The 144,179-nt window shown below is 42.7% G+C and overlaps 6 protein-coding genes across 6 annotated transcripts in view; 2 read left to right on the top strand and 4 right to left on the bottom strand.

Moving 5' to 3' along the window:
* NLE1 (notchless homolog 1) overlaps positions 1-7,491 on the bottom strand; it is a 7,861-nt gene extending 370 nt beyond the window's left edge. Inside the window, exons 1-12 of the mRNA XM_082493244.1 lie at positions 7,480-7,491; positions 6,987-7,130; positions 6,694-6,911; positions 6,520-6,599; positions 6,142-6,218; positions 4,655-4,752; positions 2,988-3,180; positions 2,415-2,550; positions 1,993-2,039; positions 1,641-1,843; positions 520-679; positions 359-429 (exon numbers count right to left, since the gene is read on the bottom strand). Coding sequence (XP_082349370.1) covers positions 359-429; positions 520-679; positions 1,641-1,843; positions 1,993-2,039; positions 2,415-2,550; positions 2,988-3,180; positions 4,655-4,752; positions 6,142-6,218; positions 6,520-6,599; positions 6,694-6,911; positions 6,987-7,130; positions 7,480-7,488 — 1,436 coding nt within the window. The 5' untranslated portion in view covers positions 7,489-7,491. The remainder of the gene's footprint in view (positions 1-358; positions 430-519; positions 680-1,640; positions 1,844-1,992; positions 2,040-2,414; positions 2,551-2,987; positions 3,181-4,654; positions 4,753-6,141; positions 6,219-6,519; positions 6,600-6,693; positions 6,912-6,986; positions 7,131-7,479) is intronic.
* Positions 7,492-11,068: 3,577 nt separating this feature from the next.
* On the bottom strand, positions 11,069-29,345 carry AKAP10 (A-kinase anchoring protein 10; the record flags this gene model as incomplete). The annotated part of the gene is given in 19 exon segments (XM_082493159.1): positions 11,069-11,110; positions 11,116-11,124; positions 11,128-11,208; positions 11,211-11,339; positions 11,992-12,044; positions 12,634-12,716; positions 13,570-13,679; positions 15,871-16,044; positions 16,785-16,929; positions 18,068-18,204; positions 19,071-19,194; positions 19,563-19,647; positions 20,100-20,198; positions 21,678-22,232; positions 22,557-22,739; positions 25,024-25,071; positions 29,107-29,155; positions 29,158-29,306; positions 29,309-29,345. Coding segments are annotated over 19 exon segments (2,292 nt in total).
* Positions 29,346-35,197: 5,852 nt separating this feature from the next.
* Positions 35,198-100,017, top strand: LHFPL7 (LHFPL tetraspan subfamily member 7; the record flags this gene model as incomplete). The annotated part of the gene is made up of 3 exons (XM_082493189.1): positions 35,198-35,485; positions 46,821-46,959; positions 98,604-100,017. The coding sequence occupies 3 exons, from the start codon at positions 35,198-35,200 to the stop codon at positions 98,828-98,830; spliced, it is 654 nt and encodes a 217-aa protein (XP_082349315.1). The 3' UTR covers positions 98,831-100,017.
* A 2,901-nt stretch (positions 100,018-102,918) lies between these two features.
* SPATA22 (spermatogenesis associated 22) lies at positions 102,919-107,876 on the bottom strand (the record flags this gene model as incomplete). Its single annotated transcript, XM_082492936.1, has 8 exons — positions 102,919-103,110; positions 103,470-103,567; positions 104,408-104,537; positions 104,869-105,223; positions 106,268-106,363; positions 106,507-106,561; positions 107,292-107,420; positions 107,834-107,876. The coding sequence occupies 8 exons, from the start codon at positions 107,874-107,876 to the stop codon at positions 102,919-102,921; spliced, it is 1,098 nt and encodes a 365-aa protein (XP_082349062.1).
* A 3,904-nt stretch (positions 107,877-111,780) lies between these two features.
* Positions 111,781-119,326, top strand: ASPA (aspartoacylase). The gene is made up of 6 exons (XM_082493110.1): positions 111,781-112,142; positions 114,998-115,193; positions 116,385-116,478; positions 117,240-117,347; positions 118,298-118,407; positions 118,944-119,326. Exons 1-6 carry the CDS (start codon positions 111,904-111,906, stop codon positions 119,154-119,156), a joined length of 960 nt encoding a protein of 319 aa, XP_082349236.1. The 5' UTR covers positions 111,781-111,903; the 3' UTR covers positions 119,157-119,326.
* A 3,109-nt stretch (positions 119,327-122,435) lies between these two features.
* Positions 122,436-138,781, bottom strand: TRPV3 (transient receptor potential cation channel subfamily V member 3; the record flags this gene model as incomplete). The annotated part of the gene is made up of 17 exons (XM_082492973.1): positions 122,436-122,530; positions 123,443-123,513; positions 124,121-124,233; positions 125,079-125,350; positions 125,734-125,800; positions 126,283-126,448; positions 127,410-127,483; positions 128,049-128,150; positions 128,606-128,764; positions 129,543-129,719; positions 130,465-130,745; positions 131,005-131,145; positions 131,352-131,528; positions 132,178-132,335; positions 133,374-133,460; positions 135,087-135,191; positions 138,663-138,781. 17 exons carry the CDS (start codon positions 138,779-138,781, stop codon positions 122,436-122,438), a joined length of 2,364 nt encoding a protein of 787 aa, XP_082349099.1.
* Positions 138,782-144,179: the final 5,398 nt, after the last annotated feature.

Genomic DNA, 144,179 nt, shown 5'->3' with positions numbered 1-144,179 from the left:
AGCTCACAGGAATTTGTCTGTCTGCATAACTGGGAGACAGGGGAAGGTGAGAAAGGAAGGGTCTGACCGACTGGTGCAACTGTTCCTTCCCCTCTCCAGGAGCCAAAACGTCTGAGTCAAATTTCACCACTGACTGCTCAGTTGGAGGGACTCTGCTTTCTAGTCATCTCCCAGGGGACAGCAGCAGTTCCTGCCCTGAGGGAGGTCAGGTCTCCAGGCTGGAATTTGGCCCAGCGCTGTGCTCTCTGCAAGGAGAGATCACACCCTAACTGTGTAGGTCTCTGCAAGGAGAATGTAGCTCTGAAGGACACATGGGATAGCTGCAACATTCTCTCTGGACAGACAACAGGTTACTCACATCCGCAAACACTTATCCTTCCCTCCACTCGCTACCCTCTGTCCGTCCGGGCTCCAATCTGTTGCATACACCTAGTACGAGGGAAAGACACAGTTATCACTGCTGGGAGGAGGAGTCATTGCTGCTTCTCTCCAACACCTCGGCTCGACGAGACACCTCACCTCATCTGCATGGCCAGGGAGATCGATGGCCAGTTTCTTCATCTTGGCATCCCAGACCTTCAGTGTGCTGTCACTGCTCCCGCTCACCAGCAAGCGGCTGTCAGCTGACCAGGCAATCTGATACACAGCTGAGACGTGCCCTCTCAGCGATGTCAGGTACCTGGTGTGAAGGAGGCACAAAGAAGCTGTTAGAGGAGCAGGCAGCTAGGTTTGTTCCAAACCTGCCCTTGCCCAGCCTCCATGTTTCTTCTCCACCTGTGAGCAAGCAAGCACGGTCACGGGATGCCCAGCACGCCCCAAGCCAGCACACCCAAGGCAGTCAATTGCTATACAGCATCCATAGGTGGTTCAGTCTGTCTAAAAAATCCTCCCAGATGGGCTCAGGGCCTTCTAGAGGACAGAGAGCTCTTCATCTCAACTCCTCTGCCAAGAAACCCTTATCCAGCAGGCAACACTATAGCCACACCATACAGACGTGTCCTCCTTCTCTCTGGCTGAGCAGCCTAGATTTAGAAGGACTGTTAAAACTACTGACATGAACCCAAGCTCATCAGTACAAAGGCAAAACAAGGGAAGGACCGCTGCCTCAGCAAACTCACCAACACTCTAGCAGAAGGTTAAAAGCTGGACTACAGGAGCATTCAAACACCAACAGCACCATTTGTAACTACAAGAATTTGCATCGTCCAGAACAAGCTGTTCTCTGGCACAGGAACCGTTTAAACTGGGTCAGTCTACAACGTGCAACGCACATGTCTTCAGGAGGGCAGCTGAGTGGAACATCCCATCCCACCATGGCTGTGCCTGCCCCGGAGAACCGACCCTGCAGCAGGCAGCATGTGCCGTGCGGGTGCCAGGCAGTGCTGTGGCTGGGTGACAACAGGGTTGCACACACCCAGCCAAGCACAGACCCCATAACACAAGTAGAGCCGGACAAGGGACATCCCAAGGGCAGAGACAGACAGAGGCAGCAGAATTACTTTGCATGAGTTCAGGCTACAGAGATGCTGAACACACCGGGGAGTTGCTGACAATGACATTGGGCCCATCTCTGCGTAACCTGTGCATTACACGCAGACACCATACAAGCACCAACTCTGTGACAGAACAAACCAACTCACTTTCCGGTCCTACCATCCCAGAGCTTTATGGACTTGTCAAAGGAAGCGCTAGCTATTAGCCGGGTGTCTGGCGAGAAGAGCACTTGGTTAATCAATGCTTGGTGGCCCGTCATTCTCTCTAGCGGCTTCTTATCTTCTGCTGGTCTCCAAAGAAACAGCGTGAAATCATCTGAGCCAGAGACGAGCCTTTCTGGTTCCTGACCCTGAGAAAGGGATGAAAGAGCCCAAGTCTTGTACAAGCCGGGTGTGGAGAGCTCAGAAGCACACCAGTGTTGGGGTCGAGAGCCAACTTTCCACATTTACTGCTTCCACCAGTAATAGCATTAGAAGTGACAGTATGGACAAAACTTACCCTGACTTGGTCATACCTCTGCTGTGCCTTGTCCTTCAGTTCTGCCACTGAAAGAGGGAAAGGGAGACGGGAAGAATGAGAGATTTACAATCCTTACGTGAAAGGAAACTTTATAACCCTGCGATACCAATTCCAATCCTGGCTCCATGGAACAAGCAGATGCATTTGTGACTGCTCAGCCACCTTCTCTTTGCCAAGCACAGCATTTGGAGCAAAAGTCCTTGAAAATAGAGTAGCCTTCCCATCCCTCAGACTGCTCAACAAGGAAGATCATGGCTGCCAGCATGACTCACACCAGCACAGGACCTGCTTCCAGTTCTCAGGATTCCTTTGGCTCATGGCAGCATTAAGAAGAGACACCACATCTCCTCACTATCCTCCCCACTGCCTCCTCCAGCCTACAACACGGGTGCTGCACTTACAGGAGCCGCTCACGTCCTGTGGGTTGATGGTGGCTTCAGCAGGTTCGAAGGCACCAGTGCGGAGAACATAGTCGGTGCTAAGGGCCATGGTGTTCACCCAGTGAGCGTGGCCCTGCAAGGTGCGGCAGAGGACCCCCTGGAAACAAAACCACCCGCTTAGAGAGCGATGGGCAGGACAGAGCCAGACCCACTGCGCTGCAGGGACCAACCCTAACTTTCCAAGCCCTCTTGCCCAAGAGGCAAGCAGGGCTGCAGCCAGGCTTAACAGGGAAGAAACAACCACTGTTGAGCTTCAGGGACCAGTTTCTCACAGGACCTTGCGAGGAACTCCCCCCAGAACAGGTCACTCAACAGCTGTTTCCAGCTTTTAGCCCCACTGTACATTTTAGGGATGAAAACATTGCACAACATCTATCCCTTCCAAACGATGTCAAGCAACAGGCTGACAGGTCAAGAGGATACAGCACCTCCATTTTCCAGGGCACAAGCTGTGCCAGGAAGAGCAGACAAAGCCACAACACAGCGTGTCCAGCCCCCTCCACCAGCAGCCCCAGAGCTGCCCGTGTGACTTACATCCTGGGTCCTCCACACTTTGATGGTCCTGTCCTGCGAGGAGGAGTAGAGCAAGCCGTCGCCCCCCCACTTCACACATGTCACTGACTGCGTGTGGCTTGTGAGGATTTTGTCACACCTGCCCATCAGCGTGTCCCAGATGCGGATGCTGCCATCCTTGGAGGCACTTGCCAGGTAGCGGCACTCTGGGTTTCTGGGAAAAAAAAAGATCAAATACGTTTGCACAGAGTTCCTCCACCAAGCTCTTCTCCCACCAGCACCGGAGGATTCAAGGACCCAGAAGTCAATAAAAGACAACTTCCTCTTTAGGCTTAAGATCAGAGAGGCCGGGCAGGGGCTGAGCGCTAACCTATAGAGAACAAGATCCCACAGGGCCAGGGAGAAGCAGATAGATGCTTCCCTCCAAAACCGACTACAGGGCTGCACACTAACAGCATCAATCCAGGGTAAACCTGGCACCTGAGACCTTGGCAACGACCTTGTTTTCACAGGAGGCAGCTTCAACCCACTGGCTAACGAGGGGACCACAAACTGGTACCTTCCCTGGGCGCTGGCTGGAGACAGCCCTGGGCAGGGGGATCGGTCTGCCTTATGCAGGCAGCACACACCAGCAGCAATGGGAACGCGTCAAATGCTCCCCTGCCTATGCCGTGCTTTGACTCCGGCAGGAAACATGCTGGCTTGTGGACAGAGTGCCACTGTGCTGTCAGGGCTGAAAGCAGCAACCCCTGTCCACATGGCTCGAGGGGGGAAAATTTCACACATCTGGAAGCGGTTGGCCATAACTCAGCAAGGACAGGGGAGCCACAGCCCTCTGTCCTTTGCACAACATCTTTATCACTTAACACTGTTTTAACACCAAAGAAAGTGGTCCCTGGCACCAGCAGCGGTGAGGAAGAGCACAGCCTCCCCTGTTGTGCAGAAACTGAGCTGGGAGCGCAGCTGGCTGGAGGCAGAGAAGTGGAGCCCTGGCAGGGTCATCTCCCTCCTCGCCATTCCCTCATCCTCCTTTATAATCAGTTTTTGCTAATCCAGTTAGTTGTTTGCAAATAGCTGGAGTTTCCTACTGGAAAATTCAATTTGCAGGGCTCTGCTCTGAAGGACCCTTTTTTCTTTTTATTTATTTATTTCTATAACGTCTTGAATTATTGGCTACAACTGTCCTCCTCCACCCATCTCTCCCTGACAGATCTTTAGCTGATCGAAGAGATAAGGGGGTTGGCACCATTAATCAGTCCTCACGATAAATAAAACAGGACGACAGAGGCAGCCGGGATGCAGGAGAGCAGAAAGGGAGTGCTCTGCAGAGCCTGAGCTCAGGCACCGCATGGGGAGGCTTTCCTGCTCCCAGCTCAGCATACTGGGGAGAAGAATATCAAATGTTTGTCCAGCATCATGAAAACATTGCTTTCCATGGGCAGGTATGTCTTATATACAGGGAAAAAGAGGCACTGCCTGGCAGTGACTTCCCCAGCACCCTCTCAGGGACTGTGAGCAGTGCCTGGGCTAGATGCATTTCTCCCAGTCCACCTTGAGGGCCGTTCTCCTGCACGCACGCCCTCTGCACACCGTAACAGGAGAAAGGCAAACAGGAGCAGTGCCCTTCAGGTCAGGCTGCTCTTTTCCATACGAGTAAAGGGGAAGGGCTGGGATGGCCCTTCACTTACATGTGGAGCGGCTCCCAGCACAGACATGTGATCCATTTGGAGTGGCCAGAGAGCACCCGGCCGATCTGGTTGCCAGTGGCTGGGTCCCAAAGAAATATCTGTCCAAGAGAGAAAGCAAGAGGGTCGCGTCAGGCCACATGCATCATGTGAATCCCAGGGACTCTCGGGCTCCGGTTAGAAAGGATAGGTGTCCTTGGGGTCGCGTTTACATTGGCAGAAGCAGAGAGCAGAATGGGAGGGGGGCAGGAGGGCTGGATGCCTTTCCAGATCCCTGCAGCAATCAGCTGACATCTCAAAGCATGAGACCTGATCGCCCTCCTCTCTGCCTAAAACGCTGCTGCTACAAAAATATCTGCCTCAACTCAAAACCAATCCAGGTCCCCGAAACGCCAGCCTCAGCCTTTGACGTCCTGTGCCAGAGAGTTAGTGAATGTTTGCAGAGCGCGATGAAAGCCAGAGCGCGCTAAATGCTACTTATTATCCGTTTCTGTGGGTGGGACACATGCTGGTTTTCTCTTGTTTTTTCACTCTCTACATAAATGTTCATCTAAAGAGCCAAGGCATTAGTCATCTGCTACTTAAAAACCTGGGAGAAACAGGGAAACAGAGGACAAGCAGCTCCCTGGGTTAGATTAAAGCCAGAACGGCACCAAACCAGGGCAGAGCCACCCTGGCCTGGCCTGTGTCCCTGGGGCTGGTACCAAAGCAGCTCGACAGAGTGGCCACTCAGAAACTAAGCACGGGGCAGCAGCGCTCGGCAGTTCTGTGGCCGCTCTCGTTACTCCCAAACTGCTTGAAGGTCAGATCAAGCAACTGCCCCTCTGCGGCTCAGCAACTTACTGACTCACTTTCAACTGCCCACGAGTGCTGCCGCTTCCCCAGGCGTTTCTGTGCACACCTTAAGCACGTGCATTGTGCCCCACAGCTGGGGCAGGGCCTCCTTCGCATTCCTGCACGAGGGAATATGGCTGCGTCTGAGCAGGAGCACTGCGAAACAGGCTGCTGCTGCACGTCAGGGTCATGCAAACAGCAGCCCTGGCTTGGCCGGGCGATACCCTTTCTTGCTCCAGACACCTCCCTTGTGATGGAGCCGTCTGCCAAGGATCACATTCAAAACCCGGACTCTTTCCTGTGTGGAGGGAAAAGCGTCTGCCACAAGACAGCACAGCTCAGCAGCGAGAGGTCTACAAAGGTGACAAAGCCGGAGCTCTGCCTGGCACAGAGTTCACAGATGCCACTTGCGACTTCTGCGATGCATCCACATGCAGAGCTCCTCTGGGGAACGGCAATCCTGCTCAGAACAACTGGATACACCCCTCACACCTCAGAAAAAACAAGTCTTTGCCTCTAACGCCCAAAGCCCCTTTATCAGGTTTCATTTTGTTCAAAACAGGGCTGCAGAGGGGGTCCACGCTCCCACAAACATCCTTGGTGCGGCTGTTGGGGCACTTGGCCCCATGCAGAGGGACCCGGGAGCCAACACGTACCTGGCTGTTCTTGCAGCCCGAAGCCAGCTTCTTGCCATCGGGTGACCAGGCGATGCTGAGCACCCAGTGCCGGTGACCTGGCAGAGAGAGCACGAATGAGCATGAGCGGAGAGCTATGACTGTCTGTCTCCGGTGTCCCAGCACACAGCCACTCCGAGGCAGGACTGGAAGTAGGGGACACCCTCTGTGTTCCTCCAGGCCAGACCCTCTTCCTCCACTTCATTAGTGAAAGAGAGCTACTCCCTCCCAGAGCCACAGTCCCAGCTGATATGGCTCAGGCAGCGACTAGGCTCTGCTCTGTTTGTCCCCCATAGCAGGCAGGGGGTTCCTGGGGGAGGGGGGTCGGGACCTGCCCTCCCAGGACACCCCTAAACCCACCTTTGGCTGTGAACTGTGGCGTCTCTGTGCTGAGGTCCCAGAAGCGGACGGTGGTGTCCCCAGAGCCGCTTGCCAGGTACCTGGGCGAGGAAGAAGAGCCCGGCTCAGCACGGAGGGGACGACAGCAGCCGCTGCCTCACCCTGAGCCCCCCACCCACAGCCAGACCCTCGTACTTTCCCGTAGGGCTGAAGGCCACGGAGATGACGGCCTCAGTGTGCCCCTCCAGGGAGCTGGTGCAGCGGGTCACCGCCCGCACCCTGAACACCGCCTGCGGCTGGTAGATGATGTCCAGGACCTTCTCCGTCTCCACGCTCTGCCCCGCCAGGGTCTTCTCCAGCGACGCCACAATCTCGGCATCGTGGACAAAGAAGGCCAGAGGCACCGGCTCATCCTGGAGGAGAAAGAGCAGGAGAGGTAGCGAGGGGTGGGCTCAGGAGGTGCTGGGGGAGCCCGGGGGGGTTCTCACCTTCTGCAGGAGCGCGTTGCAGACCAGCTGCAGCTTGTCCGGGGTGATGGTGACCGGCACGTCGAAGGGGGAGCCCAAGGACTCCCCCGCTTCGTCCCGGAACTGGATTAGGAGCCGCTGCACGTCCTCGTCCGGCGACATGGTCTGCGGGACAGCGGGCTCAGGGGCGGGGACCCCACCGGGGACGTTGGGGACAGCCCCACAGCTCCCCCCCCCCCGCCCCGGGCAACGATACCCCCCTGGGGGGAAGGAGCTGCTGCAGAGGAACGCGGCGTGGACCCCGTGGGAGGGAGAAACACCCCACCGGGTCCCCACGCGGGATGAGGGCAGGAGCCCCACAGGGGAACGCCGGGGCGGGGGCAGGAGGCCCCGGAACGTCCCAGCACCCCCACCCCACCAGCGTCTACGTGCGGCGCCGGCCCCGCTCCCCTCCATCCACCCTCGACGGTCCCGGTGCCCCCGCTCTGCCCCCCGCAGCCCCATCCCCACTCACCGCGGCCATGTGCCCGCGCGGCCCACGTGCGCCGGAAGCGGCCCCTCGGTGGCGGCGGGCGCTGTGCGCCGCGCTGCTGCCCCCTGGCGGCCGGCGGTGAGAGCAGCGATGCGCCCTCGGAGCTCCGGGTTCGCGGCCGCTCCGGGGCACTTCCCGTGGTTACCTCAGTGATGATTTTTATCATATTTCTAAAATAAAAAGCAGTAAAACCAGGGAAAATTACGCCAAATATCCCATTCCAATAAAAAAACTAAGCCAGCGCTGCAGCCTGCCCAATTGCAGGGTGCATGAACCCTTTGGGCTAAAGGGGAGAAGCGTGGGGGCTGCAATCAAACATGGTTTATTCACCATACAAACACTGGCTTTTTGAGCTGGCCGGGGGGGAAGGAGATCTGCCACAGAAACCCTTAACACAGTGAGAAATTCAACGTCACCCACCCCGTCCAGCACCAACCAGTCAGAACCACAGTGAGCATCAGACATCCACAACCCCCGAGATCAATGCTCCATCAAATCTAAGCACCACTTACGGAGAGAAGAGGAAAAACTGGCAGGTGAGTCCAAATCAACAACCAAGCCTTGCTTTAGCCCTTGGCCACCATTCAAACGCAGCAGCTTTTGAGAAGTTGTTCTCCTCGGAGTGGGAAAGGCCCCAGGAACGAGGTGGAGCACGGACAGGGATTTATTTCTCCCTTGGCTTTTTTGATGGATGTTTTTTCTTACCAGTTTCCAGGAGCTGCAGCACAATGGGTCTTTGCGACTGAGCCCACTCGAGATGAGCTGAGCCTCTCGCACATCCACCCCAGGCAGCGCAGCAGCTGAAGGAAACACAGCCCCGAGCAATACCTGTGCCCAAACCTGCAGCCTGTAATCCCTGAACACGCTCAGCTGGTTACTTGGGATCCTGCCAAGGTAGAAAAATGAGTAAGCACTGCATGCAGAACAGGTGAGGGTTTCGCTTTCGCACACAGAAGAGGAACCAAGCGTGTGTGCGCAGCTCAGCACTGTGCTGCAGGACCAAGCCCTGCCCCTTCTGCCCGTTGCCCTAGCTCAAACACCTCCTTATCCAGTATTCACACAGAAATTATTCTTATTTCACCACATTGCACTTAACAACATCCAGTAAAAGATTTAGTGTGCGAGTCTACCAAGGACAAACTGTTCAGGGGTTTGGTTCTTGTATAAACCCCCAAGACTCACACTGAAAAAAGACATGTAAAGTCAAATCCCATCAAAACAGAAAATTGACACAAATTTTAATATTTATATATTTTAAATCAAAACACAATTAAATATAGTATGTTTTAAGTACATGAATACTTGGGCATGAGAGAAATAAGAGGTGGTACATAGTACCAAAAACCTACACACAGCCTTTTTTGCTTTGTTATAGACAATACAGTGTGTCTCTATACAATTGAATATTGCAACAGAATAACACTTGCTAGTCAATCAAGATATTCTGAACACTGGAGATGATTTGAGTTCTTTGCAAAGTGATTTTTTTTGCACAAGTTTGAAGAAAAAAGCAATCATAAAAGTACAAAACCCAAAATAGAAGTGTTGTATACTAAAAATGCAGTGATAATATAACGGTGAGACACTGAGTACTTTTGATACCCTGCAAAATCAATTCACTGGAAAAAAAAGATAGAGGTGCTGTGTAACACGGTGGGTTTTTAATTTAAACTAAAGGTTTTGCAAGTGTTGACAATGTCAGGGAGAAGGCCAGAGGTCATTAAAAATTCTTTTTCTTTGTAAACCAAACATCTGGAATTAGATACTATGTTGGTTGGAGGACAACAAGCTATGGAGAATGGCAGCAATTACTTTTTTCCTTGCTCATGGGATGGAGAGGAAAGAAAATGGAGCGGTCTACAAGGTACAGTCTCCTCAAAACGTGGGCTGCATTCGGAGCCGGACTCAGAGCAGAGGGTGGCACGAGTGCGAGATTGGCTTTCAAGTCTGCTCGAAGCAGGCGTTGTGAGTGCAGGTGTACGAGCACGACAAAGAAGAGTTACACTGTCCAGGCTTCGCTCCTGATCATTCTATGCTGCCTTCAAAGGTAATGTAGTTATGAAGTAACATACATTTATCTTACAGTTGAATACTCATCTATTTCAAGTAAGGAAAAATAAAACTTAGAACTTTTTAGGTCATTCACTGCCAATGAATTCACCATTTCAGGTTCACTTCTTCAACGGCCAATGTCGGGGACACACCCCATGGCCTTTCCAATTATGTGTTTAAAAATTACAAGTAGTAGAACTAGAAACTACAGCAAAACCTTCCCCTCTTTGTTGTGGCTTGTGTCCCATTCCAGATATTTTGCTTAAAAGTCTTTTTGAGACAGGGTCAAGTATTTGTGAAGTTGATCACGGTTTCTCAGTAACACATTTGTAAACTGCATCTTCATCTCTTTAAAAACCATCATTATTGTGAATGCCACATACAACAGGAAAAAGTGTTTCTTCACGCTCTACAGTGGAGGTACAGGATTGCTTCTTTTTCATTCTTTATAAATGAGGGAGATTTCGGCTGTTGGATTAACAGTGCTTTGTTTTTATTGGCTGTGTTAAAGAATCCACCAAAAGGGAAAGTTCACTCATTCTTGAAGCAGAAAACCAGATTTCCTGTTCTGGTGTTTCTAAAATCATAGCTGGAAAAGGAAAAAACAAGGTTAGAGTTCATTTTACCCTAAAACATACAAGGCAAATGCTAAACACAAAGGCATTTTCTGTTTAAAAATGCTGAGGCCAGGTATGCTTATGAGTTGGGGAGAGGGAAAAGAAAAAAAAAAAAAAAAAAAACAAAACAAAACACCAAACCACAACACACTCAACCTTCCGATTACTGTAACCAGACTTGCTTAATTGAATCCAGAGCCTCTGCAGCCACTTGGTATTTCTACATACTGTGCTGAGTGACCTTTTCATCTAGCCAGACTGGAATTATATCCTTTGCAGCCAAGCAATTAAGTGAAATCATTATACAAGTAATTTAAATATAACTGCTCTAGAAGAAAAAGGAAACAGTTGTATAGTGAAACTATTGATGCATCCGTTTGGGCCCAATCACTGGGCACACGTTGACCTTCAATAATTTAAAAGTTAAGTGCAAGTTAAAAAAAAGTCAGATGCCTAGAAGCCAGAAGTATCAGAAATTAACTTCGTAAACTGCTGTCTTCATTATTTCACAAAATCTCTTGCATCAGAACTGTTTTTTAAACAGGGAACACGTGGACTTGTACAACAACGAAGTCACTGAAAACCAACATGCAACACTAAACCACTGGTCTATTGACACAGCTACTGTGTCTTTTTTTAAACAGCGTAGGCACAGCACTCTGCAAATCAGTGCACCCAACAAGACAACTTCCCAGCTGTTGAGCTTTTTTGACACTTTAGGCAAATATACCAGTGTTCGTTAACATGAAACAGCAAGTGTGAACTCAAATAAGGAATTACAGTATTGATTCTGCAATGCAAATCACCCTTTTAACTAATAGGGCAGCTTGTAAAGACTTGAAATGAACAAAGACAATTTTAATGCTTGCACAGGAGAACAGCTACAGGTGTCTGTTAAATTCTTACATAATACGTTGGCTGAAACACTTCCAACCTTTGTTTCTTCATATCTGCTAGGCTAGTTTGAACATTTACCAGGGTGGGTTTCAGATGCTCTAGGAAGGCAAGCAAGACCTCTGCTCCTCCCACAGTCTGGCTTAAGTCAGATAAAGACACGCTGCCTTTCCATCCCCTTACCTTCGTAACCTTCTCCGAAGGCTGTTCACATTGCGCCTGATGCATAACGTCATTGACTATCATCTTTGCTATCCTCCAAGCCATCTCTTCTTGAGCCTGCGTAGAAAAAAACATCCCAAAATACAGATAGCTTCAAGTTCTTAAAAATAAAAATACAGTCCTCTCAGCATAATTCATACGCTCAACCTTGGAGATGCGGTTAACGTTCCCAACTCAGTGACCTGTAGTAAACATATCCTCCCTTGATGGAAATGCATCTGGTTTCCAAGTACAGCGTTAATCTCAATTACCGTGAATATTTATGGCTTGATGCAATTTCCAAGAGAGTTAGTGAAGTTTTTAGACTTATCTGCTGGGGATTTGTCCAAGCCCCTCCCAGCGGCAAAAATGCAGCCTGTAATCCATGCGCAGTGGTCAGTTCACAATAAAAAAAAAAAAAAAAAAAAAGACCAAGAGCACCTCCACTCCTAGTTGTAGACATATCTTATAATACCATAATAAGAAAAACCTTGAATGCAAACACCCAGTTCACCATTATATTAGATAAACCAGCAAACACTAGCAAAAATCAAACCAGTTTCACACATGCATGCAATTAAATTATATTTAGCACCCAGTCTGACAGTTCTTGTTGGTGCATCAGACAGATACTCGGAGAAACAGCCAGGATTAGGAACATCATCAATACTTCATTTCCCTAATCTACACTGTAAAGTCAGTCACGAGGACAATATAAAAGAGGACACACCTCATCTGTGTTTCCTTGAACCCATTTCTTCATTGCTTGTGAAAACATGGACCCTAGTTGAGATAAAAAACAGCAAGCAAGGTATATTAGCAAACTCTTGTGGTGCACCTTGACAAAAGCTAATTCCTTCCATCCTTCTGAAGGGTTTGCACTGCCAGCGTCAGAGAACACAGAAGAGTGGCATGAAAGACAAGGGATTTCATGGAGCCATGGTTCATTAGACACTAAGCCTGAAACATTCCTCTTTACCAGAGCTGAAAAGCAGCATTAACAGCAGATCCCAAACTGGGCAGGAAGCACGTGGGGAGAGCTGAAGTTCTTTTTCATCTCAAGACCAAATCTTTGAAGGTTTGATCATCAGCTCAGCTGCTAGCAGCTTCCATCCCTGCCAGGTTCCATCGACAGCTCCAACTCCCACAGGCTGCTCATATTCCCAGGAGTCCAGCTGGACCAGAAAAGCAGAATTTGGCTGGGAACTGGGCCAGAGATTGGTTTTGCCTCAGTACAGGACAATCCCCTATGTATCTCTATTTGGCTTAAAACAGATCTGGAAAGAGTCAAGAATCTTGCTTATCTTGACTGCAGTAAAGAAAAGAGCAGTTCTGCAGATGTTTACAGAAATAGAGAAAGAGGAAAACCAACCTTTTGATTTTTTGACATCAGGCTCTGGTTCAGATTCTCTGATAAACTGTCCCAGGTCACTGACTCGTCCAAACGTCATCTTCCTGAAGACAGGAGTAAAAGAACCACACAGGTTACCAGGAGAACTTTGGCATTATGGAAAGCTACCAGTCAGGAAAACAAAAATGCCACTGCAATAAAGACTCTAGTGTCTCAATAAAGACTGGCATTTTACCAATTACCACCTTTTCCACCTAAAATTGATAGACTGGGAAAAATCTCCAGCTCTTCTCACATATCTGAATTCAAAGTGTATCTTAAAAATTCTTCTAGAATCTAGAAGTAGGCAAATGCTTCAGTGACTCAACAGGCAGTGCTAGCAAGTGCTCTACACTATCATAAAAACACATCACGAGGGAGAAAACAGTTTACAGTACCTAAAAGGACAGAAGACTGGTATGCAATAGAAAAGCAAGGTAGCTATAGAAACAAAGAATTTCTGTATGAGATCCACAGAGCAGAAGAGCTTTATAAGAAAGAGCAACTTAAGAAACAGAAGAATAGCTGTGCAATCTGCTGAAGAAATGAAGTATAAGCCCTTCTCTACCACAGCGGTAAGGAGAAATCAGAATCACAATATCAAAGGCGCCTCAGCTTATTCTTTTATGTTCCAGCCCCAAATAGTGTATTCTTGAGTCAGAGGAATAATAACTAGGAAAAAGAGAAAAACCAATTGGAAATATTTTTGCTGGCTGCATTCTGGTCAGAAAAACATCCACTTTGACATTGGTGTTAAATCACACTATCGAAATAAATTGATTTTCAAATATTAAGACATGTACTAAGATTGCAACATCTTGCATTTACGCATACTCTCAATGCAGGAGGACACAGCAAAAATGAAACAGAGGTGAAACACATAACTACAAAGAATGAGATACAGTGAATGAACCTTACCCTGCATACGTTCGTTGATACAAAGATTCTGGATCCAGACTTGCAGCATCTACAATTATTGCTTCATCAAAATTTTTCAGGATTTTAACATTAGCCTTTTTGACATTGGACTACAAATAAAAATTCTAAGTATTAGTGCCCAATGCAGACAACTAATAGCTTCTTAACAAAACTGCTACTTTAGTGCTTTTACACTTAGATAAACCTCCATAAAGTCTCTAAGCAAGCATAGAAGAACTAGACAGCATCTACACAGCCATGAATTCCTAACTCGCTATGACATTGTTTTTAAACAGAGGATGATAAAGTTATATGAACAGAACCAAAGACACAATGTACAGGTCAGCATATGTATGTGCAAGGACGACTGTCTAAGTATTATCAACCGAACAGATCTGTGCGCGCGTGCAATATATTTGTTTGTGAGTACGTAACACTGAACTACCGCAAAAGCTGCAGCAGCTTCACTCATCCCTCTCAAGTACTTGGTAAGCAATTCCCAAACATACTATGCTTCCCCCATACACAGAGAACAAACATTTATCTTTTGGTCTAGGAGTATTTATATAAGATTATGAAAAAAAAAATAAAATGAAGCAAACATTAGAGCAACAGTAGGGAGAGCATAGCACAGCAATCTATTAGCACCTTAACACAGAAGAGAAACACTTATGGCAGCTGCCCTGCAAACTCCTTTCCTGCTGCCCTGCGTAAGCGCTGTTCTTTATGCAAAAATATGCAGAGACCCAGAGATTCTTTTATTTAGATAAGCAGGTGTGCACACCGCAAAACGCAGCAATTCATTCCTAACTTGTCCAAGCCAGCCAATTACCAGCAGCTTCTCCTGCTCAGATTATCAGGCAGCAGGATATTTCAAGATGGTCGGAACACAGATTTTATTCCCCATTTCGCAACTAGGTGAGAATATTCCCTCATTGCAAATTGGGAGGTTTAAAATATTACAAAGAGCAGAGTTCCAAGTTGCTTGAAACACAGTACATCAATAACGTCGTTCTAGATACTGCATTTAAAACCCATGGTAGCACTGCAGCACTCAATAAAAGCAATTCAGCAAAAGCAGCTGTAGCTTAGCTTTTCTGCTCTCAGCCGGGCTTGCAGTTTGCAAGCTGACCTGGTTACAGATAAGCTAGAATCTGCTTATCCTCTCTTCCTTCACATCTGAACAAAACAAAGCTGCAACTTTTGGAACAGAAAACTCTTGGTCAAAAAAACACATCTCTGACGTTATGGGGACAGTTTCAGAGCGTAACGAGCTCCGCTGTGTCTCTGAAGTTAGGCCCACACGGGAACACGGCTCTCAGAAAGTGGCACCATGAAAGGCAATGAAAAAGAAAGATGCTGGCCCACAACCAGGGCACTGTGCACAGTTAATACACAGCGAACATTTCTCAATGGCTTTGGAAGGGTAACAGAGCCGAAGAAGCCCAGTCACATTCTTGTTTCCGCTCAGTACAGCGAAGCAGACGCCACATAGCTCTAACCCCGCTTAATGAACAATTAGAATGCCTGACCCAGCAATGGGCTTTTTTTTATGCCCAGCTTTACATCAAACTATATACATGCAAGGAAAATGCAGGTATCGCCCCCCAGCTCAGAGCATCTCAGCGGTACTATAGTAAAGTGTCAGAGCTCTCTTTTGGGAAGGTCAGGAGCCTGGCTATTTTCTGTCAGACCAGCACGACTAGCTAGCTGGAGGACAACAGTAGGAAAAAGTCTGCTGAGACAAACTAGCGAACACCACCTGCTCAGATATTAACTGTCATTGCTCTACACGTGAGTAGATAGATGCCTTAAACCCTAGAACCCAGTGAACTCTTCAGAACAGAAGATCTGGCACTTTAATAGAACTGAGCACACAAAACTTTAGTGAATATACTATAGAATTTAAATATGTTTCATTTTTTCCTAGTTATAACTATAGTATGATAGAAGAAGTTATTTCTAGTAAAAAAGCATTCTTAAATGTTATGGCACTACAAAACAGTCTGCAGTGAATATTAACAGCTTAATAAAAACATAACTTTGATGCAAAGAACTAAAAGCAGTACATGACTCTGGGTACAACAAATACGACAGATACCCTTCCATGCCAATAGTGTTCCTTTGAACTTAGTAGCAGGTAGACGAAACGTGTCCTGATACAACACAAGCTTTAATGTTAAAGCGGAATGGGAAGCTTCAAATTACAAGATGTGTCCTTACAGTGTAGGAACTTTGACACTGATATAGAAAAGTGAATGCAGCATTTCCTATAACAGAATCAAATGACAAAACTCATACCTGGGAGGCAGAGCCATCTGGGCCCCCTATAGAATCACTATCAGGAGAGCTACCAGGGCCATGGATACTCAGTGCAATATTTCCTCCTGGAAATTCATCTCCTCGGACTGAATGGATGAGATCATTCAAGTATTTGTAGTAAAGGTTGCTCGACAAGAAACCAGGTAAAAAAACCTGAGAGACAGAAGGAGGAGTCCTCTTTAATCAAGGCTGGTCCACACAATTACTATAGATTATTTGCAGAACAGAAATGACACGCATCTCAGTCCTTGTGTAGATGGTACACAAGGAAAAGTATCCGTACATCGAATTATTCCAGATTAGTGACTGCATTGCATTAAATTTGAATCCTACTGCAAAATGAACAAAAATATCTGCATATTGACCAAAATCTCCAGTAACTGGAACTGAAGTTCAGATTTTTCTTCCTCTAGAAAAGCCTAACAACCAACAGGCTTACAGTTGTTTTGCTGTGCTGTTTAAAAATCACCTGCAGCTCCAGATTCAAATTATTAATCTCTAGTATTCGGGTATCCCAGGGTTACACTATTAGCTACACCACTGGTATTAGACCTGCAAACAACTGCTATAGCAGGAAGGAAAGTTTTGTGAAAAATATATAATAAGCTGTTGATAGCAATTCACATGGGAGGAAAATGTTACTTCCATTGAAGTGCAATAATCACCCAAGACAAACATTTCACAGAGAATTAACAGAAGCCAGTGGGTGGTATCTTTTCAAATCAGGCTGGGGAAAACAGTCTAGCAAATTTTACGAAAGCTGTTGTATTATCCAGGTAACCAGGCAGCCAGTACAACAGAAAAGCTCAGAGATGCAGATGGGGACACTTGACATGCTGCAGAATCTCCACATCATCTTTACTGTCAAAATCGTTCTGAAGAAGGTATCTCACCGTCTCCATGGTAGTCCACGCCTGCCGTAAGGGAGTAGTGAAACAGTTAGGGAGAGGACCACCTTCCCTGCAGATGTTGGATTCAATCTCTAACCTCACTGAGTCATCAAACCCAAGAGGATGCGTGGCTTGAAGGGAGAAGTACCTGCAGCACCAGACAGGGGAAGAAGACAACACAAAAGGATTTGTAAAACTTTGCAGGTGGTTAGTACCCACCCTTTCCACCTGCAAAAGACCACTAATCATGCTGCAGCCACTAGATGGTGCTGGCTTCAAAACCGTACCTAAACTGAGCCTCACTAACTACAGGGGAAGAAAATCCCCAATTCACAGAAACATTTTTGATAAAGCCTTGCTCTGAAGATACAGATAAAAGAAACAGAGCACCATCTGGCTACTGATGAGCGGAATCTTAGACACACGGCTTTGTAACAGGGAAGCAGGAATGAAGCAGGAAAAACCCAGAACTCTGAATCAGCATTTGCTCTGCTAATCACATCGTTGAAAACCCGAGTTTATGGGGGGGGGGGGGGGGGGGTGTTGGTGTGTGTGTGTGTGACTGATCACAGTCAGAGTGAATCGTTTGTTTCTTCTCCAGTTATTATTTCCTACTAGGCTATAACGCAACGAGCTTGTGGCAACGAATCTCACACTTAAGCTTAAGAACAAACTACTTCTGGAAGCAGTTTTGATGTCTGTCTTCCAGTTGCATTATCGCTAAGACGAAGCACAAAATAAAGGAAGAAAGTTACATTACTGAGAGTGAGAGAAAAGTTTGATATTAAAAGGGATCTGGCCACCTCCTTAAAAAAGGAAAGTATTTTGAAATACTAAGAACAAGCACTATTTGGCTTTTACTACGTGTGATAACGGCTCCTACAGTCTACTTTAAATGGACAACAGTATCTGAACCTTAAGGCTTTTCTACAGTGATGCATCTGCTATTAGTTTTAAATCCTTTACGTTTTCAAATGGCAACCAATTGGTTTTGATATCTCATGACCAAACATTAACTCAAACAATCAAGTCCTGAAAATTCTGAATTGTGTTTAAGATCAAAGTTCTTATAAGTCCTTATAAGGATTTTCTCCTCATGTATAAAGAAAAATTTTAGAAGTTCATGTATGCATACACATCAAAGGCCACCTTAAAATGCATTTCAGCATAACAGTGTGAGACTGCACAGTTACGGTTTGAAAATGAAAAGTTCCTTTTGTACAGTGTAACACAAAACTACAAGCACATTAGAGCTTCAGAAACAAATAATTGTTGAACTCCCTCACTTGTCATATAAAATCATGGCATCATTCTGTGCTTCTTGCCCATCATACTGGCCTTTTTTGGCAGCAAGTTGAGACTGGAAGTTATCTGCTGCCAACCAGAACTGCAATACGTTAACTGCATCTTCCTTCTCCATGTACTGTAAGAGAAATTTAAAAAGAGGAGAAATTAAAGAAGTTCTAGCAAGAAACTTTTAATAAGCATAGACAAACCCGCTCCTTCCCATTTAAAACAAAAAACACAGCCCATATATTAATGATGCAAAGTTGTCACCAGGGCATATAAGTATTCTGAATTTTCAGATACAGTTTTGCATACAGATTTAGTTTGTTTACAAAAGAAAAAAAAAAAAGAACTTGTGACATTTCTGTACTGATTTTCACATTTAGTTTCCAACAACCATTTACTAAAGACAGAGGAAACCTTATTTTCATGCTATGCTTAACTGACATTGTCAGTTAGCATATTGTCTCAGCCTCCCAGCTTGCCGTTTCAAACTACATTGGCTTGTCAGACCATCAAGACGAGTATTTTACTACTAACAGATGATTCCCTAAACGTATAGGACCCTGCAACTGTAAAATCATACATTTCACCTACCACGTTCCAATCTGGTATCCTCTCTAAGTAAAGCTAGTGAATTATTTGTTGTTTGTAAGAATGCTTAAGGCTTTCAAAGTCACTACATCATCTGGCAAGATTAAGACAACTGTCAAAGCTTCTACAAAGCAGAGAGACCCTCAGAAGCACTCACTAACTGGAGAAGACACACACGAATACTCATTCTACAATACGGTGTACAGGTTTGAACATTTGAAATAGTTCTATATGTGGGCAGGAAACAGTCTCACACATTTTTTTCCCAGAGAAAGATACACCTCATCTTTATTATACTTGAGGTGTCTTTATTAGAGTCATCATAGAATGAATAGTTTTTTTCCATTTGATAGAAAGGAATAAAAAAAAAAAAACAACCAACCAACAAACCCAAAACCTAACACTCACCTCAGAGAAATAGAATAGGGCTGATTCACAGAAAAGTATGTCAGCCAGATAAACAGTCCCACTAGTCAGCACCTCAATCTGATATTTACAGAAATGATGACTTCGCAAAAATTCACTAAAGTGCCTGCACACAGACAGAATAACAATTAGTTATTAAGGGTCAACAACATTCAAGGCACCTTAAGAATCAATTAGTTCTTGCCCCAGAAGGCTTATACTTTTAGTTGGATAAAAGCAAAACAAGCAAGAAATGGTGCAGGTTTACAAATGACGCAAGACAGACAGAAAGAATGCAATAACAGCATGCACGTTCAACTTCAGCAAGTGATCACAAGAATGGATTTGGAGGAACACATCTGAGCAGTTTCAAGTATAGAAGACTGCACCAAAAAAAAGTGATTATACAGTTATGCCACCATAAACATTTTTAACAGAACAGCCTTTTACAAAAGGACAATAGACACAAGCAGCCAAACCATCCAATCCACTTACTCTTGTTCCATTGCATTAAACACTATTGACTGTGCTGTAACAAAACAGTTAGGGTCCACTTGTCCATCTTCCCCACAAATCTTTGCTGCAAAGAAAGACCAGGTTAATTTTAACGTGTGTTTGGCTGATCGAGCTGAAAGACATGAGTGATGTCTAGTTAATGAAAAATTGCAGTTCAAATCCACTAGAATCAGCTGGTTCTGAGTGCTCAAAGAGAGCTTTTAAAGTACTGCAGATAGATGAATGATAATATTACAGCTAAAATATTTGATTAAGACTTAAATATGGATTCCCTCTATAACCCCCAGGAATTCTTTCACTCATTTAAGCAAAGTCTCTGAAAGTTCTTCTGGGAACACTGCACAGCACTACTGAAAGGTCAGATCCACTGATACTTGTAATGTGATCTACTATCTTTTTACAACTGACTTTAAAATTCATAGAAAAAAAAAGAAATATGAGCGTGTGTGTTATTAAAAGTAAATTTTTACGGGGAAGGAGGAAGCTCTGAAATGAGTAGGCAGTATACATTCTTACCAACTATGTCATTTCTCATTGCTTCTGTAATAGGTATTGGTTTAGCAGCATCTGGAGAAATATATTTGGTAAAAGTACTAACTGCATCCCGTTCTATACCTACAAGAAAGAAATACAGAATCAAACTTTGAATTCCTTGGCAGAGGTCTAAAACAAGGAGTAAATAATAAACACCTGCTCTTCAGAAAACCAAGTGTCTGATTATCAGCGACAAGTTTCCTTCGCGTGAAGCTTTCGGTCCCCTACTTGATACTTTGCTACTGACAAGCTACTGTGACTGTGTTATCTGTAGCCAGGTCACAATACGCCCAGCATGGACTGACTAGTGAGATGGAATAAAGCAACAGAGCTCTGAATTTCCTACCAGCAGACAAGATAGCACCCTCTTCCTCAGCTGCACACCTCAGTCCCAGAAGTAACGCCATTCCGGCAAGAACTGCAAGTTCCCAATTTCTAGGTCTCATCATAGAGAATATAAGACACTTGGATTATAAAGGAATTAAAAGAAAAAAAAAAACAAAACTTTAAACGGGATGCCTCAGAACAAGGTGTATGCTTCACATGCCAACTTTCAAGAGTTGGGACACTGCTCTGGAAGAGAAAAAAAAAAAAAATATATATTCCAGACTTATCAGATTTCTCAAAAAGGACCTAGTCCTTTCAAATTCTTTTTAGACATCAGAAAGCTGAGGTGCTTTTCATGACTTAAGTATCATTGTGTTTGTTTAAGCTACTTTGCAGCTGAGGTTATGTATTGCAGAGGTACTTGATAACTACATGAGAAAGACAAACAGCAAGAGAAAGGGATGCAACACAAGGAAACAGTTGGGCAAACAAAAGGAACCAACATGAAGAAAGCAGCATTTCCTTTTTGTCTGTAGACTTGCACAAATGAGGGAGGACTGAGTAGATGCAAAGTAGAGCAACAGGTTACTGTGCATGTAGCTTACTATCAAAAGTATTTTAATTTCATCCTTACTTCCAGTAGCCTCTGAAGAGGTGGATTCCAAATGAGAACAAATCAATTACAAGGGGAGGAACTCTATCAAATAAATCCAAGAACAAAAACAATATGTTCCACACAAAAATCTCTACAAGTCTCTTGTAACCATTACTTATGTCATTTTACATGATACAGAATATTTACCTGCCATGGAAAGTTAATTATCAATTCTCAGCCCCGTCATCCAAATTTTCTGCAATTCTTTTAAGTTGGGGGTGGGATGGGTGAGGGAAGAACGGGACATTGCAATGATCATCTTCATTTCTTAAGATTACACATGTAAGAACAGAAGTAACCTAAGCTTATTAGAGTACATAATGATTTTGAAGTCTCTTCAGCAGCATATTTATTTTTAAACAACCAGACAGTCAAACAATACATAGCTGAAACTGACCATTAGCTTATACAGCAAGTTAACATTACTGATACACAAAATTATTTTCCACCTCACAGCGTCATATCATACTTCCTAAGAACACGTGAGACCCGAGGCACCCCACCGTACAAAGCAAGCAGCAGCCAGCATGCTCCCCATCTCCCCACCTTTTTAAAGAAAGGGAACACACGGCACTTACTTTTCATTAGTTTTCCTGACAAGTCTTTTAGTGCAGAGGAGGGGCTGTTTCTATTTGATACTGTAAGCTTGGAAGATTCTTGCTGATCAGCTGGAACAGAATGGGTCCCTGTCTCAGATTTTCTTAGACAAAGAACACCGGTATTGTCACCCTCCTGACCCGAGAGCATGTGGTTCTGGCTGTTGCTAGTTCTGTCGTTCTTGTCCAAAGCCACTGGCTTGGTCCTGAGCAGATGGACTGTGCTAGAATCCTCCAGTCTCTCCTCGAGCAATCCAGATGGAGAAGACGACGCAATTTCCTGCTGTTTCGAGGGTGACACTGGCTCTGCCAACGAACTCTGCTTAACTGTGTTCAGGCTATGTGCTCTAATACGGGACCACGTCGTGGAGTGGAAGCTTTCAGCTTCTAACCAAAACTTAACCAAGTGTTCCATTCTGCGTAGTTCCATAAACTGGATAAAATAAGGGAGGGCTACATTGTCCTGCAGAACTTGTTCAAGGGTCTTTGAAAGGCTTGATTTGGTCTCTTGAGCCTGATAATTCAGACACGATCTGCCTAAAGAAAAATATCAAGGCAATGACTCCATATTGTACTTACAGACATCAGTATTCGATACAAAAATGCCCTGCAATGCAACTGGTGAAGAGACAATTCCAACATAATGGTGGTACACGAAGCAAAGAAACCTCTTTTAACAAACAAATGTATTATCCCCATTCAAAACTCTTCTAGGGACTCACAGATGTTATTGTATACAGCAGTAAAATTTTTTAATTACCTAAACTACTCGCCTGAAAACCAAAGGAAGGTGAGCATACCAGTAATATACAGAGAATAAAAAGAAATGTTGACATTATTATAGAGCTGCTGAAGCCTTACCTAAGTCTCCAAAATGAGCAGCTTCCATGTGACTTGGCTGCTTCTTGAGGGCAGCTGTCCGACTGCTTGAAAAAGAGTCCATGTTGGCAGAGATGGCATTAATTGCCACATGGCTTGGTCCTGCAGCCTCCAGCAAGGCATGATTTCTAGTGCTTCTTTGAGGGGAATGTACTGGTACTGGAGCTGGAATCAAGACAGGAATGATTAAAAGACAAAGATCCCAAGACCTCTTCTAAGCGGTATCCAATGCTAAGCACCCCCAAGATACGCCAGAGAGTTTGCAAGAGTCAATCTTATTAAGACCACTGAGTGTCATCTTCGATCAAGGGTCTGATGAGAGTAAAGATCACAGAAATAAACAAGTTTTATGATAGCAAGAATAAAATCACTTCCAATAGATCAGTGGTACCCACCCACCTATATTTTCCTTGTTCGGTAGCTAATCAAAAGACGCCAAGTCTAAGTTTACACGTGAAATATTATTCCTCAGTCTTCCTGCTTCCTTGATAACTGCCATCGTAACAGCTTAATGCTTTGTCAACAATTTAGTTTAGTTGCAATGTTCTTGCCAATCCACTTCCATACCTTTTTGAAGGCTAAAATGTGTCACAAAATCCTGAACTACAAAGCTATCTGTGAGTTTTAACAAGAATACTTTTCAAAAATTTTTTTTTTGCCTCTATTTGGTTTTTACAAGAAAAAAGCAATAAGGAAATATCTGTCATAAAACCCCAGGTTATAAACCTTAACCTCCGCTAGCTGTTTTAGAACATGGCTGGCTATTTGAGCCCAAAGAGAACAAAGAAGAACTTCCTCACACAGAAGTCTGCCATGAAAAAGCATCAACTAATTGTTAATTGATGACAAGGCTGAAAAAACAAAATACGCTCATAGCAGTTTCCAAAGCTCTCAGGAAATTGCATTTGACTAGGATGTCATGCAAGGACATCTTACACCTCTGACTCTTAAAGCGAGTCAGATGACAGACTATCTCAGCACAGTACTTCCTAATCTGTTTCACCAAGGTGTCGAGCAACTTGGGTTTGATGACTTTCATGCTGCATAACTTTATTTTTATTCACAATTTTATGACACACGATGACAGAGGTTGACAATTTCACACTTGTGTGTCATGGTAACAGATACCTTAGGAGCAACAGTACAGGAGAGCTAAAATGTTTAAGCTATTGCAAAGTGTCTCCAGTTGCAGTGTTTGGTACCAGGACACTGCTTGCTGCCTCTCACAAAGCCTTTGGTATTCAATACCAGCAATAATGGAGAGAACACATTTTGCCCGGGCCGAAGGATGGCAGCCAGCTGCGTGGCTGATGACAGTAAGTGACAAAAACTTGCTGGAGGCTACTCGTGTAGATCCAGAGCCACACTCCTCATAACGTTTTAGGCTTTTGTGAATTAGATTCAAATTCAATTTTAGATTATGAACATTTGAGGCAAAATTGTTCTACTTAATCTAAGGATCAAACACCTGTTCCAAAACCTCTAGGTAGCACTGCCTTTCTAACCTAACATCATACAGATCGTGGAGTAGCTGCTCACCAAACTGGAAACCGCTCTCTGTTTCCAGCGGCTCACAATGTGCAAGACAATTAATTTTTAAATTTATTTTTATTTACAGGGTTACCATACTCCAGCCTTTTACTGCTAAACTCTTTCAGCTACTCATTGGAAACTGTAGTTACACTGAAATCATGGGGTGTACTATTAAATGGATGCAACTCACTGTTTCTGTATTTTATTTGAAAGACCACCAAGGTGAAAAAAGCCTTTAATTTTCTCTTGATATCCAGGTAACATATTAACAAGTACAGAAACAGGATTTTGTCTGAGGATATAAAGGTAACAGATCAGATTCACACAAATTACCTCATCTCCTTTTAGCACTGCACTAAAACCTGACAGGATAAATAACCTTGTTTTCCCACAGTTTATAAACTTCCTTCCCATCAATATTTTTCCTCTCCTAACAGATTTAGCAGCAAGATTTCTGTATCACGTGGAGCAGCATTAGAAGAGCTATTCAGTCTGACCAAGATTCAGATCTTCAGTCTCACAAGGCGTATCAGTGCAAGTTAAATTAGACACAGTTAAGCTGCATTTTCAAAACTGCAAAGTACACTACATGTGAGCAAGAAACTTCAGAAGCAATTTGTTGTAGATAAGAATAACCACTATTTGCAAGGTGACTGAATTGCACGATCACTTTGAATTAAAGCTCATGTCTGACATAATTTAATAACCTTCTGTACTTACAGATTCAGCAAGATGACTAGGAAAGATTAGTTACTATAAATACTCAGAAACAGAATTAAGTTTCAGGTTTGTTTTGATTTTAATGCATAGGTCACATCTGCGCTCATTTGTAAGGAAATTATCCCACTGGTTAAAATAAAAATGGCAGATGATATTAGATATCTGAATTTATAGACAAAATAAATATTGATCTTACTTTTAATTGCTTTCACATCTGTGGTCTTTTCTTGTTCTTTGCCTTTCACTGTAAAATACAAAGGAAAAAGTTAATGCTATTTTCTATTTTGGGTGACTAATGGCATTTACCAGAGAACAGACAAAATTCTCATCTTCAGCAAGCATCCGAGGCAGATGTAAACTATCATTTTGTTAAAGCTGATCTCTCTTATTTCAATCTGCACATCTAGTAACTGACAGAGGCTTTCAAAGCCTTTGTGTTGGTTTATTTTCAAAAGCAAACCCTTATCATCTGTGAATTAAGTTTAATGAAATACAGTACATTAACACTGAGAAAGACGCTTGCTGTCTGTATGATTAAAGCAAGGCTACATTCAAGGTTACTTTAATAAATAGCATTAATTGGAAAGAATGGGACAGATGTGTTTGAAGTGTAGGGCACTGGCAGATGCTCTCTGTGAACTAGAAACCACACAGCAAAAACCAGTACCTCCCAGTGCAACACACACAGCCAGAGAGATCTACATGGAACCAGGTCCACAAAGCCAGAGCCGGCCCATGACTCCTCAGTCATGATGGACACCACAGAAATATTCTGGAAACACACTGCAAATAGTTAATTCTCCCTCAAATAATGTTGCTCAACTATCACCAAGCCTATGGCAAACAAGTGATGGGAAGATAATAGTTTAAAAAAAAAAAACAAAACAAACAAAAAACAGTTGTGATGAAAAAGCCATTTTTTTTAATTATTGTTTTTTAAAGGAAGCTCCTCAAGGAAGTGAATGAGGAGATCTGTTAAAAAACAAAAATAAAGAAGCTGAAAGAGTACCTAAACAGGATGGCATGAGAAACAAATTAAGTGGTGATATTGAAGAACATGATCTACTAGCAAAACCTTCTCAGGCTGCTCCAGGCTGGGATTATTAGTACAAATAGGTCATCTTTGAACACCGATTGTGGAGTCCTTCCAAACCTAACCACAAATCATAACCCAGCACAATCAAACATTTACATCACAAAACATGAGCAGATTTTAAACACCCCTTCCTATCTGACCCAAGTATTCTAAATATTTTAAAGGGTAATGTCAATCTCTGCTTACGTAATTGTCCTGCACGGTGGCGGCGGCTGCAGCACTGCCGTGCCACCAGCCGTCACTGGGAGAAGCAAAAACGTTGCAGGTCTGCGAATCGGCAACTCAGCATTTAAGATTTAAGCTAGCAGCTAGCACAGTCTCTCTCTGATAGAGAGGTTTAAGCCTCTGTTCAAAGAGCTGGATTCTTTTAAAACTGAACTCTTGCAGCTGCGGACAGTGAGAATAACCAGCTTTTACATAACTGAGGGCATGCTGATGTGCAGGAGAAAAATCACTGAAAAAATCTGCATGTCTGAAGTAACATTGAGGTACAATGGGAACAAAGTAACCTCTATGCAGTATTATGAACCTTTATCTTTCCAAAATTATTTCAATAGTTGATTAGTCAAACCGATTCCTAACTATTGGCAAGGATTCCCGAGTTTCAACAGAAGAGTCCTCCAGAAGCCTATTTGCAGTTTAAATACATCTGTTCCTTCTTACCAGCTACCCAGTTCCTCTCTGTCTAATTACCGACTTATTACTGGTAACGCCAACTCCTGGTTGATGTTCCTAACCTCTTTATACACAGGCTTCTTTTGTCCCCATCAACTTCGAGCAGAACAAAATGAAGTAGTTAACAGCAGAGGACAAGAGAAAATTCCTATATGCGAAAAGAGCAAATTTTACAGAGTAAAGTTTCACTAAAGACATTTACTTTCACGTTCCTCAAAAAAACGGATGTCACTTGGCGTCTGTGTGAAGCCAGAGAACTGCAGTACGTGATGACCAAGAGTTTGTGAGAATTTCCAGTAGCAAACCCCATTCACAAAGGAGTAACGCATCAAACCAACGCAAGCCGTCCACGTGAGACTTGAGAATTTTAATTCACATCTTCAAAGAATGAACAAACCTAAACTGTTCACACACGTACATGCACAAAAAACAATATATAATTTCAGAGGTCAGCCAACTAGTAGGACTGTGCATGTTATTTCCACGATAACCCTACTGAATGAGCGTGTACTCTGGCTGTTTTCATTGATAACAATTTCACAAGCTGCCTCCAAGCGTCCAGCTGCTGGTTCAACTCTTAGAGTTTAATTTTTCAACCTATTATCCACCCTCAGTTTTCTAGACCTTTACTTTGAGGCCTACGCTAAAAAAAACCCGTTTCACTACTGGCTTTGATTTTTCTACATTAGTAGTTTTATGACTCTTGCTATGATTTAATTTCTAAAAACTGTTTTAATTTTTATCCAATGCGATATCCTTTTAAACAACAATAGCTCAACCCAAGAACACTGATGCTTTTATACAGTTTTGGCCTGCACGCATCTAGTCTTCAGAGTTTTATCATAAGCCTTAGTTTGTTGCTTTTCTCCCATCTGCAGTTTAAAATCTTCTCTAAATGCCACTATCTAAAAATGGAGATTATACAAAACAATATTACTTTATGTACAACCCAGATGAAAGCTTACTTCTCTCCTCTCCTTAACAGCGCCTCTCTTGGGCACTTAGTTCTGACTGCACTTCTCTGACCAAAGATCATTTAATCAAAGTAACACAAACAGATACTCATTAGACATTTCATTACTTTCTCCCTTAGAAATTTTTTACCAAAGCTTACATTGTTCCTATGATTACACATCAGGACAGAACATGAGTTCCACAATCCTCTTCATCATCAAAGCAGCAGAAGCTATTTTTGAGCAGTTTATAAGCAGTATGAAAGTTTCATTCTGCAGCTCAACATGAGTATGTAAACACCACAAAAAGAATTATGGAACTTGCAAAACCTTCAGTGGACTTCAAGAATCTTCAGAACTACTAATATAAACAGAAGTTTAAGCACTTTTCTTCCAGGATTACTGCATTAACCTCCGCAAAGAATGAAATTTTCGATGCTGCTAATTAGGCTGAGCAGGCTTACAAGGTATGTCAGTCAAGAGCAAAAACATCATCTCAGATAACACATTTTTTCCTCCTAACTCAGTCTTGCCTCCCAAGATGTACATTTTGGGCTTTAGTAACTGAGAAATGCTTTAGGTGAGGGTTGTATCAGCCACTGCTGGAAGAGCAATGGTCACATTGCTTGAACTACAGCATTACGAGATAACAGAACTATTTTCCCAAGAGGCCCTTCCTAAAAGGTGCCACCTTCAACAAAAACCACTCAAACCACATATTGTGCAGATTGAAAGTGCACTACACCACATTTCAGCACAAGCTGTAGTACAAGTGCCTTCAAAATGTTTCACTCTCAAAGAACATCTGAGCTAAATCCATTTGTGTTATAGGAATATTATAAATATTTCAGGAGCCCTAAATTTCAAATCTTAGCTTGTGCTCCAGAACATCAACAAAATTACAAAATAAATTGTCAATGACTCCTTTGGCTTTTATGAAGAAGTCAGTGTGATGAGATCCCTTTCTCAGTCAGGGGTTTTAGCTACTGCTCTAACACGCTTAGCTGATTATATTTTTACGAAACCATTGCATTGTGAAAAAAAAAAAAATCTGTAACCAGGTAAAGAGGCTGAAAAATTGCAGGAGGTGTGAGGCCTTTTACACCAGTCCCCCTGACTGCAGGAGTCCCCCGTTTCAGAGCCGCTAAGCCCCGCTCCCCCCGCGCAGAACTCGGGCGAAAGCCGCCGCAGCCGGAGCCGCTCCCCGAGCCGCCCCGGGAAGGACGGGGCTGCCCGGGGTCACTGCCACAGCCCCGACGGGCCGGCAGACCGCAGCCGACACCCCCAGGCCCCGCAGTGGCCGTCCCCGCACAGCCCCGGCCCCCCCCCCGCCCTCTTCTCCGACCCCTGAGGGAAGAAAAGGGCCCCGCCGCCGCGGCCGGGAGATGCCGGGACTGACCGTCGTTTGCGGGGAGCTCGCTCCTCAAGGGCCGAGCTTCCTCTCGGGGCCCGCTCGCCGTCCCCGGAGGGGCAGGGCCGGGGCCTAGCAGCCGTGCGGGGGACGAAGGCGGCGGCCGCCCCTCAGTCCCGGGCCTCCCGCCCGCCGCCCCCCTACCTTTCCGCCTGAAGAAGGACATGGTGCCGGGGAGGGGGCGAGGCGGCCGCTGGGGAGGGGGGAAGAAGGGGAGGGAGGGGGCGAGGGTAGTGAGCCGGGCTCCCTATGAATGAGACTCCTTCCTCCGCCCGCCGCCTCCTCTCCCTCCGCCTCTTCCTCCCGCGGAGGCGCCAGCGGCCGCCATATTGTCAACAACCGCCCCGCTCCCTCTTCCGGGCAGCCGGCGGCGCGCCGAGCATGACGGGATACGGCCACGGCCCCCGCTTCACTCAACATGGCCGCCCTGGCAGGCCAGCCAATCCGCGAGTCAAGGCGGCCATCTTGGATGAGGGCAAGAAGCTCACGGGGGTCCACGGCGGAGGGGGGAGGGGGGTGGGGTTGGGGTTGGCGGGGTTATGGCCATCTTTGATCAGGGCTAGCACACCGGGCGGAGTGAGGCGCGGTCGGCCATCTTGGATGAGGGTAGGAGGGCCTAGAGGAGGCGTTTTGGGGACGCTCCGCGGCAATTTGGGCACGTCCCATGGGCGAAGGGTGACAGCCTGCCCTGAGGACAGGCGACAGCGAGCGAGGAACAGGAGGGAGCGGCATTGCAGGGCCGGTGAGAGCCGAGGTGCTGTGTGAAGCATCCTGGAGAACTCAGAGATGTGGGCCCAAAATGTCCCCATTGGCCACAGACCTCACTGCTGTCTGAGCACTGGCATGGGGTGTGTGGGCTTTGTAGTTCCAATGGAGGCAGCCGCAAGCCGCGAGTCCCTCTCTGAGCAAGGCCCCAGTCCCTGCAGGCAAAAGCCCCCCTTGTGCTTGGGGTACGTGGTGGCACTGGTGGGTGTGTTCGTGTGGTGGCAGAGATGTGGCACTGCTTCCCGCAGCGCTGTCACTCCATCGCAAACTACCCGGTTACTGGTGCGGTGTAACCAGAAAACCCTGCCGGGCAGCATGGCGCCGGTCGGGATGTGGGGACGCTGCATGGGTGCTGGAGCATCTCACACGTCAGTTCTGTCTGTGCCCCGAATCCTGCCACAAAAATCCTCTTAATTATCCTCCCGAGGCAAATCTTCTCTTTTCTCAGCTACAAAGGATGCTTTACAAACACTTAATAAAGGCTATTATTATAAATTCTGGTTTATGTATGAGGAAACTGAGGCACGGCGCCAGGAAGCAGCTGTCCCAAAATCACACAGCTACACCTGAGCCGTGCAGCAAACCATACAACCTCACGCCTTGGAAATTGCCGCGAATGCTGGAGAGCCAGCTGAGAGCAACAAACTCCAGCGACGATGAGCATGGAAGAAACACAAATCATGTCTGCTCTCTTGTGGGCTTTGGCGCTCCATACTGGACAGGAATTGGCTTTCTAAACATGCAACTCAGCCCAATTCCACTTCAAGGTCTTTTAAGCCACAACATTTCTGGGCTTGACCCCCAGGACCTTGTCCCATGGGGCCCAGTCTGCAAAACACCATGAGAGTCCCAAAACAAGCCCTGCAGGTGGTGCAGGGACCGCAGGAGGTAGCTGCAGTTCTTCCTCTTACGTCCCCATATAATGATGGATTGATGCAGTGTCATCCCTCTGCAATGTAACTGTTCCTGCTGGCGGTGCTTGAGCCACGAGAAAATTATGTAATTAATAATCATTACATAGATTTCTGCAACATCTTTCATCCAAGTGTTCCAAAGCTCTTTGCAAACACTCAGTAATTAAGACTCATAAATTGTAAATTGCATAAAAGGTATATGGGGATCTTTTCAGGGCTGGGATGAAGCCGTCTCTTGGGCAGGATGTTGCAGCTGATCAACACCCTATAGCAACTGCATTTTCTCTTTTGATATTATTTTTGTTAGCTGATGCTCTTGAATACATTTTTGTACACATGCCCAGCGGCTGGTTTGAGGATAATGAACTATTATATATGTTTTTTGCATGATTAATGGAATTATTTAATTGGCACATAACCTAAGAGGCTGGTAACAGACTGAAATATTCAAAAGGTGAGCGAATTTGAAAGAAGGGTGTGACTCAGGGAACACTGAATTAACATCTTCTGTCAAAAAACCTTGTGCTCAGTCCTCTACAAACATGCATAACTGGGAGTATAAAGACAGCCCTCATACCACTGATTCTCCAGTAGACTGCACACACATTTCTCTTTATTTCCATGTAGCTGTGTGCGGTTGAAGGGTCTGTTTTGCAGATCAGGCTTTAGATTTCAATTTCTGTGTCCTGGTCTGCCAGGTTGGCTGAGCCAGTTTGTGGTGAAATTCCCAAGGGAGCCTGTGTTCTGGACCGTCTTTCTGACCTTACACACTGATCTTTTTTCTTCTGCCAAGCCCATAGATCCTGACCGATGCTGCTCCTCTGGCTGAGCGGTGGTAGAAGCAGGCATGTTTTCTAACGGGTTTGTTCAGCTATGCGTATCTGCTTCAAGTAGAGTGGATGCTTTCACGCTGGGACAGGCAGTCTCCCGAGGCTGCGCTACCAGCTGCACAGTGACAACAGCTACTGTCCATAAGGCGATGCTGACAGAAACCTGTCCAGCTGGCAGTGTGATTCTGGGGTGGGTAAATTGTAGGCATCCCCCGTCACAGTCAATGAGGAAGACCTTCTCCATTGCAATTAATTTTCAAACAGCAGCTCCTTTTCCAGAAACCTCATCCAACCTGTCAAAGTCTTTGGGATAATTCAATTATCTTTGCATCACATTCTAGGTAATTGATGAAACCTCAAGCTACAAGTATGTTTGGCATGAATTGCATTTCCTGGACTGAAATGTTCTCCCCTTTTGGGGAATGTGCAGAAGAGCTGAAGCTCCGATCCACAGTTAGTCACTCAGCCTTGGGCCCTGGAGATCTGAACTGGAAGCACGAGTAACGTCAGGTTCTGGAGTTTTTAACAGAACGTGACAGATTAATTATCTAAGCAATCAGTTGAAATATGACTTCAGGACATAGATTGGCCAACATCAGAGAAGCCGGGGGACACCTCCTTAAATTAAAACATTCAAAGAAAAAAAGAAGCCTCACTGCCTGGTGATTTTTCCCTCTGCACAGCTAGAAAAATAAACAAACTTTAATATTTTAAAAGATCTAAATGGGATGCTCTTGTTTGGACAGAATTAATAAAGCAGAACAAGATTGTTGATAGTTTGGCATCTTTGACTCAGATAATTAATCACAGGGAACTGCTCTGCTCAATTACAGCATTCAGGAAAACATAAATGTAACAAAACATGTTACAGGCCATTGCCATTTCTCACATCCTTGGGACAGTCTATTCATTTATTTACATGTATTTACACAATGTTGGGATTCTATCTTATACATAGACTTTTCGCTACTTTGGGAATACAAAGAATAAAAACTATGTGACTAGGGGCTTTAACAGCCTAGATCTTACTCTGGAACCAATAATAATGTCCAAAATATATAAGGAGTCATAGATGCTTTTGTACAGAAACACACTACAAGCTTAAAAATCATATATTCTACACATTGCCATTAGCATTGTTAAAAAATTATAGAATACTATTTGAAATAAATAATTAGATGTCTTAGACGAACTTGCAAAATAAGCAATACAAGTTCTAATCACCAAGAATCCAAGAATTAATGGTGGGGGAGAGTGGGAAAGATGCAGCGCACACACATAACGGTGCACAACAGGATGCTGGGCAAGCTGTAAAATTGAGAAGACAAAACTGATACAGTTACAGTAGGGGTGCTCCAAAACTGCAATTGCAGCAGCTTCAATTACATACTTGTATTTTTCTCTCTCTCTCTTTTTTTTTTTTTTAATAGGAAAACAAGTGGCTGCATGCGCACGTAAAATTCATTGCAGATTTGGATGTGGCTGACCTCAGTCCATTAGCCTTAATGGGAACAGGAGGGTTGGTACTGGCTCCTCAACTGTGCTGAGGATTTCAAAGAAGGGAATTCTCCCACGTCCCAGCCTGGCAAAAAAACCCCAAAAACAAAAAAACCCCAAAATATTATTTTATTAAAACATTACAATCCCTCCATGTCGCCTTCCCCTGAGCCACATGTCCAAGGAGGAAGGTTTGTTCCTCTGTGCCCAGTGGTTGGGGGAGGGGGACCTGTCTGACTCTTAGTGGGTAAAAACCTGAACCCTGAAGTGTAATACAGAACAAAATGGGGGAAAAAAAAGAAAAAGCCTCACGCCCAGCAGAAAGAGCTGCATCGGGGACCTGCTGCTGACAATCTCTGGGCATCTGAGCTCCAGGGACAGAGTGTTGAGCAGGAGCATAGACATGGGACACAGAAAAGCTCTCACAGCAGTTTCTGCAGCTTTTCCCCTGCCCTGACCTGGCTGCAAGCTATTCCTCGCAGCCTTTTTTGCAGAGCTTTTGGACCACTCTGGAATTATTCTGGTTTACTGACAAAAAATGGGATTGTCCCTTCCTTCTCTATCCAGGTGGTATCGCCAGAATTGTGTGAGACTCACCTCAGATGACCTTTCTCCAATTCACAGTGTTTTTCCCAAATTCTTGGCCTTTTATGGTGTCATAAATAAAACCAAGTTAAAAAAAAATCCAGTTTAAAACCACTGTTTTTCCCTTTATGCTCCCCCCCCCTTTTTTTTTTTCTAAATGTCTCAAAGAGTATAAGAAGAGATGCAGCACGTGACACTCAGTATTTCTGCAACCCAGGGATAGTGGGGAAAAACAAGTCAGTGTGATTTTGTCCCTTCAAAACTTGCCTGCAAGTTACAGGACACCAAGCCCAACATTTTTAAATGCAAGAAAAAAGACCACCGCCACCCCGAAGCTCAAACGCTTCCCCCAGACATAACTGCGGCATTTCATCGCGGACGTTTTGTCCGTGAATTCAGCTGTAAAGGGTAAATTATTTGCCCATCGCTTTCTTCCCCGGGCAGCCCCGGGGAGCTCAGCCCCCCCTGCCCGGCAGTCCGGGCGCCCACCAGGAGGGGGTGCCAAACCCCCGGGTTCTGAGCTGCCGGAGCGCAGCGCTGTTAGCGGGGGGAGCCCCGCTCCGGCGGCCTCTGAGCCCGACGGGCTGCGATCGAAACACCCACCGGCGCACCCCAGATCTGAAGGGAAAGCTCTTTTTTTTTGGACCAAAAGCTGCCCATCACCTTGAACTCTGTTTCAGCGGTGTCGGCAGTAAGTGCCTGAAACCCGCCTGAGGGCATTCGGGCGGGATAAATGAATTTTTTGCTATGTTTAATAAAGGACTTGCCTCTTTTGGCTTGCGGCTGGTGGACGCGGGTACGCGGGCTGGGGGGGACAGCCGAGCTGCTGGAGATGGACGAAACCCCGTGAGATCTGCCAGGCAGGAACATAAGATATCAATGAATGCTGCAAAGCGACCGGGAGGTTTAACAGGAATAAAACCTGGCTGACGCATGAAGTTTCAGAACGACTGTTATAAAAATTCATCTGCCCTGGGAGGCGCAGCTTTTATACCTGAAGTATAAGCCCAAATTCCCGGGCAGCCGTTCTGCCGCGCTCTCCACCCTGCCTTTAACGCTCTTTGGAGAAATTAAAGGATTAAAGGGCAAAATTAATATTGCTCGAGCGAGCAGACCCCCAGTAGGAAATGTTCCGGAGAGGGGCCCTGGACCCCGGCGCGCGTCCCGGGGCTTTTCGTACCTTTGAAAATCCCCCCCCGCCCGGTGACACCCGGGCTGCGAGACATTCCCCGCAAACCCACAGCCCCCACGCGTGTCCCTGCCCGGGAAAGCTGCACCCGCGGAGCCGCCACATCTCCGGCTGCGCCCACCTGTGTGTTTGTGTGTGTGTGTGTGTTAAAAATATTGATATTTAATTGCTCCGCAGCCTGCAGCCGGTTAGGGAAAACGGCGTAAAAGCCCCCAAAACGCGCGCGCAGGTGAGCCCCCCGCCCGCCGCGGGTGTCGCAACCGCGCCCGGCCTCAGCCGCGCCCCGCGGTGGGGCGGAGGGGTGGTGTGGCGGGGGGGGGGGGGGGGGGGGAGGCGGCGCGCAGGCAGCGCGCAGGCAGCGCGCAGGGGGCGCGGGCAGCGCTGCCGGCCCCGCGCCCGGCCCCGCCGGCCGCCCCGCGCCGCGGCGGCTGCGCGGCCGCGCTGCGGCGGCGCCGATGCTGTCGGTGCCGGTGCCGGTGGCGGGCGCGGGGGCGGCGCGGGGCGCGGGCTCCCTGCCCCGCCGGCGCACCATGTGCAGCGGCGTCGGTTGCTTCTGGGCGCTGCTCTCCGCCGGCCTCTTGGCCGCCTGCGCCGCCGCTTTCCTCTCCCCGGCCTGGCTGCTGCCTCCCGGCCGAGCCGCCGCCGGTTTCGGCTTGCTCTGGCGCTGCTCCGGGCCGCCCCGCGGCTGCCACGGCTCCGCCGGCCCCGGCGGCTTCGGAGACATCCCCTCCGGCTCCTGGCAGGTGAGCGCCTCCCCACCGCGGTCCCCCCCCCCCAGCCTCCCCTGGGTTCCCCGGCATCCCCTCGACATGCCCCCAGCTCCCCGGCATCCCCCCGTCACCTGCCCGGCATCACTCCTGCCCATCCCCCGGCTCCCCGGTGTCCCCCATCACCTCCCCGGCATCCCTCCCTGTCTGTCTTGCACTCCCTGGCATCCCCCCGACGTGCCTCGGGCTCCCTGGCACCCCCCCCATCATCCCTCCCACATCGCCCCAGACCTGTCCCAGGCAGCAAGCGATCAGCATCTCTGTTCTCCTCACCTCCTTCAGATCCTCCTGTCATCACCCCAGCATCCCCTCTTCTGACCCAGGCTCCCCGGCATCCCTTCATCCTGTCTGCAGACCTGCCCCAGCATCCCTCTCGTGCCCTGAGCATCCTGGGCATCCCCTGCATCCCCCCATGCTGCTCTCAAGCACCTCTTTCATTCCCTGCATCCCCCCGTGTCCTGCCCCTGAGCATCCCCTCAGTGTGTCCCGTTGTCCCTGTGGGGCCACATCCCTCTTTGGGATGCTTGGCCACGCTTGGGGTGCTGCATGGAAACCTCCCGGGTGCCTTCATGCCAGTGTGGCGGTCAGCACAACCTGAGCGTGGCTGCAGTGCACATCCCGGCCATGGCCCTGGCAGTGCCGCAAGTCTGACCTGACCACCCTGTCACCTCAAATCCCTCCGACCTGCCTGGGCGAGCTCCTGCATGGGCATCTGAGGAGTCAAGGGAGAAACGGGAGAGGTTTGGGGATCCCTGGCAGGGCATTGAGCATCCATCGCTTGCCGGCTGAGTTTGCTAAGCAGGAGAGGAGCAGGGAGGTGGCTGAAACTGCTGTCCCTGGGACCCGCGGATCCAGAAAGGGAGCCTGGACGTGGGGACTGTGGCTGTTCCCCTGGGTTCAGCCTGGGGTGATGCCCTTGCCAGGTTTTGGGAGGAAGGAGGCCAGGGCCTCCCCGCTTGCCCTGTGGGGCCTGGGTTTGTTGCAGTGTCCTGGGGTGACAAAGAGCTGTCCGTCCCTGCTGGGTGTGCGCGGGGATCACACAAAGCCTGGCCCCGGCATCCTGCCGCCTGCTTGTCCCTGCCCTTTCTTCTTCTTCTCCTTTTCTTTCCTTTTATTCTGAACTTCTTACCCTGAGGTTGCGAGTGTGATTTCACGACCACTGCTCAAAACACATGTGCTTTGACTTGCTCCAGGTCAGTGTGTTGCAGAAATCCCCAATATGAGGGCTAAATTCCTGAGAGGTTGTGGTTGAGCCCAGCACAATGGGTGTCAGTAGTTGAATTTCTCAGCCTGCCGTGAAGCTGCGCTGTTATCTCTCTGAGGATGCCAGGTCTGCGTACGATTGCTTAAATCCCATCACGGTCCTTAAAATGTCATTAAAGAAAAACATTGGGAATTGCAAAGAAAAGAACTGTCTGCGTAAAGTCCTTCGTATTTACATAAAAACGTGCAAAAATGCTGTCGTTTCCATAAGTTGGCCTTTGTTCAGATGTTTTTGCAAACGTAATGCAGATAACACTTTCAAGTAATAACAAACTTTAAAGATAAGAATGAAGCTCAGCAGTGACTCATTTGAACAAGCTTCAGCTACACACAACCTCAGCCATCTAATAGCCTCTGAAAGCATTTTAGATCCAGAGTATAACATAACGCAAAGCCTCTGAGCTCCCGAGCTTGGGCTGTGGTAGGAATGAGTAATATCACGGTACCGACTGGAGTTTACAGGGGATTTTGGTGACACATCCTTGTCTCCTTTATTAATACCACCCAAATAATTCATGAACAACAAACAGTGCAGTCTCTTGCAGGGGGAAGTGCTCCTTTACCAGCTTTCTGCCACGATGAGGATGAGAATACCTGTTGTGATGGTTATTTGATGGGGTGGAATATAATAAAATATCCCTGGCAGCTTTGCTAAGGCAGGCGGCAGCTTTGGCTTTCTTGCATGAGCAGCCCTCTGAAGCCGCGTGCTTCGGTGCTCAGGACGGGGCGAGCTGAGCACTGTGAGCCCCATCCGCAAGTTCAAGCAGGAGATTCTCCGTTTTTGGAGAGACGAGGAAGTTGTGGCTCTTTTTTCTTCTCTTTCAGAACTTGTGACATTCATTTCCAACCTTTCAAGCCATCTTGCAGGCAGCTCCTTCTTTAAATGAAAGCCAAGAGCCTAACGTGGATGGGAATGTAGGAGCTTTTGATAACAGCCACCAGCTTTGTGCTGAAGTGGCAGAGGCTGGCGAGAAGGGCGTGAAGCTGTGGCTGTGGGGGCAAAGGAAGCAAAAGCCAACATCTGGGGGGCTGCTGAGAGCACATCTGGAGAGGATACTGACAGCATACCCTGGGAGGATGCTAAGAGCACATCTGGGAAGGATACTGATGGCATACCCAGGGAAGATGCTGAGAGCACATCTGGGGAGGATGCTGACGGCATACCCAGGGAGGATGCTGAGAGCACACCTGGGGAGGATGCCCACCCGCAGTGCACAGGGGGTGGGAGCAGCCCGCAGCTGGGATGTCCATCCCCAGGGAATGTTGTTCTTTTTGTTTCCCATACCGCGTTTCAAATGTTTCCTCGTTCAAGTGTGCAGATTTGATGAAGGGGTGGGGGAGCGTTCAGCCCTGCAAATGATCGTTAATGCCAGTTGTGTGTTTGCACTTGGGGGATTATGTTAATCATGGTACAAATGATGCTTTGAATCATGTCTAGAGGTTAATTAACATGCCTTTCTTCTCTTAAGAGGGCCTTCATGTCTGCTTAGAGTTGCTGGCTTTTTTGTGCTTGCTTTCATAATTACTTTGCAGATCTCTAATATCATGGGTACCTTTAATTTAACCCTGTCAGTGCTCAGGCTGCTGGGGCTTTGCACCGTGCTCAGCATCACGATGGTGATTTGATGGGGTGGAGTGTAATAAAATATCCCTGACTCCTGGAGATGTTGTGGCCAGGCTGTCTCATGCAGGCTGAGACCTCGCAGGAGCTGATGGAAACTGGAGAGGGTCTGGCTGGAGCCAGGTGAGGAGAGAGGATGGTGATGGCGATATTGCCCAGGGGCCACAGCCAATTTATAAGCAGGGCTGTTCCACGGTCAATTAATGGAAAGGAGGATCCATTGTGGGAGGACCTGGAGCTGTCAGGGCCGGAGAAGGACATCCCAAGGGGGTGCGGGCACCATGGGGAGAGGGGATTGGTTTTCGGAGGCCAACTGGTAGAGCTGGGAAAAACAGGTGAGCTTTTCAGCTCTTAGCTGCTTCATTGCATCTCTCTACTTTTCTTTTTTTAGTGCCAGATCCCTGTGTGCATATGTGTGCGTGCAAAATAGTGCTTTATCCTGAGCTCATTTATTTTCTCTTTCAGTGGGAGCATTTGGCTCATGGGTTCCTGTCTCAATGCTGCACTTCAGATGCTAGTGCTGCTTCATTTCAAATTTCTATTTTTATTTTTCCAGATAGTCTCCAATTATTTTCAAGCTTTGCCAAGCATGTGATCTAAAATAACAAAGAAGCTGATCAGCCCATGCTATTCAGGTTAAAACCACATGGACCATTTGCCTATGAAGCCAGTGATGCCCCGTTGGAGCAGAGCACAAAATAACCCACTCAGGACAGGGGGGGAAGGCTTTCACAGCCCCAGGATTTCCCTGGGTGGGTCTTTCCTGGGTTTTTACCCATAGCAGTGCTTGAGAAGATTCAGCCTAGTGAAAATGCAGAGGAAACCTGCTTACCCTTTTATTAGAAAACGCTGAAAGTTTTCATAAACCTTCGTTGACAGTTTCTCACCATGTCAGTTCAGCAACGGGGTTCCTAATGTACTCTGAGGTTTGCCCATTGGGGTCAGATTTGCAGAGCTACGAGCAGCCCCGTTCCTAGTGAAAAAGCATGTGGGGCGCTCATGCAGGGGGGAAGATATTTGGAAAATCCGTCGCTCCTCTTTTAGCACAGGCTCTGGCACAAGGGAGAGTTCAGTGTTTTGGGAGCTCCCAGCTTGTGACGTGACCCAAGCAGGGAGCCACAGGCAAGACTGGCTCTTGGGCAAAGTCTGATGTACCTCGGGGGGCCGTGTATCAGGCCAGTGTGTTAATTTGGGATTATCAGGAAATCAGCTTTTAGCTCCTCATCCTAAGAACTTCCCAGGAGAGCAGATCCTTCCTGGCTTACTCTGTCTACCAGTCAGTTTGATTTTTAATTGCACTTACCCGACCTTGGCAAGAGGTGTAAGTGCTCAGCAATTCTTGAAATCACCATCTTCCCCTTTATGCATATTACTTTGCAGTAGACTTTATCGCCTTTCATTAGCCACCCAGAGTTTTTTGACCTACATTAACAGAACAGAAAATACCTGGTGTTGGGGAAACCTACAATTCCTGGGCTCTGGCTCCATGCTTCGAGGCCCGAGTAGCAAACCATAACCAGGACTCACTGACCAGAGAACTGTTCACCACTGAGCTGGGCTGAAATGGGTGCTGAGACAGGACCACCTTATGGGGGGGTGTGGGAGGTCAAGTTGATTGAAAATACAGACAGGCTGCTCTTGGGCTCATTTCTATCATCAACTCTGCTCTCAATGGGAGACAGAAGCTGCTTTGCTTAAACAAAGGCGTGGAGAGGTGGGTATTATCCGTGGCGTCGCTGCTTGGGCTGCGGGGCCGGGGGGTGGGCAGCAGCCGGGACTTAGCTGAGACATGGCCTCTCGTGACAGTGATGACCGGTTCATGCTGGGTCGCCTGCCCAGAAACCTGCTCGACAAACACTGAGTCCTGAGCCCTGCACCTCGGGAAGGGCATTGCCTGGGCACATCAGAGACATTTGGGGCTGAACATTGCATTTGGCCTCCATAGGGCCCAGAGTAGAGTCTGGCTCAGGGTGCTGGGGACACGGCAGGGACATTTTGATGGTGGAACATTCCCTCCATCCTCTTGAAGCTGCAAGTCCCACTCCCTTCAGGCTCCTCTCCACTGGCTTTGTAAGGAAAAGCCAGATGGGAGAGCTTTGTGACCTGTGGGGTGTTACCCGGCCCAGGACGATGAGCCCAGCTTTGCCACCAGTGCCAGGAAGGGCTTATCCCAAAGCGGGATAACAACAGAGTGCGGATAAGAAGGTCTGATCTGGTACCCAGCGACAGCACACTGCTTGCTGCCTAATTAAAATTTCATTAAGTTGGTTCGCATCCCTTGATGGAGGTCAGAGGCACACCATTGATGTGCTAATGTCTTACTTTTCCCCTTTTTTTTTTTCTCTTTCACCATTATCCATCATCCTCTTAGATAAAGCAGTGCCATTAGGAACTGCTTTCCACCATCCCCAGATGCAATGGCACTGGAAGAAAGACAGCCATAATTCATCAGACATATTATCTGTCTCTTATTTTCTCCCTAATTAAAAAAAGGCATTTTATTTTCTTGAATCGGTTTGGGCGTTAACCCCTCTGGTGTTTGTGTTGAATACTCTGATTAGCTTGAAAGTGGGAAAGGTACCCAGAAGGCCAGGACTGGCTGAGCTGTGTCGGTGGGGGGAAATGCTGAATTTTGTGCATGAGCAGCTAAATCTGGGCTGGGGAGGAGTACCCCGCTGTGTGTGCTGTGGCACAGGCAGGTCCCCAGCAACCAGATCCCTCATTTGAAGGAGAAGAAATGGGGACTGGAGCCTTGTTGCCTCTTCTGTGTCCCTGTGTCCCAGTACAAACCACCCTGGCTCAGACGACTCTTGGACATCAGCCACCTCCCCGGCAGCATCATGCCTGGGGCTCTGCGTTACTGCCGGGCTGGTTTGGGGAGGTTGGACCCGCTCCCACCGTTCCCATTGGATAACACCAGGCACTTCCCAGCGCTGCTGGGCAGGGGATAGCATCTGCATGGGAGCAGGACGGAGAGGGAAGATCAAATAGGAAGGAGAAAGCTCTCAGATGGCACTGAAAAGAAGGTAATTGCCGGGGAGGAGAAGACGAGGATGTGTGGGATCCTCTTCCTGGCCGTCGCTTTAATGCCGACCAGATGGCGGATGTTTGTTTCTGTGACTTGTGTGGGGGAAATACGAACAAGCTGCGAGGCTCGATCCACCCACCCCTGAGCACGCAGCGTCTCCTGCAGGGACAGGCGCCTCTCTCTTGCACCCAGGTGGATATTCCTGGTTTTTACCAAGATCTTCTCTTGCGCCTCTGCCCAAGGACAAGGCACTGCTGTTTTGGGTGCAGGGCAGCCTCGCCCAGCATGGTGTGGATGAAAGCGGGGGTTTTAGGGTCTGATGCAAAACTCACGGGAAGGTTTGGGAGGAGCGGAGGACCTGGTGGCCACGTGGTGCCGGTGGCAGCGACTCATGGGACACAGAAGCATGCAGAGACCCCATCAGGCGCTGGGATGGAGAGGAGGCAGCTTTGCTGCTCCAGCAACACTGCTGACCCACAGATAGATATCAGTCTGAGTATTTGCACTGATCCTTTCCAGCCCTTTTTATTTGCCCTCCAACAGGCGGTGGTGACTGCTCCTCCTCTACTAGGAGCCTGGCCAGGGGCATCTCAAGCCATGCAGCTGCCAACATCTGCATCCGCTTCTCAGCATCAGCCCCTGGTGTGGCCTCCCAGTCCTTGCCAGCACTGCTGCAAATCCCAAACCCCAGGTCCCCACTCAGCACCTCCATCCAGCACTGATTTATTTTTTCAGGAACGTTAAAAACTGGTGTCTGTCTGGTTTCTGCCTCTCCAGGCACAGCGCCATCCGGTTTAACCCCAAAACATCTTCCCTAAATGAATATTTAATTGCACAGAGCTCTGATGGGAAGGGACTGCATGTAAAAAAAGAAAATGATTTGATTAATTTTGCCCCCTCTTCTCTTGCAGTTGCTTTTACAGCCAGTTTTTCCCCAGTTTGTTTGGGGTTTCTCAGACCTTGTCTGCCTCAACAGACAGCCATAGAAAGCCAGATGCACTGTGACCTTCACTCTTTCTTTTTCTCACTCAGCCCATGGCTTTATTTCCTAATTATTTAGGGTATTTATTTTCTGGCCCTATTTGCAAAGATGCTTAAGCATTTGAGCAAGGCTGAAATACCGAAGCAGTCTGTAACCTTGCCTTCAGCCTGCTGCTCCGGGTACTGCGGGGCCCATCCAGGATGGCAGCTCTCAGGGGTGGTCAAGTTGTAATTAATAAATTGCATTAATAAACTAAAGTGTGGCGTGGTGTGATCCAGCACACAGGACATGATGGCAGGAGCTTTGTCAAGTTGGTTTATCTCTGCAAAGCCAAACACCGGGTACCATTTCCCAGCGCCAACTAATTGGACCACACAATTTTTTTCTCCCTTTGGCCTTTTCTCTTTAAACTGTTAAGATCATGGATGCTAGTTTCAGAAGACGGGTTAACTTTTTCTTTAAATTTTCATTAGGGTTATTAAGTGGTTCTTCCCAGGATGGTCATTGTGTGACATTTTAATTTTGATCTTTTTTTGGTGAATGAAACAGCATCTTCAGCAGATTTATTGCTTAGTGAATGGCATAGCCATGGTGCGTGTCAGACCTGTAAAATATTAAAATAATGGGTAGGGGATTGTTGTTAATCAGAATTTATTATGCTACATAAAGGCATATTTACAGTCCCACCAGGGGACTATTAATTTGTTTGGGGATAAACAATTAATCTCCCTGGGAGTGGGAGCAGAAAATCTGACATGGTTTTATGTCTTTTCCCAGCATGGCAGAGGCCAGGTAGCTCACAGCCCTGGGCTCCCGGGGAGGGTCTCCCCTGGCATGGATGCATCTGTGATGCCTGGGGAGAGGCAGCCCACCGGGCAGCGAGGTCCCGCTTCTCCCTGGCCGCTTTCATGGTGGGAGCTGTGCTCTCTGCTGTGATGAATGGGCTTTTTCCTGCCCCTGCCTGAGCTGGGCTTTCACAGACGGCCTCAATGCATCCCGTTTGTTTTCCCCCGTCTATTTTTGGGTTTTGGCCTTTGCATCCTGTTTCCTGCATCCTCTCCTTTCCGCTCAAGATGTAACAGGCACAAACAGGGAGGAGAGAGGGAGGTGCTGCGCAGCTGGAAGGAGAGGGGTTTTAGCTGCTACTGTTTGGTACCTTTGCTCCATGGACTTCTTCAAACTTCAGGCTCATTATTTCCCTTTAGAAGTGGCTTTTGGATCTGCAGGTGCCATTCCGGTACAGGGCAAGGAGCACTTGGGATAATTTCCAGCCAAGGCCCTGGAAAGGTTACAACAAAAGCAAAATTTTTGGTTTACAAGAGCATATCCAGTGTTTTGGCAGGTAATGCCAATGCCTTAGGGAAAGAAGTTCACCCCTTGTATTCAAGCAGCTCTGGCCATGGTGTAACAGCATAACGTAGGAGCCAGACTAAGACCGCCAGTTTGCAGCAGGATCTCTTGCAATCTGCCCTGAAGCACCCTGTGCCTTTCCCTGTTGTCACCTCTTTTGGGGCAGCTGTGCCACTGCCATCCCTTGTGCCTCATGGCAAAACCGCTCGGCTACATTACCCCTTCTGTCCCCAGAGCTGCCTGGCAGCCATTCAGTGGCTCAGCATCCTTCACCCATGTGGCAAAAAACAAACCTCACCATTTACCTACGCCTCTTGCCCACAAGAATTTTAACACATTTATTCAAAATGAGACCTTAGTTCCCTTTGCCAAGGCCTGGTTGGATCTGGTCTTTTTTTGGCCACCCCTGTGCACATCAAGGCACAGTGAAACCCTGCAGTCTTGCTGTCGCCTGTATGAAACCTGATGGCAGGACCTGAATCAGACCCAGCTCTTCTTTCAGCATAATGCTCACCTGCACCTATCCTGTTTGTGCCTTTTTTCTTGGCGCTATGTCCTGAAAAACATCTTTACACCTTTCTGCGGGGATTAGCAGCCTGAGTGGCTCATAGGTTGTTTCCAGCAAGAGCTGTGAGTTTTTAGGGGATTTTGCTACCATAATTAAGAACCTACATCATTAAAAATAATATGCTTCACACAAGAGAGGAACAAGCCTGCTTCACAAGACCCCTTTCTGCTGAAAAATTCATCGCTCTAAATAATTAATGGTCCTCGCAAAGGAGGATGGTTTTGCATGTTGCTGGGTGGAAGGTGAAATTCAGACGCCGGGCAGAGTAATCCTTCTTTTCTTTTTTTTAATGCATCTGTATTTCCTTGCCACGCTGCTGCCCTGGGAGCAGTGGGGAGCAGGGCTACGACTGCTCTCCGCGCAGGGCTCTGCACTGGGAGGGCATCTGCACGATGGTGTCCCCGACTCCACCCCAAATATCATGGATCCCTTTTGGGGTATGGATGGGACAAGGGGCTGGTCCTCGTCAGGGGTGTCCCAACCGCATCTCTTTTGCCCTGAAACAGCACTTGTCTCTTTGGGTCTCAGTGGCTTGGAAGGCACCGGAGAGGAGCAGATACCCCTGCTGCCATGGTCCCTGCCAAAACAGCCTCTGCATTTCTCTTGGTAGCTGTTTGCACGGCCGTGCCTTTTACATTACATGTCAGGAATTAATTTATTGCCGGGACAGCATTTGCATTGCTTGTGCAGTGTATAAACAGGCTATAAATAAGATGCTGATTTCTAACCACTGCACACCACTGGGGAAAATGCTCACACCAGGGTGTCGGGGCGCTGCCCGTGCTCCCCTGGCCCGTCCCTTGCCAGCACTCCTGTCCCTTTTTGGAATGGTGGCAGCTCCCCAGCAGGACCCTGCAGGCAGCGGCTCTGCCACCATAGCACCGGCCAGTCCAGCTGCCAAAAACCAGCTCAGCAGTAAATAAAGCAGATAGATGTGGGGCAGTGCCAGACCCGTGGGGCAGCACTGCTCATGCTGGAGGTTTTTAGCTGCTTGGACCCACCATAGCTATCACAGGGTAAATCCAATTCCTCTGCCCCCATTCAGCCTGCCTGTGGTTCCTGCAGCATAACTTGCATTTAGCAGATTATTTACTTCGGATTTGTAACCTCTTTGGTGAGGGGGAGCAAATGAAAACACATATTGGGTTTGTTCCTATAGTAACCACGGTTGTCCAAAAGCTCAAATATAGGGGGAAAAGTAAAATAGGAAAATTGTGCATTTCTAACCAGAACACCTCAGCATGGTGAGCAAGCTGAGCAAGAGTAGGTGGAGGTGGGACCTGAGCTCCTTATGGCAGCTCCTGCACAGGTTATTAGGAAAATCAGGCTGAGACCTGTCTTACAGCTGTACTACTTTAGGGAGCCAAGACACTGACGTTACTGCAGGGTGACTCACCAAAGCCAGGAGCGTTCCACAGAGTTTGCCGTGAAATGCTGTGAAATGACAGGACTTGACGTGGCTGCTGCAATGCTGGGACTGAGGTGCCCTCGTGCTGTTTGAAGGCTGCCAGGATCTGGGTGCTGGAGGAAGAGGCACCCATCATGGATCCCCTCAACCATCCCTGGCCATACCATGCCCCTGGCTGGGCTGCCACGTGTCCCTGCTGGTACGGGGAACACCTCGCTGCCAGTGCCATCCCGTTGGCAGAGGTAGAAATGCCACCTGCAATGGGAACAGAGACAACAACAGTGCAGCAATCGGGTGCCCGTACCCATGAATGAGTTTTTTTACCATAAATTAGCACTTTTCCCAGTTTTAGATGCTGATGTAGTTTGCATCTTATGGCCAGAATATTAAATAGCAAAACTGCTTCCACCTCGCCCAGGTGATGACGGGAGGACAGGTTGGTCCCCTTTCACTGCCCCTCTGCACTGTGCCAGTCCCCAGGGAAAACGCTGCCCACTGGGTCCTCTCACATCCACCAGCATGCCAAAGCATCATCCCACAGTGTGAGCTGGGTTTGAGTAACAGCCCCAAACGACCCCGTTTTGTTGCAAAAGAGGCTAAATCAAAGACATGGCTGCTGCAGGGAAAGGCCAGTGGGGCTGCAGGAGGTGAGCTGGGCTAGAGGGTGGCTGCAGTGAAACCTTTGCAGCAGGGGGTTCCCCGCTGTGGAGTGTGATTGGCAAAATACATTCTAATTGCCAGGCTTGCAGGGATGGGCACTGTCACGAGATACAATTCAGCTCTCAGTGGAGGTACTGATATGCGTCACAAGCATCTAATGGCACTTGTATTAGTGATGTAGCCCTTCATGCATGTAATACCTTCACTATTATCGCCATAGCCCAAATTCTAATAACCCCTGGGACCAGGTGATGGGTGAACCGTGGGCTCAAGACTTAACAGTGAATTTAAGCAGCAGAAGGTAGAAGGGAAGGGGTGGGAGAAGCTGCTGATGGGGTCCCACTTCTCACTTCAAGGGGGAATTCGTGGGGAGGTGTCACGGGGACAGTGGTAGGGGACCACTTTGCTTACAGCCCTGTGTGTCCTTTCAGACGAGCGCCGTGCTGTGTGCGGGTGGCTGTGTCCTGCTGGCCCTCAGCTCGCTGCTGGCCATCGTTGCTGTCCTGCTGCCCGGCGGACCCTGCGAGAGGCGAGTCTGCACCCTGGCTGGCTACATGCAGACAGCGGCAGGCAAGTGATGGGGACTTTGCTCATTGGGGTGGAGAGATGGGGTTTCCCTATGGTGCTGCCTGGCCATTCACAGCATCCTGGCAGCAAGAGGAGCTTGCAAACCCTGACCAATGCTGGGAGAAAAGCAAGTGGCCCTTGGCTTTAGCAATTGCCTCCTGCATCCATCCTTATAAAATGTACTGAAAATCCCCTCTACCCAAATATACAGGTCTGTGGCAGACAGCACAGTCTGCAGGTCCCACTTGTTGCCCTCTGCTCAGGTTCTGAACATAAGGAAAAACTTCTTTACTTTGAGGGGACAGAGCACTGGAATAGGCTGCCCAGAGGGGTTGTGGAATCTCCTTCTCTGGAGATATTCAAGGCCCGCCTGGATGCATTCCTGTCCAACCTGCTCTAGGTGAACCCGCTTTGGCCAGGGGTGTTGGACTAGATGATCTCTGAAGGTCCCTTCCAACCCCTGCTATTCTGCAATTCAGTGATTCTTGTGCAGGGCAGGGGGTTGCAGTGAGCGGTGGAGACCAGGCTGCCTGCTGGCAGGGTGCTGCCGCACCTCCTGGGGTCTAGTAGATGCCTTTTGTGAAGTTTGCAGTCCCATTTGGGCCATCTTTGCTGTTAAGTCTCTGGAGGGATTTCCCTCTCTGAGCTTTACGCCCGAGACAGGCTGTTGCCCAACCTGTCCTGCATCTCCCCCTGGCCCCCCCCAGGCAGTCCACCTGATGCTAGATTTGCTTATATTTCCATTGTAATTGCTTAGTGCTAACACAGAGGGGAAAAGGCAGGCAAGCTGGGAAAGGTCCATCCTCATGCTGCTGTCCCTGTGCAGGGACAAACTCCACCCGAGATCTGTCTCCACGGCAGGGAGCCGTGTGTCTGGGAAGTTGTGTTGGACCAAACAACCCCAACTGGACACGAGCCACAACAGGAGATTAAACTGCCTGTTTGTGTCTGTGCCCAAGAATAAACTCCTTTCCTTGGAGAAATCCTCAGGGCCAGCCAGGCTTCGTTATCTATCAAGCAGCATTCAAGCAGCTTTTGGGGGAAATCCTGTTACATGCTCTCCTTGCTAGGGCTCATCCCGTGGGAGCCGATTTGGGAACAGATGGAGGGGCCTTGCACACGGCTGCTCCAGCTCAGCTGTGCTGTGGGTCCATAAAGGCGGCCACTCGTGCCTGTGCCCCATCACTAGTGACCAATGCATCCCTAGAAGGCCACAATTTGGGAATTCCTGTCACCCCTCTATGTTGGCTGGTGGCTGCAAACAACGGGTCCCCTGGGTACAGGACAGAGGAGCCCCATGCCAGCCTGTCTCAGCCCCAGCCCAGGGATGGCATGGGTCACTGGGAGGTGGCTCAGGGTGGCCTCCCATGCAGGAGAGAAATGGGATAGAAAGGTGTAACCTGGCATTATCTTTGTTCAAGGGGGTGGCACACACCGCCTGCATCTGGCTCTGCAACAAGAGACAATCGGGTGCAAAGCAAGGGATTAGGAAGAGTCCCTGGAAAGGGAGCGGGCTGTGGCAGATAAATACAAATGAGGCGCTCTGAGGGTTTTTGGTAATATTGAACAGGCTGTAAATAAACTGTAGGCTCTAAGCATTATTGACAAATGAAAATTTACTGGGTACGTTTGAGCAAGCTAATGGGCTGCTTTAAACCCTAGTGATGCCTTGCTAAGCATTTTGTATTGCGCTTTTTAATTTTGGTTTGCTGTGGATTAATTCCTATTCAAAGCCAGGCAGCCCTGAGTCAACAGAATTAAATGGTTTAATGTATTTGGATTCAGAAATGCTGCCCCCCCCCATGTAATTTTTCTCCCTGTTCCTCCCCACCAGGAGGAAGCTCTTCATTAAAAGTCAGCTGCAGCCCAGCAAGCAGCTGGTTGACAGCAAAACTCCTCCCCAAAAATCACATTATTTCAGAGAGAAAAGTGGGAGGTTTAGGGTAGATGAATTTATATAGAAGGGAAGGAAAGCTGAACAAGTTGGTGAGGTTTGGTAGAGCAGCTTTCCAGTGAGGGAGCAGCTCTGCCAAGGGAACCCCTATAAAACCACCACAAGATGCTGACAGAGCAGCAGGAGGAGACTATGATTCTCCCAAACCCCAGGTTTCCCTGAAGCACAGAAGGTCCCACAGCCACCTTCCCTCTACCTGTCCTGATATTTTTCCCCTGAAATCCAAGTTTTGCTCCCATTTTCCCATCCCACAAAAAACACCCCAAGGCATTTTGCAGAGCATCAAAGGCATGAGTGAATAAGCTTAATACTATAAACCACTGAATCAGGCAATCTAATTTCTGAATAAAGCACCAGGTGCGTGCACCATGCCATAAAGTGCATGAGCAGAGGCACCAGCAGAGCCAGAATCAGTCCCCACAGGCTCTGCACCGTATCAGACAGATGCCCCGAGCCACACTCGCATAAATCCAGGTGCAGAGGCCAAGCTGAACCATACAAGAACCAATCCAGAGAGCAGCCCCACAGCAAGGGGCAGTTAGGCTCAAGCTGTCTTTAACACTTTCCTGCTATTTTCTAGAGATATAAGTTGTGTCTTTTCCACAGGAAAGATAGGGACCTCATGCAGATAGAGCGGAGCATTAATTGCAGATGCAGACATGCTCTCAGGGTTCAGAGCTGGGCTAATTGCCACCATACGTTGAACATATGAATCCTGATGCCTGGCATCCACCCCTTAGAAAAAAAAAAACCTCAAACACATCCACACAAACAGCAAGAGGATGATCCCTAATGAAAGACTAAATGAGCAACAGAGCAACAGGGAGAGGAAGAAGGATAAAACACAGAACATTTCCTCAGCTCTCATACCCTACAAGCCAAGTCAAAGCTGCCCCTGAGACATTAGAGATGGGGCTCACTCCCTAAGCCTGGTGCCAGCTCACTAACACTAAATTTCTGCTGTAATTCCTCCTCCCAAACCTGCACAGCAGCACCTCCAGAGAGGCTGGAGTAGCTGAGCTGGCCCCATTTATGTGTGGATCAGTGGGGCAGGCCCCAGCCCCAAGCTGCAGCCCGTCACTGCTGATGGAGGGGGGCCCAGGGGCTAACACAAGGGACAGGGAGTGCAAATGGGTGCACAGCTGAAATCCTGCCACAGTCGTCTTTCAGCAAATGTCTCTGTCCTGGCATTTCAAAAATAGGAGTTAATTCCGGGGAGAAATGTCTCCTGCCATGCAGGGCTGTAAGGGGAGGGCAGGGGATGTTCTCCGGGGCTGGCTGTGCCTGTACAACTTCTCTGATGGCTTCCTGCTGTGCCAGGGAGCCTGAGGTTTACAGCTGGACATTACTGTTTATCTCTGCAAAGCTCTTAGACCAGTTTTTAAGCGATTGCCAGTGGCAAAGCTGCTGGAAGGAGCATGGGGCCATTACAGAATCTCAGGCACTGGCTTTGCTCACGGGCAGCCATCGGTGATGCCCCGGGGAGCCCTGAGGCCCCACTCTGAGCTGTCAAACACAGCCCACAGAGTGCCCAGCAACGTCACTGCATTAGAGGAGTGTCCTGAAGGCCAAGGGGTGCCAAGAGCCAAAGCAGCCTCTGCTGGGTTTCCAGCATGGACCGTGTCTGCTCCCTGGCCCAGGAGCATCGGTGCTCCCACGGGAATGGCCTTTCCAGGGGAGTGAGGCTCACAACTGGTAGACACTGAGATTTGAGCCGAGGCTGAGTAAATCCCATCAAACAGCAAATCCAGGCAGCTTTCTCCTTTGGGGTCTTGTGGGACTAAGGGAAGGATTATGGGTCTGCTGTTGGATTAAGCTGCTGGCGACTGGGCTCTGGCACCAAAGAGAATTGCATCTGCTGCTTAGGAAGAGCAACAAGTCTTCGTAGGTGGGAAGCAGGGACTTGCAGCCTCCCTCCACAGCTCCTTTGGCTACCCTAAAATCCTCAATAAAAACCAGGATTGTGTTGCTTTATGGAAGTTTTTCACCATGTGCTTTTCAGGCACAGGGCTCTTGCTTTGCTGGTGAGTGGTGGCCGACCCATCGGTGGTTCGTAACTGGCTGCACCCCCAGCTGCCCCACGGTTGCTGATCCTTTCCCTGGTCCCCAAGACATGCCTGTGAAGTGGCCTGACAGGAGGAGGCTGCAGAGTTTTGCACCTCGGCACAGGCACAGGCAAGCGTGAGCAATGCCTTTGGGGAGAGTTTTGCTTTCACCCCACGCTGCTCTCTGTCTGATCCTACCACCATCAACTTGCTGCTCAAGACAAACACAGTGCTGAGGGCAAATGATCCTGACCTGCCTGTGCCTTTCTAAGGCTCTTTTGGTTTCAAAGAGCAATTTCCCAGCATCACTACGACAGAATCAGAACAATTGTAAGACTCCAGCAAGACAGGCAGAAACTCCTTACTTCACTGCACTTTAATTCCAAGTTTCATGGAGGTCCCAAGAGCTTCTTCCTGCAACATTTGATTGCATTCTGCAGCCAAGTTCCCTCTTGCTGGCAGAAGCATGGTGACATTACAGAGATGGCCTCAGCTTTTGGTTAGTTAAGCAGCAAAATAAAATGCAGATCTTTGTCTTTTTGAAGTAGCCTGTAATTACTTAAGACACTGATCATCAGGTAAGAACACACAAAAAGGAAGAATTGTTCATTTTCAGATCAGTGTGGATCTTTTAAATGCATTGCGTCCCAAGAACTAAAAATCAACCCAGATTAAAATGGACCGTGCCATTCCCAAGGGAGTGCTGCGGGACTAGTGGGAGGCTGTCCCAGTGCCTGTGTCACAGTGTTATTTAAGAAGGCAGCGTATGGTCACTGCCCCCGTTGTGCCTCCCGTCCCACCCTGTGTCTCAGCCCACCTTTGGGATCGATGGTGCCTTGTTTTTTCCAGCTTGTGCAGGCTCTGAATGGCAAACAGCACCGTCATCCATGTCCATATTGATTCCTCAGACTAATATCGATCAGCCTGGTGACATATAGGTAATGTGTAATTAGTAACACAGATAAAAATAGCACCAAGAGGGTGTACACCCAAGCTGCCTGGGTACCTTTGCTATCATCTCCATGGTGGTAGTAAATAGAGGGGTCGTGGCTGCCTAATAATTACTGACCTGCTATTAAAAATACTGTGTAAGTCTCCCCTTCCCTGCTGCCATCACTACTGTGTGAGGCGGTTTTGGAGTGCTGCCTGATGGGGTCTCTGATGACCAGGCACCCATGGAGCTGTTGCCATGACTCAGGACAGAGCCGCTCCTCTTGCATCTCTTTGTTTTGCTCTGTAGCCTGAGTGCTGCGTTGTTAGGGCCAAAAGATGCTGTGAGCTGAGCAAGCGTCACATCCATCAGTGCGCATGGCCAGTCTGCACCCACAGCAGTCGCCTGCAAGGTCTTGGATCCCTCCTGTCCCGCCCCTCGCCAAGAAATCACAATTGAAATAATCGCCTGGCGAAGGCACTCTGCCAAATATCACCTTCCAATGCACTAAAGGACTTGTGGCACCAGCAGCTGTTGGGGATGCTGGAGAGCAATGTCTGAGGACATTACAGGGGTCACTGGACAGTGGGGACATGCCCACTGTTCCCGGGTTGCAGGCAGTGTCACATCATGGCCCCTGCAGCACCTCTTTGAGGAGACGTAAATGGAGAAGACATCTGCCCAAGGCAGTTTGGGGTTGGGTGGCCAACGCTGTGACTGACACTAAAAATGTTCAGGGCTGGCCAAGGAGATGAGGGTCTGAGCCGGTCCCAGACTGTGCAGCCTTTCCCACCCCCTCCCACACAGCCGGTTTCCTGATGGGCGTTTTCATGGTCACAGTGGCCAGGAGCCCTGTCCTGTTGACGCCAAGGGTTGTTTGTCAGAAGGCAGCCTTGCGATTTAGAAGAGGAACTTGGCAGCGGAGGCAGTGGGGGGAGCAGCGCCCTGTTGTCCAGGCATTCATTTAATTTAAAATCACCCAAAGCTTCTTCCATCCCTGTTTTAAAAACAGCATCTTGGCTTTTATCGCAGAGCCCATGTGGTCTCGCTTCTTGTGGGGCTTGAAAAATGTGCTCAGACCTGATGCAGTGACATTGCTGGTTGTGTTTGATCACCAGAGCAGCATTTAAAAAATGTTGCCACAAAGCTGTTTCCAGCTATTCACAAAATGTGCCCCAAAACTGCAAGATTTGGCTAAGCAAGAGGAGAAGCACCAACAATAAAGCAAGGGCCAGCCTTGATGAAAGTTAAAAACAGCAGCATAAAACCTGAACCTGGAGGTGGGTCCAGCTCCTGAGTCGCAAGGGCAGCTCTTCTGTTTTCCCCTTGTCTTTCTCTGAAAGAGCAACGCTCCCATCACAGCTGGGAGTAACTGCATGATCCTCATCACTGCTCAGGTCCTCATGGCCATCTTCACCCTCTCCCCTCCACATTTCACATCTCGTCCTTGCAATAAAGTGACCAACAACGTCGGAAACCCTGGTTCCTTCCCCAGTGCAAGGCTTTTCGCCCCTGCTTTCTTTAATTACATTAGCAAAGTCGAAAAACTGCCTTTGGCACATTATTATTCAGTCAGTGAACTCTCACTAATTCCTGACACAACTAATAAATATCCGATGGTAGGAGACCACTGCCAGGGTGCTGGAGAGGGGGCTCTGTCAGATCCCAGCCCGAGAGATGCTTCGCTCCAGTGCCAGTATTGGTCACGCCTGACTTACATGTGCTCTCATTTTTTTCACTCGCACTGATGCAAATCCTCTTTTGCTGCATTTTTTGCTAATTTGATCCAGAATTCAGCTCAGTAAAAGCCATCATCATCCTGGGCCTTGGGCCGGTGTGTCCTGGAGCAGGGAGTGCTCTGAACCCTGTGGAGATGCTGGGTACCAGTGCCAAAGCCCAGATGATGTTATTCCATCAGTCTCTGCATGTTTCAGGATTTGATGAACTCCCATGTTAAAACCAACAATTGACTTTTTTTCTGTCTATCTTCCAACTGGGAGGTGTCACCTGGGAGGATGAACTTGCCAGATACGCAGATTGACAGGCATGAAAGTAGAACCACAAACATCGACTCAACTTCAGCCTTTCACTGGAGGAAATTTGTACTTTTGCTGAAACAGTAATTTCTCCATGCTCACTTCAGTGCATACATTCGAGTGACAGATCATCTTGGTTTGAGAGCCATTTTGTGATTTTACTTTCAAAACTTAAAATCTTCAGACCATTAAACTTAGCAGTAAAAGGAAGAGGGGCTGGCAGCTTTCCTAACGACCAGGCTCCCTGCCACAGGTTAAGCGTTGATTAGCCTTCCCCAGGGTTTAAGCTCATTTCATACAAGGTGCAGAGCTGCTGAAGGAGAAGGGGCCAGATCCTGGTTGCACTGTACAGAAGCTGAGCCCTGCTTTGTCCTCAGCGAGAGAAGCTAAGGATTCATCTCCATCTGACATTTGGACAGCTTTATTTCTTCTGCTTAGTTCTCAAACTATGGTTTGATTTTCTCCAGGTACGGTTTTGCCATTTGGCACAAAACTGCTGACTTGGTGCCTCTGCCCTCCCTTCAGGCTGGGGACATGGCAGTAGCAGCGTGCCTGGGCTAATGCTGGGAGCAGCGTATTTCTCAGTAGCCTCATTTAGAGAATAAACCAGCCATGTCCTTTCATTGGTTTCTTGGAGAGGGGCAATACATTTCCAGTGGCATCAGTGACAGAAGCAATATCCTTTCATTGCTGTCATTGGAAAAGAGCAGTTTTATACTGCAAGAAAGAGCTATTTCACTTGTACAAAACGTATTTTCTATTCCCTTAAACCTGGGGAAATCCTTGTCATATTAATATGTGGCTGAATTGCTTCTCTTTCAACAGTTCTCCTAGGGATTTGAGTGTAGACCAGTTATTGCACTTGGATGCAGTAACAGTCCATAAAAAGTGTATTTTGTAAATAATAACAGTGCTTTGTAATAAACAGGAACAACAAATAACAAGTGCCACTGGGGCTCCAAAGCTGCTGTCCCTGAGGAAATACCAGCCAGCACCGAGGACACCAGCACCATGCCAGAGCCATATGTTTCAGATGGGAAAACCCATACTTCACTTTTAGAGGGAATTTGCTTCCCTTTGAGTGTGACTCTCTGTTCAGTTTACAGGCAGTTGTTCCTTCTTCTACAGTGCAGGACGTTTACTCTCGTTATAACATTTTCAAGGTACCAGTGTGGAGCTCAGGTGTGTTATCAGGCTTTTCAAGCCATACTTTGCCAAGCAGGCTCCCTCACATAAGTTTTTGGGGAAGGATGGCTTTGATTATGGTGCACCTTTCATGGAGCTTAGCTGTGCTTGCTGGTTGTTGCAGGACAGAACTACTGCATGAGAGGGTCCTTCTCTTGCAAGTTCAGGTTGCTGGTAGCACAGCCAGGACATCATAAACTGGATCCTCCAAAGCTTTAGAGCATCTATCATTTAATAGCTGTCATTAGTGGCTGCCCAGCCTGCTTGTTGCATGACCACAGGGCTGGGAAGAAGCTTGCCTCCTTATCTCCTTGCTATGTGATTATGTGCTTCAGCTAATATTTCCCTTCATAAACAGTTTGGCTTTTCCCTTTTTTCCCCCTGGCTTGGCTCACGTTTGTATCTGCTGTTGCTGGGAAGATGGAGACAGACCCTTGCAAACCCCCTCCAGGGCCACCTGAGTCATAGAATCACAGAATCATAGAATGGTTTGGGTTGGAAGGGACCTTAAAGACCATCTAGTCCAACCCCCTGTCCCCCTGGGCAGGGACACCTCCCACCAGCCCAGGTTGCTCCAAGCCGCTCCAGCCCGGCCTTGAACACCTCCAGGGATGGGGCATCCGCAACTTCTCTGGACAACCTGGGCCAGTGCCTCTCCACCCTCACAGTAAAGAATTTCTTCCTAATATCTAATCTAAATGTACCCTCTTTCAGTTTAAAACTGTTACCCCTTGTCCGATCGCTACAGTCCCTGAAAAAGAGTCCCTCCCCAGCTCTCCTGTAGCTCCTTTAGGTCCTGGAAGGGGCTATAAGGTCTCTCCAGAGCCTTCTCTTCTCCAGGCTGAACAGACCCAACGCACTCAGCCTGTCCTCATAGGAGAGGATATTCATAGCAATATCATCCCTTGCTGTGGGGAATGGAGCTCCTAGCTGAATTTCATACATCCTGAAGCAATTGTGTAGAGGTCACATCATCTTTATTGACTCATCCTTCTGGACTGAGTGTATAGTGTAACACAGAGAAAAAAAACCCTCCCCATCCTCTCTGATGCTAACAGGGAGCTTGGGACTGTCACAGGCAGTTTGCATTTCAGGCTGCTCAAGAGAAGGATGTGTGCACTTCAGGGAGCTTTGGTCAACCTCAGTGTCCAGCCCTCTCTGTTTGTCAATGTTGCAAGTTTTTTACCTGTTACAATGTGCTAAACCAATATTAGCAGCATGGAAGACAGTCTCTGGCCTTGGTCTCAGGCATAAATGTTTGCTGGGCTGGTTGAATCCTGGCTGTAATTTAACAGGCATCTGAATGTGGGGACGAGGACCTGTCAGGACACGGAGCAGGGCAGTACATAGCAATGACAGCAGCATGTACATCTGTTTGCCAGCAGCAACATGCTGCCCCGAAACCTGAAGGTTGATATCTGTTTAGGGTGAAGCAGTGAGCACCCAAATGCCTGAAAATCTGTTTTCCTGAGATTAGATGAAGCTCACGCTATCTGTAGATCCACCTGGGAAGTCATTACGGGGCCTTGCTGTTGCCGTACAGGGGAGATGTGTTGGCCTAGCCTTGGCGAGCAAGGTGATAAATCTGGGCTGCAGCTGCTCACTGTCCTTTGTGTCGCAAATTGCCCAGGCAGTTAAAAACGGCTGTGTGTGTGCATCAGCCAGTCCTGCTTTAAGAGAAGGTGTGCACAGAGATAGGATTTCCCTGAGAAGGGAGCTATGAAGGTCTGACAGAACGGGTCCTTCCAACACCTTGGGGCAGGGTCCCGGCTGCCTGGGTCAGACCCTTTGGTGGGATATGGGGCATTTCAGTCCTGCTTTGCTTGCTCTCAATGAGCATTTGGCTTCAGTATCCTGAATAACTGGCAGGCGGTGCTGGGCAAGCTGGGGAGGCAGCCCTGAGAACGGACGTGCGAGCGGTGGCCCCAAGCCAGGTCCCACTTCCTTTTTGCATAGTCTGATAATGCAGGTAGTCTGGTGGAGGTCTCCGTCCTTGTGTGGGCACGTAGCACAGCTCCCAAGTGAGCGCTGCATCGGAAATGTTTTGCTCTGCCTTCCCGTCTGAATCTATGCTGAGTCGTATTTCTTTGCTGGTAAGGAACAGATCTGCTAGAAGAAGAAATTTACCCCGCGCTGAGTGTAAACACAGATGGAAACATGGTGAAGCCCTTTTCAAAGTTAAGTGAATAAATCTGTCTAAAAGACTGAACATCTGGGGCAGTGAAAGAGCAGGTGGAGAACTAACCCGGGAAAGGACAGTGGTGCTAAGGGGTGGCTATCTCGAGAGAGGGCACAAACTGTAGGGCAGTAGAAGTGTCTAAAGTGGGGAAATTACCCCAAAGACTAAGAGAAGGCCTCAGAAAGGTTACCTTTTTGGATCTTTTTTAAAGACTCCTTTATTTTTTTGAGTCCTGTGAGTTGCATCCCAGGCACTTCAGATGGAGCAAGTTGGTAGGCTTTTCCCCTGAACTAATCTCATCTGACCTTTCTAAGGCAGCACATGAGGGATGCAGCCCCATGTCTCTTCCAGATGCTGGGATAAGCAGGATTTTGCTCCCTGGTTAGGCAGCAATCACTGTGCTGCAGAAGGTGCTCTGTGCATTGCCCTGGAAGGGCAGACCTGGCATGTTCACACCACTGGGAATCAGCTTCATGCTGATGGTTTGGTCAGCTCTTCTGGTCCAAGCCAGAGCATTTTCAATGCTCCACAATAAAAGCACTCCTGGACAAAGGCCCTGGTCCTGCAGGGCTTTATTCACTTGCCTAACCAAAAACCTAAAAACATTAATAAGCTTTGAATGGCTAAGGAAATGTTAAATCGTGTTCCCCTCCCAGCTGTAACCTTGGCAGAAGCACGGCTCTGGCTGCTAAAGCCCATAAAATGAACAGCCCCTGTTGCTCCTGATAGGGGTATAAAAATATAATTACTTGAAGAGTGACTTACGATTCAGTGAAACAAGGATCTTCTCCTTTTTGATTGAATTACGCAGCAGTATTCCTAGAAGACTGGAAGCAGATGGAGAGCTCTGGCCAGGCGTTTAACAGCCTGAGTTACTACATGGAGGGGATGGAGCTGAGCAAGGCTGCAACATGCCGCTCCTCCCTTTCTGCTTGCCTTGGGTCAATATCATGGTGTATTCCCTAGGAAAGGAGAGGCTGGAGGATGGGGCAGGATGGTTTGCAGCAATGGATGGAGATGTGGAGCATGTCCAGTAGCAGAGGGCTTGTTTTGCAGCAGCAGCATACAGCTCAGGTGGAAGCAAAGAAAGGCAAAAATTTTGTTTCTGCAAACGCAATGCTGCTTTGGTCCCAGGTAGGCACATTGTGAGAGCAATCCCAGTGGGTATTGTGTCAGCACCCCATGGACCTGGGAGGTGGCAACTGCCTTCCTGTCATGCAGGAGAGCTCCCCATCCCTGTGAGCCCAGGAGGAGGACGGAAGAAGCAGACAGTCCCTTGTGCTGGGGTGGAATGAATGCCGCTGTATAATTTCTGCCTCGCTGCTCCTACTGCCCCCATATATCTTGAGCACATCAATAAAATCAAACAGACTATTAGCAGCATGTCCTGTTATCAGCCGTGGATGCATGTGCTGTGCATTAGGCAGCCATGCAGCCTGCATTTTATGAAGTGAGCTGCTCATAATGCTGCTGGGGTTGCAGCGATTATCACATCCCCTCACAGCTGGGCGATACTACGACTTTTATGAGCTACCCTAAATCAAAGCCCCTTTCTTTTTAAAGGTAAATTAACAATTCTCTCCCTTTCTTTTTCTTTTTTTTTTTTTTAGTGGCATAACAGCCAGCTGATTACTAGGTGAGACACAAATCTTGTTGCTGAGTTGTGCCTACTGCATTGTCTTTCTGATTATTTTTATTGAATAAGCAAATGTTCTTTTAGGGCTCTGAAGTCCTTATGAGGGAGACTCATTTTCTGATACCATGATTTCTTTGTTGCGGCTGGGTGATGCATGAAAAGGAATTGCAAATAGCTGTTTACAGCAAGCAAAGTCACGGAACAGCCCACTTTAATTTCTGCTATCTGTCGGAGGCTGTTGTCGGTGATGGTCAAAATTAATTAAGCAGGAAGGAAGAGAGCAGGGAGGCAGTATGCATCCAGTTCTGACATTGAAATATTAATGGTGAGCTAATCAAGAAAGAGTATCTATGAATATCTAATCAGCTTACAGTTTGCATTTTTACTGATGCGGTGAACTTCTGGGCACCAGCCCTTTACAGGAGGTGTGGGGAGCGGAGGTGGGCTGCCTGCTGCTTGATTGCTCTATCTAGGAATAAACAAAGAGCTCGTGCCTGTGTCAGAAGCTGAGGCACATTTGCCTTTTGCACCACACAGCCCTGTTGCCACGGATGATGCTGTGTCCTTCCCACTGTCACCTACAGCAGCTAGGTCAAAGGGTCCAGCCCATGGCATCCCCGATGCTGTGTTCCTTCCTCCCCAAGGCTAGAGGGGAGGCACTTGGAGGGCTCAGCTCCTCCAGGACAGAGCTGCAGCATCTGTCCACATCCAGATCTTGGGCAGAAGCTCAAAACAGCATAGCCACGAAGGCAGGACCTCGCCTGCTTGCTCCATGCCTAGTTCAGGACACCTCACAGGAGGCAGCAGGCTGTGTTCCTCTCTCTCCTGCCAGTGCGGGACTGGAGTTTCCAAGTGGAGTTTACAAGCTGTTTAGGGGGAAACAGAAGGTTATGGTTGTGCCACAGGGCCAAGGTGCACGGCAAAACCCCCATGCCCAGAGCCTGCTCCAGGCACAGTGGCTGCAGTGGGGGCTCAGTCACTTTTGCTGACCCACCACGCAAGCAGGGGAAAATAGGAGGAAACTATCCCATGCAAATCTGGGCTGATTCTCATCAAAGTCACAAAAGTAAGTGTCACCTTTGGGTGCCAGGAGGAGTCAAGCGGCATTTCTGTCGTCAGCGTAATGAAGGTTGTGGCTTTGGAGATTTGTATTGCTGTGTTTCTGTAAACAGGTCCCTCCTCTAACCTCTGGGAAATTGGATTTTGTGGGGCTGAGCAGTTTGTGGGCAGCAGATAGCAGCAGGACTGATAAGCAGAAATCTGTTTACACACTCACTCATATCTAATGGTACAATTGGGCAGGGGACTGCCTGGATTAATTTTTTTTTTTTTAACACTATCAAATGTAATCCTTGTGGCTGAACGTCTTGTTGCTGCTTAACAGGTAGATATCTGAACCAGGCAGGTTTAATGGGTAACAAATGTGAAAATAACTTCATGTGAGGCAAAATGATAAAGGTAATAAGTAAATCTTAAATGAAAATAAGGAAGAACTGAGTGGCGATCAGTAAGGAATAGCGTACCTACACTCTTCTGTGCAAGGTGGTATTTCACATATTGCCAAGTTAGTAGGAACTGGACAGAAAGAGGAGAGTCCTGGCATGTCACTCTGACAGCAACAGGGACTTTTCTGGGACAGGAAAATAGAAAGCAGATGGTATCAGTTAAGAACAGCAGGAAGGTACCATGGATGCCCAGGAAGGTGGTGGCGCCCAGTGGCTGCATCTGTCCCCTGCAGTCTGCGGGAGTGAGAAACCCTCTTGCTGCAGGTGCGTGGGCACCACGATGCCCAGCTCCAGTTCCTGGGGGCTGGCGGTGGAGTGAGCAGAGGGATTTCTCTGGGAGGAGGACTCTGTAATGTGCTTCCCTCTGTTGCTCCAATATACCCCAAATCTGTCAGCCTTTAGGACTTGCTGGGAAGGTCATCTGTTAGCAAGGCTAATTATTTCAAGCAAAGCAGCAGGCTAATGCACTAACCTGCTCCCGGGAACTGAGCTCTGCCCTGTGCCTTGGCTGCATAGCTGCATGCAAGCTGCAGGGAATTATGGATGCACAGGGGTGTATGTTAAGCCCACAGATATAAGCAGATCCTACTGGCATGAGCATAGAGAAGGAAACACACTTTTTTCATAGCTGATTCATTCAGTTGTCATGAAAGTGCTGTTGAAGCCAAAAGGTAGTATCTCTTCTTTCAACCGTTTAATTTTCTTTAATCTGCTCTTGACATTTATTGAAAGAAGTGTTTTAACGCACATCAAAGCCAAAGATTTCAAAAAATCGCATAAAAAAAAATTAAGGTCAGTCCAAGGGAGGATATGGTAGCAAACATGAGATGAAAGACTCTAGTTTCTTCAAGGAAAGTCTGTGCAAAACGAGAGGTCACGCTGATCTGTGGTCAAAGGGCGCTTCATTTGCACCTCTGACAGTAGCTGCAAGTGGTGGGTTTTGTATGTTGGAACATCTTCAGCAATTTAGCAGGGCTGTCCTTAATATGAACAGGTTTAAAAGTAAAAGATGCCTTGATAACATGGCTTTTCAGAAGCTTCTTCACTTGGGCAAAGTTTCCCATGGCTTTACCCACCATTGGCTCAGCTTGCTTTGCCTGGGGCAGCACTCACAGGGCTGCCGGCAGAGCTGAGCCATCCTTTGCATTCACTCTCCATAAGTGAGTGTTGCTGCTTCTCACATGATTAAATAAGCCAAAGCACTTGGCAAACTGAACGAGCTGCTCAAAGTGAATCCAGTGGAGGGTCCAATCCTGCAAGATGCCTCCGGATGTGTTGAGCATCCCGAATGCCAAAACTGAAGAAGGAGAAATGTAAAAAGATCCTCAGAAAATTTCTGCATGTAGTTAATTTTACATGGGTAGAGGTAACAAGCTGACACGGGTTAATTTATAGCTCAGTTGTATGCTGGTTGCAAAGTACACATTTCCAGCCAGCAATCATTAGTAAATCACTTTCCCACCAGTTCTCTTGGCATATAAAAGAAATTTCTCCCTTCCTGACATTTAAAAAAAATCCTAGTAAGTTATACACTCCATGACTTTATAGCATTTTTAATATTTAAAAGAAGGCTAGAATCTATAACCTCAACCTTTAACAAATGTACAGTAACGCGATAACAAATTTGCCTCGAACAGCTGCTATCTTGGTACCAACTGGCATGAAAAGAAGGGAAGTAATTGGCTTGTTTTCAGATAATTACCATAATTGTAGTGACACCATTTGGATCACATCTAACTGCTTTCCTGCTGCAAGTTGGATAATTTAATAATTGGCAGAATTTAGACTGACAGTAAAGGTAAAGTCAGTGTATGGTGGGTAAATTAGCCAGGCACCTCCCCGCACTGCTGGTACAGGCTCTGCTGCTCTTGCTGTGAAGTTTAGCAAAATCTTTAGATTTTGCTGCTTTTCTTAAGCCCTTCGACTGGTTCGCATTTTTGCTCTTTTCCTGATGCTTGACCTGATGAGACCACATTTTGCACCTTTTGAACCTTTTGATGTGAGATAAATCACTTCAGTTCAGTCCTACCCAAATTACTACTTTCTTTGTGCAGTGAGTATTTTTAGCTGTCCTAGTTCTGCTGGGGGCTTGTCAGAGCTCTGCACTGAAAGTGGATTAAACTGCAGTCAGGTGCTTACAGGCAGCAGCCAAATGCCTTTCCCGGAGGTTGAACCCAGATCCTCCGGAGCACGGTTTGTTCCCCTGGCCAAGCCCTGCCAAGCTGCAAGGGTGGTGGGGAGCAGAGCATGTTGGATGATGCACTGGAAGGAACTTGTCCCCTTTGTGTCTTCTTGTGCTTGCTGTTTGTGGCCAGCATGAAGGGGACTCAAGATCTCCTGTGCCTCCAGTCCTGACAGCTGCCCGGCCAGAGTCCCAGGAGCAGGGAGGCTGCAAGGTAAGGCTAGGAGGTGGCTGAAGCTACCGGGGAAAGACAAGAAGGTTTTATCAGATCAGCTGGGCGTTTTTGCCAGGGAGTTGTGAAATGGAGCAGAGCGCTGAGCTGGTGCCTCACAGCGTTGGTACGAGTACCGAGAGCTTGCCTGCAGTGCACATCCATGGCCTTGCTGTACCTCCATTTCTGCTTTGCAGTGCCGCGGTGAAGACACCTGACAGCAACACTGACAGTGCCCAAGCAGAGGGGTCCACTGGAGCTTTTCCAGTCCCCAAATAACAGAGATTCCTAGGACACATTTGCTTATTTTGCATCATACCCCTGCTGCACTCTGTCGCTCTTCTGCTTTCCCCAGGCTGAACCCGGACACCTCTGTCCGATGACAGAGAGGTCCAGGAGGCTATGCCAGACCTGCAGGGTGAGCAGAGTTAATGCCCACTGGGGCAAAGCAGGGTGCTTCCCACCTGTACCAGTTACAGCAAAGCTGTGTTCTCCCATGATTCTGGCTGAACCAGGCTCTCCATCCCACATGTATTTTTGACGGGTCCCAATAGGTAAGGCAACTACCCTTGCACGAGCTGTAGGTCTGCAGTGCAGCCTGTGCCTGGGGTTCTGGGGGATGCCCAGCTCATCCCACGCTGCGGAGGACTTTTTGGCACAAAGCAGGCAAAGCGCTCCTCTCTGTAATAAACCTGTCTGCCAAGATGAGGTTGACGGCTCCATCCCAGCCTCCAGTAGCTGGGCATACACGCAACACTGGTGCAGGTGGGAAGGGAAGGCAGATGACTAAAAAGCAAATCCCATCTCTGTTTCTCCAAGCTCTGGTCTCTGGTGTAGCAGTGGGAAGGAGTGGGAGTGCGTGTTGGACCAGGGTTGCATGCTGGGGCTACATGCCTGGTAGCGGCTGGCTGATCCCCACACGTCCCATCTCCCTGCCCCTCGCACAGAAACTGCAGGGTAACTGTTCCCTTGCAGCATTCCCTCCCCCTCTGTGATTTATTGCTGCCAGGAGGCTGTGCATGTGGAGGTGGCATAAATCTTACCAAAAGAGAGAGAAGGAGGAAATTTGCATTCATTCCCTCATTGGCATATTGAATACAGCTTCCCAGTTCACTGCTGAAACCCTGAGCAGGTCCCAGGCAGAAGGCTGAGGCACTTCCCTCAGTATAAAACAGGGCCAGCGTTGTGGCTTCCATCCCTGCCAGAGGAGGCTCCCACAGCCAGCAAGGAGCAGCTCCCCCACTCAGCCCAATTATCCCTTGATTAATTTCAATCCACCCCTATTTATATTCCGTGGTATCAACCTACATATTTCTGTAGTGCTTGCAGGCTTCAAGGATTCACTGTGCTCCCCTCTACGGATCTCCCAGCAACCACAAACCCTTTTAGTAGCTTTTTCTCATTCAGACCTTGTGATCCTCCTAGTCATTTCTGCTGTGTCTCACCCACCTCCCTCCAAGTCGCTTCCATCCTCCTCCTCCTCCTGTGTAATGCCTCCAAAGCACTCCCTGGGCTGACAGTATGCTGGAGTTAAAATACTGCAAGCTGCTACTGGAAAGGAGACCACAGAAAGCAATTAGGGAGATTATAATCAGACCATGGTCATGCTGCTGCAGTGGGTCTGGATGTCCTGTCACGAGCAGCCAGCCTGGACTAAGAGGCTTTCAAATGAGCAAAGAGAAAAGCCTGGGAATTTTTGTCTCTGAGATTACATTTTAACTGGAAGGCCATCAGTGTTTTCATATGTTGACAGTAAATTGGATACAAAGCAAACCAAGAAATGCAAGAGAACAAGGAGAAAGAAAGGTGGATACAACACATTAATCAGAGGCAAAAGTTGAAGGCAGTCTGCAAACCTCTGCTTCTGCATGGGCTGACAGCTGTAAATAGCACATTGAAGCAATGGAGGAAGTAAAGAATTAATTACAGTTCTGAGACCCAATCCCACCTCCAGCCACAGGCAGCATTTATTAAGATCTCACCGAGGCGGGAAAGATTGAACAAGAGACTCAGGGGACTACGAAGGGGAAAAGAATTAATCAGTTTGTCTCAGGAGACTGGAGAAGTCAGATTAAATAAAAACTAGAAGTGAAATGAAGGGGCAAACAAGGTGGTAGGAAACCTGGACCTATTTGAAGGAGAAACTCTGGAGTGGCGGCTGGGAGGAGTCCCAGGGGCTCCAGTCCCCCACTACAGAAGCTGGGGAGCTTTAGGAAGAAAGGCTAAGTTTGCTTTGAATTCTTTCATAGGTTTAGAAATATCACATTTAGGCCTCTTGCTTCCTTTGCCTGGCTGAAGGAGGCCACACAAGGTGCCCTCAGCTCTTGCACCTCTGATCCTTGCTCCAGTGCATCACTGAAGTGCCGAGGTCCCCTGTGCCCCAGTGTCACTGGGACCTGAGAGCCGTTCCCCAGCCTGCCCAAAATTCCCTGGTAGCCAAGGGGGGGGGCAGGAAAGGAAGCTAAAACCAGCTGAATGAATAGATGTCCAAACCCTACACGTCCCCCAGCCAACACCCTAAAAGGAAAATCTTTTTCCTTGCCCATTGTCAGCCCAGTGTTTTCCATCACAATAACATTCAATTATTTCTCTTCTAAAGTGTACAACATTTTCTTCCCTCTTTTGTGTTGTTGCTTTTCTGCCTGTCCCTCTGGGAAAGGTCACTGGGCTTCCACATTCCTGCTGCATAATGAGCTGTGACAAACACTGTCGATGGTGACCAGTGCTGGGGTCAAAGAGTTTTAGTGGGCGTTGAACACCAACATCACGGGGAGGGAGCATGTCCCCAGCTTGTGAATGGGTGTCCCATTGCCAAGCTCCTTCCCCTTCATGCAGCTCATTGGCAGAAACTTCAGGGAAGCCAGATTAGAGACTTGTCTCATTCTTCCCCTTTGAAAATCCCAAGCCTGATATACAGCCAGAAAAAAAAACTTCTCATGCAAAGTAAACAGTGAATGGGGGAAAACATTTTCTCCTCCTTAGTGTTAGAATCATAGAATCATTTAGGTTGGCAAAGACCTTTAAGATCGTCGAGTCCAACTGTTAAAAGTTCACCCTCAGTAGAAGTTTTCATCTTCAGGAAACAGGAAAGCATCCCTATTTTTCTGGCATATCCAGAAATAGGCTCTTTTGAGAAAGTCCTTAAGGAAACACAAAATTCATATCCCAGAGGACTGTTTCTTCAAACACCAATAGCATTGATTCAGAAGAGAGACACCAAAGACCTCCTTGTTGCTGGCTGCAACAGAAACACATCCAGTAAAACTGCTATTTAGAAAGTTCCTGACTTTATCATATCTGTCTTTTGCAGAAGGACGGCTCTGTGACTGTTTTTTTAGCAAGCTTCCAGGTTGCTAGAAATTACTTGTTATAGTGAAGCACAGAAAACAGCAAAGGAGGTTGCAAGGAAAAGAGGCTATATTAACAGCTGTATTGGGTAATAATCCTTAGGATATCAGAAAGCTTCATAGCAGGAAAAGGTTTTTTCCTATGTTATGCCAAAGAACGGTCAAAAAAACCGGTACATTCTGCTGATTCTATAGTGGTATTTCCTAGCAAAACCACTAAATACTATTTGGTATGTTAGCTGGAGTTTAATACACACAAATGATGGTAGGGAGGGATGCGCATTGCAAATTTATATCCTGGACCTTCAAAACCAGAAATACCTATAAAGATATATCTCGTTCTTCTGCCAGTGAAATACTGCTTTTCAGCATTCTTGGGTGTATTTATTTGTCCAGTCCAGTTTGAAATATATCAGTATACCAAAGGACAAAGTGTTTTTCACAAACTGAGGCTAACATGGCATGAACACCATCCTAAACACCACATAAAATGTGGAGCACTAAAGACTCTCTCAGGGATAACCCAATAAACTGTTGCATTATCATTTTCATCATGAGAATCGCTGCAAATAATAAATCATATTGCGATTCTCATGTTTTGGGTATTTCAAGCAAGTATGCTAAGGAAAAGCAGCTGTCAATTAAGAAAATGAGACTGCCTTCTCTGTAGGATCTGGAACAACTTTAACAAATTGTTGAAGGTCACCAGCTCATCTCGTGGACGCAAAATAATGAAAGCATCCAAAAGATGGTTTCACAAGATGTGAATCACTATATTATAGCTAAAGGTTTTTGAAACCTGGCTCTTGAAAGCTCTATGTGCACGTAATGCATCTCTGCCATCCTAACCCCCTGATGCCCAGCAGCAGTACAGCAGGGATTAACCTGGTCACTCTGACCCTGCACACTAGCTGAGTGGTGTTAGCCCATTCCCCTCAAGGCAGAACTGACCTCAGATTTAAGGTGAACAAACCACCAAGCCACAGCTGTAGACAAGACTTCAAGAAAAAAAGAAAAACAAAAAAAGCATGTTTCCCGACATATGTATTATTTTTCAAACAGAAACCAGCCAAAGAACGGAATGTGAAACTGGCATAGAAATATATTCATCTTCAGAAAACTAACAAAAAGGATGTTTGCTTGGGGTTATGGATAACACAGGAAATTATTTCTACTTTCTTTACTACAAGATTGGAGTTAGAACCTGAAAGCTGGAGGTGGAAGAGTGACCCTGAACCACCTCTGCCTCCTAGGGTCCTGCAAGGACCGAATTTCAGTCTTTGGGATGTACAGACCAGATTGCACACATCTGCTTTCCTAGGAGTTTGTGCTGCCCAGGGATACTTCACACATACACTGAGACGGCCATTAACGAACCAAGAAAAGAGAAAGTCTCCCTGTCACTTTCCAGTCAGGCTTTTCAAACATGGTGGTGAAATACTCGATGCATCTCACTTTAATGCCCCTAGGGTTTATTGATGGATCTCAAAATTAGATCAGCAGACCCCGGCAGGCTCAGCAGCCTAGCTGGGCTTGTTACTTTAATGAAACGCTAATTGCTGCTTCTGCAGTCTAAAAAAGTGCCTTGGTCCTGCAGCAGCTTCAGTTAAGCAGTGTTAATTGTCAAAGCTAATTATGTTGCTGTTGCTCCTAGATACCAGTTCAGGTTAGGTCTATAAACAATAAAAACAGCAGCCAAACTGCTGTAGCTTGGCTGGTGTGACCTGTGCAAGGCTGCAGCTCTGCTGAAGACATCACCCTGCTCTTGATGCTTTCTGCGCACAGCAAGGCATGGGGCAGGTGCTCTGCAGGGGACAGGGGCTACACCCTGAGCTGGTGCCACCCGCTCTGCACAGGACAGGACCAGGGAGGTGACAATTTCTAGACAAGAGACCTGGCAGCAAATCTTCTTGCTAAAATTTTTAGGATTTCAGTTTTGAGAGAAAATACTGAAAAAAAGCTTGCCTTTGCTCAGTTCCATAGGTGCAGATTCTATTCGTCTTTTTAAACAGCTATCCTGAAAAGGCCTTCGGTGTCGCAATTAGTGGAAAGCAATAAGCAAACAGAAGATTTGGGGTTCCCCTTCCCCAAGCAAAAAAACCTTCCGAACACCTTTGTGGTTGTACATCCAACATCTGTTTCATGGATGAAATTCCCAGCTGAAAAGGTGCAGTACACCAATTAAACCACCAGAACTTTCTAAGATCTTTCTGAAAAACAAGCTTACTGTTAGGATAAAATATTTGCTGTTACAACAGCCTCAACAGCCTCGTATAATTGCTCCAAAGGGGTTACGCTTTGCCGGGCCCCTTGGAAACCACTGCTTTGGGACTGGAGGCAGACGCAGCCCGGCATTGGCAGCTCTGCTGCCATTGCAAAAACCAGCCTGAATCTTCACCAGGACTCCGGCAGCCAAACAGAAGCAGCTTGGGACAGCCACGGGGAAGGAGAGTTCTCTTGAGCTTGGCCGTGCTGCCTTACTGCTCTCCTCCTTGGTGCCGGAGAGGAACAAAACAAAGAGGGCAATGCTGTAGGTTATTATTCTGGAGAGGACTTTACAGAATCCTGCTTAGGGAACATGCGGTAAAATAGATTTTTATCTCAGATCCAATTAACAGCTGAGTTACGGGACTCAAGTGAAATAAAGGGCAGTGAATCTCCAAGACTCTATTTACATGATTTATTAGAACACGGCTGTCTGCAGGAGCGGGCGGCAGCCGTTATGTTTAATTTATGAGGACACAAGGGGGAAAGGGCTCAGCAACCAAGCTGTTGGGGGGTTCCTACCCCAGCAGTGCAAAAAGTCTCCTACAACAAAGGCACGAATAGCTCCCCTCCCACCAGTATTGCTGGCTGTTGATGGGACTAAATGGTGTGTCAGCCACAGCTTGCCAACTGGGCTTGGCAGAACTGCCGGTGGAAAATCACCATTCATTTCCTCTGACTGGTTTCAGGGTTTATGCAGAGGGAAGAGCCAAAGCTTAGAGATCCAGAGGTAAAAAATAGATAAGTTCCCAGCCTTGCAGCTGAACTACCAGCAAGGGGCAATGCATTTAGTAGGAGTTCTTGCAGAAAGCATGAAGATGAAACACGAGTCCTCTCATCTCTGTTTCTGAAACTTCCCATTTTAAGCATCTTCCAGGCCAGGAAAGGATATTTGAGCTGACAGCCTTGGAAGAGCTCCACCATTTGATGTTTGTGTGTTTGTAGAGGAAGCACAGAAGGATTTTCAGTGACAGATGAAATCTGCAGTCCTTCTAACACACCAGTTAAAGTGATTTTGCCTCTTGAAAGCCAAACTATAGGGTTTCTATCAAAGAGATGTTTGATATCAGGAAACTAAGTATTGTGAGAAAAATAAAGTGTCCATGGTTTTCTCATATTGCAATCAGTATTCGTATAAAATAGCTGCTTTCCCTGCCTTGCATAGCAATGCACAGTAGTCAGACCAGCTGCTGTTTAATTTATTTATTTATTTATTTATTTATTCAGAAGCGGCTGATATACAGTGGTAGGAAAATACAACCACAAATAATGTGATCGTCTATAACTGGCTGTTCTCAAGAAAAGTGTTTTTAAACACTTCAGTGGTGTTCTGAATATCTGTTAAGAAGAGAGGCTCTGATGCCCTGTTGTATCACTATCACAAAATTGGGTGCTCCAGAGGGAAGAAGCCTAATTAGGTTTATTATTTATTACTACAGCAGCCTTAGATTTGGCAAATCCCCTCCCAGCAAGACTGTGTTCAGTTCCAGCATATGTTGTTTGGATCCATAATTTGAACTTAAAAGCTAGAAGTACTTTTTTCTAATGGATAGATGTGAGCTTTCTTCCAAATCTCTACAGGAGGTGGAAGGCTCTCCCGGGGGGGGTTGCCTTTTTCAGTTAAGTGTTTCTCTAATGGGTTCAGTGAGAAGCAGTACTGACACATAGCAGAAGGATCAGAAATCAGCCTTACAGTTCCAATTTAAAGCTTCTGTTCCCAACCACCTTCTCAGCTTCTCTGTTCACCTTATTCACTCAATCTGTTCTCTCATAAGAAAACCAGGGACCTCTCTTGCTTGATTCCAAAAGCTGACTTAAATGCTCATAAATACAGTTAAAATATAATTTGCAGAGTAAGAGCCATCCATTAGAAATCAGGTTGCTACATTTAATTTTCTTCTGTCAGATAGAGAGCCAGGAATGCTGACAGACTGCTTCTAAGGTGAACTTCGAATGGGACCAAGTTTTAACAAAGTAATTTGTGCATGTTGCTACCTAAGATCTCCAAGGTTTGGTATTCCCGAGTGACTGCTAACACAGCTCTCAGAAGCATGTGAAACACGACGCAGTAAAAGACGACTGAGCCGTATGGGGAGTTCTAGGCAATTGCTCTCACTGTCAAAGAAGTTGTGATCTCTCGTGTTCCAATTTAGGGAGCATAAGAGAAATAGCAGAAAACATGGTTTTAAATGAAGGGCAAGAAAAATGTTAGATAAATGCATCATTAGTTAAGTCTCTGCAACAGAAAGCTGCTGTGATGTTTTTCCAACAATATTTCATCCAGTTCCTAGGTTTAAGACAAGAAACCCTACAGTTCATAATGTGCATGCTCATTTTCATATGGGATCTGTCTTCCTCAGTAGCGCTTTGGCATAGAACTTACAACTCTGCTGTGCTGAAGTAGCACATGCTTATTTTTGTCTTTTGAGAAGACAACAGCACACAGTGCTACCCCCAGAATAGAGCAGAGATGAGTATGGTCTCCTCCTGCAGGAGTGGCAACGCTTGAGTTTCACTAGAAATTAGAAGAGAAAATTCAGCCTCTCAGGCACATAGGGTTGTACTAAGAATTAAAACCAGGTCTCCTGAGCCACAGACAATGCTAACCCAGCCCCCCCTCCTTATTAGAAAGGGTCACTTTTCTCATTTCCTTCATCCAGATTCGCAATGGCAAGGGAGAAAATGCTTGCAAATTTAGCTAAAAGCTTTCAACCATAAAGCACCAGTGCAATGGCTGTTGCACACAGGTGCCAAAAAAAAGCATTATTTGAAATACAGATGATTTTCAGGGTACAGGACAGAAAGTGATTTAATTCCTTCCCCTGCTCCCTTCCCCTTGCGAGCCCTTCCAGTAGAGTTCGCATAGGTTTTGTTGGAGCCACATGGGATGCTAGTTTCCAAGCATGACCCTCTGGGGTACAGGGCAGAAGCACTGTTGCTACAGAGTGAGGGCTCGGAAAGGAGCTCCCTTTCCATCCTACCGGACCCAGGCTGCCAGCAGGGAAGCATTAGGGGCAAAATGGTTCCTCTGGCTCCTTTTCAAGAACTTGAATTGGACACAGAGCCCATTTTATCATATTACATTAGGAGGAAGTCAGCAGTCAACCCAGACCAAGTTCTAGAAAAGTTAGTGCAACATTTCAGGGTTTCAGTTTTATCAATTTATTCAAAGTTTGGCAGCCAAGTAGTGACTGTGAACAAACAGCCATTAGCACTGTTATTATTATTGTTTACTGCCCTCAAGCATCCAGTACCACATGGTGCACAGCAGAAGGGAAGGAATAGGAGGCACTTGCTCCAGAAACCTACAGCTTAGATTTAGTCATCTTCCCCTTTCCCCCATCAAAATCTCTGTGAGCTCTTAGTTTGAGGACAGTGTTGTTACTGACAGTAATTAAAACCATAACAAGAGCCACAGCCAATGTCTCTGCTAGGCACTGGAGTGCCATGCACAAGGCAGCTGAGAACCTGGCTCAACCACTCCTGGCAATTTAAGCTACCACGTGTTTGTGTCACAGCAGGTCTGGCTAGCACGTACATGGGGCAGTTACCATGGCTCAGATGACAAGTTGTACCATGAGCTGGGATGGTCTGATGACTTGCGATCATCGCACCATAACCATACTTAAATGGTCATATATGACTTTGATAACTAGCATTTCCTTGGCTCAGCTTCTCTCCTCTTCCCTGCTAAGCTCCAGGCACTAACAGCTTGCTCAGGGGTGCTCCACACCCCACAGTAAACCACCGTGCAAAGCCTGTGGCTCTTATTCTCCATCAAGCTTCCCCCCCACCCCTGCCAACAAACTCATCTTTAAAAACTGTGTCAGCTGCAAGGATGCAGATGGTCGCATTTGCATCAAACAACTTTTAAATTATCATTCAAATTAAATTAAATTGAAAATGCAATGAGCTGTTCCTGTAGATCTAGACGCACAAAGACAAGTTAATGAAGGTCACATTTGTAACCAGTGAAGAACATTTAAACTGTATCATGCCTAGCATGGTATGCCATTAGAATAACATGCCTTCTAAATAAGGATAAATTACTGTTGAAGGCCTTGTGCAGGATTACTCCCCGCTCCCAGGAAAGGCTGTTCTTTGGGTCCTCAAGCAGGGAGGAGTTGTGCTCGGTCCAGCAGAGCACCAGCAAAACTTGTTGGCCATGCAGCATGAGGCCTTGGGCATCAGTTTGGGTCCTGCCTGCTCTCCTTGCCCAAATGCAAAGCCAGGCAAACCTGGAAAGCCCTGCGTCACTCAGCTGAGAGGCATGTCTTCAGACAAGAGAGTTGTAGTTTTGCAAACGTGCTGTCTGCATGCCTCTGGTTGTAATTGCCTCATTTACACACACAAAACTGTGGGCCTTTTGCCTCACACTGTGTTTGCAGTCATCTTTGAAAAACTACCCTGTAATGGCTTTTGTGACATCCGTCATCTTCATGGCTCTGTGTTGTCACAAAAATGTCATACAAATTAACCATACCTATTTCCATCTGCTGAGATGAAAAATGTACCCAGTTTGGCTTGCAAGTGGCAGAGGACAGGCTGCCTCCTCGTGTGGCTTCCCATGGACTAGCTCTGACACCAGGCTGGGCTCCGGAAAACACTGGGTGAGTGCAGGAACTGGGCATTTGGCCAAGCGACCTGAGTCCAGGCAACCACGAAGCGACAGCCTGAGCAAACCAACACAATGCAGGAATTTGTCATTACTGTTCTTTCTCTCTCCTTTGCATGATGCTGCACCTTATCTACAACTGCTGCAGGCCACATCAAATGCTTCATCCTGAGAAATGAACTATTATTTAGTATAAGGAAATAAATAGCAGAAATACATACCAAATGCTCCTTGGCAACAAAGCTCTTGTTTTCACACATTCTCTGTTCCACACTCAGGTGTGAAGTCAGACGCTGAGAGATCAGAGAAACCTGTGAAATGGGGAGTAATAATTGGTGAGATTTTTGGCATCTGGAGACAGTTTTTGCAAGAAAAGGCTTAAGATCTGCTGGTTTGCTTCAGTAGTAGCCTGCTCTCTCACAGAAAAGAGCTAACACCTGCCATCAAAAGGGGACTAATGCACTTGCTTTAATTAGCCACTGAGGTTTTAGTTGCTTGAAAGTGACTGAGAACATCCAAAATCTTAGAAAGCAATTGTTATAAAATCCACCCATCTGCCTTTCTGACATATTCTAACAAAAGCAGTCAAGTCACAGCTGAATCCAGTTGATAATTCCTTGCAACAAGAATCACCAGGTTCAGTTACTGAGCTGAGGACACTGGATAAGGGGGTTAACCCCACCTGCAAAACGTGCTGCTGGGAGGTAGTGATGTACCTTTGCTTACTCTGAGAAGAGAATTGCTCATTTTTTTTTCCTAAATGCTCATAGCGGTTGTAAATCTGAGGAAAGCCCTTTTGATCTCAGTGGATGATGGTCTAATTTGTATCAGCACAATTGAGAACAAAATCTGGACCTGAGTGTTCTACTCGAAGCAAGCTTTTGTGTGATGGCATCTGAGAAATTGCAACAACTGGAATTAAACTATTTTACATAATCCATTCATAAGATACAGCTCATAAATAATAGTAGGAAAACAAAATGTCAAGCCAAACTGATTAAAAAACAAGCTTGAAAGCTTCCTTACAAATGAGAGGCACAATAGTAGCTCAGCAGTGAATGGTGATTTACTCTCTGGTTTGTAAACCAATTTATTTATCAATAGTTGAAGTTAAAAGATTATGCAAAAATAACAAAGTCAAGGATATATGACTAGGAGGAATGTATTACCATGGCTGCCTATCTGGGTTCAACAAAGGAATTTTAGGCTTTGTCTTCCTTTTGATAGCTGCAGAACAACTCCCCATCTAATCCACAGCCTCCCTCTGGGCATGGCAGCAGACTTCTAGCCCCTGTTTCTGTGGCTCTGGGGAAGTGAGTTAAATGGCCCTGATCAAGGATGTCTCGGACTTCATGGGGTTTACTGGTGCCTTTTGCCACTGTTGACTGCTGTGGTAGGTGACAAGCCTGTGGCACAGACATGGCTTGGTTACTATCCCCTGCAAACTCAATGACTTTTCAGAAGAGACGAAGACATCAAGTCTTCCCGTTGAGTTTTCTTTTACAGCATCAAAGCGTTGTGAATAGGAGCCTTTGCACTGTCGGTTCACGTTCTCCTAGAAATCTCTATGGGAAGGAAATTTTTCCTCTTTAGATGTTCCATTAGAAACTGCTGGTGCAGAATCCATCAAATCCATTAAAAGTCCATTAAGTCTGTAAGGCTGCTATTTGTTTTCCTATGTTGTCTGAAGAATTTGGAAGGCCACAAGCTGTATGTTGCCTGTGGCAGATTATCCTGGCTGGCTGGGTCTTCTGGCTGCAATATCCTATAAGCAATATGGGCACGTGGTTTTGAAAGATGAGAGCATACAAGACACTTTTAATATGCCTGGATGGCGAGGCCAGTGCCTCTGAATTATGTTACACAAAAAGGATGGCAGTGGAAGACAGACAACAAATGAAGGCCAAGAAGTTTGGCCCAAAATACGCCATGCCATTTTGCATCAAAACAATTCTGAGTCTGAGACATTTGCTCTTTAGTCAGTTCTGAACTGTTCATTCTCCCCTAATAACTATATCAATAACTGACACAAATTGTAACTATATATATATAAAAATAAGTTGAAGATCTGTGGTACTGATATGACAACTACCTTGTATATTGGCCTGAATGAAAAATCATATAGGATTAATGTCCCAGAGCATTTTACCAACTTGTATTAACACAACAATTTTAACATATATGCAAAGGATACTTTCAGATAGCACCATGAAATAGCTATTTCTAAGATAAAACAAGGCAAAACGACTCTGTGCAATCTAGAATGACCAAGGGCTTTAGGCCGAGCAGACTGGCTAGGACACAGTATTAATCTTTGTAAACTAGTGTCAAGCTAAGTGGAGGGTCCAAGCCAAGGTTGTCCCAACAAGCAACATGCAGAAATGATATTTTGATAAAACCTCATGACGCCCCATTCTGGATTGGTGATGTTGTACAAAGATGCAGCATCTCAGACCCTTGCAGGTAGCAGGCAGATACACCTGGTACAGCGCAGAGGTCAGACAGCAAGCGTGTGAGACGCTTGTCTGGTTTGTTACAGCCTCCTGGGAAATTTGTTTGGGTTTGGTTAACTTGACTTTTAAATGCAGGCATCCTACAGAAGGAAACTTCCCTGAATGACAAGTCTGATGTAGTTAAACAAAACCATTTTTGAAATGCAGAAATCCAAACGTGATTAAAATGCAGGTTGTCCAATGTATATTTCATCAAGGCTAACCATGAGCAATCCTTTTAAAATATTTCCTTTGATGGCTGGCTGTTTATTTGGATTCAGTGAATGCAGGTTTGGTGAAAGAGGGTGTCAAACAGGTCAAGAGGCGAGACGGACACTGTGCCCTGGAAATTCAAGCCTTTATTATCTGGTCTCCATGGGATTTCCTTTCCTACATGGAAAAATGTGTGGTAATGCCATAGCAACAACAAAGGAACAAACATAGCAGGACATGTCACTGCTGTTTAAGGCTTAGTAGGCTGGATTTTGTAAATGACCGCATTTCCAGAGCAGTTATTTTGCTTAGAGTAGTATTAACAATGAGAAGCTGAACTAAAGGCACAAGAAATAAGGATGAGCAGCTTTCCATCTTCTCTTTGAGGATTTGTCTGTAAGGCAAATGGAGCCTTATAAATATTAAGGACAAGTTGAAAAATCCCCATTTTAATTTTAAACTAATTCCTCTCCCTCATCTCATACCAAACTTACAAAAGAAGCACCTTTCAGTCCCACAATAAACCCCTCGCCCTGTGTGGGTAAGCACAGCCATCTACAACTGCATGCATGCTCTGCCAGCCAGTTCCCACAGGCAAAATTACTGCCTGCTTGTTAGGGAAAGGGACTTTGCTTAAGGAGTCAGGGGCTAAATGGCTCTTAAGGCACCTGGGATGTCTATGGAGATTCACAAAACTGGAAGAATCTCCCTTGAGTGCTGCACTTTAAGGTTGGGCAGCTCCCCAAGGGAAGGTCCTGCTCTTGGATGGCACAGACCAGCTACCGTGCAGTATGTATGCTAGCAGGACATATAGGAAGGCATAGGCTACTTTTTTTTATATATATGAATTTGATCTAGTATTTCACAGGAACACATAACTCAACAACAGTGCCTTAGCCTTTTGCAAATGGTAAATCAGCATGATTTATCAAAATCAGGTTATAATCATGACACTGATCTGTCAGTCAGCAGCCCCAGAGGAAAGATTTTGCAGCCCTCCTATAACCTTTAAGATCCTTGACACGAAACGCAAGGCTTCCTGAGCTTCTTCATGACCTTATTTGTAATCTTCCTTTCACAAGCCATTATTCTTCACACAGCAAGCCCAGATTGCAGAGCCCATCAGCACCTCTCACGGAAGAGGTCTTGGCTTAAAACTCACAGTGTGGCTATCGTATTTCAAACCAGCTCTTTATCAGAAGAGACCAAAGTCATGCCAAAAAAAGATGTAAGAGGTGTGTGCGTGTAAGAAGGAAAAAAATCTCTCCAGTTTTCAGGAAAAACAGCTACCTATTACTACATTTCATAGAGTCACCCAGTTTTTGCTTGAGTACATCTAAAAGACTAGATTCAGTGCTTTCATTTGCAAACCTGTTCTACATACCCATCACGGGCTCTGCAAAACAATACCTCTGACCTTAACCTCTGCCCACTCCTCCCGGTCTGCCCAGAAACCTCAATCAGTCATCGGGTGTAATGTTGTGATAACGGCTTTGTAGTTTTAACTGTTTCACTCAGATCGCCTCTCAAGGGAGGGCAGCGGCGCATCAGAAAATCCCTGCCCTTGTGCAGAGGGAACAAGTGTTCCGTGTCTTCCCTAGACCAAATCTGTCAATCGTCATCTTTGAAGCCTGAATCTCAGTTTATTCAGGCTCTCATCACAGGAGAATGCCAGCATTTAATTTATAACTTACCTAGTATTATACTGCCTCTGGTTTCCCTGTGCGTTTCTTTGAAAAGAGTAGCCAAAGTTGAGCAGAATCCAGAGCCCATCAAAAAAGCTAATGGCAAGAGGTCCTAGCATGCCTCGGTAATTAATGTGAGCATATAACCAACAAACTCACAGATAGGGTTTCATTCAAAGGGTTCCTTCATAAAGAATAATAACTGCACTAATTATATGAATTCTCTAATAGTTAAATACATGTTGAAATAATTTCACTAGGCATAAAAAGAAGTATCGTGAGATTAACACTTAACAGATTGAACACATCTGGGTTTAGAAAAAGGATTGGTTAGACAGCCAGATTTGCAGGGCTTTGCAGGGTTATTCCCCCCTTTGGATTAATCTGCTTGACAACAGAATAAGTATTTTTCTGACCTGCCAGCAGAGACAATATTAATAGTTTCTAATTCTTTAGTCAGCAGAACAATAAGGCGAATGCATGCTTGGGATTGGGTAGAGGGGAGTCTTTATGATTGTCTAGCATCCCTTAAATTCTCCTTCTGTCACTTGCAACAAAACAGGCACTTTTTGGTATGGAAAACACATGGCACACAGAGAAAAAGGAAAAATAAGCCTGCCACCTTTAAATGCAGAACTGCACTCAGATTTATAGGGTTGTGGCTAAGGAACAGAATAACAGCTGATACCTTTTCATGGGTGATTGGGAAAAAGTAAATGTATTTCATATACTATGTACTATAATACAATGGTTAGTGATCTCAAAGAGATAATAGATGGACTTTTTTTTTTTCATTAAAATGCCATTAACCAATGGAATGGGTGGGAGGAGCCATTGACTTGATAGTGGTAAATGACCTGATCACAGGTGAATAATAATAATTGTGCATCGGCAATGATCAGTGCCAACTTGACAGATAGCTCAGATTTGACCTGTAATATTTGGCATCAAACCTCATTTCTATGCATCCAGCTTCATGCCTTCTGTCTTTATTACCCAGTGCATTTTCTTTTCTGAGAGCAGTCTGATTGCTACTAATCTTCTAGCCTGTAACCTAATGCTCTCTCTTTAAATGAAATCCCCATATTGTTGATAAAGAGTCATTGTGTTCGCTTATCTCCCTCCTCTCCAGAAGTGATAGCAGGAAATCTGACTTCTCAATTAACCTGTGCTGAATTAGAATCTTTATGATCAAATTGGTCGATGTGATTTTTTTTTTAATCTGGACTGCTTGAAACTCAGAATTAGGATTTGTGAATCTCACCTCTTTCTGTGTCAGATTGCTGTGGTGTACACAAATGAGAAGCCATTTTCTTGTCATTTTTACAAATTGCTTCTCTTTTGAAATTTTCAAAGGAGGAATGAACATGGCACTGTGTTGCAGGGAAAGCAACAGAAATGAGATCATTTACACCATGGAAAAATAATGGATGTTGCACAGATGTAGCAAAACAGGCGAGTATGGCATAGATCTGTCTGTAAGACAGAAGCCAGACCCTCCACAAATTAATTAAAATTATTGTTTTAAATGTATTTTTCTGGGATCCAATGATATACATTGGCATGTGAGAATGAAGACATGCAAAACCCAGTATACTCGTGTCTTCTCTATGTTTTCCAAAACCTTCTTTTCATATTCAAGTAATCTATGGCTCACAAATGCCACCTCCCATATAGGAATCTCATCAAAGGCTGAGGGAAAAAGTAAATGAATAAATAGTCAAGAGAGGCAAGGGTTTCCAATCGAGCCAGGCCAAGAGGTGCGAGGGCTGCTGGGCTGAGAGCACGTCCAGCCCACCAGCTCTGACATGGCACAAATGGCATTGGCTTTCCTTTGCATTGCTCCACAGGAGCTCTCTGGTATCTATGGGACATCCTTCTTCTCCCATGACTGCTTTGTAAAACCTGGTGTTAGACCCTGTTTTCCCTGCATGTCTTTGAGGTAAAGTAGGGCTTAACCTGGAGGCAGAAGGCTTGTTCTAATTCCTCAGAATTTTACATAGATAAACCAAGAAGTTTAATTATAGAATGTTTAGAGACTGTATTTAAGATCATCAAAATGTCTCCTACATTAAAAAGCATATAAATTTCATTAAAATATGGATACCTAAGAAAAAAAAGATTTAGAGGCTAAATGGAAGCCCTGTCATTACTGCTTCATTTCCTTGCTGCTGTTTGAGTTTTGATGGGAAGGGCACTGGCAGCAGATCCTACTCTGATTAATACATTTCCGTTTAAGAGTTCACCTGTAATTATCCACTGCAGGAACATGAGGACCTGGCTAGGTTTAAATCAGCATGCCCCGGATATCTCCTTTATTCACCAAATAGGTACTTCAAATATTTTTCTTGTTCAAATAGAGATGCATAGCTGTAGTACATGGAGGGCTCATCTAGGCTATGAAGAGAAAGCCTACACTAACACACACAGAGGTTGGTACAAATCAAATTTTCCATCTCTCCACTACAGACTAAAGCACAAACTAAAACTAATGCCATAAAATAAAAAATGGACAGTACAAAAGTTTAGTCTGTATTTTACAAAAAAGTGATGATGTCATTGAGATGTCATGGAAAGGATGGCAGGAGTTTGATGTGCCAGCAGAAGTCAGAGATAATTCTGGGTAAGTCGTGGGATAGCAGCAGGTATAAAACTGAGAGCAGAGAGTAAACACATGAAACTCAGTGAGAAGGAAAACTTCAGAGTGAGATGACATAGATGAAAGATTAAATTACAGACAGGGTTATGTAAAGCTCTGAAGAAGACTAGATATCAATATAGGTTTTTGACATTCTCTTTGAAAACCGAAACACTGCCTGGAAAAAATAACTCTTGCTTTCTGAATATTATGGGTGAATAATAGCATTGTTCTCCAGTGTTGTTTTTTAGGTAGTTTTGCTGATAGGAGCCAATTCTTACTAATCTTTCCACTTCTCACATTGATCTCTCCATCAGGAATTTGTGCCAGGGTACACACTTGCACTGACTTCCAAGTGAAAGATATGCTGTAAAACTCCTGCTCAGAAGTGCATACTTTTCATAAAAATACCTCTTTGCTGAAGATTTCAGCAAATTTCAACAAATGCTTTCTCTTCCATCCAATATTTATGTTTTCCTTGTTAGATTCTGTTTAAATGCACATTATTTCAGGACCATCTTGTAATGTTTGCACAGTATTTCAAAGCACCTCCCAGCAAAAAAGACATTAAGGTAATCTATGATACTATAAATAAGAGGCTTTTTTAAGAAAGTCCTTGAGTCGTTTTGCTGTAATGACAGCAGGCCTCATTAAACAGCTGCATATACGGCACAGATTGGGGATGTTTGCAGTGCTAGTGCGCCTGCATTTTATAACAGCCCCAAACGTGACCCCTGGGAACACAGCGGTAACAGAGACGTGGGACTTAAATTGGATTGCAGAAGGAGCAGGAGCGTCAAAGTTGGCCTCCCCCTGTGATGGGGGAGCAGTCTGGGCTCCCTTCACCTCTGCTTAATGCTTCCTTACTCAGGTCCTGCCGACTCGCTGTGCTCAGCAGGGTGACATTGTCCTGTGCATGACAGCCACACACACAGCACATCTTTTCCTAAGAAAAATCCCATAGCTGTTCTGTCCAGTCTCCCAAGTGCTGCACGTGTGTCAGCACCTCTTGTACGGGCACACTTAACTCTGGGCAAGGTGGCTGAACCGCCTGGGTTTCAGTTGTGCTGTTTTTGTGAAATATATCGTGATTCCTGCAGAGAGCGAGCCACAGTCCCTGCCTGCAAAGATGCACTCCGTGTCTGCCTTCACTGTGTCTGTGTCACAAACTGTCTGGTTCACCTGGTTATCAGAACTAGGAAGATCACACTTGCTCTGGAGGGCGCTTTCATCCTCCTGCTCTTGATGCTCATGGCATGTCCCGTCTCCTTCCCGGCTTCGTCCTCACTGGTTGAGCTGTGCGGGCTGGGCTGTCACCTCTCTGGCTTGTCCCATGCTTACCAGCATGTCTGAGCTAGTCTTGTGCCAATCAACTCAGTGTGTCTTGATCGATGCTACTCTAAATATTATGTCCTATGACTTTGTAGATATAGATACAGAACTGAGAGAAAGGATCTGATCTTTCCTGAAATTGCTGGAATTATATATACGTTTCTCCTCGACAGTCTCTTTCAGTCGTTAGAAACCCAGGGCTGTGTTAGGCTTTCTGTACCAGCCTTATACATCTGTAATAGTGCTCAGCGCAGTAACACCCCCACAATATTTTATAAACCATTTTGAAGAACACAAATACTTGGAAAATCAAGTCACCATTGCTACAGAAACTCCTTTATAAAACCAGCTGTCTTTCTTGTGCACCAAGTCTGACCTGCTCTCAGCATGCAAGCTGTCCTGGCCCTGGCCACAAAGCCGCTTGTATTCTGGCTCACTGAAATAGGCAGAATCCCCTGGAAAAAGGGCTTGTGCCAATGACGATAAGGGAAATGGTGCAAGGAGCAGTCAACAGAGGTCAGAATTTAATCCCCTAAATCCTACTGATTTTAGTCCAGAGAGAGGAAGCTAATTTTTCTGACTGAGTAGTAGGTTGAGGCTTTAATGAGGATGAGGATGCAAAGCAGACCGGGAGCTGTGGCAGACCCTCAGGCCATGGCACACAAGCCTGTGGCATAGGTGCAGCTCCCTACTGCACCACGCACATCTCGTGGCTATGGGAGAGCCTCAGAGGTTTATGGGCTCCTGCTCTGAAGTTGCCCAAAAAGCAGCAAGAGCAATGCAGGTGCTGGTGGTGAATTCATTGATAATTGTTCATGTATTTCAGGTACTCCATCCCTCAGCAAAATAATTCTGTTAGGAAAAAGTTGTAGAAATGTAAGAAAAGGAAACAGTTTTGAAATGCAGGTTGTTGTATACATGATTGAGAAATCAAGCTTGAGAGGATCTTATAAAAGGCGGAGAGAACCAACTTGAGCACTTGTTCAATTAACCTGCTGAAAGTTCAACTCTTTATTGTACAGAGGCAAAACATTCAAGTCAGGATATCCAGGCACAAAGGGGTTTAACTAGGACTTTGTAATTTGCCACTGGACAATCTGGACTATGAATTTTTCTGCAAGTCATTTCACAAGGTCTGAGGGGTTATATCCTCTACGGGTCACTGAACACAGGTGAGCATTTTATAAAATATTGCTCCTTCAGCCCTTCACTAAGTGTGTCCAGAATACCAGGCTTCCAGACTCCTGAATTAAAGCTGTAAATTTGAACTGTCAAAGCCAAAAGATGTTGGACCAGGCAGCAGGTACCTTTATGACATTTTCTTATTACAAGCACTGAGATGCAATTGCTCATAGAGGGCATTAAATCAAATCGTGGACAGACGCTGCAACAGAAACACCCCAGCTTCCCACCTTACCGCAGGCACTGGCAAAAGACTTGCCATTAACCTGAGTGGCTGGGGAGCTGGAAAGTGAAGACACTTTTCTTTTGGATGGGTTTTGCCATCCCAAATTTAACTGTGCACCTGTGACTCTGACCAGTCGCAATTATCTTAATGAACTTCAGCCTATGGAGCACCTATTCCATCCCACTTGCACAAAAGCATCTGCTGCACTGCCCAGTTGGGCACATAGTGCTCCAGTGAGCGACACTGTGTCCTCCCAAAATGCTAGCAGCCACAGAGGAGCAACCACCTTGGGTGGCTGCTGTCCATGTCCAGAAACACAGCAGAAAGAATGATTTGACAAAATTAATGATGCCAGCAGACTAGTACTGTGCCAAATTGCTTATGTGGTTATTGGTTTGTATCTTACATAACCCACGGTAGTTCTGCAGATAGCTGAACAGTAGTGTTGACAGAAGATTAACTGTTTGCCTTAAGTTAAAGTTTTGGTATAGACACATCTCTTGTGACAGTAGAGGTAGACACTGTGCTGTCAGCATCATTCAGCCAGGCCATGGGTTCCCCATCAGAGGAGTTTACTTGGGCTTTGCTGTTAATTGCTCCACTCATTGCTTCTTTGTAGTCAATCAAATTTAATTCTGTCTGTGGATCCAGTAATTACATGTTCTTGTTTTTATGCAGGACTAATAGACCACCTAAGGCTTTGTGTAAATTAGTTAATGTTTTCTCCTGCAAAGCTGGCATTTTTCCTGTTTTGTGGTGGCAGGTGCAAAATGTTCCTTTGCAAAAGCATATGGCAAATCGCTGAAGTACAGCAAATGCTTATGGGTTTTTGAAGGACAGGGTTAAAGGAGCATGTTCTTTATGATATAGCTGAGCACAGTGTTAATTTTATAGTTCTTTGGTAGCCTGAAATGCCTTAAAGTTGCTGCTGAGAAAGCAGATGGAAAAAAAAAATTATAAGGAACATGGAGGCACAATAATAATTTCACAATGTGCTTAAGCCAAGTGGGAGGGGCCATATAGGGTAAACGGGCTATAAAGGAGCACGGGTCAGTCTCTGTCTTGCACCAAAATGCAAACTTGTGGAGCAAGGTTTTTAGGTCAGCTGCATAAAAATGAAGGATTCTGTAGGGAAAGATAAACTGGTGCTGTTGAATATTAATCTGCTAGTCATACTGCAAGAGAATTGTGGTGCTTTGTAGATATATGGGGGCAAAACCTGGCCTAATGAGGTCAGTGGCAACATTTCTGTTGACTCAATACAGACAGGTTTTCATTCTAATTCTTTAACTGTTTTTATTTCCTGTAAATAATGCCTGCTAGACTTGAAGAATATTTTTAAGTGAGGGTTTATTCCTGCATGAATAACTATAATGCATTAATAAATCGGTAGCCAAACCAAATAACTACTGTTTTCTGATTATGTTTCAGCCTTCCCATTTATTTCTGTTTTTCCTCTTTCTCAAGCTATGTTGAAAACAATTCAAAAATCCACATTTTCTGGCAATTTTGGGATGCCCATAAGAGAGGTAACACGTATTCCTTTCTCTACCAAACGATCCCTGCCCTGTGTTCAGCAGTGGTGGCGTCAAAAGCTCAGCATTAGTTCAGCTTTGGTTCCCTTCACTTTCTGCTGATCCCATGAAATTGAAAAAGCAAATGGAAAAAAATTGAAAGATCCCATCACATTTTTCTCCAATTTAAAGTACTAACTATCATGTTATGCAAAAGTCTGAGGTAAGCCTCAAAATTGGATCGCCTACATGGCAATTTCCTTGAAGAGTTGTTGGATCACATTTTTGTATGGGTTTTGTCTACATGAAAGTATTTTATTGCATCTATTTATCCCACTGACCTGGAATTCATTTATCTGACAAAGATATTTCCATGACAGAGCTTCCAAACATACAGAGAAAAGTATGACACATCTGCTTGTAGTTTGTCCTTTCTGTGGCTAATTTGAAAATGAACACTAGGAAATACGTGTACAGTGCAGAGGTTGCACATCATTACTAGCAAACCCCAGGATGCAAACTTCTAGGTGGCAAAAACTATGCCAAACCGCAAAATTAATATGACTATGATGGAGTGTAGGAAGGGCAGCAATCAGTGGGCATGCAGTGTTTCTTGGGTACTAAAAATCCAGACAGGGATTTAGATCATCTGATGAAAAATCCTTTAAATCTTCTAACTTGTTCCCAAGTCCCTCACACAGTAATCAGATACTGCAGCTGAGGCCTTATGTCCTCCCCCGAACAGCCTATCGAAGCAAGCAGCAGGGATGTCTTCGTTTGGAGGCAGATTCTTATGCATTTATAGTCTCTAAAATGAATGTGGGGCCTTTGTCCTCAGGCAAAACCCTAAAGAAATCAGGATGGAGAACAAGTGCTTGTTATGTCCTGGTGCTGTGCTGAAACGTGTTCTTTTCTTAGAGGGAAAATTAGTTAAATGAATGGAAACTTTTGGCCCCTGATGGCTGCTGTATGCAGTTAGGGTTCATCATTTGCCCTGCCTAGATGCACATCACTTCTGCCAGAACAAATGAGTATTTCCCTGATTAATCAGTAGCCCTCAGGGAATTGCTCTTTCTGCACATATATTATGATCATTAAGAAGCCTTACTATCCTGTGCTGGTTTGCTTGTTGCAGGATATGGAAAATGCAAAGTAAATTGTGCAAAATATACTATGTTTATTAGAGACATCTCTCTGTATCTTTTTTAGTAATGGTGTAATTCGGCATCCTGAGATGACAAATGATGTATTTAAGCTCATTTTTCTGTGCTGCCCTATAAATGTTATTAATTCAAACATTTATATGCAGGAAGATGGAAATGCTGTGGGGTTATTGTTGTCATCTCTGAAGGGAACTGACCAGCCCTAACGCAGCGCCTGCCTGGGGTCTTTCTCGCTGCTGTGTTGTGGGGCTGGCAGTCCTGCTGCCAGTGCCTGTGGCAAAGGGGGGGTCCCAGCTCTCTGCAGGGTGGTGGGGAGCTGGGCAGGCACAGCTGTGCAGGGATGCCTGAGGCTGGGCTCTGCTCACCCGCTGGAGTCAGAGGAACACAGCTGCGTGGCTGGCGTTCCTCCCAACAGCATCCTTACACCCCTACTGACACACGCTGATCCACTGGGTCGCCGTAACCTGCCAAACCAGCAGATTCACTGGAGGGTTTGCTCTCCTGGCTCAGCCAACCCTACCCACTCCTGATATCTCACACAGGACAGATGTGCTGGGCAGCATTCTTGGCAGGACCAGCATCGCTTGGACCCAGCAGTGGCACAGGAGCAGGACAGAGGGTAGAGTCCTTCACTATATTTGAAAGTTCAGCTTTCACTTTGCAAGCAAATTACTGGTTAAATCACATTTGACAGACTCCAGAGTAATTGCTGTGTGAGCAGCGCTTGAGTTTAGGAGGCAGGCGTGACTGCGTGTTCACCTGACAATTAGGTGGCTCATCCCATCCAAGCAAGCATCTCACCATTGTATGGTATTGGACACCTAATTAAACAGCAAATTAAAATGAATAGGTCCCCCTTCCACTAGCATAGCCACCTAATTCTGGTACTGCATAAGGCTTGCCCTATTGCAAGATAAATTATTTGCTTTCAGGCAACAGGGCATATCTCCTTCCTGCAAAGCACTTGGCCACTTCTGAAGAGGGGCCATCGTGCCATAGAGGGTATGGACCATGTCTCTTGTCTCTTCTTTCTTTAATTTCCCCCATCTTCAGGCTCTGGTTTCCATGGTAAGAACACTCAGGCCTGCAGGGTGGATCAGGACAACCAATGCGGCAGCTGTCCTGGGCTGAGACAGATGGAGAGAGAGGGGCACGGGGCTGGCTGGGGGCAGAGCCTTTTGCTTTGCTCTCTCTCAAACACAGGAGCATCACCAGATCCTGCTGCCAACAGTTATCGCTCATGGAGACAGAGCTGAGAGGTGGCTGCAGGGGAAAGCAGCCATTAAATGCTGCTTGCGTCCCTTCTGCAGCGACTGGGCTGAGTGGCCCTGCCGCCCCGAGCTCTGCATGCTGCTTGGAGCCAAAATGGAAGGGAATGGGAAACTGCAGCTCCATTATTTCAAAGCAGATCACACAGAAGTTAGTTCACTGCTAGCAGGAAGAGCCCTGGTCCTTCTGAGCTGACCTGAGACCTATGCTTATCTGTGACCATCTTTTGGTTTAGGAAACCAAACAGAACCAAACCCACTGACCGGGAGAAACTTCCACAAATTTCAGCTTGTGGAAGGCTTTCCACTAATGCTTTTCTCACATGAAAAAGAATTTGGCTGTCTGATATTGTCCCCTGCTGGGCCTATATTGATTTCTTTTCTAAAGATGAAAATATATGATGAAATGCTCTTGAAAAATTAGAAAAACAAATCAGCCTGGAGCTTAATATATGTAATGGTTAAAATGCTAGCTAAAGACTATGTGAAAGGGAAGAGAAATACGCATTTTTTATTACAAGATCTGAGTTTAGAAACTGGCTTCACTTCCCTGACCCCTGGACTGGAAGGCACTGCTTTTCTGGCACTCTCACATGTTAACAAGGTCATCTGCACTCCCAGGAGAAACTCAGAATTCATAACTGGAGTTTCAGTAGATAAAAAAGAGAAGAAAGAGAGACTGATTTGCAGCTCCTTTACATAAAACATATTCAGAGAAATTTCCAATGCACATGTCCCTCCCTGTGGTTGGGGGTTTGTTTATTAAGAAAGATCAATGTTTATTTTATTTAAGCATTTCAGCTCCCCTTAAAAAAGAAAATGAGAAAATAAATAAAGTTCAGTGTCAAAAGATCCTTACCAGCGCTATTCTCTGTATTAATAAAACAAAGGGAATAATACCGATGTCCTTGAGAGTAACTGTTTCTTACAGAGATAAGATGGTGATTAATGGGAAATTTGTTCTTGCCAGAGGTGGCTATCAAGTATAAGTAAATAAATGGTATGGTTTCATTCTTGCAGTCTACCTACCATAAATATTATTACTCTGGTAATAGGAAGCTGTAATACTGCTGGCCATTGGAAGGTTAAGATTCTGAAAACACCCTTGCCCCTAAGGTTATTCTGTTGATGATGTCATTTACTGTGATGCCACAGGAAAAACAAATGGCATGACAACCAATTCAATTTAGTTTTAAAATAATTTCCAGAATATAATGTTATTTTCTGATGGTGTCACTGCACATGTCAAAATTAGCCAAAGATCTTAACCTCAAGAAATGAAACAGCCTTTATGAAGCTGGATTTTAAACCTGATAAAGTGCTGGAACAAATAAATATGGGTGATGGCCCTTCTGATGCATTTTAAGAGATCTCCCTATAGGCAGTGGTACATGTCCTGCAGCAGCTTGACGCCTTCCTAAGCACTCGGTGGGATGCAGAACACTGCTAGGAGGCACCAACCTCCTGCAGTTCTCCTTAGCGCTTGCCTGAAGTTACTTGCACAAGAGACAGAGGATTTCCAATGCTACCTTAACTGCAGATAGAAAAATACCCTCACCTACAAAGACATTCAATTGTCCCCATAGTTTATTTATGGATTTTGTATTTCATGGTCTAAATATATTAACTAAGTTATTCTGTCAAGAAATATGAATGATGATAATTAGTTAGCTGCACCACTTGAATAATTGTATCAAAGTATAATAAAGTTATTGAAGGGATTTATTAACCTGATGAAGTAACTCATTAAATCCTTCAAATGCATTAATGAAGGAGGAAGCGTGGGTCCTTTTGGTATAATTAGAGATGGGAAGTTGTGCAGCTGGGCCAACCTGATAAAAATGATCAGATATCCCAAATCACTTTTATTTAGCTAGTAATTTGGGGCATTTCTATCACTACTCTGGATTTCTACATTATTTTTCTAACCTAAGTAGCTCTGCCTCAGAACTCAATTACTTATTTTACTATGGCTTGAAGTTACATTTGTATGCTTATGAGTTGGGAGCTGAAGCACACATAAGTCAATGATGAGTTTCTTGCCCCATGCAGTGGAGAAGGGACACGAGCCAAACCCTGCCTTTTGAAGAGCACTAGAATGGCCAACTGGTGCAGTTGAGAGGGACCATTGCAAGCAATAACTCGCTCAGGCACCCATCAACAGTGTCGGCAGTGGGAGGTGAGGAGCAGACCCAGTCTGTCCCGCTGGCAGGCTGAGGTGTGCCCAATGATATGATGCCAGGGGAGCTTTGGCTCTTTTCTTCCAGCAGCATTGGACTAAATCAGCCTCTTATGAGAGATGTGGCTGGTGGTTCTTTAAAGTAGACCTGTCCACTGCTAATTGAGTGTGTGGCTTGATCAGCATGACCAGCCTGGTGCTGCTTTGACTATGGGCTTTAAGAGGACACATTCCTGACCATTGCTGTATAAGACTTGACTAAGGAACACAGGGATCAAACATGGCTGAAATAAAAATGTCAGCTGTGCTGCACCAATTCATTTGCACAGACAGCAATCAGTACAAGCAACCTCTGCTCGGGAAAACTATCAAGCTGGATGGTAGAAAGAGGGTGCACGGAGCGAGGGAGGACAGGTCAGACTTGTCCAAGGATCAGCCCTGGGATCCCCTGCCGCATCTCCAGGCAGCTTCCAGTGAATTAACAGTTGCTATCCCATTTCCTATCTGCAGAGCATCTGGTTTAAGCCAGAGCAGATTCCTTTTATAACTTTTTTTTAAAGGTTAGGAAAACCACTGCATAAGTACAAGCTGCACATTTCCAGTTTGCAGCATTAAAAGGCTTCCAAATACCCAGGCAGTATTTACTGTTGGAGGTGTGCTATAACCCACTTCAGTAGGACGTAGTCTACCATATGGCTACAGCTGTGTGGCACCTGGGCCGTAAAAAGAGGGGAGCTCGGGAACAGACAATTATTTCCAACATTACTTGTGGTGTTGCTGATTTATGGTGGGCTGGAATCAGCAGCGTGAAATGAGGGTTGTTACAGAACTGTTTTTTATGGTCAGGTGGCAGTATGTGTGCTTCTGCTGAGTGATGACATTCACAGGACTAGGACATCTGAGAAATAGAAAACTCCGGTTTCAACTCCCTGTCAAGGAGTTTTTATTAGGAGATATGAAAACATGCAATTTGTGTCTTCCTGGTAGCTCCTGTGCCCTGGGAAAACTGAAATGGGTCTTTGTAGCTTAAGTCAATTAGGAGAAGGATGTAGGATGCCTTTTTTGTTTTAGGCACATATTTTTCATGGTTGCATTCCAGATAAAATGCTGTTCTGTCAGGGATTCTAATCACCTTTCAGCCATTTATGTAAAATACATGTCTCTGAAAGAGGTAATGAATGCGATATCCCTGAGGCTTGAAGACTGCTGGGATGTGAAGTGCAACTGTAACGAAGCGAGACATGGGCATTATTCTCAGGCCTCCTGCCACCACTGACTCGGCTGCCCCATCATGCGTCTCTGTGATGTGGGAGACAAGGTACAGAATGTGCAAAGTCAAAATAAATTCACTGTACAGCACTTTACAATAAGGTCACCTCTGATGTAAGGCTAGTATTTAATGGCCACCAGCTTCATTATAAATCTGTTTTCATAAGCGTCTGCTCTGCTTAAATTGTGAGTCTTGGGAGAGGTGAAAGGATTGATTTAAAACAGACCTGTGAGGTAAGCAGGTGGGGAAGAGAAGGGAGCAAATGTGTCATGTCGAATCATGACATTTCAGGTGATCTACACATCACTGCCTGTCTTTGGGACCTCAGCCCCTGCTCTAAATAGCTCTTTAAGAACTTGGAATTGACAGCCAGAGCAGGACCCAAGACCTGCTGTAGGCTGGGCAGCATCTCCCCTTCCCAGGCGAGCTGGCTCCAAAGGAGAGGCAATATGCTGCAAGGAAACGTGTCTGCTCCTTCAGTGCATCCAGCTGCTTATGGACCTAGACTGATACTGGTCCTTGCTAGGGAATGCATCAGCTGGTGAGTTGAATCTGCACTTGTTCTTAGCCAAAAGATCACAAGAAGAAGTATTAATTTAAATTTTTAGTCATCAATTTCATTCTCTGCTTGTGCTGGAGAACATACTGGTTTTGGCATGGATAGGTTAATTAAGAAGAGAAGCAAAGTGTTTGCCACCTTTATTTCTATTTCTAGAAAAGGAGTTGAGCAGTTAACCAACGTGCATTGCTTAGAAAATGTGTACCATATTATGTTTACCTAAAATAGAACAACTGAAATATGCACTTTTTATAAGCACTTCTTAACTGTTGAATAAAATGTAACACAGAAATAAGGAAGTACAGGCACAATACATTCTGAACGTGCTGCTCTCCTCTAAAGAACCTAACGCTTAAATATGTCACTATTATATTATTAGTCTGCTTCTGTGTTTGCTGTTCTGAAATAGATGAAGTGAGCATGACTTAAATAATTTTCTAATTAAATAGAAAATCTATATAATTATTGAAGCAATACAAAAAAAAGAGAATCACAATGGCTTCCAAATTAGAGTGCATCTGACAGTCCCCATTTCTTAGCTCTCCGAATCTTGTAAAATTTTGTGTAACAGTCTGCTATTTTGAGAAACATTAGCTCTTGTCTCTCCCTTTTACAGTCTGCTAAATAGGCTGTATGTCTTCTAACCTTGCAGATGACAAAATGCACTCCTTCACCATAGTCCACACAGTGCTAGATCATTTCAGCCTTTTGAGTAAATGACACGCAACTCTATAACTGCATGATTAGGCCCATAGATTACCAGATTACATCTATAAATCTTCACCATAGCTACCACTCACTTGGCAGAAATAGTGAAGTTTCATCATTTGTTCTTATGTAGGAAACATGCTGTGAAATGCAACCTCAAAGGTCACTGGGATGGCATTTCCTTTTGTCGTCCTTAATAAACTTGCAGCTAATGCAGCAATTACCAAGCCCAATTACCTCTATGTTGGCTTCAGATAATTTCTTTTCCAAAGTCCGGACAGTTAGATTCCACTTCCTTCAGTTAAAAAGTGAGGTAGATTCGGCTATTCGTACTATTGTTAGACATTTCTGAAACAGGCGATTTGTGCAATAAGGGCCCGTCTGAATGAGGAAGTGGTGCCAACAGAACTTGAATGGGCTATTTCAGTGGCACTAAACAGATGTGTGCAAAAACGGTGCACGGGCACTCTTATTTCAGTGCTAGTTTTATTTAAAATAACCTGTTCCTATTCTACCTCAGCTAAATCCAAATAAACTGAAACGGAAAACATTGTCCACCTTTTTATATACCTATATTTCCCAGTAGTTTTGCATCTATATACATATATAAAAATACAAGTTACTATATGTGAAGCAGTTCCTTAGCTTGTGAGCTGTAGTCACATACTCAGCATTTATTTAAAAATAAAGTTTGGAGACACTGTATAAACTGATACATTTCCTTTGTTAGCTAACAAAGGGGTTTGACAAGCTACATAGTTTTCGTTAGAATCACATTTATATGATAGCTGCTAAGCGCTAACTTGTGAGTTGCACCATTTAGAAAAGCTAGAAAAGGAACTGGTATAATCTACTTACTTGGCAACAGTCCAGCACTGATACATGCTCTTCAAATCACATCATCTTTGACTGAAACAAAGCCAATGGGATAATTCTTTACAAAGGAGAAGAGCTAAACTGTAGTATGTTAGAAGTGGCGGTATCATTATTACGAGTTTCAGCTCTTTGTTCAGTTACAAAGGAAGATAGCTACGTTTTGATACCAAGTATATGGGTGTTACTATCCCTTTTCCCTGCTCTCCATTTTGCTTTCCTTGGAGGGAATAATTGCTAGGGCTGCTTTCAAGAGTTTGAACTATAGGTACCTGACATGCACCTGCCAGGAGCTCAGCAGAATGGCATTTAACAGTGGTCCCTGTTTGCCTTGCCCCTCCAAAGTTTTGCTTCCCTAACAGTAGGATTTTTTCTGGTTTGTTTTATCTCTGACAGGTCACTTTCCTGTTTATTTTATTTATACTTACTGGCATTTAAAATGATGCCTGCTGATTTTTGATGTATTTCAGCTCTCACCAAAATTACTCTAGGCAATTCCTCCTTTTCTGAAGTAGCCAGAAGGAAACCACTGATTTGTGATAGCCCAAAATTCCATCTCATTTCTGTTTGTACACTCATACACAGCTATTACCATGGAAAACAACAACTGTGACCTTGGATCTTATTTAGCATTGTCTTTAGGTTTCTAGTTGTTGGAAGAGACATACAGGTATCTCCTTTTTGCACCACCTATGCCCAAAATATCCTAAATGTAGTGACCCTTCCGGCATGCTACAAAAACATTTGCTTGGGAAGAGTGCTGGAAAGTGTTGAGTGCAGGCTAGCCAGTGCAGTAGGGCAAGAGATGATGTCTTTGAGGATGCCTGGCTGTGTTACTGATATTGAAAGTTTTTCTCCTTGCCACCCAGATGTTAGCTGTATTTCTGTCTTTGTTTAGGGTGTCTGAGGCTTTGGATCAGCATCTGCTTTCTCATTTAAAATGATGTAAGTAAAATCACATAAACATAAAGAAAAGCTTAAGAGGCACTAATAAAATTATTAGATTAATGAAATGTATAAACCTGAGAAGAAATGTGTAATTCAAAGGCAACTGCTTGTGCATAAGAAGAACTGTCAGCTTTAAGAAGGGAGGTAATGGATTATACGTGAGAGGAAACTTCTTGATGAGATGAGTGAAAACTGCTTTGGTAGATTAAGCTCTGTCAATAAAAATGTTCCAAGAAGCGATAAGACTGTGATAATCTGTAATAGGGCTGGAATAATACTCTTGCTGGCCTACAATTCAGCCCTAATTCTAATGATTGTCTGATATGTCCCACAATCTTGCAATTAATCCATCATTGTCACAAGTATCAGGAATATAATATACTTCTAGAATAGGCAAATTAAACTTCTAAGACAAACTAATCTTACAGCAGGTAATTTCAGGAAGATAATTCATGCACACAGCATATTTTACTACTGGTGATCAGTACTGCTGCTACACATAATCTAAACGTAGTAACAAATACAATAAAATAAAATAGCTTTTTCTGATCTCTATAATATTTGCCATCCGCCTCAGGATTTCCATCCATTTCAACATTAGTATGGAAGGATACACATAAGCTTAGCCAAGTTTTCACATTCCTGCTTCACAATACAGAAAACTATTCAATTACTGTGTTTCATGCGCTGAAAACTCCATCAGTCTTGCCAAAAGAAGTGGAAATGGAAATAGCCTTTTTTTTGTCCATGGTATTTAAGACAGTTGTACATTGGTGCCCTCTACACACACTCTAGAGAACTGCATTACTTTGGTTTGCCTGGTTTAAAATAAACTTGAAAATGGGATGTGATAGATATAAATAATTAAACAGTACTTCAGGAGCACTGAATGAACTGTTGCAATGATGAAGAGTTGTAGTTTATTAGATTTTAAAATAGCAGAAAATGCTATTTTCCCTGAGTAGAAGTGTCATTGATTCAGTATTATCACCAACAATTTACAACTTTTTCTACAAAATGCCCTGTTTTCCCTAAAGAGACATGTCCTTTCTAATAATATCTTATACCTGTTAATTAAGGTTTTCTTATTTAGAAATTGACAAAATCAGGAATCTACTTTTTTTTAAAAAATAGGTAAACCATGTTTTTTAACCTTTGGGCCTGCCCAAGGAGCAAGAGCACAGTGCAGAGGTACTGCCTTGGCTAGCAAACACTTCAGAGGAGAAACTGCTGTTTACCCTCTGGCTGTAGGACACCAGTGAGGTGAAGAGGATGGCAAGAGGACGAGGGTGCGACTGTAACTGTTTGGGAGGGCAGAAGATTAGAAAGTAGAAATAAAAAGTGACTTACAGTTGAAGCAATGCACGCAGACTTGACTTTAGACTGCCTTGCAGTCAGCAGCGGCTGTGACTAACTGGTGAGAACTCTGGGGACGAGGAGCTAGCACCAACAAACACCCTGTGTCAGATATTAAAACAAAAAATGCTTGTTTTTAACAAGACTGATGGGAGATGAATCAAATGATCAGTCAAGCCATGTTAAAAAAAGAACTCCAGCTATCAATTTTACCAGCAAGTCCCCTCTACACTCCATATGCTTCATGCTGCAGAACAGACCCAAATGTGTTGTCTAGGCTTCTCATCATCTTGTATGACAGCGGGATTACACTACACATAATGGTAAAATGCACTCACTACTGTATTCTGACACCTTTTAAAGTGATGTTTGTTGTTGGAAAGCCGTGCAGAGGCATAAGTATTATACGAAGACCCTAAATGGAGCCCCACTGTTTCTTTGTGCGCTCTCCAGCTAACGGCACTGCTGACAGACAGCACTATTAAGCAGTCATTAGCACCGTGTCTGAAAGCTTGGCTTCTGCTGATAATAACAGGCTATTCAATATTTTGAGCCTTTGTAAGAAAGAGGGCGCCTAAATGAGAATAATGAGGTCATTCTATGACATGCCTGAGGATATGAAACCATGGGTAACTTTTTAGCCCGTTTGATATTTGAACACATTACATTCAACTGTGACAGATTATTTCTATCCTTCAAAAAAACAAAAGCTTCTTCCATTAAATCACACCATACAATATCAGCACCAAGTGGTAATCAAAACACTGGTGTCACTGTAAAGCACAACCTTCAAAATAATTCTGTGTAACCCAATCGAAAAGAAAACATATATACGGACAGATATGTGAAGTAGAGATAGTGTCAGAAAACCAGCAAATTTTAACAGTTAGCAAAGTTTAAAAGTATTTTATGATAAAACAATTGCTTCCAATTCTGCATGTTTTCTTTTGCCGAATGAGATGTGTGGACTATTTTGGTTTTGAAAAGATGAACAAACTGAAATTTTAATTTTAGACCCGATTCTTGCTTAGAGCAGTTGCTGTTTCTCTTAAAACTGTCTCGCATTCCTTTGCGAACGGGCCCAACGTTTTACAGAAGGTTTTGCACCACAGGGCTATTTCAAGATTCTTCATGCAGTTGAGCAATCTGGGTTTTGTGGGGGGCCATGCTCTGTATCCACTTCACACCACGGTCTCTTAGGCAGCACGTTGTTCCAGTTCCTAGCTCTATTAGCCACCAGTGAATGCTACAACCTACATAGGTCTATGGATTAACAGGGTTTAGTCTGTTGCTCAGCTTTGCAGTTTAACACTCTCAGACTTCACAGTAAGTAGAAGTCTCCCTTCTTTCTGATTGTTCTCTGAGGTTGCTTTTTGTGTTGCTGCCTACAGTGGTGGGGCTCGGGGAATACTTCTGAGTGTGCAAGTGTCACACAACGTCCAGGCCATCCTACTGAACAAAGGATGCACGCTAGCCCTTAGTTCTTTTTCTTATTTGGGGAAAGCTCAGTAACCTTTGCTAGACGAGTTGTTTGTGCGTGTGTCTACTTTAGCTTAATTTTAATGGTATTTTTCATTTTGCATTGTTTTTAATGGTGTCATACGTATGTAATTAAGGGAGATCTGCATAATACAATTTACTTCTTTGTATTTAGCTTCAGCTTCTGTATGTTTGTTTGATGTTCGTGCCTAAATGCACAAGCACAGCTGTTAAGAACTCGGTGCTGAGCTTTGTGAGCTCCCTCCTGCCCTGGGCACCCACAGCAGGGGCAGCTGGTTGACTATCAGGGAGTGTGAGACATGCACAAAACATTGCGCTAGGGAGGACCTTTCCCTTAACTGGGTCCTTCACACACCTTGAGCCTAGAAAGAGAGGAATGACACAGCCTCCTTTCCTTGGGAACCACTGGAAACTTATTGCTTATAAAGGCTTAAAGGAAAACAGAGTGGTTGCTGGGAGCAAAGCAGGGAAAAGCACCTTGCTCTCAGGGAGCTCCGCTTACTGGCAGGCAGTTTCTCTTTGTACCCATACATGAGTTACCCTAGAGGGAAAGAGACTTGGAAGTTGGCTTCTGTTCCAGTTTCTCTCCTTTTAATTTCCATTTTCTTGGACTTACTCTTTTTTACAAGGGATTAACTCAGTGGTTCCATTTAGACTAGAAGGAAAGGTTTTATTCAATTTATTCAGAGACTTCACAGGCTGAGTGTGTTAAACTTTTTGACTTCATCTAGCCCTCAAACTTATTAAATATTTTTTTTAATTAAAAAAGATTAATGAGTGATTGCCCTTTTTTAGTGGATACTTTCAAGATTAAGCCTCTCCAATATTATAATTGGAGTAATGTGCACATGCCCTACCTGAAAGGCAATTACAAATACAGAGAATAGCATGGAGTGTTTGTTTTATAATCGTAATGTTTCATTAGATGTTTGCTGGTTATGAATTATCTATCAGCTCAAACATAACAGTTAATTCTGATTACCGCTATTCTTGAATCACTAACAATCCACCCTGAATTTGAACAAAACACTATCCTGGACGAATGGGAAGGTCGGAAAAGGGACTGCTTCATGGTGTCTTTTTGGTACATAAAATAAAGCCTTTTAAAATAGACTACAGATTTTAAATACACGGGTTATTGATTAGCAGAAAAGCTAAAAAAGAAAAAATGGTTTCTCAGTCTTCTCTCAAACAAGGGGTATCCATACTGTCTGGGGTGGCATAACCCTTCACATCAGCCTCACTCAGACCCTCTTGACTTCCAAGGTGGGCAAAAACAGGCTCTGAGAACTGTACCAGGAGTATTTTAATGCGTCTTCATCATAGTCATGATTTATACCTTGGGCAGTCTTATTTTCAAATCTGGAAAAGTAGCTCTGCTGTTCATTAAATTAATTGCATAAGCCATGATATTTAAATATAATGTGTATTCATTAAAGACGGTAAAATCTGTGAAGTTCCATTAAAAGCTAACACATAATACAGACAGTGTAATTGCAGGAGGCAAGTCTGGCTTTCCAACATCAAGAGGTGGCTTAAGCTTTGTTTGTATTTTAGACATATTTCTTCATTATGCACTGGATTAATCTGCTAGCGTATCTGGCTGGAAAGAATAAAAGATGACTCACTGAGAGAGATTTCCTGCTACTTTAACTCTGTGCCTTTACGTACTGAACCTTTAGATTTCTACAACATGCCCTGTTATATTTATTGTGCGTTTTTAGAGCCCAAGCTGTCAAAATTAGGTAATACGGGAACTTTAGGTCTTAATAATTTAGGTCTCTAATTTTTCTAATCCTCAAGTTTACAGAGAAAATTCCAGTAAGTATACGGAAAGACTCTGATCCTAAAAGCCAAATAAACACATGACAGATTGTATTGGTCTTCATCTCACAATCTTTGGGCCAAGTGCAGGATTTTTTAAACAATTTGAGTTCGTAATACTAAGAATAATGAGAAAGTGCTTATGCCATCAGAACCTAATCAGCAGAATCTGAAAAACTACGTTTAAACTCTTTCATTGAAAGTTTTTATTTGGCAGAACAAAGCAATTGTTTGTCTCAAGTACAAAAAGCTAGTGAGAAGAAAATCAAGCTGGCTTGGAATCTGCAAACTTGGGAATTCTTCTCCTCTGGATTCCACTGTATCTGAATCATCTTACTTTTTAAATGACTACATAATTTGGATTGCAACGTTTCTGAAGTTATATAATGGCCAAGAGTTACCATGAAAAAAATCCCAATGCCAACTTGCTACCATGTTATGACACTGCTGTCCGTAAGAGGTAATTATGAAAAGGAAGATAATCTGACAATCGTTAAGTTTTAAGAGATGACTTTTTACATTGATTAATAATATAACATATATTTGCCTTTCTAAAAGAAGGATTTTTTTTTTTTCCCAAAGAATTAAGCATTCAATAGTAATTGTGGTTTTTTTCTCCTCTCTAGTGTTCATAATGGCTTCTGGGCTTTTGGTTTACCCTTTTGGTTTCAACTCTGCTACTGTGAAGAGATTCTGTGAGAATTCAGACATCTACTATGCAGGAGACTGCCAGATTGGCTGGGGGTATATGCTGGCAATTGTTGGGGTCATGTTGTCTGTCTTTTTACCATTCTTTGCAAAATATGCACCAAAAGAGCACATATCTCCAACTCCAATACCTACTATTTTATAGTATTTTATTACTGTTTAATAACAGAACATTCCTGTCTACAGGCAATGGGCAGAAATTATAGCACTTCCATTTAGCTGTATTGCTAAAGAGAAAAAAAGGAGATGGGGAAGAGAAGGTCAGATTCACAAAGACCAAAAGTGCATTGATAGTCTTCCGTACGTATGAGCAGTGAACACTCTGGAATTAAAATAAGATTAATCATCAGCCTTTATACTGCTCTAAACATATAGTGAGTGGCATAATGCCTTAGACAAAAAAAAATCAGTTTATCCTCAAAACATCTGTCTACCTCCCAGTTTCTTTTGTGTCTCAAAATCGTAAGTCTTTTAAAAGCTTTGATTCACTTTTTATATATTGTTAAATGTCTAAACTTTTATGAACCCAGTAATTTTAAAGTCCATAATGATATTTTGTTACGATTGTTTTGATTAGTGAAAAAAGCACCTACTAGTAGCCACGGCCTAAAATTAAGTTTGATATCTAAAATGAATTATATACAAGAAAAAAGTTTCTTTTTAATCTATATGTATTAGTAATACCTGCATATTGGGCACACTTTTTAATACTGATCTAATCTTCAAGATTTACTGTCATCTTCATGAAGACTTGCATAAAATTTAGATTAATTCTTTTCAGAGAGAGAGAGAGAGAGAGAGAGAGAGAGAGAGATCTAGCTACTTCCGAAGGCTTCATGATGATTTAAAAAAAAAAAAATAAAAATCAGTTTTCAGTATTTCTTAAATTATAATTTTAGGTGGACTTTTACAAAATTATTTGAACTAGTAGAACTATAGATTTTGTTGTTTGTTTTTTTAGGCCAAAAAGAAAAATCTGTTTTAAAAAAAATGTATATGCCCAATGGCCCTTACATGTAGCGATAATACAAGCCAGAATGAACTAGATTCTAATATTTCCATTACCATTAAAAGCCCATTATTGTAAAAAAAAAAAAAAAGTGAAATGCTACTGATCACAACTAATAAGTATGTGATGCCATGTCAGAACTAGCAAATGGCCATATTTCATGAGTTTGTATGTTAAATTTGTGAAGTCTGATTTCCACAATAGCACTGAATTCATTAGTATCAAGCATTGAAATATGTGCACTTGATTGCCTTAAGAAAAAGAAACATTGGGTTCTAATCTCACCCCACCATTATGTTTTTCATTTAAAATAAAAATTGAATTCTAATTCTATTCTCATCTTTTATTTTCTATTATTTATTTTAAAAAGAAATAATCACATAGATTATATTTAATTCAGAGCTGTACTTCTTAGTTTTGTATCTTGGCACAAACCAAGTGATCAAATTTATTATTCTTCACTTAGCTGAGTCCAACTGATTCCTGAATTTTATTTTTTTTTAAACGGAAAGTGTACATGAAGGGACAGACAGAGACATGTTGAGGATGTATAAGAAAATGCAAACAGATAGAACAATCACTGTGTTATTTTAATAAATGTCAAAGACTTCTGCAGTCTTGTTTACATTCCTCACCCTTCTAAACTTCAATGGAACGTTGCATTGTTTTCAAAAACAATTGTCTGTTGTTACATTTTCATGCACTCTAAAAGCAAATTCTGCACATAAACTTAGCAAGTTCCTTTACTAATCTTTGAAAATTTAGATTTCAATGTAGAATTGAGTACACAGAGAGTGCGCTACACGTCTTTGCTTGCAGTTGAATTACTTATTCAATCTTCCAAATATTTAACAAAATAGGTTGAAGGAATGCCTCTAAAGTAAGAAGAATAAATTTCAGTCACTTATGTATAGTAATGTACTTTTCAATAATGTCTTACACTTTTTTAATGAATGACTGAAATTGATAATTTTCATATGAGAGTCAGAAAAGTGAGGAATAACAAACAACATGTAAAACGAAAATCATCACCGCAAGGTAGAGAGACAGAGATGCAGGCTTTTCTTTCCTAACCAACCTGTGCCTTTACACTAGAACCATTATACAAGACAGGATCAATATGGTTAAAAAAGAAACAAACAAAACCCAACAACTGAAAAACGTTGAGTAATGTGTATAAACTGTATTATGTAGGGTTTTTTCTGTTTTGTGTAATGTTTATGGACTGTTCACTTAATGTTTCACTAGAAAAAGTGATTTGTTAGTGTAAAGTAGAAAACATTTTTTGCAAAGATCTAAACACTTACTGACAGTAAAATTATTTTAGATTTTTATTAACAGCCATAACATACCTGCTAGACACAAATGACCTATTCCTGTCATTACTTATTAACGTAACTTTCACATGTGCAGAACTGGAACCATCAATCATTCAACTAAAATCAGTAGGACTACAACATTTGTGTGATGTTGATGACACACAGATGCTTGCAGGCCTGGTCCCATAGTTTAAGCTTCCTTTGTAGTTTTAAATTACTGTTAAGTGGAGTCTCATAATTTACAACACTGCTGTACCAAATCCTTTACTTCTTAAAATACAACTTCTTCTGTTGTAAAAATCATCAAGCTCAACATCCTGTAATATTCTGCACCTTTTATGAGTTAAGCTAATGCTTCCATTTGGAACTTTCTTTAATATTTTATAATATATAAAGGAAATAAAATATATGTATTTGACATCTACAACTGGATAGACTAAACTCTCCTTGAAACATCCACTCTCAGAACCATCTTAGCCCAGAAGGTAGAGATGGTAATGCAAGTAATTCTTACAACAGTTAGTAAAGCATATACTTCAGATCCTCAACTGGAACATTAAGGGGGCGGATGTTCTAACAATACATGTGCTAACACTGACAGATCACTTTTTTTAAATAAAGACTGTCTGCGCGTTAAACTGTGTAAAAGCGTTTTCCTGTTATAAGTCAAACAATTTACTGGACCAGGTTCAAGTTTTATTCTAAATATATAATTTTTTAAGTGTAACTAAAAGCTGTATTTTCCATTAATGTGTTTCTGCGTTGACTAGCTGGCTCCTTTTTAGAATATTAACTGTTTTCTGTATTTGACTTGTTGGATACAATACTTCAATTATTTTAAATGTGAAATTTCCAATTGCCAACACTGTATAATAAAATTAAAAAAAAATAATCACACTGTTCACTGTTTTCTTGACAACTCTTTTGTTTTACAATTCCCAACAGATCTGGTACAAAGCTATTGAAGTAGGGGAAATAGCTAAGGGGAAAAGGAAATAGAAACAACAGGAATAATCTATGAAAGTTAATGTTTGAAGGCAAAGACACATAAACGTGCACATGGTCCATCCTTCATGAAAGATGTTTCTATCGCAAAGGCAAGGAAGTTCTGTGTTCAAATAATTACTTCTCTCCAACTTCCTCTGCGTCCTTGAGCAATCTTCCTACAGCTTCAGGGTCTGTTGCTATTTTATACAGGTGTTATACTGATTATTTATTTTTTAAAAAAACATGAATCAGATAACATATCAACAGGAACCATATGAATACCTGGTATATACAGCTGCATCTTGTGAAATCTTTCTATAGTATCTATTATGTTTATTTCTAGAAAAGTTTTTACACGTGTTCCTGTAATCCAGCAAAGGAAAGGGACCCTGTTAGTTGGAACTGCAGTGGAATAAAGACTACCTCCTTACTTTTTTCCAAGGAGCAGTTTTAACACAACATGCAGAGCCAAAAACAACTTTGTTGACATTTGTTTGCTATTAAACTTTGACCAAATACTCCTCAAAAGAAGTATACAGTCAATGTTTTGAAATAGGTATTGAAGGAATTTCTACAAATTGAAGATAATGAAAATCAATAGCAATCTGAATTAGTATTGATGATCTTATTCTAAAGCACTTGCATTTCTGCAAAACTTCAAAGTTTTAATTCAGAATTTCTCCAGTAAAATCTAATCTACTATGTAACAAAGCCCTGTTATATATAACAAGAAAAGATAAGCTATGAAAAGTAATAATGGAAATAAAACATTGTTACTAACATTTGTTGGGTGACACAGCATAGTGATATTTTCAATTATTTAATCAGATTTTCAGTATTCATTTTGGTAAATGCTTTAGGATGTCCAGTCTTTATGCGTAATGATAAGTGAAAAAATCAGTTTCAGACAACATCGTTTTAAGTTTCATTAATTTTTTTCACATAAGCTGTCATCTCAATATCTGCAATTTTAACAAAATCTTGGAAAGTGTTTTGTTCTTGAATAGTTGCTGGTCTTACAGAGACGCACTTGAAAATGTTCCTTTTTGCATCATAGTTTCCCATGCACCTGTGCACTCGACCTCTAATTAGTCTTGGAAGCTCACGGTCCTTCATCAAAAGCATAATAAAGAAATATAAAAATTATATCACCTAACATAAAAGCTGTCAAAATGTCTGGTTTCTGAAGACATCAAATGCAAAAGGAATTTACAACAGCTTTTTTGCTATTACTAACTCCTTAGAAGCTGAACTGAAAGTCCCACGTTTTTTGCTGAAACAGAAGTCCGGGGATGCCTAAACTGTGATGGATTATTGCTCTAGACCAGTTTGGGAACAATATGGTATAAGCATCCAGCTTTCCTTTTACACAGTAATTTTCTGTTTTATCAGAACAACGTATTATTAGCTTTATAAAAGGGATTATAGTTAGTGGTGTTTGTGTTATGTACAGACATAGGAATACTTACAATTTCATAAAATACACAAGGCAGAGTCTCCTTTCCATCTCTCAAAAGAAAATTCTTTGCCCCATATGGTCCAGGTGTGACTGCAGAATCAAGTGTGCCTATACCATTTAGCAAAAATAAATCAGAGCAGTTCTAAGTATGATATACAAGCACACCATGACAATGTTTACTACACAAAAGAACTAAGATATATCAAGTCTGCATCAGCTTTCTGTGAGAACTTGTGCTGACAGCATTGGAAGTTCCAGTACAAATTATGAGCTTTACATTGTCTTTGAATAGCAAAATGGTATCTCTCTCTAAACTGAGTAACCAAATGTGGTTTTCATAACCAACACTGTAAACAGGTTATTCCCTTGTTAAGCAGAGCACAACACAATTCTCGTTAATTTTTATTGATCTTCATATGCAAATCGACTTTAAATATTTGCAACCTTGTCAAAATAATAGTTTTTTGGGATGCCATTACACTGTGCTTTTATTCACCTTGCTTTAAAGTTTAGTCATTTCAGCTTTTTGACACATACAATTCTCAGACGTCAATTAATACGTAAAGTGAAACACTGTCATCTATGTCTACAAGTACTCCAGACTTGAATTTATTCCTAGATTAATTGTATTAAAAATGACTGTAAAACTGTACCTCTCTGTTCCTATTAAATACAAAAATTTATTGTAACACATTCTAAAAACAAGGAAAGAAAATAAATAGGGTAAAAGGATCTTAAATGTTGGAGGATGACTGTATTATTAATTTTGTACCTGTTTTAGTCACCTTTGATAGATGAATGGATCTCCCACCAGGAAAATTAGCTATTGCTCATGCCACTATTTTGTGGTTTCAATTATTTCAGCTATTGTTCCTACACTTAATAACATTTTCTCTTGGCTGTTGTCCTACCATTATTATCACTTATAGCACAATTGACCATGCTTACCTAAAACTTCAAATAATAGTGGAGTTTTATTAGCATATTGACTCCAGTGCCTCATACTTTCAATGACTGCAGATAAAATTCGCAAAGAATTCTTTTTTTCTTTAATTTTTAATTGAGATGATGAAACTTCCTTTCAGAGGAAGATGAAAATTCAAATTAGAGATACACATTCACACAATTTTAAAAGGCACATAAACTTTTATATATATGTTAAATAACCAATATTTACATTAAAATTAGAGTATTTGTTCTGACCATACAAACAACTCCCTGCCAATTTATATGATCAGGCTGAGGACTGTAGGTTATTATGTATGAAAATCTCTATTCTAAATTTTCAGAAACTTAAGGGTTTACTAAGGTAACTAGGACTGATGAAAGCCTCATCTTTCCTCGATTTTTTTTTTTTCTTTACTGTTTTCTTCATTGTATCTTCCTATTACATCTCTCCATAAGTTTACCTGACTTTTGTCTTCTGGAACACAAACAGATTGTTTTTCATTCATTTTATTTTGCTGAATATTGTGGTTAAATTTATATGCCAGACTATGATCCTGCAGACTTCTTGAAAAAGTGTTAGGTTTCACTGGCTGTTGTCCTTTGGATGTATATGCTTGGCTGGTTTCTGTTGTTTTGACGTGCTGAGATAAATTACGGTTATCAGGATTTTTTTGCTGCTGAACAGTTTTCAAACTATTTGAAAGGCTCTCAAACTTTTGAATAATTCCACTATCAGATCTTGAATCTGTTCTGTTACCTAAAGGAGCATACTCATTTCTGTTCCAAACCTTAGTACTGGGAGCCTTCTCTTCTGCCCTGCAGTACAATGTAAGACATAATTCAGTATCACAGTATCTATTCTGAATACTCAGATATGTAATAAAAGCAATCTATGAATTGTTATTTCCACTTTAAAAACATCTGTTAAATATTCAGACTCAGAGCACTTGAGTATACGCTTAAATTTATCCATATACAGGGCAGTGATCACACCTGTGCTTAAATCCAGATGAATTCAAGAGGCCATATAAGCTTGCCCAATTATTGTCCTGCCCTGTATAAGGGATCTTTTCTGACCCCAGATTCATATTTTTTCCATAACTCTAAAATAAAATAAACAAAGCTTTTTCTGAGTGATATTTTCAACTTCCACCATCATCACTGAAAAAGTAATTTTACAAGTTCTAGTGCTGACCTTATTATTTCTAACACACTTCATTTTATAAAGGCGTCTCAGAAATTCCTTCCACCTCCACTCCATTTTGCCTTTGAAGGCACTTGTTCGAAACATTCACTCTCTTTTTGCCATTGGAAAGGAACAGGAGGAAAGGAGGAGAGAAAAAGGACAATACAGCATTGCTAGAAGTTTTCCTGCCAACTCTATGCATCTGAATCTGTAAGATTTTCCTTGGTTTATAAAAGCACAGAGTTCACAATTGTATTCAGTTTTGATTAAAAGTTTTGATATACAACTGCCCTTATTTCACTTATAGAAGCTTATTTGAGTTTATGGATAAACTTGGTTTGAAAGTGGGCAAAACTTCAAGTAAAGGGGAATCTCAAAAAATTACATCTAAGACCAGCAAAATTCAATCAAGTTTTATGGCAGGAGCAAATTTTAGGCCTGATAATAAGGCTAGATATTAGTTCTAATTAGTAGGCCTCATTAGGTACACTGGAAAGATACTGCATTTCAGTAAGGTTTGGCTCATACGCACAACAAAATTATTGAGGACTACAGGGATGATCTGAGAATTAAAAGGGTCTCTCTGAACGCTACAAAAATATGGAGTAAAGATATATTTTCAGGTAAAAATAATTTTAGTTAAGGAAGGATAATAAAAATTAGACTTTACCAACCTGCAGGCATACAAGTTTCTTCCAGCATTTGCTACATAAGACTTCGATGCATTTGGTGGTTTCATAAGGGAAGGAGCCACCTGATGTTCTGTTCGGCTTTCAAAGATAAGTTTATAGTATCAGTGACATACTAGCAGCTTTATTGTAAGAGAGAAACATGGATCATAGTTTGTGAAACAATTAGTACCCATAGTAAAAAAAAATAATCAATGAGTAACAAATAATCAGCTTTTACATACCCATTGTTTGCTGCTTTCTGTAGTTCAGACACTTCTGGGTCTGCAGTTCCCCAGCCTAATTCTCAAAAGACAAAGGATTGAATATGGATAGAAACTGAAGAGGCCTACTAAGAGCTCCTACTCTATCATCTGCTTAATGTTCCACAAATAGTCTCACACAGGAAGGAGAAGGAAAAAAAAAAAAAAAAAAGGGAAAGTGATCCTTTGATATCTGTAACTATAAGGCAACTTGTAACAAGTAGGTTGCGCCTCTAGACAACAGTTAAGTTACAGACATTAGACTTACTAGCACAGAGGCTTTTACTTTATTATAAGCAAACTTTTTTACTTTATTATAAGTAAAACATAACGAAAGTATTAAAGGCAGAATTCAGCATCATTCTTTCCAAGTAGCATTTGAAGAACAGAAGCACTCTTCTGAATTACAAGAAAGACATCTTATAAGTGTTTCTTCTTGTAACACAGGACTTGAATGTTGATTGAAATCAACTGAAAACAAAAGGTCAGAGTTTCAAGAGACTCTATTTAAATGCCAGTGCTACTTCATTCTCTAATACACAAAGAGTCAAACTCCCTCTAGGCACAAAGTATAAAAAGCTCAATTGTATAGAGGAGAATGAAATTTCCTGGAGGACATTTTTTACATAATGAACTATTCAGAAATAAACATAAAGGATGCATATAGTTCTTGATAAAGACAATGTTTAATTTAATAAAATACAATTATAAAGTTAAGACTTATTTGGATTTACAGCCATTAAAAAAATAAAATAAACCTTATTTACCAAATGATGTGGGAGAAAAGTCATAATTACGAGTCCCAGAACTGGTACCTGTCTCATTTTCAAGTGGATTTGAAGTGAGGGGCTGCCTGTTTCTTTTTTTCTGATTGAACAGAGGTACAGGCAGACAACCTAAAATTAAATTTCAAATAATAATAGTATACCAATAGCAAAAGAATACACATTCTACACTTAAAATATGTAAATAAATTTACTTAACAAGTATTTTACAGCACTCATAGGAATTACATTTCATAAACACATAACAGACCAGCCATTGCCTCACAGAATTTATATGCCCAGCCCTCCGACCTGCACATAATCCCGTGAATGAAACATTCCCCATAGTTATGAGTCCCTGACTCCATTCAAAATCTTGCCCTGTGCTGCAATAAAACAGATAACCCATGCAATTCCACTCAGCAAATGGGGTCTGGGACTGAATAGTCTATATTCCGTATGAATACTGCATGTGCGTGTATAGATAGATATATGTATAAGCATAATGACATATAAACTGTATAGCACAAAGGAATGGATGGTACCTGCTGTGCTGCGAATCGAAGTGTCAGCCCAGCTCCTTTTCATTTCTTTGCTGTATCTATTAAGGCAACACTGTATCAATTACTGCAAATTTGCTGTATGGACCTTAGATAAGCAAAGTAAACTAATTCACGTTGTGAACACATCCAAGTCTTATGTAATTTTATGGCCGTTTCTCTTAACTTTCTCGGTACCTAGTGACACGCATCACTTCAGACACAAGCCGAACACATGCGAGCAGCTGTACGGAATTTAGAAGATCCAGAGGTACAAACGTAACAAGCAATTGCTCTTCACAGATTAAGGGACCAAACAATTAGATCCTTGAAATAGCAGTTATATTATCTACTTTTTTAAAGTGGTTCAAAAGTATTTATTTTACTTCTGAATTTAAAAGGGCGTATATATTCAAACACAATAAATATTTTTTTTTAATCCTGAAAATAGAATACTAATAGAAAATGCATACTTATACATTGCTGCAAAGTTTGATGGCAAGGTACATGGCTTTGAGTAAAAAACTAATTTAACTATTCTGTAAAAAACAGCATCACACTTCAAAAAATAAACTTTATGTACTTTATGGTACAGACCTAAAAACTTTAGCTAATTTCACCATATATAAAATACTTCACAAGTCAAAAAACATTATTATCAGCCAAATATTTTGAAAAGTATATATTAGCATATCAGGTACAGGTAGTTTGCCATATTTGTTTTCTGATTAATCTACTTGTAGTGAATGTCTGTGCATTACTGTATACATTGAGGACACTACACAGACTGTTGCATAGCATTACTTGCTGTTCTTTCAGAGGTAGCTACTGGTGCATATTACCTTCAGTGACATATGAATAATACTATTTACCTGTTTGTATAAATAATACATTTATTTTGATCTGGCAGTTAACCATTAAAGATGTTGATAAGAATGAAGCACAAGTATCTACCACAGCTAGAATAACAGATAAATTCAATGTCTATTTCTGCGAGATATGTCAATTACACGTGTGACAAAACTACAGCAGCTTCTAGTTCAGTGCTGTTGCACAATTTAAACTGTACTGCTAGCACTATGAAGCCTAATGGCCATCAGTGACTTGTAAAATAAAGCTCCATAAACTTGACATTTCGGTTTATTAAGCCAGTTTTGGTGTTGCATGGGATTTAAGACTGTATTGTTTTGCTTTCTGTCCTGCCTTGAAGATAAACAGCCAAAACCCAGAGGTAAAGCTGTAGAAAAAAAGTAAGCTATGGATGGAGAACAGGAGATACCTGGGTAAGCCTCAGCAGTACTTCACACAGCAGCAGCACCAGACACAGGCTAAGCGAGCCTGAAGCGCTCGCCGGGGCCTGAAAGAAAGGGCCGAGCTGAAGCCCGCCAAAAATAACGGTCCGACAGAGTCCGCCCTCACGCCTGAGGGAGCGGGAAAAGGGCGGGAAGGGGCCGACCGCGCGCTCCTCTCTGGGGTGGGCGCACGAGACTGGCGCAGGCGCAGTCGCAGTCGGCTGCGGGAGGCGCTGAGGGAGTGGGCGGTGCGGAGAGCGGCCCCGGCCTGGCGGGGAGAGGGCGGCGAGGCGGGCACCGTTAAGTCGGGCCTCTGGGGGGTTTAATTAATTACCTCCGTACCTGGCCCACGTGGTGTGATGTTCAGCACTTAGAGAACACTGGGCAGGAGCTGAATTGCTACAAATGTGTGAACACAAACACGGATATAAATAAAAGTGTCTGCGTTCTTCACGCTGTTTTTTTGCTTCAACCACTGTTCTGGGTTTTACACACTGATGTTTTCAGCTGTGTAACTCCTGACTGGTTCCTGTATAAAATCTTGGTGCTCAGCAGGATTGGAGCCTGTCTGTTGTTTGTTTTTTTTTAATCCTTCAGCCTTGGAAAGTTTTGGTGAGCCACGTTAAACTTCTTATATATATAGCCCTTCGTGGCTTTGACAGCTAGACTTCATTTACGTTTTATTATTGCATATGTTTTTCAGCTCGTGGCAGACATTTGAAGCACTTCCAGATATTTGTATGTCCTACGTAACAACAATCTGAACTCTTAATGAACTAAATACGATCCCACCCAATTTTTCAAAGTGTAAGTATTGGCAAAGCACAGGAATAAGGGATTGCTCTGGAAGTTTAATTCAGAGGAGCAAAAGCTTTTCAAGTGTCTGCATTTATGCCACAAATTCGCGGGTGCTCGTAACGTCCTGGGAGACCGGGAGTTAAAAGCTGTTTGGAAGTTAAGTTGCTCTAAGGGTATAAAAGAAGCCTCCGGGGTTTAGTTCCTAAATTCATGTTTGGAAATGCACTGTATCTGTCCTAAGAAAGCTCCTCTTAGGAGACGAACTTCTTGCATGTTAAATGAGGTAAGTGCACAACCGATGTCTGTATTTCATTCAGTGTTTTGCAAGGAATGAAAACCATTACAGTGCCACCAGCAATAAAAGATAAACTATATGTACTAGCATTGCATGTCTGCATTTTGCCGTTTGCTCTTCAAACGGCTGTGGTGGTGAAATTCAGCAAAACCAAGATTCAGAGCGTTTTTTCAGGCAGCGTGTAAATCGCTGCTCTGGCAGCACCGCTGAGACGGGTCAAAGGACAGTACTGACTGTCCAATGCTGTAAAATACAACTTTACTGCTTTGTTTAATAAATTACTTAGTATGATTAAATACCTGACAGCTTCCAAGTACAGCAGTAATACAGTTGAGTGTTTAAGTAAACAGTCTCTTTGTACCAACTCGCTGTAATGTTCAGCAAACCTGTATGCACAAGCTGAAACAGAGAGAGCAGCTTTTGTAGGAAATGTACTCCTGGCAGAACTTCTCTCCATAAGTCCTGTGTTTAGCTTTCTTTTCATAGACTTATAGTCTATCAGCCTGGGTTATAAAGCCTCTCCCAGGCACTAGCCAAATATTCTCTCAGTCACTGGAGTATATTCTTAATAAAAGGAATTGTTCAATAAACATTCTTTATTCCCTTGCAATGTAACTTTTTTTTTTATATTTATACTGTGTGTCAGATACTAATTGCAATTACTTCTGTCATTTACAGCAATTATTACAGTTTCTGTTATTAAGACCTTTTGTTTTATATGTTTTGATCCTCATGGAAGCTATGGCTGCTCTTTGGCTTAAGTTTCAGAAGTCTATATGTATGCTTTTGGCAATGGAAGGAATCAAGTTGTTGGCTAAGGGTTTTTGGGGGGGAGAACACAACTATTGTCCCATCATGGTCTGTATCTGTTTCCTTATTAATAAGAGATTGCAGAAGTTAGAAGGGTCGTCACTGACAAAGTTGTTCACTGTGTTAGAGGTCTGTGTGAGCAGATCCCGAGGCAGAACTAGAGGCAGGAACACTAGGTAAGTCAGTTGTGGATAAATTGCAATTTAATTTCAGCTAGTGTTCCTTCTAATCACTGTTCCTCAGATACTGTAAAACAAAAAAGGTCATACAAGCAACAACGTGCTTGGGTTTTTTTAGATGAAAGTACTTGATGTTTCAGCATTATGTGTTGATCTAGAGCCAAGATATGATTCATATTTTACTGGTTTTGCTTGCTTTAAGTCATTCTGCACTTGTATACTGTAATGTTTATGTAATGTAAAACATACATGAGCATACTTGTTACATCTAGATTGCAATGTAAAAATGTCATTTTTAAGTGCATTATTAAAGTTCATATTAAAAAAGGCTTTTTATACTGTCATTAGTACAAGATTTACCTATGTATCATATATTAATAGAGATTGCCTGGAGAAGTTAACTTTTGAACTGTGTAACAGTACCATTAACAGACTTGGAGCTATTACTAAATAAGGTAAATGAAGGGGAGGGCTCCTCCAGAGGGAGGAGTGTCAGATTAGCAACTCCCCGACTCGCAAAGGGAGTCTAAAACTGGTAGGGAAATGTTAATTCACTTTCATTCACATCTGACCTGAACAGGCTTAAAGAATTTCCTATTAAAAAGAGTAAAAATATTGGTTGGGGGTTTTTTTGAGACAAAAGTTTTACTTTATCATTATTTTCTGTTTTGCTTTCAGCAATTCTTAGAGCTGCTGAAAAGCATGACTTCCTCTTCTGTTGTTGATAAACCTCCGGTAAGACGGGTTGCTATCTTCGGGGGAACTCATGGCAATGAGTTATCAGGGGTATTTTTGGTCAAGCACTGGCAAGAGAATGGAGCAGAGATTCAAAGAACAGGAATGGAAGTGAAACCATTTCTGACCAACCCGAGAGCTGTGAAGAAGTGTACTAGATACATTGACTGTGATCTGAACCGTGTTTTTGACTCTGATAATCTTGGGTAAGAATAGTTGCGCTTTCTGTTGTTTTACTTTTCTGGTTTTCTTAAATTGTAAGGAGCTTCCTTTCCAGATTAGAATGCTAACACAAGTTCCACTACTATTTTAACTGTGCAGTCATGTAACTGAAATTATTGACCTTTAACCCAAAAAGAACAAATTCCGTGAGCGTTAACAGATTCATTTTAAAACTACTGCTAGTAGAATGAGTCTCAAACCAACACATAATCTTAAACACAGCATTTTAAATTAGTATTACATTAGCTGTATTTGTGTAAACTGAAGTATTGCTGTTCTGAGTTGCACAGTCATTATTTCTCATGTCTTCTTGTGCAATTCAACTTTGGAGCTGTTCTGAATGCAATTATACTTACAGAAAGATAGCAGATAAAAGCAATTCAAAGCTACACATCTGAGTATGTGAAAGAATGGCATACAAATCAGGAAGTGTATTTAATTTCAGTTATATACAGTAAAAGATGAAAACTTGAAATTAGCGAAGTTAGAAATAATGTATTCTGTGGCAAAATGATAGCCAAAAAGTCTCAGTAATTCAACTGACTCATTATTTTAGGAGAAATACAATCTATAATTACTGTAAAGTAGTAATTGATTTTTAAATTTGTAATGGTATTTTATGTTTCTCTGCTTTGAGACATCTATTCCAGAGGTGTACTTTGCTGTATAAACTTTCTTATGCTTGGTATAGTTGCATGCTGAACAAGTAATTATGTTTCAGAAAGGCCTTAACAGTAAAGGTGAATATTGGTGAAAGAAATATGTACCACATGTATTTCGTAAGCACGGTTATTCTTACCCTGTGCATCTTTTCATCTGGCTTTTCCTCTTAGAATTTTGTTGTTTATTATATATAAGATAAACAGACTTTTTAACACGTAAGTGTTGAGGCCATTCTTTTAATTGCTTACTTAGGACAATCGTCTGAAAAAAAAAAAAAGTGGGTTTGTTTGTTTTCAGCTGCTTTGAACATAGAACACTTGACAAAATAGCAGATTAAGACTCCTGCATGTTGTCTTCATTTTTTAACTAATATTCCACAGTAAATCCTATTAAGTTGCCTAGTCCCATTACAACACTACTGAATGTTTGCAATACCTTCACCTGATCCTGTTAAGTGTAGACCCTACAAGATTACAAATGATTTTCAAAAATAACAAAAAGGAGAGAGAAATCTTGATACTGCTGAAAGCAATGGTGGAAGTCCCATTGGCTTCAATAAGAAGTATTTAAGTCTTATGTGAAGAAACTTTGAATTTCAAAGACAGAATTAAAGAATACAGAGGTAGATTATGTGATATACAGAAACATAAAAAGAGAAAAAGGAGCTTGAGGGGCTCACATAAAAATTCTAATCCATCTCACATCCCACCAGTAGATAATTGCATGTAGACATTCCTAATAGATTATGTCTTGCCATTTCTCATACTCTGGCAGTGGTGATCCTGTAATTTTCCTCATCAGCCTCTTCTGATCCTTAGATATCCATGCAGTTAGTCAACTGTTTTGTTAGTATTTAACAGACCTTTCTTTATGCAACTCAATACCAGTATTTCTTAGAAAGTTAAAATATCACCAAACTTGAGCTGTATTGAGAAAACCCCCTGAATTTAGCACAAAAGATATTAGGTGTTTCTATATTGTTCTTCGATAGTATCCCAAGCCTGTCACCAAAACCAGATTTGCTGTCTGTGGAACAAGTCTGAACCTAGCGCAGTTTTGTACACTTTTAATACGTATATCTCCTATGAGGAGAGGCTGAAAGAGTTGGGGCTGTTCAGCCTGGAGAAGAGAAGGCTCCGAGGAGATCTTATTGCGGCCTTCCAGTACCTAAAGGGGGCTACAGGAGAGCTGGGGAAGGACTTTTTACAAGGGCATGTAGCGATAGGACAAGGGGGAATGGCTTTAAACTGGAAGAGGGCAGGTTCAGATTAAACATTAGGAAGAAGTTTTTCACTGTGAGGGTGGTGAGGCACTGGAACAGGTTGCCCAGAGAGGTTGCTGAGGCCCCATCCCTGGAGGTGTTCAAGGCCAGGCTGGATGTGGCCTTGGGCAACCTGGTCTAGTGGGAGGTGTCCCTGCCTATGGCAGGGGGGTTGGAACTCGATGATCTTCAAGGTCCTTTCCAACCTAAACCATTCTATGATTCTAAGATAGATATCTTTGTTTCGTACATCAGTTTCCTATAGAGTCCTTATAGAGACAGGAAGCAGATCTAAGACCTTTCCTTAGGCTAAGACCATTTTTTCAAAGTGTAGTGCAACCATAGCCAGCTGAAATTACAAGTATTAAAACTCTGGATGAATAGAGTTGAGGTAGCAAAATCTTTTATGATCTTTGAGGGTCAGGAGGGCTGACAACAAGAGACTGTAAAAGTCTGATCAGAATATGAGAAGACAAGAAATAAGGCAAGTTACAAAAGACCTTGTGACTGATGTCCAAGGTAAAAGGGCATGGACCGATATCAGAATACCTGAGGAGGTGGATCCAGTCTTGGAAGTGGCTTAAATTGTTGATAAATTTTGAGTTACTTTTCTGCATAGGGGGAAATTTTGGGATGTAAAGAAATAAGAGAGAAGTAAATAGTCTCCATCTAAAATCAGACCAAAAAATTCTCACTACCCTTCTGCACAAGATACATAATAGTGAGACCTCTTTAACAATCATACTTGCTTTTTTCAAGCACAAATTCATCAAGTTTTAACAGTTTGGTAATTAAATAGGTGATTTCAACTCCAGTCAATTGTGGAATTAAAGTAAAAAGAAAAGGGTATAGGTATTTTGTTGACTGTAAAGCCATGGAATGAGTTTACTAATTTCTTTGTACTGATATTAACAGCAGGACAGTGGTGGAAGATATTCCATATGAAGTGAGAAGGGCTCAGGAAATCAATCATATATTTGGTCCAAAAGGTAGTGATGATGCGTATGACCTTATTTTTGACCTTCACAACACCACTTCTAACATGGGTGGTACCCTTATCCTTGAAAACTCCAGGGATGACTTTACAATTCAAATGTTTCATTATATCAAGGTAAAACCAATTTAAATGAACTATTAAAATAGATTATTAATTGTAATGTTGTATTACTATATATTATTTTGTAGTTTCTTTAAATATACTAATTTTTATTCTGCAAAACTTTTAAAAATATTTAATCACTCACAGGATGGGGATTTTTAATCAGAGTTAATTAATAATTTGATTATAATATCAGGTAATTCAGATTTGAACTCATAATCTTCATGTATTAAAATGAGCGTTAGTAAGACCGATGGGCAAAGGGGAATGCTTAGAATAACATCTATGAAAATGAATGTCATTTAATTTGCTTTCACATTGATCTGTCAGGAACTTGGATAAAATTGGGTTACACATGCTAAATAGTTAAACATCAATTTTAGGAAATAAAGACACGAAAAAAGTAATGGAACTAGGTGATGACAAATGTTCCCTTCATCAGTATTTATAGGAATAGTGATATGTCTTTAGAAGCTGTTGGATTCTGCTGTTCCCAAAGCTGATAAGCATTGGGAGAGTGAGGTTTCCAAAAGCACTGGCTTAAGCGTAATCTGGTTGAAGTACTCGTGACCTAGACAGTGACCGATGCAATCAAGGTTAGGGCAACGGTGCAGAATTTTAATTTTTTTTTTCCTTAGAAACAAGGTATATTTTAACATTTGATTTTTTCTTATTACATGTATCCCATTTAAAAGTTTATAAAATACTTGAAGATATAGAAAGCTTATGACTAAAATTATATGAAGAGCAATGGTAGGCAGTCATCGAGAAAGAAGCCTGAAATAGGTTTCTGTGTCAAAAGAAGGTTAAAGAAAGGCTTAATTCACAATCTATGTCCCCATAAGAGAATCTAAGTCTAACACACAAAATACTTGAAATCTGCTTTACGGTATTTTGATTCTAAGTTTTGGAACACTGATGAGTAGATTTTTCTTCCTGTTAGCAATTTAAGACTAGAACTGTGTTCTGTTATTTGAGGAGACAGCAAAGTTCAGCAGAGCATGCCTGGCTTGAGTTAATGGAAAGGAGGCCAACAAATACAGCTTTGTATGTTTTCTAAAGATGTCCTACTTCTTTGAGGGCCATGAAATAAAGGCAACATATTGAAGACATTGTGTAAATTGCTTCTGCATCAGTAATCTTTTGTGGCACAACATTTTAAAGTATTTGCATAACAAAGAAATTTTTAAACAATCTCCACAGAACGCTTTGGCTCCAGAACGCTGTCCTGTTTTGCTGATTGAACATCCTAGCTTGAAATATGCAACAACTCGATCTGTAGCAAAACATCCTGTTGGTAAATATGAAAAAATGAAGACTATTTTAACCTACCATAAACTATTTTAAAATATGCCTGTTTCCAGATCTGTTCATTTCATTACGTTATACAGAGTGCTCTGATCACCAGCAGCTATTTGACAGTATATTTACTGAATCAAATGTATGTGATTATCTTTTCTTCTGAAGTGTTCTGAAATTCTGGAAATTCTTAAACTCGGCTAACCCACTGCTTGCAGAAAATATTTACAATATATGAGGATAAGGAAGAAGTAACAACTTCAGAAAAGAAATCTTTACTTCCTCTAAATAAGCCTTGGCTGAAACACTGCTTGTTAGCCAAGAAGAGGAAAAGACAAGATGTGATAAGGGAAGGGGGAAATGATGTTCTGCATGGAAGTGGTTAACTTTTTTCACTTATGGAATCAAAAAACCATAACCATAGAAAAAAATCATTAGTTTGCTTTTCATATTAAACAATGAGTTCTCTAAATTGCAGCATGAAAAGATAGGATGAGGAAAAAAATAAGAGAAACTAATATATATAGTGACCCTTTCTCTTACCCTAGTAGCACACTCAAAAATGTACATATGGTTCTTTAAACTGATCCTGATGAGCGTGCTAAATTTTCTGCTTGCCATACAAAATCACATAACTCTGTACTTTAAAATTCCTCTTGAACATAAAACACAGACCCAATCAGACATCTATTTTTGCTCTGTAATCTAAAGATGTGATATATTATGGCTGTATTAATAATCTCCCTCATCTGCAAACAGGTGTGGAGGTGGGTCCCCAGCCACAAGGTGTTGTTAGAGCTGATACTTTGGACAAAATGAGGAAGATTGTCAAACACGGCCTTGATTTTGTGCAACTTTTTAATGAAGGTAGAGTAAGTAATGAGAGACTATAGCCCCCTGTGTCATGTCAGTGGACAACTTCAGGAGAATATTTTTTTAAAAATAGGTTGGGCTACAACATTTTACAGTTAAACAGGTAAAGGGGCAGGGGGGGAGGATGTTCGCTAGACGACATAAGTGTGGCGTCAGAAAGTCAGAATTCCTTTATAGCTCCTTTGGGTAGCTTTAAGGATATTTCCTCTTTCTGAAGATTCAATAAGTATACTTGATCTTTGTCTTACAGTTGCTTTAAGAATCCAAAATGCTAGCTAACAATATTTGTATAGTAGTATGTCCATGGAGAACATACATAAAGTAATAAAAAGAAAGAAGTGTTTAATTTACGTGCCTTCTGTTCATTGCTATCTAAAATTAAAGTAACTAAATTTTGTAAGATTTTGTTATACCTGTGTACACCTGCGTACCATCTAAAATACATACTGACAAAAAATCGGTGTTGAAAAATTCTTTTAGAGCACATTTTGTCAGTGTGGTTTTTTTTTGGAAGTAGAAGGAAAAGAATATAGTTGTGCATGTCAGAATCTCCATTATTGTGCTGGAATGGTAAAGATTAAATAGCAGTGGTACCATTCTGTGCTGTGCAGCACTATCTAACACAGGCCTTTCAATCATTTCTTCATCCAGAAAATATCTCTTTTTAAGTATACAGTGAAAAGTCAGATTTCAGCACCAAATTTAAATCTGGGCTTCATATGCTACAATACATGACTGGACCATCTTTCTGCAACTTAGCTTTGAAGGGACAAAAAAATCTGGAGCTGCACATTTTAATGATAGATGAACTGATCACTAGTGTGTAAACTCTGATGAGGTAAAACCTAATTATTTAAGCTATTCTAAAAAAGAATAAATAATGCATTGTTCTTTTTAACAGACAGTTGTTCATGTTGACATTAAATTACATTTATTCTTTCTAGGAAAGGAATTTCCACCGTGTACAATTGAGGTTTTTAAAATAATGGAGAAAGTAGATTATCCCAGGAATAAGAATGATGAAGTTATTGCTATTATTCACCCTAAACTGCAGGTAAAATCTAAAGTAGTTTCCATTTATGACCTTTTATAAGTATTCCTGTGTTGCTTCTGCTACATTGTAGTATATTTTAGTAGTAAATATTTAAAATGACAATATTGCCAATGGGTTTATTGAATAGTTTAGACTTTCCCTATGGTAAGGTCTATCACTAAGGTCGTACAGTATTTCAGTAATTGACTTGGGAATCACAATCTAAAATCGCTTTTGAACCTAAAACCAAAAAGACAATAGGATATCTTATATGCTAAAACATAAATCTAATTTTGAATGCTAAAATGAGGGTCTGTTTTTAATCAATTATGAGCATATGCAATTTCCTTTTAGTTCATCTTTACCAGTGAATTCTACACAAGCATGAAAATGAGGGCCAGAAACCTGAAATTACATACTGAAGATTAAAAGGAATTATTTTTAAAGCTTTTGCCATAAACTGTAAAGAATATAATTATGGAGCATAAACTCAGAAATATATCACATGAAATATACAAAAACAGGGAAGTAAAAATATTCTATTTTCTTTCTCTAAGGATCAAGACTGGCAGCCACTGAACAATGGTGATCCTCTATTTTTGACTCTTGATGGAGAAGTAATTGCATATACAGGGGACTGTACAGTCTATCCAACATTTATTAATGAAGCTGCATATTATGAAAAGAAACAAGCTTTTGTAAAAACAGTAAAAATGAAACTCACTGCAAAACACATCAGATCCTCAGTCTTAGACCAGAACACTTCTTAAGGCCTTACTACAGATTTTTCCATACAAAAAGTGGATTTCTTATCTGTGAAACCAGTGTCATTCAATAGTAATTAATGGAATGAATTAATGCAGAATCTAATTTTTAAATTGTAATTTAATTAACATTGCTAAGCAATTTTAAGATGACACATACCGTCATAATGCTAGTTATGACTTTTGTTTACTTGTTCTAATAGATTACTATAGATGCAAAGAATAAATATTGTTTTTATGAAGTTTGTTACTTCACACTATATAAAATGATTAAGCCATATACCACATAGGGGTTAGAGGCTATAAAAATTATATCCAGCGTCATATAGGAAGATGGTAATTTACAAAACTACATTATATAAAAAAATTGCAGGATTTCTACTTTTTGTTTGGTTTGGTTTTTTTAATACTTGGGAAAATATAAAATAAGCTAAAAACATATAATTTCTGAGAAAAATACTCTAAAGTGAAATGTAAAGCTTTTTAAATGTGAAGTATTACAAGATTAATTCAAGCTGTTTCTGATTTAACACTAATTTAAAGGTAAAAAGGTTTGAATTTAGAAAGTATCTAGTAGTTGGAAACATACTGGAGCAATATTCAAATTTTGAAAAAAGATGTACTTATACCATGGAAACTTTTGAAGAAAATTTCCGTTGCAATGGGGACAAGAAAAGTTTATAGCTTTACATCTTTCTAGGTGTATCCAGCTACTGCTTATAGTATTTTCCAAATAAAATTTTAATCAACTGTTGTACCCCAAAAGTTTTCAATGAAGAAGGCAAGGTTAGGTAATAACTCAGGTTCTGATTGAAGAGCAATGCACAAGTCATACCTGAGTATTTCAGAATGGAAATTAAGAAGAATTCCATATAGGGAGACTTCTCAGAATTTTGAGACTGACTTGTTCTGTATTTGTAGAAAGCAAGCCTGTCATAGTAGCTGAAAAAGAGGAGAAAATGGGGATTTAATTTCTAAAGTTGTTTTTAACATATTTGCCAATAACTGGGGACAGAGAAAACTTTAAGAACTTTGCATAAGGATACAGTAATTAGCTATTTACTGAAAGATTCATTGTCTACATAACCCCCAAATTCTACCCTTACTTACTACTAAGCCAAAATCCTTTTTTTCCTTGCTTTGTGTAACTCCTATAGCAACAAAATAAAAGCACAGGACAATGTTTATTGAATTACAAGTTTTATTTCTTTAATTTAAATAAACAATGTATAAAAAGTACAGAATGATCTGCTCTAGTCATTATTCATAGTGTTCTCGATAAGACCCTTGAGACAGGAGACGTAATCTGGCAGGGCTCTGTGGCCACAAAAGGAGGGTATTTTCTCAGCAAAGAACTTTAGAAACAACCTCCCATCTTCTTGATCAGTTTTATCGTAGTTTTGTACCTGGACATTGGCACAGCACATTCCTTACAGGTTTTGTGCCTTCCCTGTTTTATGGCTACACCTGCAGTGTGACTACAGTACAGCGCAAAGATATCTGAGCTTGTTTTCAGTGACAAGTCTACCCATAGCAACAGGGAGTACAGCACAGGCTAGTTTATTCTGCTTCCTGAGTACATGCGAAGAGGTATTTTATTTTTTTTTTTTGTACAAAAACTGGCACTCAAAAGAATCCAAATGGAACTGCATAGTCCTAAGGCAATATTCTTTGTTGGCAGTTTCAATGCAAAATTAACCAGCAAAGATGAAAGATTCCAAGACCACAGGAATTCTTCTCATACGCACATATCCTACAAAGAAGGCCCAACAATGCTCAGATATTACATTGGTCGATAGATATGCATAAATGTCCTTCCCCTCAAATTCCTATTCCCTGTAAAAATATAACTGAATTGAAGATTTCAATCTGATCCCATCCATCCAGGCCATACATGGTAGGAAACACAGGATACGGCATCTAGAGAAGACTGGTTGGGTAGCGAGAACCATGTCCACCATCCCTGCAAATAGCTCTGCACTATCCTTTCCACTGGAGTGTTCCCTCATGCTCTCTTCTGTGTTAAGAAAGTCTTTTGGATCATTTTGCCCACAGCAGGCTTAGCTGTAAGAATCCAATGCAATTCATATTATCATTCAAATGCAGAACAGAATTCCCCTGAGTCTTTCCTAAATAGCACCTTTAAAACAGGCACCAAATAAACATACACAATGAAAACCCATGACACTGAACACATAATGTATGAACTGAAATTTAAAAGTACATAAAACAAATATTTCTTTTTATACATACACACATAAAATAGAAAACTAAAAATATAATTCATAATACTAGGACATCACAGGTAGTGAAATAAAAAGTGCTACAGAAATGCATTACATAGTCCTCTGAATACAAAAAAAAAAAAAAGCTTTAAAAGTCTGCAATTGCATTGCATTTAACTTATTTTGTTCATTTTGGGAAGAAATAATGACTTCTTATTTTCCTGAAGTGGTTGAATACAAAAATTAATTTACTTTTAAACCAGAACTTCCAATGTGATAACTGATTTTATGTGGCAAGATGTAACAGCACGGAAAAGCTGAGGAGGAAAAGTAAAGACCTTGTGACTGGTACAAACTCAGAAGTATTCTCCAATATTCTCCGTGTTGCCGCCCTGTTATTTTATGGGAAGGTATATGTACACAGTAATAAATAAAAAGCAGTAAACACCACATTATACCCTAGGGATTACACACAGGAAAACAGATCAGGCAAAGCTAAGAGACGTGAAGAGGCTTTCTCCAGCTTGTGGGGTCAAACCTCCAGTGACACTGACAGACAATACAAAAGCTTTAAATGTAATCAGAATATTGTTATTTCCAAATAACATACTTCATTTAGTAGTCTTCAGAATTGAAATGCCTTTCTTTTCTCCACGACAAGAACTTAACTTTTTGCAGTGTACAAAATGTTTCTCATGAGTTAGAGATTCCAAAACAAAGACAGCAGACTGGGATCACGATGATCTCAATTTTCCACAAAAGGAAGAAACAGCTCACATTTGACCTTTTTTATCCAGTGAAAAGTCTAGAGCCAAGTTTGAGTAGCGTTGTGCAAACTCAGACACCAATGGTTTTCAAGAGGCTCAAACTTGAACCAGTGAAATAGTCTCATTTTATTTTAGCTTAGCTGCCCTGATTAAATGGGTTAAAGCCATCAGACCATGTCACTGAAAGTTTGTGTTCCAGCTGGTTACAGCTGTCCAGAGTATCAACAAAGCTTTCAGCATCCACTGCTGATGTTTTTAACCTTCAGAACAACCACATATCAAATGCACTACAACTAAACAGAAGTTTCAGGCAAATCATCCATTTCTTCAAATGTATTCAGGGTATTTTTGCTATTAGTTCTTGAATTATCTTGAACTTTGCTTGGATCTGCAAAAAAATGCATTATAAACAAAACAGGATATGGTAGAAACTGTATACGCAAGATCAAATTTTTGCATGTCTATTTTTTGTTAAAAAAACCCATGCATTTAGTTAAAGAGCAAGTTGTCAGTTTACTACCATATCTTATACAGAAATTTTTCTGTCTTCCCCTTTTCATTATTACTGAAATCCTTCTACCAAGCAATATAAATGCTAATTGACTAATTAACTTCAAAACAAATCTCCCAGATTGCCACATGCCCCTATCATAAACCCTGACGCCTGCAGCCAGAAGGACATCTGACACCTCAGAGTTGGGTCATTTCTCTGTTACGCTGCCAGCACAGTCAGCAGATGGGTGTCCTGAATTTCCTGGTCAACATTCACCAGGGACAGTTTGTCATCTAATATATATCGCAAAACATAAACATGACCTTAGAACATCTAGAATTAAAAACAGCAAACTATAGTATTGTCAGGTAGAAACAGTTCGATTTCTTGCCAATTTTGCAATGCTGTATTTAACTATTTAAGGACTAAATGTACTTTGTAACAACTTTTTCAAAATAATATTTTCTGTCTAGTAGAAAGTTCTCTGGCCTTATACCATTCAAATGCCATAAGAGAATGTAAAACTTAGATCAAGCATAACTGCTTAGAAAAAAATAAAGAAAAGGTAAACCCACTATCTTTTGGTCCCAAGATGTAAATAATGAGAGTTTGTAACCAATGCTCTCTCCAAATCTTTAAAAATAATTAACATTCCTACCATATTGGCCATGAGTTTCCCTAGCAGTAAAGTGTGGTTGAATATCTAGATTACGAGAGTTTATATTTTTAAAGGTATAAAACTATATCAAAGCATTTCTAAGAAAAAAACAATTTCACAAATAATGGTGTTGTAAAATTCTGCAGTACCTGTTGGCCCTGGATCTTCATTAATAAATGAAACATGTGTTTTCCACTCGGTCCACTTCACTTCATTAATCCTGTTTACATTGTATATAAGTTGTGTTATTAGCATGCATTATCTCCAGGCTGCATAGCTGCATTTCCCCTTTTATTTTTTTATTCCTTTTCGGGGTTGTCATACTTTACCATCAACACCTGCTTTGCTAGTGCTAAAAGGTTGAATGTCTTTTGCAGTGTTGTGTGCTATATGAAGATGAGAATAATACTGACTACTTTATGATTTCACACATTAGGAGTACAGCCTTGAAACTCACCTTAAATATTTTTTTCACAAAACAGCATAGTAAACGTCAATTAGCAATCAATTTAAATATAATTACTCCTTTGAATATTATGACAGTGTCATTTACTGCAAGCAGCCTTGATACTTGTACGTTAAAAACATATGAAGTTAAGAATCTGTTTTGTTACCAAAAAATTGTTTATAAAAAGGAAAAGATGTATAGGCTTTTTACGTAGACAATTGGTCACAATTGGAAAAAAAAAAAAGAAAAAAAAGGATTTTTGTACACCTGATATAATTTGTAGAGATGGAGAAATATTTTAAAGAGGCTTTTGAGGACAATAACCATCAAGAAACATACAGAGCAGAATTGATAGCACGGTATTCTAGCTTTGCTTTACCTTAAACACACCCTGGTGTCGTTTTCGGCCACTTTACACCGTTCTCCCAGTCGGAATTTTTTCCTCAAACATTTTGGTAAGAATTTTTCAAATTCCAAAATAGTTCTGGCTCTCTATTAACAACAAATAGTAACATGAGTATGGTTAACTGTATTCAAAATTGTCTGATTCCACAGCACATACGGTTTGCAGGCTCCATGTTTCATCATAACATGTTATGCCTTCATCCACTATCCATAACCACCACTGATTCCAACAATAGCAAATCATATGGCATGCCACTTATTATTTGACACCTGCAAATTGGGAGTCCACAGCTTTCTCTAGTTAGCCCCACTGCAGAAGGTGTACTCGAAGAATCAAGAAATCTCACTCTAGCCTCAGTGCTTCGTGTTCAATGCTAACACCCTCATGCAACACCTTGCCACAGGAATATATATAACCTGCAGGGTATGCAGCCCACCACAGAAAGCAACTCCAATCCTAATGATGACTGTGTTCTCGATGACAGCTTGGGGCTCAGAGCTGTCTAACCTTGGTAAAAGACAAGGCTTGGATAAGGTATGAGGAATTGGAATGAACTCACACATTGCTCAAACTCAAGGGATGGAATAGAATAGCAGAGCATGGCGTGGTACAGATTTCTGGGCAGATAAAGAAACACACCTTTCTGGTGACTTATCAAGGCGAATGAAAGTCATAAAGGTATGTGACAGTGCATGAGGTTAAAAATCTGAGCTGTAAGATTACCTTTAGCATACTTCTTAATTCTGAAGTTATTACTATACCCTAATACTGAAATTACTTATTTCCATTATTTGTGCACATACACAAATGGGGATTATCATTGTTAATACCTAACCTGTTCTGTCAGCATGATAAGTTACCATAGGTACAGCTCAAAAGATTTTAGGCAATGCATCTATACTTCACTAAGCAAACTACTTCACAAACAAACCTGGAGTTTCCAGATGTGCTCACTCTCTTTAGAAATATCTTCCACTGTTTCTCCCATTAATGCGATCAGCATGTTCAAGAGGAGTACAAAAGTCAACACAACGTAAGTTATGAGGAGCAGAAGAAATAGCACAGGATACTTTGAATTTTGCTGGATCTCCAGATCACCCAGTCCTAGGGTGAGCTTAAAAAGATCCATCAGAACAGGTCCCAAACTGCTGTTGGAATGGCATTCATTGCCGTCTCGGCAAGTTTCAATCAATGCAGCAAGAGCTGAGAAGAAAGCAGGAGAAAATTTTAATCACAATAATGCTTTATGTATACGTGGCATTTTATCCTAAAAAAAAGTATTCAAAATGCACTGGGTAATAAAGAGCTCGAGCTGCCCAGCAACATACACAGCAGCAGCGAGATGACAGATTATCCAGAAGCAGAAAGAGCCCGCATCCAAATGAAATTGCAGGCAATTGAGAAAGAGCCAAATTACTTATCTGTTCAGATAGTCTCTGGACAGTTTAAATCTCTAAACATGGCTTTTTAATATCCAGAAGAAACCCCAACATGAGCTCTCATCATGACAACAGGGTTCTTATTCATAATAATGCTAAAATTTTTACTCACACAGAGCATCAGTGCTTTTCTCCAGTAATATTTACCTACGCCAAATCCCAGCAAAAACACGATATAGACAACTAAAAATTTTATCACATCTTGCAGGATGACCTAAAAATTAAATTAAATATTTATCAGAAATTAAAATCAAGAACTAGTTTTATGCTTATGAATTCTGCAGGGCTACAGGTGTGGTACACACTAAAGTATCAAATTACTTTTATTAAGCAAACTGTTGTGCTCTCAGTGAGAAACCCAGTGTGGTGTGTTGTGTACTTCCAAAGGTGACTAACTCTGTACAATACAGGAATTACAGCACATGATGCAATTAAACAGCAGAACTACATTAGCTGAAAAAACACAAGTTACTTACATATTTAATATAATAAAATGTTAATTTTAAAATATAAACTAGTTTCTGCCATTCAAGTTACATAGTGTATTCTGCTGAAATAATGTGTATAAACTGAAAATAAGAAATTTCAATATGAACTATAAAATACATCTAAATTGCTGAAAATGCTTCTTTGAGATTGTATCATAGTAAGCAAGCATCATAACAAGGCAGGAAGAACAAAACAAAACCAACTTGCCTTTTGAATCATAACACTGTAAATGCCCATGGACTGGAAACCTCTGGTGAAATAGAGCATATTAGCCCATCCTAGGGCCATTGCCAAAACAAGACACACGAGGTGTTCTTTGTAGGAAAACAAGTACAAAAAGACAGAGAAGATCACAAGCAAAGCTTGTATAAAACTGTTAAAAAACAAACACATGTATGTAAAAGGGAAATTACTAGCACAAAACCAACAAAAAAAATGAAAACAAGACTTCTTTGCTTCTTAGGTTTCAATTCTAATTTCATACTGCATTCTCTTCTCCCCTATGAACATTACCATTATAGTTTAACAATAAAATGGATGAGTACAAGTAGCATAAGTATATTAACATATTGGGATTATATTTGTAAAGCTTACTTTAAATGAGCTACTGTCCCCAAAACAGCTGGTCAATGCAGGTTTTGCTAACAATAACATTAAGAATTATTAACAGTATCTTTGAAGCCATTTAATTCAAGCTTAAACTTAATGAATTATTAGAATTATTACAGATTTTCCATGGACAAAGGAAGACACTAATAGAAGGTGTGATATGCCACGATAGGATGCAGACCAGATCCTCAGCAGCATAAGACTAACAGCAGTGTGGTTAGAGGAGGAGAACAAAAGGTAGAGTTAAGCCACCTCTCTTTTTATTGATCCTACAATCATGTGCTAGAAATGAGAGGGAATCATCTGTGCTTTATCTAGGCCAGCTGATGGGATACTCCCACCAGCCACCTGAACCAGCTTTATGCTATTTTTCCTTCCTGAAGGAGTCAAAAGGAATGTGAAACTATATCTGGGTTATTAACCAGGTTTGTTAAACACATATCTCTATATACAGGTCTAAATACATACAGTAGTGGGAGAAGCTAAAGATAGTACTGTACCTGGAAAAAAATCCAGTCCGTACACATCAGCCCCCGGCATTGTTATTGACCCGTGTAACCATTAGTGTGTGTTACGGAAAAGCTGCATGTAAGATTACATCCATCCCTCTAAAACCTGATAATCTAGAGCCAAAGTGAGCATCTGCTACAGGAATACATTCTCTGCGACCAAGAGATAGATAAGTGTTTTATATATAGTATAAAATATATGCATGACAGACTTACAACGCAAAGTGGAACCACGCATCCGAGAGAATTGAGTGCAGGTCGGAGGGCCTAAGCAGAAAGATGGCTACACTCTGTGTAGACAGATATATAAAATACAGAAATGGTAGTAAGAGAAAGCAAGCCTCACAATTGATTTTTGAGAATAATTTCATTGAAGTTGGTCTCGTAAAAGCATCGTTCTACCGATGTTTTCTAGAATTAAAGATCTTTTTATAGGGCTGTAACTTTAAAGTTTAAATTCCTGTCATCTCTGGCATAATTTAACAGTAAATTACTGTTTTTAATTGCTTACAGTATATGGTAAAAATTATACCCTGTTTTTTTTCTCTTACAAGGTCTAATTCAAGAGCGTCCTTAAAGCCAGTAATGCGACAACATCAATGTTACATAAATATCAAATCTTTGTCTTGAGAATTAGAAAGGCAAAGAACCTCGTACTTGTTTCACGGAGCAATACGGTCATATTCAAATCCAGGGTCATTCCGAGTAAGTGATGTATTGTGCCAAAGACTTTTAGACATTACATGTATCATAAATATATTCCAAACATATTGCCAAGATCATCATCAGCATAGTCATAAATCTAGAGATGTTCTTTATGTATTTTGTTATGTATTTGGTATTAAAAAGTCTTACCTCTTTTATGGCTAAAAATATTGCTCCTAACATAACCATCACCTGTCCCGATAACTGCAGCCATCCCACACCACGTGTCAGAGCTAGTGGATAAGGCGGAGCCTGTAAGACAGGTCCAAAATGAACGACTGAGTTCCGTACCTGAAGGGTAAAAAAGGTAAAGTAACAGGAAGTCTCATGTTTGTGGCAATCTGGGTACCCAAATTCCTCCCCTTCACTGAGAATTTTCTTCATGGTGGATTTTCAGAATTGGCCACCTAACATGTATATTTGAAATGCCAGAAGTTTCTTTCTTAAAAGCAAAATACTCTCCCCACACTTTCAGAAATTTAACTTTGTATTATGTGTTTGTATTTTGGGTCACTATCACAAAATGAAAATTTCCTCTATTAGTGCTGCTCTTCCTTCCATATACAAAGACCACGTGGGAGAACCCGGTCTCCCTACAGCCAGCTATTCTCATACCAGGTTTTGGTTTAGCATTTTAAATAGAATTCAGGAAACACTATTGTATTTTAAAGCAGTAAAATTTGCTGAGATTAAGTTGCTGTACTCACTTCATTTTCATTAGGCCTGTGGTAGGAAACTAGCGTTAGTGTTATGTTGTATAGGAAATAGAAACAACATGACATAAAAAACATGTGTCGTGCAAACTTTTTCCATTTCATTCGCAGGAGTGAATTCAGAGGCTCCAAAGTCAGCATTTCATGACGATTCTGTAGAAAAAAAACCACAACCCACAATTAAGATTTGAACTCTTGGCCTGTAAGGAAACAGAGATAATTTGCAGCATGCATTTTGTGTATTTCATTCAGTATCTTTCCTTGCTGATGTACAAACACATCTATGCTCAAAGATATGTGTCAGACCCTAACCTGACATGATACAATGGGACAACTCTCACTCGTGCTGGGATCACCTGCCACACCCTGGCTAAGTGGGTCTCAGCTAAAACCGTAATGTGAAATTCTGGCCTTGCATCTTACGGAAGTTTTATGGGAGTATTTGAATTTAGCAAATGTAAAACTCTGGCTTTGGAGAGATAACGTTCTGTGATAAGGTCCTTCCTAAATGCTTAAAATGCATACCTGTTAAGTTTACAACTTCAGGCAGAGTATTCTCATCAAGTATTTCTCTTTGATTGCCCCGTTCTCCTGCACTATCTTAGGCAGCTGCTAGTAGCCACTCCATGCACGCTGGCTTTGGTCTGACCAGCTGGGCTGTATTTGTGTTCTGATGCAAGGCAAATTAATGCTTCAAATGTAGAAAAAACAGTCCCCAAATGCCTAGCCAGTGTTTCAGGAGCTGAATGCATATTCGCTTATAGTTGACAATCTACAGAAGTATAAAATTCAACTTGCTGGTGATACAAAACTGAGAACCAAAAATTACTGTTTACTGTTTTACAAGTAACTCAGTCAAATGTATAGGCTAGCGTGTCTGAAATTAGTGTACTGCTAGAAAATATATATATATTAGAAATAAGTAACTTACACCAATATTTGTATTATAGACAATAATTTCCAATACTGAATTGTCTGCGGTGGTATCTAGTTCTGTCAGATCATATAGAGAAGACTGAACAGGACCATAAGCCCAGTCTGTGAATTTTCTTGACAGACTCCTGTTAGGCTTATCTCTTATCTCTCTGCTCAGGATGTACTTCAGAATCTAAAACATTAACAGAGTCATTTGTAAGCAGATATGTTCTTCATGCGAAAGGAGAAAACATACATATGTACTTGCCAAAACCCCTACCTTTTAACTATCACATTTGCTACAGTAGTGCAATTCAATGTATTTGTAATTCTGTTACTCAGTAAGCAGTGTTAGAGATGACAGACATCTAGGAAATAAATACAGTATTTTTAACGCCTCCAGATTTTCTGTCAGAGACATTTTTCTAAATGATGAAAGCATAATTTTCTATGTGTTCACATTATATTTTCCTTTAACTTAATCAATTATTTTCTAAGTTTTCCCATTATCTATTCTTTATCACAACACAAGCAGTTCATTTATGAGAGCCAAATTCTACAGCAGCGTAACAGAGCAGTTCTAGTGAGTTTTATGAAATTATTCAAAGATTGTATATTATATAAGTGTAGTATTGTAATAAATGCAGATCTGATTTTCTTTACAACACAAGGGTTTGCAAGGCTGTTTTTAAACAGCACGTATATTTTTTACAGGATGGGATTGTTAGAGGGAAACCTTGAAGGGTAGAAGCAACATTGCAATAGAAATATTTGCTTGTATTTTGAACAAAATTAGCTTACCAAATATTGTTGATGCATATTGCAGCATAACCATCATGGAAAACTACATGTCAGAGCACTAACATCTGAGTACATAGTTGGCCTTGACTCTTTCTCCATATTTAATTTCTCTTAGATGCTACTGAAATAATACCCACCTCTAATTTCCCAGTTTTTGCAGCTAATTGTAGTGGTGTCAAACCCTCCTTATTCTTTGTTGTTTCCAAATTTCTGTCTTTACTTTTCAACAAAATCATGTCATACATTCTGACTACAAAGTCGTTCTGCGTTTTAAAATCCTCTGCCACAGTAACTAATGCATGGAGAATATTGTTTCCTCTGGAATCCTGAGAAGTAATATTAGTCCTGGTATTGTCCATTAACAGTTGAGTTATGTCTGGTTGATTGGTACATGCAGCTAACGCCAGTGCAGTTTCACCTGCAAAATTATAAAATGTAACACGTGTTCATGTTTTATTACAAGCACTCAAATCAAATTATGTAAGACTGACTGTGTTAAGCATCTTAACGTCTGAAAGCACATTTACATATTGATTGTATTGAATTTAGCTCTTGTTTTATAAAAGCTTCATTTGAATTGAAAACATTAGTTGGAGAAAATCTTCAAAATCAAATTTTGTCTTAATTGTTTGGGTATTCCCTCCTAACTTTTCCAGAGAGATCGCATTTCCACTTACCGAAATAAAAGCCTTCATGCTTATGTTTGGGATTAAAGAAAATACCCTGGGCATGGGCATTGACATCAGCTCCTTTTTCTATAAGGCTCTGAGTTATTTCATATTGTCTTCTTTCAATAGCAATATTTAGAGCTGTCTGGCCTGAAACAACAGACAAAGGTATTTAGGGTTGAATCTCTTAAACACATTATGAAACGTTAATGAAGTTTTATGATGGATAGCACCAGTGGTAATGAATAAAAGTTGTTTTAGGAATTTAAACCATCGTTAGAATGTTTGAAGAAAACATTACTTTTAGGAACGGTATATTTAACCATATACCTGAAATTGGTATCAGATGGCAATACCTTTATATGCCTCTTCTGTGTATGCTGCATTGATAAATCTCTCCAAAATACCATTTTCTTCTGCAAAGGATAGTAGCATATTCACTATCTCATTTGTGTTTTGGTTGATGTTCAGCAGAGCTTTCATCAGACAAGTTTTGCCAGTATCTGACGCTGTGAATTTTTTCATCAGATAATCTACAAGAGTGAGTTTTGAGATCAGACCATCATTATTTATTAAAGTGGATAGAAAATAATTCTAATCTTTTGTTTATTAGGGGTGGAACCTGAGGGATATATATGAATATAAATTATTTGCCAAACAATTACTCCATCCTATTCACTTTGTATTTGAGCTTATGTACACTTGGTAGGTAGCCAATGCACTTGGGTTTTTCTTTTGGACATCCCACTGCCATGGTAACTCCAGACAGACCCAGAACTCTTCCCTAACTTCTCTGCCTGTTCTGCCACGCTGCACACATCACAAGCCCTGTCTGTACTGCAATTTGACTGCAGTTTGGATAGAGACATCAGCTTTGAGTCTCGTGCTGCAGAAGGCTAGCTTAGGTATAGCTATGGGAACAGAGTGCAGATGGACCCCCCGTGTATCATGAACAGGCAACAAATACTCTCCAGTGTTGCCTCAGAGGCAGCAAGGAGGTGGCTTATTGTGTACCTTGAGCTTTCATTTAGAAATAGGAAATGTGGCATACATTAAATTGCAAACAAGCAATTGCAAGTTCACGGGCAAGTAGCTGTTGCACAGAGATATTTGCCAGTTTTAGGCTACACACGTGCTGCCAGAAGAGCTAACAATCTTCCTTCAGGTAACTCCACAGCTTACCCGGCACAGTCATGTTTGTACACGCATTTGATCTTTCCTTCAGCTCTGCGAGCAGACATTGCAATTCTTCTATATTCCCCTCAGATACTGCCCGAAATATGTATCTTTTCAACTTCTTCCGGGCACTGGTCTGTTCAGGTCCTTGTGATATGTTAGCACTGAATTATAAGAAACAATAATGAAATTGCTGATTAAATGTACTGTGTTTTATTTTATTTTCTACATAAGAGTAAAAAGAAATACAATTAATTGCCCCAGACGATATATACTTGCCCTTCTTCCACATATATCTTGTCATGGATCTCTCACAATGTTCTGCAGGTTGCTCATTTGCAGCTAAGTGGCTATTAAGAGGGGTTTTATAATAAAAATGTACATTTTAAAAATTTACTTTGTTTTGCATTTTTTCCAGTTTATCCATTCTTCTAAAACAAAGACTAAGAAATAGTACTCTGCTTCTCTGATCTGTCCACAACTCGCTGACTTCAGTGGCTGATTTCTCTGATGCTGCACTCCAGCTGCACCCACCCCACTCACAGCAAAAGATAATTTTTAACCTCACATCTTCTTACACAACTTTCCTGATCATGTATTATTCTGGAATAAGAATGATCTAATATCCCCCCCCCCCCCCCCCCCCAATCAGAAATACTCCTAGCTGATTTCCTTTGGAAGCCTCTCCTTCATAATTTAGCGCTCTCTCTTCCCTTCCCATTGAAATTAACTACCAGGATTACTAGTCCTCAGAAATGTTAAGACAGTACATTTTGTTGATTCCATCAAGCTAACAGATATTTCTTAATACTGATTGAAACAGAGGGCAATACTTCACCTCTAAAATAAATATTTTCTGTCTTACAAGAGTTTGCTTTTGAAGGAGGAATGCATTGTATTGTTGCTAAACAATACTGATTTTTGAGAATTTGCTCATGTCTAGTTGAGCATGGTGTTTAGGTCCTGTGTTGTCATCTAGGAATGGACATTATACATGAAGAATCCTCACACTAAAAATTAAACCTGAGAAAAGCAGAGGTAAGAGTTGTTTATTTCAAAATTTAATTATTGAAGAATCAGAAATGCATGCACACATACAAGCCTTATTTCTAAAACATGGCAGGCAAAATAGGTAATATCTACCCTATCACAGACTTAATCCATTGAAAATATTCTAAGAGATACTTCATGTCTCCACTCACCAACAACTGTCTACATTAGGGCTATATTCAGTCGCATCATCCTGAAGAGACTGTGGGGAATCCATATCTTCCCCATTTCCAGACGCACTGTAGAATACAGAAAAGCTTAAGTGCTAAGTCAGGAAGATACTGGAAGACATTTTAGCAAACTGCAGGAAGAATCAGTTAATACTAGGAAGCAGTATCTGCAGTAGAGCTGAAATTAGTCTAATCTGACATTGTGCTGTTTAATCTGATCATTTTTTTCTCCCTGGTGAATTTTAAAGTGAGTGGTAAAAATGAAGAGACCCACAGGATTTTATTGTATTTAAAAAATCATTAGGAAAGCAACTTGTTTTTGTGTTTTACTATGCTATTTCATTACAGATCCTGAAACTGTGGGAAGTTTTTTCTTTTTTTTTTAACGTTCACTGCTTTTTATGCAGAATGCTCAAAGCTTACATTCTTCCTTTTCACATACTTACTTTGTCATCTGCCACAAAGCAAGGGCTAAATCAGTAACCATGCGTGGGTTGCAAGTGCACAATGAAAGTGATTTACCTGAAGATTTACGACGCAGTACACTGTAGGCAACTTGAGCATTTTGCAGCTGACATGAATGGAAGCTTCAGCTAAAAGAAATTGAGGACTGAGCCCTAAATACGTATTTAGGTAATAAATTTAAAGGATTCAATGCCACTAGTATTTTGTAATTGCTGTACATAATTTCCAGACATTCCTAAAAGCAGATCTGCCTTAAAAATTAATTTATTATAATTTTTCTTACTTGTGTTTTTGTTTTCTATAAGGTTTAGATTTGATGAACTACCTCAGGTTAATAACGAAGAGAACCTGAACTATTAGTTATTGACAAAACAGATGTATGGACAGTAATGTAAAGATTCAGTAATGCAAGGATTCAGCATTGCTCTGCAGATATTCTCTTCCCTTTGAAATAAAGCTGGTAGCTCAGAGTCCATTCTTATTCAGTCCATCACTTCTCTGCAGAAAACTGTGAGGAACCTGGTGACAAAGCATCTGTGTGTCTTGTGCAGGTCTGTCCCTGAATGAGGGAGAAATTTGGATACCTCTCCTCTGAAACCAAAATAAAACTGTCAGCTAATTCTGTAAAGCTGACCAGACATCCATCGGGCACAAAACCACTTGGCCATTCTGGCCTTATGCTAGATTTGATACATATTTCCCATATTCATAATTATTGGCTTAGTATCCCCTACATTTTTAAAAATTAAATGCATTCTTCCCAGTCATAATTTTTCTCTATTCGTTCAGCATAAATGGCTGCCTTAAAATATTTCAGACTCAGCATCTTCATGTTATTTGATTGTTAATGAGCAACAGAGGGAGGATGTCAGCACACAGATGGAAATAGGGTTTGCTAAATTAAGCTGTGGTCTTCGTGCAGTAGAAAATACACAAATGGGTACAAGGAGTTTGTCCTAATGTATCATAAATAAGAGGCTAAGATTAAAAAAAAAAGACAATACTGAATTTAAATTTATTCAAATCTGAGGCCTGATTTATTCAGTGTAAGTGACAGCAGTAGATAAACTCAAAGATAAGTCAATGGAGTTCTGTCTTTGAAAAGACCGAAAGCTAAGAAAAGCCATGTGAAATTTTAGCTCTGAAGTCTAAGGAGAAATAAGGAGTAGCTGCTGAAAAGAAAACAGATATATTTGCAGTATGACTATTGCATATGCATCTATAACTTACCATGGACGAATATTTGAATCCATTGGTTTTGAAAACACAGGGGGAGACGTATTATTCGGAGTTGCATTGCTTTCAAAACCATCAATCTCCAGAAAAAAGTGTGAACTGTTGAACACAGTGCATTTAAAAATATTAGTAAAGAAAGCAAGCTCAACCATAAGTAAAACACTACACGTACATGCCTAGGACAAGGTGGACAATTTATATTTTCTGGCATTATACCTAATAGGACGCTGGAACGGAGGCTTATCTACTTTTCTGTGGGGCATCCCAACCTCCAACACTGTGCCCAGCACTTTCATGCTGGCAGATTGGCAAAAGATTCCAAGATATTTTTAGGACACACCGCATCAGATCCTGACGTGTCTACGCAGCTACCCCAGCAGCCTAAAACCAGCCTTGCACCCAACTTCTGTGCGAATAGCTGAATGCAACACCAGACATTTCTTGAACAGCCACACATGTATGCCTACACACACATGCATGTGCTTTTTAATCCACTGCATTCTAGTCCCTATTTCTCCAGCCAGGAGCCATCAGGATGGATCATTTCAAACCCATCAGCAGTGATAATCATTAAGTCAGAAAGTTTGAAAGGTCACGTGTTAAACGACATCAGGCATTTCCACCATCCAGGAGTGAATGTGTAATCTTGCCAGTCAGCGCCTGACATTTAACGATTTCTTTTCCCTATAAATAATTAATTATATTTATATTTGTGAGTTCGAGTGCCAGCGACCACCGCCAGCCACCAGTCTTTGCCCTGCACTGTGGGATCCAGCAGCCCATTTCACTGGCCAACCTGTGGGCACTGCAGCCGTTTGCTAGCCCTTCTCCGGAGATGAGTCACCGCTCACTCCTTGCTATTTATAATAATAAATAATTATTTCTAGAGAAAATGAACGAAATTTGGAACAACACAGAAAAGGGAACATGAGAAGAATAGGAAGATTTCACCCTTTAAAAGCCTGCAGAGTTGAGAGGCAAAATCAATGGCTTTGTATGACTACATTGCTACATTTCACCAAAGACAGAGGAGTTTCAGTGTTGGATGTAGCAACTCCCACATGGGCTGTTGTTCAGAAACTGTCTTACATTTCTAAAATGTTCCAGTAGTAACCTGGAAAAAGTTTCCAATTCAGCTAATACTTATGGTTTAGTCCACAGGGTATTTCTTCTTTTTTTTTCAACTGCATGTTCCCCAAAGAATCCTGTTGAATTAACGTACATAAAGTACTGATGCTAAAATGCAGTATATTATTAGGACATTAACTGAACAACCTGTTGATAACTGCTAAAAATATCACGATCTAATGGCTCTAGTTAATCTCATTTTCCAACAGCTTGGTGATCCAAGTGTTAATTCAGTGTGTGTAGTTGTTTAAACTTATATGACCTTTTAACATTTGAGATGTGCCTGTGAACATATTCTAAGCAGGCAGCAAGTAAAATGCCACTTCTGGTTATCAGGACTGTGTCCCTCAAATTACTCATGGGGTACTCTTCAGAGTACAGGAAAAAACTAGACAGAAAGAGGACCATTGCCATCACTTACGCCACATTCGCCAGATTCACAGCTGCTGTGCATCCCTGCTGTTTCACTGGGGTCTGGACTTGGCAGAGAGACTAAGGAGTGGAAGAAACATGGATTCATCCTGCTTTTTTTGCACTCCTTGACCATGATGGGCAGGAGCTGTCCCAACAGGCATGCAGCTGTTGAAGGCCACAGTGAACCTTCAGAAAGCCAGAAATGCCACACTCTAGGCTTTACCAGACCATATCACCTGCCCTCCCTCAGCAACAGTGTGGTCACACTGAAGATGTTGGTGTCCAATAGATGTACAGCAGCTATGAAGTGCGTCCTGTTTTGGAGGCTGACATACCAAACCTAACCTGGCATGTGGGTTATTTGGGGATATCACGGAGGAAAAAAAAAAACCCAGAGTCACCATGCAAAGCACGTGGACAGTTGCCAACAAATGCCCAAGTGCTTACGTGGCCACAGTGCATGCTCTCAGGAACACTGTCCACAAGCATAATCGGTCTCTGACAACGCTGGCAGCGCTCCTCCCAGCCTGCCTGTCAGTTTCCCTGTACTTAATTATATACTGTTAGTCCACCCAAATACCAGGACCTTCAAGAAGGGGAAGTCATTGTCTTTTCAGAAAGTGCATACTGCCAATACATTTTGTCAAGTGAGAAATGCCACCCATGGAGGTGCACTAGCTGCTTCATGGCAAAGTAGAAAGCAGCATTTTGAAGCAACTGAAGTACAGCAGCATAGAAACATATAATTAATAGAACGTGTTAAACCTCTGCATTAAAATTCACGTGATCTTCCTTCATTATATTACAGGAATGTTGTCGGCCACACCCTGAGCTCTTGGTTGAGAGGTGGGAAAAACCCCAAGGTTACTGTTACTGATGCCACAAAACTGAATGGGAGATATGAGCTTAAGTGATCGAGGGGTAGTGTTTGCCAGTATTTGTTATAACTACACAATCTTCCATGGAATTGCCCCTTTTTGAAGTAGTAGGTGTATTGTGAGCTGTTCAGACACCTCCTCTCCCCCTTATACAACCAAAGAGCTTCTCTTTTTGAATCTAATGACAGGAAGACAAATTGGACCACCCAGGCAGAGTGGGTCTCAAATAACTAATGACACCATTTCTGCAGAAAGTGACTCCTCTGATTATTAAGAATTATAAATGTCAGAACAGCCACAATTGCTTAGGCCTTCAGAGTTTCAAAAATTGCCATAATAGCTAGTAATTAGCCACAGAGTGAAAAGTTTATGAATGAAAATTCATCCTCACTCTACAGTAACTTAGTTGACTTCAAAAGCATAGTATCAAGGATGAATTACTGCTTATATTTCCCCATTCATATTAAATACAAACCCTTAATCCTTGTATTAATGCTCTAGCATTAATTATGAATGAAAGCGAATATTTTATAAAATAAAACGATGAAGAAATCTTGTTACTCAGAATAATGAAAAATAGAGCGAATTCAGGTTTCTGCTTGTGATGGGATTTTTCAAGCCTCTTGCTCTCCCAGCCCTCATTTTTAATTCACCTCTGCCTTTCCATAATCTGTCACGTTCCCATGTGAGGCTAAGTTTGAAATGACTCCCTTTTTTCAGGCCAGCATCTCTTACACAAAACCTGCTCTACCCTGCCATGTGATCTCTTTAAAAAGATCACTCTACCTTCTCCTATTGAAACACTGACCATCATTAGACCACATTCTTGTGAGCTTATACAGGTATATAGAGTGGATGCAGAAAGCCTGGCTGATACAAGACACAAAAGACCGGTGCATCAGTCTGATGTCTCTAGGACTGGAGTTAAATATTTGTCCCATTAGGGTAAACACGACATATATCTACTTAACCAGGACACTCTTCCACTTCTAAACAGCATATGTTTTTTTGAAGGTGCCTTGTGTTCATTAGGTCTCTCTCATTCATACATGCAGCATGAATAAAGATATTAGTGATATTTCAGTGCAAATATCTACTAAAGGAGATAAAACAGGCAGTTTCAGTGTTCTAGACTGAGCTAAAAGCCTACCTTTTCTTTGTGGGAGTGCTTTCAGTCGGCTTTTTCTCTTGTTGGTTTGAAGGGGGAATACCAGACGGATTTGTTTTCTTGCCCATTAGTGGAATAATTTCGTTGTTATCTTTAATCATGTTTCCGCAGTAGACAGATTCACAGTTACTTAGCTCCTGTTCATTTGAAGAAAGTATAGTGACCAAATTGTCTATTTTACAGTCTCTTCACATGTAAGCATACAAATCTTGATATTTTTCAAAGTTTTTCATTTTTTGGTTATTAAGCACATACACACCATTTTATATGTCAAGGCTGCAGGGTTATATTCATGACTGATTAAATTACATTGTAAGAATGTGGCAATAAAAGTGATACCATAAATTCAGGAGAACCATGAATTCAAGCATGTGCCTAAATTAAACTGAAGTGAGTCTGTCAATCACAATGACATTATATGTTATTTAGAGAAACAAAAAGAGCACAACGGCTTTTATAAGTAGCCCTAAAGTTTGTGCATATTTAGAGTTAATCTAAGTAGTCTGCTCTTACCCAAGATAACTTCAGATAATTCCAGGAAGATCTGTACAACAGATACAATGTGCAAAGGAAGGTTTCAGATGTGAAGGGTAGCAAACACAGAAAAAGCCCTGAAACTTTTCACTGCATTAGAATAGCAGAAGCAAGACAGACAGACTCTAAATACAATGCCCAGGCTGAGCTCAGCCTAACAAACAATCACATGGATAGCATTGAGGACCTTTGTGTCCTGATGACACTTCTCAACGTTTCTGCAGGGAAAAAGAAAAAATCATGCCTCTGCTGGATGGGAATGATCACCACCACATGACACAAAAGGATCTTAATGCATGTTATCTGCTTATGAACACCCACAACATGAATTCTGTAAGTAATAATGAATAACTACCTTCCTATTTCTCAACATAATACTCAAGGGCATAATTTTAAATCAGCAAGGATAATTTGAAAGACGGAAGGTGAATTTAGGATACTCTAAAATTCACTGAATGTAAAAATAGTAACTTTTATGAGGTCATGGACACATTCCCAAGGAAATCACAGGAGTGCCCTCCATACCCAAGGACAAATGATAAAAATCACTTGCCTGCACATTTGAACAAAATGAACTACACATTTTTCCTCTCCTACCTCCACTTTGCCTAATGTGACAAATGTACACACAAACTTTCTACTCCTGTCACAGTGTTGTCAATGTGCTTTAGTTCTAGAAATTCTTCATTATGGGAAAATCAAGATATAGAAAGCAGATTGTGAAGCATGTTTGAAAAGACATGACACCTGGTATGAGAGAGGAGACAGGCATATCAAATACATTGATATTAGAATGAAAAACTATTAATGCATAAATGGCAAATGTTTAAGCATGGGAAATTTTCAATCCCAACAACTGACAACTGAGAATTCGGAAGGTAAGTGCAGCTGTAATTTCTTGTCGCTAAACGAAATAGAGGAGAAATCTGAAATATTGGAAAGTACTCCTTACCTTGAAAAGGTTGGCTTAAAAAAAAGGCACGAAAATAATTTTTTATTGTGTTTTCTAACATTGGTAGACATGTTCACACTAGTGCAACTCAGAATAAGCCTAGTTTGGATGCATTTCCTAAGAATTCATATCACAACTTTCACAGCAGTACTTTATAAAGGGCAAATATGATTTACTTAGTACACTTGCATACAAAGCCCACTGTAGCTTTCACTGCAGTAAGCACACAAAAGAACTGAACTTGGATATTACATATTCAAGGTAGGAAAAAGGGTTTTGTCTGTGCCTTTGAAAATGCAATTCATGTAGTCTTCATACGCATGTATCAGTGAACACTGTGATAAACATTTAATCTTAACACAGCTAAACCAAATGACTACTGTCTTGTTTAGTTCATAAATAATTCTGCTATTTACTTCTTACCAAGTACTCTAAGAATACACAGCAGTTTATGAGCAATGACATTTCCCATCCAGAGGAAGAGGCAAATATGATACTCGACATAAATCAAATATAAGGGGACTAGAATAAGATGGAGGTAGGCATTAAATAGCTTCACAAAATAAGTGTCTTTAAAGGGAGAGAATAGTTGGAAACAGACTAATAGGTCAAAAAGTGTGTCAACAAACAGGAGTTGCTAAGTTGAGAGGGGCGCAGCTGGTAGCTGGTGAAGTTGGAGGGGTCAGAGAGAGTGGTAGGAAAAGCTGGCGAAGTACAAACTAAGATTAAAATCTCTAAAGCACAAAACGGACACGGGGAAGTGCCTCTCGTTTGTGAGCAACGCTGAAGCTGCTCAGATATGGCAACACATTTCTGCATGGGCCATCTGCGGGGGGAGCAAGTCCAAGGCCCATCTGCAGCCAGTTTTCACCGCAGAGATTTTAGCAATGACAAGAGCAGGCTACATCGTCTAGGAGAGCTGAAAATAGTCAAAGATAGCATTGAAGCTGTATTGGATGATGAAGGACTACTGAACTATCAGTGATTTAAGGAAACAATTTGTGAAGGAAAAAGAGGAAAGATTCACTTTTGTATAAATGGACTACAGCTTTCAAAAGCACGTAGGAGATTTGACTGTGTAATCTCAGCTATAACAACCATTTTAAATGAGATCTCAGAGTCTGCACAGGTAAATAACTGCAGGCACAATGGTAGAAGTACCTTGCTACAGTGCTGAGGTAGCGTCTGTTTCTCATTTTTAATCACGATTAATTGCGTGCTTAGATGAAAACCAAGCTAGAGCTTTGGATAATATGGCCTACGGAGCTCACTTCTTGTTTTAACTATATCCATGCAAATCTTATGGGACTTAATGGAGCTTTTCTATGCTTATCAGGTTCTTTCCTTGCTCTGTCTTGTTAGTTTAATGACCAACTGCTTTCATCATCATCTTCCTGTGTACTATCATTTTCTGTAATCTATGACATATAGAGAAAAATAGTGCAACAGTCTGAAGAATGTCAAATCATAAGTAGTGCAGTTTACACGACCTGATATGGACTGTCTTCTTTTGTTGTAACTATTTTCTACTCCCATTATCTAGTTAATTGTTACTTACAGGCCACTAGAGAAGTAGCTTATTTCAAGTGGGCAGTGAGACAAAAATACTGCATTGATTTATAGTATTAAGAATTACTTTGAAGGGGATTCTGAGGACATTGAGAACTTAGTATCTCACCTCCAGTGTGCTGGGGATAAGAAAAGGGCATTTATCTGTAATGGTGAATGGGACTCCGCCACTCCTGCAGGAAGCGGCACTTTACACACTGTCACAGACTCATCTCATGCTTATCTGAGAACAAGAAAAATCATACATATCAATATCTCTACAGCTCAATAACAGTATAAACAAAGTGGCTAAAGAGAGAATCCTACAAACTGAAAGAAACACTCAGCTGTGATATCATGGGACAAAGGTCTTCTCTCCTTCCTTAGAGGCAGAGGAGTGGAAGTGACTATGAATAGCTGTCTCATTCACAGGATCCTTCGAATGTCCACAGCTCAGATCATGACGCCTTCCAGCACCCACGACCTAATTCTTACTAGCTCACAAGAAAAGAAATCCCCTCCCCGAGGGGAAAGATGATAAAAGTTCATTTTGACTTTTGTGCATTATTTATGGTATATGAATCCTATCAGCAGAAAGTTACACTTGATAGAACTTCATCTTTCTGTAAGATTTTTAAACTTTGAAGGACATTAGCAGACATCAGATGCTATCAACAAGTTATTTTCTTCTCGGTGAGAAGTATGTTCTTTCCTATGAAGGTTTTTCCTAACAGAAATTTTAAAAGACCAAAAAGCAATGTTTTTCCCTGAGGAAAATACTTTAAGAGTATTTACCTGCCTATCTCTGAAGTAAATAAAAAGAATAAATTTTACAGACTTCAAATAAAAACTATTCTACTTGGCTAGGTATTTTACTTTCAACAGTCACTACAGTAACTGAAACTTTCAGTGGAGGCTGAATATATTATTTAAGTTTAGCTTGTATGATGGTATGTTTTGGATCCCCTTGCCACAGAAATTAGGAAGTGTAGCAGTGTATCAGGCTAACAAATATGAACGAAATTAGGTCTATCTTTCTTCACTTCTGAATACCCAAGGAGTCAGTGTGGCATGGCTGAGGAGAAAGACAGATTTATAAATGAGAAAAACAGAAACAGGCATGACAGAAAAGCATTCTCCTGTTGAAAGATAGGTTTAGTCTTTGTCTTGTGAAGATTTCACTCTCTACAAAAGCATCACACCTACACCGAACACCCACAGAAGCTCTCAGAGAACTTACCCTGCTTACGAAACTTGCATTTTGGTATTGACGAGGCGCCTCAGAATTGTACGAATGAAGTTCAAAGTAGGGGCCCGCTGACGCTGTGACAACATCCAAAGAAGTTGATCTGCCAAATGAGTAAAACTATATTCGAGCTCAAAACTATCCTAAAAACGCAAAACCACCCTTCTTCAGTCATCCGGTTTGCGCAGCTGTTGGAAAGCGCAGGTAAGTACAGTGCCGGCGTACTGCAGCCTTACAGGGTTTGCTACATCTGAAATTAGGGAGCAGAGAGAAACTTGCTAGACAACAAACTCTTTACTTCATAGCTGCCAAAGTGGGATGACACACACACAACGCAATAATTATATACTGAACTGAAATATTACTAAAGCTGAGTCGCTCACAGATGACTTAATGGCAGCAGCAGAATATCTGAAACGATCACTGCTCTGCAGTTTACATACTGTTTTCAAAAGAAAATGGTTATGCACATGCATTTGGGTTGTAAATGACATCCCTTTATGTCATGCTTAGTTTATTATATGTTATGGAACTATTCAAAAAGCATAAAGCAAAAATGAGAAAACGACCATTCTAAATGCTCCAGAAAGCAAAAATTTTTGCTATTACTTTGAAAAAGTAGAAAAGGCCTTAGAAAAATCTTACAGTGAAAACATGGTGGGTGTGTTTAGATATTTCCCTATCTATAATAGTTTTTGATGAATGTGTACCCTCAGGGTCTGTGAGAATACAAACAGGCATGTTTTGCATTAACAGTACTGGTGTTACTTCTTGCTGCGCCGACTACAGGGAATGGCAACTTTCAGCTTTGCTAGTTTTCAGCTGTTGAGCAATGACTAATGCAGACTTCTGTTTTGGGACATGCCAGAAGAGTGACCATAAGTTCTTCTGCTCTCCTTATAGAGCCTTTCTATTATCACCAGAAATAGTATGTTTAAAACTCCTATGTCTTTGCAAGCAAGGCCTGAGAGATGTATTTACAGCTGCTGGTCTTTCCTTTACTCGATTAACAGTTGGGAGTTTAAGGGGAACTGTGCAGCCCAGCAAAACAGGAAACTTTTTCCAGCTGTAGGCAAGGGAAGAGAGAGTCAAGTTTGGGGTTTTTTTTGATAGACGACGGATAGAAAATTTGGAAATAAAACCATAAAATATCTTAGGATTGGAAATAAAACCATAAAATATCTTAGGATACTAAGAGCTAGAACCAGACATTTTAATC

This window comes from Vanellus vanellus (assembly GCF_965231255.1).
Source record: "Vanellus vanellus genome assembly, chromosome: 19".
NCBI classification, from domain to species: Eukaryota; Metazoa; Chordata; class Aves; order Charadriiformes; family Charadriidae; genus Vanellus; species Vanellus vanellus.
This window is presented reverse-complemented; position numbering and strand designations above follow the sequence as displayed.

Coding starts and splice junctions, on each gene's coding strand:
- ASPA (XM_082493110.1), top strand. CDS start 111,904: ATGACTTCCTCTTCTGTTGTTGATAAACCTCCGGTAAGACGGGTTGCT. Junction 112,143..114,997: donor TTTGACTCTGATAATCTTGG/GTAAGAATAGTT, acceptor TGATATTAACAG/CAGGACAGTGGTGGAAGATA. Junction 115,194..116,384: donor AAATGTTTCATTATATCAAG/GTAAAACCAATT, acceptor CAATCTCCACAG/AACGCTTTGGCTCCAGAACG.